Source organism: Coregonus lavaretus, assembly GCF_964263955.1.
Source record: "Coregonus lavaretus genome assembly, chromosome: 4".
NCBI lineage: Eukaryota > Metazoa > Chordata > Actinopteri > Salmoniformes > Salmonidae > Coregonus > Coregonus lavaretus.
The window spans coordinates 35,161,027-35,297,721 of record NC_139991.1 but is presented as its reverse complement, the minus strand read 5'-3'; the positions used below and the strand labels follow the sequence as shown (position 1 = coordinate 35,297,721).

Below are 136,695 nucleotides of genomic sequence, written 5' to 3'. Positions count from 1 at the left end.
TAGCACCTCATTCCCAGCATAAGGCGCTGGTAGATTCAGGCGCGGCTGGGAATTTTATTGATAAGAAGTTTTGTTTAGCTTTAGGGATTCCCCTTCTTCCTGTTGATGTCCCTTTCCCCGTTCATGCCCTAGATAGCCGTCCGTTGGGGGCGGGCTTGATCAGGGAGGTCACTGCGCCACTTAGGATGTGTGCGCAGGGGGGTCATCAGGAGATGATTCAGCTATTTCTGATTGCCTCTCCTGCGTATCCGGTGGTGCTGGGCCTGCCCTGGTTGAGTACCCATAACCCATCTAATTCGTGGCAGGAGAGGGCTCTGATGGAGTGGTCTGCCCAGTGTGTGGGTAGATGTTTAGGCGTTTCCGTAGGGGCTACCTCGGTGGAGAGTCCAAACCAGGTGCCCGCATTGCACGTTCCCCCTGAGTATGGGGATTTGGCTATTGCGTTTAGTAAGTCGAGGGCGACGCAGTTGCCGCCCCATAGGCAGGGAGATTGTGCGATAGACCTCCAGGCAGGAGCTGCGCTCCCGCGGAGTCATGTGTATCCTCTGTCTCAGGAGGAGAAGAAAGCTATGGAGACTTACATAGACGAATCTCTGAGACAAGGATACATACGGCCTTCCACTTCCCCTGCGTCCTCGAGTTTCTTTTTTGTGAAGAAGAAGGATGGTGGTTTGCGCCCGTGCATCGATTACCGTGGTCTCAATCAGATCACGGTGAAGTATAGTTATCCACTCCCGCTGATTGCGACCATGACTGAGTCCTTGCATGGGGCGCGTTTCTTCACGAAATTAGATCTCAGGAGCGCGTACAACTTGGTGCGCATCAGGGGGGGCGATGAATGGAAGACACCCTTTAGTACCACCTCGGGCCATTATGAGTATCTTGTCATGCCATACGGGTTGATGAACGCTCCGTCAGTTTTCCAATCATTCGTGGATGAGATCTTCAGGGACATGCAGGGGCAGGGGGTCGTTGTGTACATTGATGACATTCTCGTGTACTCGCCTACCCGTGTCGAGCATGTGGCCCTGGTGCGCAGAGTGTTGCGGAGGCTGGTGGAGCACGACCTGTATGTTAAGGCAGAGAAGTGTCTGTTTTTCCAGGAGTCGGTCTCCTTTTTGGGGTATCAGTTGTCTGCGTCAGGGGTGAAGATGGAGGTAGACCGTGTGTCGGCCGTGCGTAATTGGCAAACACCAACCACTGTGAAGGAGGTGCAGCAGTTTTTGGGGTTTGCGAATTACTACCGGAGGTTTATCCGGGGTTTTGGACAGGTGGCAGCTCCCATCACGTCTCTCTTGAAGGGGGGTCCGGTGCGTCTGCGGTGGTCGGCCGAGGCGGACAGGGCGTTTGGGAGGCTGAAGGACCTGTTTACCTCGGCTCCGGTGCTGGCGCATCCGGATCCCTCTTTACCATTTCAGGTAGAGGTTGACGCGTCTGAGGCCGGTATAGGAGCCGTGCTTTCACAACGGTCAGGCGCGCCACCTAAACTCCGCCCCTGTGCTTTTTATTCAAAAAAGCTCAGTCCGGCGGAGCGAAACTATGATGTAGGGGACAGGGAGCTGTTAGCCGTGGTACAGGCCCTAAAGGTGTGGAGGCACTGGCTTGAGGGGGCTCAACACCCTTTCCTCATTTTGACGGACCACCGTAACCTGGAGTACATCCGGGCAGCGAGGAGGCTAAACACTCGGCAGGCTAGATGAAGTATGTTTTTGACCCGGTTTACGTTTAAGATCACGTACATCCCTGGGTCCCAGAACGGTAAGGCAGATGCGCTGTCTCGGCGGTATGACACGGAGGAGAGGTCCGTGGAGCCCACTCCCATACTGCCGGAGTCGTGTCTGGTGGCACCGGTAGTGTGGGAGGTCGATGCTGAGCTCGAGCGGGCGTTACGCACCGACCCAGTGCCCGGAGGGTCGGAAGTACGTTCCGCTCGAGGTTCGGGATCGATTGATCTATTGGGCTCACACGTCACCCTCCTCTGGACATCCGGGTATCGGCCGGACAGTGCACTGTCTTAGTACCAAGTACTGGTGGCCCACGTTGGCAAGGGATGTGAGGGTTTATGTTTCCTCCTGCTCGGTGTGCGCCCAGTGTAAGGCGCCTAGACATCTGCCTAGGGGTAAGTTACTACCCCTGCCCGTGCCACAACGACCATGGTCCCACCTCTCGGTGGATTTCCTTACTGACCTTCCTCCGTCACAGGGGAATACCACTATACTGGTCGTTGTGGACCGGTTTTCTAAGGCCTGTCGTTTGCTCCCCATGCCGGGCCTTCCTACCGCCCTGTAAACTGCCGAAGCCTTATTCACCCATGTGTTCCGGCACTACGGGGTACCCGAGGATATTGTGTCTGATCGAGGTCCCCAATTTACCTCCAGAGTCTGGAGGGCCTTTATGGAGCGGTTGGGGGTCTCGGTGAGCCTCACCTCGGGTTACCACCCGGAGAGTAATGGGCAGGTGGAACGTGTAAACCAGGATGTGGGTAAGTTTCTAAGAACATACTGCCAGGACCGGCCGGAGGAGTGGGCAAGGTACGTTCCCTGGGCCGAAATGGCCCAGAATTCCCTACGCCATTCCTCCACTAACCTAACCCCTTTCCAATGTGTGTTAGGTTACCAGCCGGTTCTGGCACCCTGGCAGCAGAGCCAGATCGAGGCTCCTGCGGTGGAAGAGTGGGCGAGGCGCTCGGAGGAGACATGGAACGCTGCACACGTCCACCTGCAGCGGGCCCTCCGACGTCATAAGGCGAGAGCCGATCTCCACCGCAGTGAGGGACCGGTGTACGCACCTGGTGATCGAGTCTGGCTCTCTACCAGAAACCTGCCCCTCCGCCTGCCCTGTCGGAAACTGGGTCGGCGGTTTGTAGGGCCATTTAAAGTCCTGGGAAGGTTGAACGAGGTGTGTTATAAATTACAGCTACCTGTTGAATATAAAAGTATTAACCCCTCGTTCCATGTGTCCCTTCTCAGGCCGGTGGTAGCTGGCCCACTCCAGGAAAGTGAGATCAGGGAGACTCCTCCGCCCCCATTGGACATCGAGGGGGCACCGGCGTACTCCGTGAGGTCCATCTTGGATTCGAGACGTCGGATGGGGGGTCTCCAGTATCTAGTGGAGTGGGAGGGGTACGGTCCGGAGGAGCGGTGCTGGGTGCCGAGGAGAGACATTTTGGACCCGTCTCTCCTGACGGAATTCCATCGTGGGCACCCGACGCACCCTGCTCCGCGTCCTCCGGGTCGTCCCCGAGGCCGGAGTCGGCGCACGTCTGGAGCCGCGCGTCAAGGGGGGGGTACTGTCACGGTTTCGGCCGAGGCTGCCTCTCTTCCTTGTTCGGGCAGGCTTCGGCGTTCGTTGTCTCCGGAATACTAGCTGCCACCGTTGTATGTTTCATGTTCGTTTGCTTTTGTCTGATTGTTTTCACACCTGTTATCATTTAGTGTCATTAGTGTCCTATTTAGTTCTCGTTGTGTTTGTCAGGTGTTGTGTGTTATTGTTTCGTGTACTGTCGTATTTGCTGGTCGTTTGACTATTTCGCTCGGTTGAGCTTACTACTCCACTGCGCTGGAGCGTATTTACGCACCTGTTTTCGTGCGCCTTTCTTTTGGTCGCCTACGTGCGTCGTTCCGCCTTCGGGCGAGTTTTCCTGTTTGCCTTATTGGTATTTTGACTAAAGTCTTTTGGATTATTGACTTCGGTGTCCTTGCGCTTGATTCCACCCATACACCGACCTACAGCCAACCTTGACAATAGTGGCCATGAGTATCCTAACAATAGAATTACCTTTAGCCCCATGGTCATAAAACATTTATTACATATTATAAACATTGACGCCCCTCCAGTAGTTTTCTTCATCACTATTTTGTCATCAGACATGTTTGTAGGTTGTTGTTTACTTCATATAATAGATGCCATTTAGCAGACGCGTTTATCCAAAGCGACTTACAGTCATGCATGCATGCTGTCCCGAGAATCGAACCCACTACCCTGGTGTTACAAGCTCTATGCTCTACCAACTTGTCACGCCCTGACTTACGGAACTCTTGTATGTTGAGTCAGGATGTGGAGATCTATGTTATTATTTATATGTTTACATTCTAGGTATTGTGTTTCTATGTTTGGCCGTTTGTGATTCCCATTCAGAGGCAGCTGTCGCTCGTTGTCTCTGATTGGGGATCATACTTACGTAGCCTGTTTGCAATCATTAGTTGTGGGATCTTGTTCCGTGTATAGGCTTGTATTGTGTTTAGCCTGAGGACTTCACGTTACGTTGTTTTGTTCGTGTGTTTAGTTTATATAATAAACATGTATGCATTTCACGCTGCGCCTTGGTCTGACCCGTCCTTCAACGTCCGTGACAGAAGATCCCACCAAACACGGACCAAGCAGCGTGCCCAGGAGCAAACACCCTGGACACAGGTGGGGAAGATTTGGTCTTGGGAGGAGATATTTGTGGGGAAAGGACCCTGGGCGAAGGAGGAAGCCCAGGCAGGAGAGGAGCAACGGCAACACAGAAGGCGCCGGCCGAGGAGGAAGCCCGAGAGGCAGCCCCAAGAAAAACATTTGGGAGGGCTAAAGGGGTGGTCGGGGAGTGAGAGAGAAGAGCCCCGACCACTGCACCCGGTGGGTTTCCAGGTTGAGTCCCTACGACCATGGGAACAAGAGTGGGAACAGTTTTATATTGAGGAGTCGGAGGAAGACGACGACGACGATGAGTTTCTGTTCCCTAACTCGTGGGGGCTCCCAGAGGAGTCCTCACTGGAGGAGGATTGCCGAGAGAGAGAGAAGGATCGGATCTGCAGTGTAAGAGAGGAGGCCACCACATTACGGGGGCTCATAGCGAGAATAGAGCGGGAGAGCTCCATTCAAGAGGAGGCACTGCAGGAGGCTCGTAGGGAGAAGGAGGAAGTAGATGCACGGAGAGAGGAGCTGGTCAGGCAACATAAGAAGCGTGGGTTAATTGAGGAACCCATGTATGCAGAGATATGCACTGTATCGCCAGTGCGCATGCACAGCCCGCGCATGCACAGCCCAGTGCGTTCTGTGCCAGCACCCCGCACGTGTCGTGCGAAAGTAGGCATCCAGCCAGGACGGGTTGTGCCGGCTCAACGCTCCTGGTCTCCAGTGCGCCTCCACGGTCCAGTATATCCTGCTGCTCGCACCAGACCAGTGGTGTGTGTTCCCAGTCCGGCCCGTTCCTGTTCCTCGCACCAGGCCAGTGGTGCGTGTTCCCAGTCCGGTACGGCCAGTGCCTGCTCCCCGCACCAAGCCAGTGGTGCGTGTCGCCAGTCCGGCCCGGCCCGTTCCTGCTCCTCGCACCAGACCAGTGGTGCGTGTTCCCAGTCCGGCCCGGCCTGTTCCTGTTCCTCGCACCAAGCCAGTGGTGTGTGTCCCCAGTCCGGCCCGGCCTGTTCCTGCTCCTCGCACCAGACCAGTGGTGCGTGTTCCCAGTCCAGCCCGGCCCGTTCCTGCTCCTCGCACCAGACCTGTGGTGCGTGTCTCCAGTCCGGCCCGGCCCGTTTCTGCTCCTCGCACCAGACCAGTGGTGCAAGTCCAGCTCCGGTCAGCGGATCCACTCCGGAACCAGAGCAGTCCGCTCCACGGGGGTCTAGTCCAGCTCCGGTCAGCAGCTCCACTCCGGGGCCAGAGCAGTCCGCTCCACCGGTGCCCAGTCCAGCTCCGGTCAGCGGCTCCAGTCCAGATCCAGACGTCAGCCCCTCTCCAGGTTCGGGGTCTCCCACACCAGGGCCCAGACAGGGCTTGGTGCATCGCGGGAGGATTGCCGATCCAGGCCCAGACGTCAGCCCCTCTCCAGGTTCGGGGTCTCCCACACCAGGGTCCAGACAGGGCTTGGTGCATCGTGGGAGGAAGGAGAGGGGAAGCAGCGCGCCGAGGTCCAGACCATACCAGGGGTGCAACGGGGAGGCTGAGAGAATGAGGTCGTCACGCCCGGAGCCGAATCCGCCTCCGAGGCGGAATACCCACCCGGACCCTACCCTGTTATGTCAGGTTTGTGCGGTCGGAGTCCGCACCTTTGGGGGGGGGGGTACTGTCACGCCCTGACTTATGGAACTCTTGTATGTTGAGTCAGGGTGTGGAGATCTATGTTATTATTTCTATGTTTACATTCTAGGTATTGTGTTTCTATGTTTGGCCGGGTGTGATTCCCAATCAGAGGCAGCTGTCGCTCGTTGTCTCTGATTGGGGATCATACTTAAGTAGCCTGTTTGCAATCATTAGTTGTGGGATCTTGTTCCGTATATAGGCTTGTATTGTGTTTAGCCTGAGGACTTCACGTTACGTTGTTTTGTTGGTGTGTTTAGTTTATATAATAAACATGTATGCATTTCACGCTGCGCCTTGGTCTGACCCATCCTTCAACGTCCGTGACACAACTGAGCTACAAAGGACCACTAATCTGTAACGCTAGGCTACTGTCTTCACTTCTCCCTCAAATTTTTTTTGCATCTGTGATTGTGAATAAGGGCCTAATGTGCAGTTTTTATGTAGGGATTCCAGCAGCAGCTCAACTTGTTTCTGCCTTGACATTTGGCAGGTTTGTGTCAGAATGGCTAACTACTAGTCTGTTCAGGTTTTCTGTGGGGTTTTGTCCACCATACTCATGGCCGTGGGGGCACTGGATGGTGGGATGGAATGTACAGACAAGGATAGTCTACTGACAGAGATATCCAGAGATCTGGACCCACCGTCGGAGTGTGTGGTGGGCTGCACTGCACTAACTTACATAGCAATGCTGGAGACCCAGAATACACAGACAGTACGCTTCAAAGACTCCTCAGCAGGTGAGAACACCATATACAACATTATATTGTATGTAATCACTGTATAATATGATATCCATATGACAGTTGAGTGGAATAGCTGATAAAACATGTGATTTCTTGCAAACTACTTTTTTGCACTGATAAAAACAGATCTGGACAAGAGAAATAGACTAGACCTTGTGCGAACTATGCTATATGTACTTGCTCTGCTGATTTGAGTGGTCATCAGCTATTCAAAAACGTAGTCACTAGTCAGTGAGGGTGTATGTCATTAGAATCCAATTGAATGTATTTGAATAGAGAGTGGTCCTGTGTAGCTCAGTTGGTAGATGGCATATTATACTGTATCACCTACTAAGACAAGCCCCTCTCTTCCACAGGTGAGCATGGAGAATACTGCTGGTCTATGAATACTCAGTGTAGCCCTGAATAGCCTGCATCGTGCTGCCTGTGGATGTGTCACTGGTTAATGGGGAATTTGTTGACTGAAAGCTACTCTCCCCCACCATAAGGACATACTAACTCCTCACAGCGGTCCCACACTTCTCTCCAACCTCTGTGGCCTCCACTTCAACGTCACAGGTCACTTCACTTTGACAAAGAGATGGCCAACGTTCTGCGTGCAGGTGGTCCCACAGCAGAGCACCTTGGGAAACGGTGTTCATATTAGATGCCCACCTTTCCTGGTGATTATGTGGCAGATGCAGAATCACTCACCTACAAAGCAAGGAGGGGGGTGAAATGGACTTGTTAAAACCAAAATGTGGATGGCATCAAGGTTAGTTTGTCAGTATTTTAGGTAACCCTTCTCCTAAATGCATCTGGACCTGATGGTCTTGCTTATTTAAAAACTATCTATATAGGTAGCAACATATTGTATATAACACTCACAGTAAAGTTATATACATTTTTGATGCTGCAAATTGTGTAAGGAAAAATGTGACTAAGTAGCTAGGTTTCCATCCAATTTGCGACAGATTTTCATGCAAATATTTTCAAATCTGCCTAAAACAATATGCGCATTTTCCCACCAGTGATGTGTTTCCATCAAACTGACTTTTTGCAGATAAAAGTCTGTGCGTGATAAGGTAGTGCACATAAAAATAACTTTTGCAGTTAAATTCCGATGTACCAAATGAAAAATACAAGTTAAATGATATGAAGGTTATTATATAAATATTTGCGCATAAAAGGCATTTCCACCGCCGTTTCTTGCATAATTAATTTTACAGACACAAAAAGATCCCACCATGTCGAACTAACAAATTGTCTGTCTGCATTTATACAATTGTACCGTCATTTCATGTTTTAATCAGCCTGGTCGTGACTTTTTTCATGTGTCAGGTAATTAATCTGTCACGTTCGTTGAGTAAAGGATCGGACCAAGGTGCAGCGTGGTATGCGTACATAGTCGTTTATTATATATAACAAAATCCAACAGAACGTGAAGTTCAAGAGGCTAACCATCAAACACGCCAAACAGAAACAAGATCCCACAACTAAGGTAGGCAAAATGGCTACCTAAGTATGATCCCCAATCAGAGACAACGATCGACAGCTGCCTCTGATTGGGAACAACACCCGGCCAGCATAGATATACAACATCTAGAATTCACACCCTGACCAATCCAACTAGAGAAAACAGGGCTCTCAAGGTCAGGGCGTGACAGTACCCCCCCCCCATTCTCCTTTGACCTCTCTCATCAACGAGCTGTTTTCGCCCACAGGGCTGCCACTTACTGGATGTTTGTTGGTAAACCCTAGACGCTGCTGTGCGTGAAAAGCCCAGGAGGGCGGCCGTTTCTGAGATACTGGATCCACCGAGGCTGGCACTGACGATCATACCACGCTCAGTCGCTTAGGTCACTCGTTTTGCCCATTCTAACGTTCTATCGAACAGTAACTGAATGCCTCGATTCCTGTCTGCCTGCTTTATATAACAAGCCATGGCCACGTGACTCACTGTCTGTAGGAGCGATCAATTTTTGTGAACGGGGTGGTGTACCTAATAAACTGTCCGGTGAGAAAGTATTTACACCCCTTGACTTTTTCCACATTTTGTTGTGTTACCAGTAGCAGTACGTCGATAAAATCATTGGGGAAGCCAAGCCAGACGAAAAACCATATTACAACCTATGTGTTGTGATAATTGGGTTGTTTGCTTTATAACTTGTTAGTTCATATGCCTTGCAACCATGACATATAAGACTAAGGCTGAGACAATAAGAAGACAGAGTGGCAGAATAAATTCAACCACACCTTTGTTTCATCACAAAACCGGAGAGCAACATCTGTCCACAAAGCATATTGCATGTAACAAATAGTTACAGTGCCTTGCAAAAGTATTCATCCCCCTTGGCGTTTTTCCTATTTTGTTGCATTACAACCTGTAATTTAAATGGATTTTTATTTGAATTTTATGTAATGGACATACACAAAGTAGTCCAAATTGGTGAAGTGAAATTTAAAAAAATAACGTGTTTCAAAAAACTATAAAAAATTAATAATGGAAAAGTGGTGCGTGCATATGTATTCACCCCCTTTGCTATGAAGTCCCTAAATAAGATCTGGTGCAACCAATTGCCTTCAGAAGTCACATAATTAGTTAGATTGCACACAGGTGGACTTTATTTAAGTGTCACATGATCTGTCACATGATCTCAGTATATATACACCTGTTCTGAAAGGCCCCAGAGTCTGAAACTCCACTAAGCAAGGGGCACCACCAAGCAAGCGGCACCATGAAGACCAAGGAGCTCTCCAAACAGGTCAGGGACAAAGTTGTGGAGAAGTACAGATAAGGGTTGTGTTATACAAAAATATCAGAAACTTTGAACATCCCACGGATTAAATCCATTATTAAAAAATTGAAAGAATATGGCACCACAACAAACCTGCCAAGAGAGGACCGCACACCAAAACCCACGGACCAGGCAAGGAGGGCATTAATCAGAGGCAACAAAGAGACCAAAGATTTTTATTTTTTATTTTTTTATTTAACCTTTATTTAACCACGTAAGCCAGTTGAGAACAAGTTCTCATTTACAACTGCGACCTGGCCAAGATAAAGCAAAGCAGTGCGATAAAAACAACAACACAGAGTTACATATGGGGTAAAACTAAACATAAAGTCAAAAATACAACAGAAAATATATATACAGTGTGTTCAAATGTAGCAAGTTATTTACATTTACATTTACATCATTTAGCAGACGCTCTTATCCAGAGCGACTTACAGTTATGGAGGTAAGGCAATAAATAGGCCATAGTGCAAAATAAATACAATTAGTATTAACACTGGAATTATAAATGTGCAAGAGATGATGTGCAAATAGAGATACTGGGGTGTAAATGAGCAAAATAAATAACAATATGGGGATGAGGTAGTTGGGTGGGCTAATTTCAGATGGCCTATATATACCCTTTGTTGGCAATGACACAGGTCAAACGTTTTCTGTAAGTCTTCACAAGGTTTTCACACACTGTTGCTGGTATTTTGGCCCATTCCTCCATGCAGATCTCCTCTAGAGCAGTGATGTTTTGGGGCTGTCGCTGGGCAACACGGACTTTCAACTCCCTCCAAAGATTTTCTATGGGGTTGAGATCTGGAGACTGGCTAGGCCACTCCAGGACCTTGAAATGCTTCTTACGAAGCCACTCCTTCGTTGCCCGGGCGGTGTGTTTGGGATCATTGTCATGATGAAAGACCCAGCCACGTTTCATCTTCAATGCCCTTGCTGATGGAAGGAGGTTTTAACTCAAAATCTCACGATACATGGCCCCATTCATTCTTTCCTTTACTTCCTGGTCCCTTTGCAGAAAAACAGCCCCAAAGTATGATGTTTCCACCCCCATGCTTCACAGTAGGTATGGTGTTCTTTGGATGCAACTCAGCATTCTTTGTCCTTCAAACACGACGAGTTGAGTTTTTACCAAAAAGTTATATTTTGGTTTCATCTGACCATATGACATTCTCCCAATCGTCTTCTGGATCATCCAAATGCACTCTAGCAAACTTCAGACGGGCCTGGACATGTACTGGCTTAAGCAGGGGGACACGTCTGGCACTGCAGGATTTGAGTCCCTGGCGGCGTAGTGTGTTACTGATGGTAGGCTTTGTTACTTTGGTCCCAGCTCTCTGCAGGTCATTCACTAGGTCCCCCCGTGTGGTTCTGGGATTTTTGCTCACCGTTCTTGTGATCATTTTGACCCCACGGGGTGAGATCTTGCGTGGAGCCCCAGATCGAGGGAGATTATCAGTGGTCTTGTATGTCTTCCATTTCCTAATAATTGCTCCCACAGTTGATTTCTTCAAACCAAGCTGCTTACCTATTGCAGATTCAGTCTTCCCAGCCTGGTGCAGGTCTACAATTTTGTTTCTGGTGTCCTTTGACAGCTCTTTGGTCTTGGCCATAGTGGAGTTTGGAGTGTGACTGTTTGAGGTTGTGGACAGGTGTCTTTTATACTGATAACAAGTTCAAACAGGTGCCATTAATAAGGGTAACGAGTGGAGGAGCCTCTTAAAGAAGAAGTTACAGGTCTGTGAGAGCTAGAAATCTTGCTTGTTTGTAGGTGACCAAATACTTATTTTCCACCATAATTTGCAAATAAATTCATTAAAAATCCTACAATATGATTTTCTGGAATTTTTTCTCTCAATTTGTCTGTCATAGTTGACGTGTACCTATGATGAAAATTACAGGCCTCTCTCATATTTTTAAGTGGGAGAACTTGCACAATTGGTGGCTGACTAAATACTTTTTTCCCCCACTGTATACCTGCTGGAGCGCATACTACGGGTGGGTGTTGCTATGGTGACCAATGAGCTAAGATAAGGCGGGGATTTGCCTAGCAGTGATTTATAGATGGCCTGGAGCCAGTGGGTTTGGCGACGAATATGTAGTGAGGACCAGCCAACAAGAGCGTACAGGTAACAGTGGTGGGCAGTATATGGGGCTTTGGTGACAAAACGGATGGCACTGTGATAGACTACATCCAATTTGCTGAATAGAGTGTTGGAGGCTATTTTGTAAATGACATCGCCGAAGTCAAGGATCGGTAGGATAGTCAGTTTTACGAGGGCATGTTTGGCAGCATGAGTGAAGGAGGCGTTGTTGTGAAATAAAAAAGCTGATTCTAGATTTAACTTTGGATTGGAGATGCTTAATGAGTCTGGAAGGAGAGTTTACAGTATAACCAGACACCTAGGTATTTGTAGTTGTCTACATACTCTACGTCAGACCCGTCGAGAGTAGTGATTCTAGTCGGGTGGCGGGTGCCAGCAGCGTTCGATTGAAGAGCATGCATTTAGTTTTACTAGTGTTTAAGAGTAGTTGGAGGCTACTGAAGGAGTGTTGTTTGGCATTGAAGCTCGTTTGGAGGTTTGTTAACACAGTGTCCAATGAAGGGCCAGATGTATACAAAATGGTGCTGTCTGCATAGAGGTGGATCTGAGAGTCACCAGCAGCAAGAGTGACATCATTGATATACACGGAGAAAAGAGCAGGCCCACGAATTGAACCCTGTGGCACCCCCATAGAGACTGCCATAGGTCCAGACAACAGGCCCTCCAATTTGACACATTGAACTCTATCTGAGAAGTAGTTGGTGAACCAGGCGTGGCAGTCATTTGAGAAACCAAGGCTATTTAGTCTGCCAATAAGAATGCGGTGGTTGACAGAGTCGAAAGCCTTGGCCAGGTCGATGAAGACGGCTGCACAGTACTGTCTATTATCGATCGCGGTTATAATATCGTTTAGGACCTTGAGCGTGGCTGAGGTGCACCCATGACCAGCTCGGAAACCGGATTGCATAGTGGAGAAGGTACGGTGGGATTCGAAATGGTCGGTGATCTGTTTGTTAACTTGGCTTTCAAAAACTTTCGAAAGGCAGGGCAGGATGGATATAGGTCTGTAACAGTTTGGATCTAGAGTGTCACCCCCTTTGAAGAGGGGGATGACCGCGGCAGCTTTCCAATCTCTGGGGATCTCAGACGTTACGAAAAAGAGGTTGAACAGGCTAGTAATAGGGGTTGCGACAATTTCGGCGGCTAGTTTTAGAAAGAAAGGGTCCAGATTGTCTAGCCCAGATGATTTGTAGGGGTCCAGATTTTGCAGCTCTTTCAGAACATCAGCTGTCTGAATTTATGTGAAGCAGAAGCGGGGGGGGGGGGGGGGGGGGCATGGGCAAGTTGCAGCGGAGGGTGCAGAGCTGGTGGCCGGGGTAGTGGTAGCCAGGTGGAAAGCATGGCCAGCCGTAGCAAAATGCTTGTTGAAATTCTCGATTATTGTAGATTTATCGGTGGTGATAGTGTTTCCTAGCCTCAGTGCAGTGGGCAGCTGGGAGGAGGTGCTCTTATTCTCCATGGACTTTACAGTGTTCCAAAACTTTTTGGAGTTAGCGCTACAGGATGCAAATTTCTGTTTGAAAAAGCTAGCATTTGCTTTCCTAACTGCTTGTGTATATTGGTTCCTAACTTCCCTGAAAAGTTGCATATCACAGGGGCTATTCGATGCTAATGCAGTACGCCACAGGATGTTTTTGTGCTGGTCAAGGGCAGTCAAGTCTGAGGAGAACGAGGGGCTATATCTGTTCTTAGTTCTGTATTTTTTGAATGGTGCATGTTTATTTAAGATTGAGAAGAAATTACTTTTAAAGAACAACCAGGCATCCTCTACTGACGGAATGAGATCGATATCCATCCAGGATACCTGGGCCAGGTCAATTAGGAAGTCCTGCTTGCTAGGGAGCGTTTGACAGTGATGAGGGGTGGTCGTTTGACCGCGGACCCGTTACGGACGCAGGCAATAAGGCAGTGATCGCTGAGATCCTGGTTGAAGACTGCGGAGTATTTAGAGGGTAAGTTAGTCAGGATGATATCTATGAGGGTGCCCATGTTTACGGATTTAGGGTTGTACCTGGTAGGTTCCTTGATGATTTGTGTGAGATTGAGGGCATCTAGTTTAGATTGTAGGATGGCCAGGGTGTTAAGCATATCCCAATTTAGGTCACCAAGCAGTACGAACTCTGAGGATAAATGGGGGGCAATCAATTAACATATGGTGTCCAGGGCACAGCTGGGGGCTGAGGGGGGTCTGTAGCAAGCGGCAACAGTGAGAGACTTATTTCTGGAAAGGTGGACTTTTTGAAGTAGAAGCTCAAACTGTTTGGGCACAGACCTGGATAGTATGATAGAGCTCTGCAGGCTATCTCTACAGTAGATTGCAACTCCACCCCCTTTGGCAGTTATATCTAGACGGAAAATGTTGCAGTTGGGGATTGAAATTTCAGAATTTTTGGTGACCTTCCTAAGCCAGGATTCAGACACTGCTAGAACATCAGGGTTGGCGGAGTGTGCTAACGCAGTGAATAACTCAAACTTAGGAAGGAGGCTTCTGATGTTAACGTACAGAAAACCAAGGCTTTTACGGTTACAGAAGTCAACAAATGATAGCTCCTGGGGAGTAGGAGAGATACTGGGGGCTGCAGGGCCTGGGTTAGCCTCTACATCACCAGAGGAACAGAGGAGGACTAGAATAAGGATACGGCTAAAGGCTTTAAGAACTGGTCTTCTAGTGCGTTGGGTACAGAGAATAAAGTGGGCAGATTTCCGGGCATTGTAGAATAGATTCAGGGCACTATGTACAGACAAGGATATGGAAGGTTATGAGTACAGTGGAGGTAAACCTAAGCGTTGGGTAACAATGAAAGAGATAGCATCACTGGAGGCACTGATTGAGCCGGTCTCGGCGTGCATAAGGGGTGGAACAAAGGAACTATTTGAGGCAGTTTGAGAGGGACTTGGGGTTCTACAGTGAAATTGTATAATAAGAACTAACTGGAACAGCAATAGGCAAGGCATATTGACATGGGAGAGAGGCATTAAGCAATCACAGGTGTTATTAGAGAGAGCTAAGACAACAACTGGTAATGGCGATAAAGTTTGGGCTGAGGCTAAACAGATAAACAGGACAGGGTACTGTGTAAAGGAACAGTCCAGCAGGCATCAGCTGTGCAGCTGAGTGATCATAAGGTCCAATGAACAGCAATATGTGAGTCCGAGAGCAGTTCGAATTGGTACTACAGCACAGCGATCAGGAAGCACGGCTGTCGTTTGCGTGTGCTAGCGGGCCGGGGCTAGCAGATGGATCTTCATGGTCGTCGCAACGGGAAGCCTGTTGAAACCACAGACGATTACGTCGGCAGACCAGTCGTGATGGATCGGCGGGGCTCCGTGTCGACTCTAGGAGGTCCCGTCCAGTTGACAGAGAGGTAGATAGCCGGGAGATGTGCCTGACTCAAGTCTAGCTCAAGGCTGATTAGCCAACAACAATGTTCATTTAGTTGCAGCTAGCTAGTTGCGATTATCCAGTGTTAAAGGTCCAGTGATTCAGTGATTCCGGCAGAAAATCTGATAGGTTCTGGGTCGATAACGCGCTGTGCAGACAGTGCAGACTGGCCAATAATAGTCCAGGCTAGAGCTGGCTGGTAGTTAGTGCAGGCCACGGACAATGGTGAAAAACCGCTAACGGTGGCTAACAGCAAGTAGCTAGTTAGCTGGTTAGCTGCTACTCCCGTCCGGTAGACAGAGAGGTAGATAGCCGGGATATGGGTGTTAAGGTCCAGTGATTCAGTTATTCCGGCAGAAAATCCGATGTTCTGGGTGAAAACCGCTAATGGCGGCTAATAGCAAGTAGCTAGTTAGCTAGTTAGCTGGCTGGCTAGTTTCAACTGGAGATTCTAGATAAAGGTGAGTAAATATTAGAATTCGTTCTACATTGAGTGAGGCGGGTTGCAGGAAAGTATATTTAGTAGAAGGATGAAAAGTGTGATAGGGAAATATATACGTAAAATAAAAATTTATTTAAAAAACAGGCTATTTACATGGACACACAAGAGAACACGACCGCACTGCTACGCCATCTTGGAAGATAACCCTGAAGGAGCTGCAAAGCTCCACAGCGGAGATTGGAGTATCTGGGTCATTCTACAGATTTGGTGCCTTTTGTGATTGAGGAGGATGAAACAATGAACATTAAAATCTTAAGCTTTTTTTTATTTGATGTGACAAAGTAATGTGTGTACTTGATAGAAAATACCTTTTCCCATCTCAATGTAGAGTATTAAGTTATTATTCTGTATTATTTTCTCAAACAAGTCCCAATTTAATTCAACCCCTTCACAGTCATTTTGTTATTCAACTATTCATTTTTCCAATAAGCTTGAGATCAGCTTCTGGCATAATCTCACAGTTTAGATGTCCCTTGTAAATAATGGCATATTGTAATTAAAGAGAAAATCAAGAAAAACTGACCAGCACCATCCTTTCCAGTTTACGATGAAGAAATTTCTAATCTAACTCCACATTTTCGCAAGAAATGTGCAAGAATGCTGCGTAATTCCTGACAAAATTGAAATAGCCTTATTTACCCTGATTTAATACACACAATAAAAACACTATTGATGTTATATTTTGTGTATTTAATACAAAAATGTAAAAAAATAATCTCGTAACAGGGATGAATGCACCGCAACAGGGTTGAAAATCATGTAACAGGGTTGAGTGAAAAGCATCACGTGTCATATGTTTTATCTTTTGAGATCACTAACATGTTGCCATTTTTTAAACATTTTAAACATTTTTAAACCTACTGTCAACATAGCTTTTAAAATCTAAAGAATCTAGATGAAAGCTAGACAGAGTAAAACACATTAATGAACTAATAACAGTAACAACATTTAATTGATTTCATAAAAATATCCATCTGATAATGGCAGGAGTCTGTTTGAACATTGAGCAAACATCTTAACATTGATAACCTATATAGGTCACATGTTGCCATTTTTTAACATTTTAAACTACTGTCAACATAGCTTTTAAAGTTTAAACAATCAAGATGAAATCTAGACAGATTAAAACACATTAATAAACTAACAACAGTTACAACATTCATTGATTTCATAGAAATATCCAGAGTAATGGCAGGAATGTCTGTGTTGTTTGAATGTTTGAACATTAAGCAAACATCTTAACATTAATAACCTATAGGTAAGCCTACAGTTTGTTCACCATTTTTACTGAGAGAGCCTAGCCCACACTTCCTTCTGTATTTCCATGTGCCTAGAAGTCACCGGTTTAGGGGGATCAATGTGTTCCAAGATGTCCTCAAATGGATACCACAGGATATCATGAAGAAGTGGCCAGAAGTACCTATTTGGTCCAGCACAGCACATGCATTTGACCTGCACATGGGATTCATCTGTGGCTAGAATTATTCCGGGATAGAAATCGTCATCATATTTGGCCACGCACCATTTCCCGCATATGTCTGGATTTGCCCAATCAACCTCCCTCTGTGACACGACTGATGTAACTTTAGGGGTAAATGTGAAATGTTGTGTATTGAAACACTGGCATTCCAGTTTCTTGTTGTGGACTGTGCACATACAGCTTACATCACGGTAGGCAATTTGCCTTGCAGCCACACAAACAACTTGGTGGATCCGCATTGTGGATGGAACTACTGGCAAATCTTTGCCTTTCTGCTACTGTTTTTGCCATTGTTGAATCTGAAATTGTAGGTCAAGGTCAAGTCAATGACCAGTTTACTCTCCAAAACTAATTACTGTATCCTTTTAATCACTATGTAGTAAAATGAACGTGAACTTGCAGATAATACTCCTAAATATGTCAGTACAAACCAGTCGGCTAGTGAACATGAACCCCTCACGCACCAGTTGCCAAGGCAGTATACTGTATGTCTTTTTAGACTAGTCTTCATTTACATTCTCTAGTCTTTTTATGCATTACCAAATTATGCTTTAAAGCAACAAAACTTTATTTTCTGTTGATTGTGTGTCCATGACCACCACCACCTCGTGTCTTAAAGATCTTACATTTCCAGGAGAATTACCTGACCACCGGCGTGCGGATGTCCCTCACCTTCCTCTCTATGTGTGTTTCCTTTCTGCTGCTGTTTTTTCCATTGTTGAATCTGAAATTGTAGGTCAAGTCAATGACCTGCTTACTCTTCAAGACTAAATATTGTATCCTTTTAATCACTATGTAGTAAAATGAACATGAACTTGCAGATAATACTCCTAAATATGTCAATGTATATAGGAGAGAGAACAAATTAATTGTCACTTTTTTTAAGTTATTATTTTCAGAAATTCCTCGTACTTTTAGTTGATACTGTAAAACCGTAAACAACAAACATTCAACAAGAAAATATGATTGGTATTAAGCAATATACATTAAATATTGCTAAGATTTAACAGCTATTCAACCCTGTAACAGCCATTCAACCCCGTAACATTGAAAAATGTGATGGGGTTGAATGTGACAGGGTTGAAGATTTTGTGCTAATCTGTTGCTAATTCGGGATGCTAGCAGCTAGCAGTGTGCCACATGGCCTTATTCAACAAAAGACATTGTTATACTTCATAGCTATAAAAACAATTATTGGTAAAATCTTAACTATGAATTACCCCCCCCAACAGAGTTGAATACCTGAGATTGACAAAGCCCATATGTGCTTAAAAAACATGAAATATTTATAAAAAGTGAGAGAGCAGCTTACCACTTGTCACACCAGGCTTCTCTGAAGACTTGTATGATGTCACTTCCTCATAAATGATGTCCACAGGATCAAACCATTATTTAATTGTGAGTGAGGGTATTGTTGCATTACGGGGTTGAAAGAAATACAAGGACAGGGGTAAAAGCCTGAATTTCTCAGAAAATAAAATGTCTTATGCTGAGAAAATGGATTATGCATAATAAGGGGGCATATACAATTAATTTAACAAAAAAAAAGCATTATTATTTAACACTGTGTACTCAAAATGAGTCACGCCATTTGCATGATGGTCAATAGGGACAGGCGAAATTCTTAATACTCCTAAGAAAAGCAAACATATAAGTATTGAAATTCATCTCTGTTTAAAATCATATTCTCTACTCCATATTAAAAACATGTAAAACTTTGAAATGTTGTAATTTAAGTGTAGTTTGATAAATGTTCTGACAAGTTATAACACTAGTACATCTTGGGACACTGACAATACTGAAATGTCACCGAATCTGTAGAATGACCCATCTGTCCATTGGACCACTTTAAGCCGTACACTCCACAGAGCTGGGCTTTACGGGAGAGTGGCCAGAAAAAAGCCATTGCTTAAAGGAAAAAATAAACAAAAGGCATGTGGGAGACTCCCCAAACATATGGAAGAAGGTACTCTGGTCAGATGAGACTAAAATTGGCCATCAACGAAAACACTATGTCTGGGCATGTTGTGTAAATAAAATGATACAAACCCCCCAAAAATATTTTGCATCTTCAAAGTGGTGGGCATGTTGTGTAAATAAAATGATACAACCCCCCCCAAAATCTATTTTAATTCCAGGTTGTAAGGCAACAAAATAGGAAAAATGCCAAGGGGGGTGAATACTTCCGCAAGCCACTCTATATGACCTACAGCATGGTCAATCAAGTTAATTTTTCCGCCATTTTCGGACTACTACATTTACATTTTAGTCATTTAGCAGACACTCTTATCCAGAGCGACTTAAAGGAGCAATTAGGGTTAAGTGCCTTGCTCAAGGGCACATCGACAGATTTTTCACCTAGTCGGCTCGGGGATTAGAACCAGCAACCTTTCAGTTACTGGCACAATGCTCTTAACCACTAAGCTACCTGATTTAAACAACTATTGATTTAGAACCACAGAGAGTTACCACAAGTTGCAAAGAAAACAGGAGCTGCCTCCACTATTCCAGCACCATTTCAACATTTCAACAGCATCAAATCAGCTATGCGTAGTCTAATACAGTGACAATGAAATGATACCAAAAACAATTCAGTCCAATCATCGAAAGCTAAATATGATGTGGCTAATCATGGTACTGATTTCTATGTGTGTGTGTGTGTATGTGTGTGCTCGCAAGAAGAAAATACATGTTGACTCACCCTACTTGTAGAGAGATCCCAACGCCATCCTCCTCTCTCTCATGTTGCCAAAACGGTCTATGACTCTGTCATACAGTAGGCTACACGCTTTTAGTTTTTGTTGTCCTGGCCAAAATGCTTGCTCGCTAGCCTTACTTTCTTTCATGGGCAATGATGAGCCAGCTAGTTAACATTAGCCTACTACATCTAGTTACATGTGGAGCTTTCATCCTCTCAGGCCAGGGGCACAATGTATGAATCTATGGTTGATCAGATTCGCCGTTATAATCATTGGCCAGTACGGATAATTAAGTAAAACCACAAGTCCAAATCCCTATCTCCATCCATGGCTAATTTAGGAAAGGGCCAATTTTAGCTTGCCATCGGAGGACAACAACACAACGAGATGCAACAATTCAAGTTTTTTCTGTCAATGATGTTTGGCTTTTCTTGTGATGTGATTGGTGTGAAGCCAAATCCAAACTGGCTTCCCATTTCTTTTAGTGCATCAGGACCATTTACAGTTGAGCTCACTCAGTTTAGCGCAACGCTGATTGGCTATTATATATTAAGACAATTATCAAGGGAGGCCAAATTCTCGCTGGCTTCCATTGCAGACGAGACTGAAGGAGGGCCAGGAGAGGGATTCAAAATACAATGTTGTATACTGAACCTATCGCCCGTAATAAACCACAATGCGCTATGATAAACTGTGTCCAATGGCTTCAATACAGTGGCAGCTGCATTCATATAAACCAGGGCTATTCAACTCTTACCCTACGAGGTCCGGAGCCAGCTGATTTTCCCTTCAACCTGATAATTAGACCTGGTGTCCTAGGTCTAAGTCAGTCCTTTATTAGAGGGGAACAATGAAAAAATGCAGTGGAACTGGCTTCGAGGTCCAGAGTTGAGTTTGAAGGATATAGTCGATATCACTATAGTCAATGAATGTTGACTGAATTATTTGTTTTTTTGCTATTTAACAAAAGACAGGACTTATTCCTATCAAATTAGCCTATTTTAATTGTTATTTTTTAAACTAAATCATCAACAAGTTTTTCGTCAATCCAGATGCCCAGATATTTATAGGCGGGGACACGATCAATGAGGGCACCATCCAAAGTGCGTATGCATAAATCATTAGATACATTTATGCATGATTTGGAAAATAACATATACCGGTACTTGGTTTTACCTACATGAAGTTCCAATTTCAGTTCAACAAAGGCTTTCTGCAGGGCAGATTGAAGCTCTGACAGAGCCTGGTCAGCTGTGGGGGCAATAGCATACCACAGTGTCATCTGCATACAGGTGAAAATAAAATAAAATGTATTTACAGATAAACCAATATCGTTCATGTAAATAGTGAAAAGAACCGGACCAAGAATCGAGCCCTGTGGGACACCCTTTGTAATGTCCAGGATTGCCTTTCTCGCTCTTCCTTGATATTGGGAGGCTACAGTACTCGATGGGATGAAATTCCTTTCTGTGGAAACTGTGACAATGTGGATTGTTTTACGCCCGCATATTTTACACAGCCATATCCATAACACTGAGTGCCAATTGATTGTGGGAGGCAACAAAGTAGTAATCTTATGATGCAGGTTGGAACCGTGCCCTGAGCTGTCTATTTAAACAACTAGCACACAGCTCAGACACCCATGCATACCCCACAAGACATGCCACCGGAGGTCTCTTCACAGTCCAGAACAGACTATGGGAGGCGCACAGTACTACATAGAGCCATTACTACATGGAACTCTATTCCACATCAGGTAACTGATGCAATCAGTAGAATCAGATTTAAAAAACAGATAAAAATAAACCTTATGGAACAGCGGGGACTGTGAAGCAACACAAACATAAGCACAGACACATGCATACACACACACGATAACATACGCACTATACACACACGTACACATGGATTTTGTGTTGTAGATATGTGGTAGTGGAGTATGGGCCTGAGGGCACACACTTAGTGTGTTGTGAATTCTGTAATGAATGTATTGTATAACTGCCTTAATTTTGCCGGACCCCAGGAAGAGTAGCTGCTGTCTTGGCAGCAGCTAATGGGGATCCATAATAAATACAAATACAAATAGTACTGTAAACTGAATCTCTTGGGCTTCTCACACGAACAAACACAGATACTACTAGGTGTTTGGTAATGTCTCATTAGACACAGGTTGTGTTTAATGATGACAGTTTATAAAGGAGATACTGTACTCTGTATAGTAAAAAACTAACTGTTAATGCGAAGCCCTTCTGCATAATATATACAGTACAGTATATTTCAACAGATTAATGGGGGCAGAGATTAGGGGAATATGGTGCAATGTAACCTCTGAATTCTTTCTTCAACCCCTCCTACACTTGTCTGAGAAAATCTTTGGACCAAGGAACAGAGGTTTTTCCTCACATGCTCACTAACCGTTAGAAATCACCTGTCACATCCAGATGGATTGGTACTTATAGGAATGAGGCGGGCATTGTGAATGTGAGTAAAGCACATAGGGTTGTTTATACTCATACTGTACAGTTAAACGTTACCTTTGACCTTGTGCATGCACTGTTTTACTGTGAGACTGACTTACGACTTACGTTTGTTACAAATACAAGGAATCCTCTACACTATATTCACATGACCCCTCTCCCCAGCCACACACACACACACACCAATCCCCACCTGCAAAACAAGGAAGGAGGTCTCCGTGGAATCTGTAGCCAGATGGAGAGGATTTTGAAAACATCAGTTACACTATGCATACTTTAGTCTAGTCTGTGTCCCAAATGGCACCCTATTCCCTATATAGTGCACTACTTTTGACCAGGGTCCATAGGACTTTATAGGGAATAGGGTGCCATTTGGGACGCAACTCTAGTCTCCTACTCTTCTTCCATGAAGCCAGCATCAATCACAATATGCATCCTCTCCTTTCCCTCCATTGAAAATGTGGCAGCAGCATATTTTTCAATCAACAGCTGCTTAACCCAAGGGGTGCATTATCTACTGTTATTCCTCCTTCTGCCTCCCTCTGCCTACTAAGTCCTTTGCTTGGGCGGTGGCCTAACTTTGGGCTGGGCTAGGATGGGCTTCAACTCCAGAGGGTTGCCTGCATGGCCTGATGCATCGTTAGTTATTCTTAGCTGTGGAATCCCTCTTCTGCAACCAACTGCAAGGAATCAACTCAATTCATAATGACATATGGTGACAGTTGTATGTACAGCTTTAAACAAATCACTTTAGAATCATAAATATTTGGAACACGGAACTCTCTACTCTCATTCTCTACATTCCGTACTAAAAACTCACCTATTTTTTATTTTATGAAAGGCATTACTCTAAGCTTATTCTAAGTTATCCAAAATGGTGTAATTATATAGTTATTCAGCATATACAACAAGAGGCTGAATACATGATCAATTCTTAAAACGAACATGCAGTAGCCTACAGGTATGATTATATCTGATTGACACACAACACGTGGACACATAATGCCATGCTGTTTGCCACATGTGAGACGGCTCAGTCCCAAAAGGCACCCTATTCTCTAGTGTACTACTTTTGACCAGGGCACATTAAAGCCACGGCAGTTCATGGCCGACGCGGTACTGCATGCATTGTTAGCATAAAACAGGAATATACACTACCATTAAAAAGTTTGTGGTCAGTTAGAAATGTCCTTGTTTTCGAAAGAAAAGCTTTTTTTTGTCCAATAAAATAACAGCAAATTGATCAGAAATACAGTGTAGACATTGTTAATGTTGTAAATGGCTATTGTAGCTGGAAACGGCTGATAAAAAAAAAAAAATGCATAATTGAAAAAGGGTTTTCTAATGATCAATTAGCCTTTTAAAATGATAAACGTGGATTAGCAAACACAACGTGCCATTGGAACACAGGACTGATGGTTGCTGATAATGGGCCTCTGTACGCCTATGTAGATATTCCATTAAATATCTGCCGTTTCCAGCTACAATAGCCATTTACAACATTAACAATGTCTACACTGTATTTCTGATCAATTTGATGTTATTTTAACGGACAAAAAAATTGCTTTTCTTTTGAAAACAAGGACATTTCTAAGAGACCCCAAACTTTTGAACGGTAGTGTATATAGTGAATGGAAAAATGTCAATCTTCGTGATCAATTTTCGTGTGTATAAAAACATTTTTGAAGACATTCTTGGTACCAATAATTGCTTCTAATACACAAGATGTATGACGTTGAACCAATTATTTTTAAATCGCACACAGAAGAAGTTATATGTTGAGTTTATGTCAAGTTTATGTTGAGTTACTCAATGAGAGGGAGCAGCTCTAAGTAGCCTGCAACGTCACTTCCTGGAGTAGATCAAACTGCACATGTTATGTCTCCATGAAACACCATCTTAACTGACTTAATTTGGCTTTAATGCCATTTGTCTTCACATAGAAATGAATGGTGTCACGTGATCAATGGCTTTGTCCATTCATACAGTACCTGTCTTAAGTGTGGACACACCTACTCATTCCAGGGTTTTTCTTTATTGTTGAAAAACAAATGATAGTCCCACTAAGCCCAAACCAGATGGGATGGCGTATTGCTGCAGAATGCTGTGGTAGCCATACTGGTTAAGTGTGCCTTGAATTCTAAATAAATCACAGACAGTGTCACCAGAAAAGCAGCCCACACCATAACACCACCTCCTCCATGCTTTACGGTGGGAAATATACATCCGGAGATCATCCGTTCACCCACACTGCATCTCACAAAGATATGGCGGTTGGAACTAAAACATTTCAAATTTGGACTTCAGACCAAAGGACACATTTCCATCGGTCATGTTTCTTGGCCCAAGCAAGTGTTCTTCTTATTGGTGTCCTTTAGAAGTGGTTTCTTTGCAGCAATTCGACCATGAAGGCCTGATTCACACAGTCTACTCTAAACAGTTGATGTTGAGATGTGTCTGTTACTTGAACTCTGTGAAGCATTTATTTGGGCTGCAATTTCTGAGGCTAGTAACTCTAATGAACTTATCCTCTGCAGCAGAGATAACTCTGGGTCTTCCATTCCTGTGACGGTCCTCATGAGAGCCAGTTTCATCATAGCGATTGATTGTTTTGCGACTGCACTAGAAGAAACTGTTCCATATTGACTGACCTTCATGTCTTAAAGTAATTATGGACTGTCATTTCTCTGCTTATTTGAGCTGTTCTTGCTATAATATGGACTTGGTATTTTACCAAATAGGGCTATCTTCTGTATACCCCCCCCCCCCCCCCCTTGTCACAACACAACTGATTGGCTCAACACATTAAGAAGGAAGGACACAAATTAACTTTTAAGAGGGCACACCTGTTAATTGAAATACATTCCAGGTGACTACCTCATGAAGCTGGTTGAGAGAATGCCAAGAGTGTGCAAAGCTGTCATCAAGGCAAAGGGTGACTATTTGAAGAATCTCAAATATAGCATATATTTTGATTTGTTTAACACTTTTTTGGTTACAACATGATTCCATATGTGTTATTTCATAGTTTTGATGTCTTCACTATTATTCTACAATGTAGAAAATAGTACAAATAAATAAAAACCCTTGAATGAGTAGGTGTGTCCAAACATTTGACTAGTACTGTATATACAGTCATTGGTGTTACCATACCACAGCTAGCTGTAGAGACCATTATATTGACTATGTCTCCCTCTGCTGGTAGTAACACAGTATAAGGGACATGCCTACATTATTCCCTTTTTAACTCAGGGAGGCGCACTCAGCACATTCTGGTCCCCAGGCCCAGCTATAGGAAACCCTGCAGGCTAAAAGTGTGGTCTGTGGAGTACTTTAGTAGGTCTACAGCAAATTATATTAGAGATAGGAAGACAGAGAGAGCCAGAGCCTGCCCCTAAATGTCATGACTGACTGAGTTTACAGGCTATTTGTGACACACTCTGAGCCTTCCACCCATCCCTGAGCAACCTGCGTTTCCAACACTCCTCCGGATAAATAGTTCCTGGCAGCTGTATTTTATGACTGATATCTTTCTGGGCTCACCTGTAAAAGAGACCTTGGTCTCAGCGTGACTTCTCTGTCAAAATATATGTAATCCATCAACCAGAGCAGAGCAGCAAAACAGAGCAGGAGGTAAGGCCTCAGCACCGCTCAGTCTGTGAGGTGAGGGGAAGGTGGGGAGTCCGTCCCAAACAGCACCCTATTTCCAATATAGTGCACTATTTTTGACCAGGGCCCATAGCACGCTGGGCAAAATTTGTTAACTATATAGAGAATAGAGTGCCATATGGGACAGAGACAGAGAATCTATCTGCTCTGTCTCTTGGCAGCCTGCCAGACAGCTCCACAGAGCGACAGAGAGAGAGGGAGTGTCCAGTGACTGACCTTTCTCCTCGGCTGAGTCACAGTGGCTGGCGGCACATATTCGTGCCCAATGCCCAGGCTCCATCTAGCACAGCTCACAGACTAATTTGTCTGCCTGACGAGCCCTGGCCCAATGCCATCCAGTAGCCATGCACAGAGGGAGAGTCACACATTTGATTGAATTAATCCAGCCCAGTGTTTTGTACTGATGCCTTAACACACTCAGGCAGCTATACATCCAACCATATGATCCCTATGTGACATATAGCCACATGTATAGCAAATAATAAGCACTTCATATGGATCTAGAGGCTGAACGAGATATAAATCCAAATCTAGCCCTCCCCCCAAAAAACAGAACATTCCACATTTTAATACTTCAAAAACACACGGGAATCAATTGCATTTAGCTACCATCTAACATTCTCAATATCTCTGTGAAAAAATGAAAAGTGCTTTGTGTTGCATTCCAGGTTTGTCATGCTGACTGTGTTGAAGCTCCTCCATGAGACTCTAAAGCAATGCTTCCGCTGTGGCATAGGGCCAGCTTCCTTTGGAAAACAGCCTGCCTGCCCTAGTGGTGGTCAGCTCCAAAAAGGCACTAGGCTCACTGAACGCCCCCACCTCCCCACCAAGCCTCCAACACAGAGCAGAGAGCGATAGAGATTGCTGGAAATGCAGTGCGAAAATGTTTGTGCAAAACCAAACCTAGCACAACCATCAGCAGGGAGGGACAAAGTCTGGGTCAAGAAGCCCGGCCTGCACAACGCTTTGGTGTTTGGTGGAGGTGTGTGTGTGTTTTCTCTCTCTCTGCACCTGCGCTGTGTGGGATAAACACTACAGGAGCCTGAAGTTCACACGTGAAGTTCACACGTGCAGCAGGACACATGACTTACTCCCCTGTAGCTCTGCTCTCCCCACAACACAGACTCAAATTACGCGCTGTGTGAGGTTAGTAAAGGGCACCAAAAGGTGCTTTTCAGGGATTTCAAATAGTTTTTTTTTCTGTAGCTTTTGAGTCCTCATCTCACACAACATTATGTTGCATCTAATAAACTACTGTCTCTGTGGCTCATGGCCCAGTGATCCATTTAATTGCCAATTTTAGCAATAAGGTATCTGGTGTCAAAGCTTCTCCCAACAGTCTGGGTGTTTGTTAAAGTGATAGCCTACAACAGTATGCACTGATCTGTCTCTGTCTCTCTGTGTGGGTCAGCCCCGGTGCTACAGAGCCCTGCCCTGGCCTTGTGTTCTGCCTACCTGGCTCCAGCTCTCAACAGTCTGAATGTTTGTTAGGGTGATAGATAGGATAGGCTACTCCAGTGTGGACTGGTCTGTCTCTGTTTCTGTCTGTCTCTGTGTGGGTCAGGCCCAGTGGTACTGCCTGCCTGCCTGCCTGGCTCTAGCTAGTTGCCAGTCAGAGAGACATCCAGTGAAATCTAAACACTGTCCTTCATTCACATCACGTCAGGTGAGAGCTAGGCTAATACAGTATACAGCCTTTCAAATGATTTCTTCCTGTACCTGAGCAATGAGGATTTACTGTCCACAATCACAGATCTCTCGTTGTTCATGGCAGTTGCAGATACAATACAGTGAGTCTGTACTAGATGTTTGAACATACATTTGGTGCTGCTGCCCCCCTTTCTCAGCTTTGAATTGGTAATTGGTTACAAATCTATAAGTGTGTACATGTGTAAGACTTACTTTCAAGGTTTAGTGCCAAGAGCCAATGGACTTTGTCCCATAAAGTACAACACTCTTATCAGTTATTTTATTTTCCAACTTAGCATGAGTGTGTTGTAGAGAGCAAATGAAAAGCCCCTGCATTCAGTTATCCAATGACATGAGCCACATCACTTTTTATATACAGTACCAGTCAAAAGTTTGGACACACCTACTCATTCAAAGGTTTTTCTTTATTTTTTACTCTTTTCTACATTGTAGAATAATAGTGAAGACATCAAAACTATGAAATAACAAATATGGAATCATGTAGTAACCAAAAAAGTGTTAAACAAATCAAAATATATTTTATATTTTAGATTCTTCGAAGTAGCCACCCTTATGTAGCCAAGCCTTGATAACAGCTTTAGACACTCTTGGCATTCTCTCAACCAGCTTCACTTGGAATGCTTTTCCAACAGTCTTGAAGAAGTTCCCACATATGCTGAGCACTTGTTGGCTGCTTTTCCTTCACTCTGCGTTCCAACACATCCCAAACCATCTCAATTGGGTTGAGGTCGGGTGATCGTGGAGGCCAGGTCATCTGATGCAGCACTCCATCACTTTCCTTCTTGGTAAAATAGCCCTTACACAGCCTGGAGGTGTGTTGGGTCATTTTCCTGTTGAAAAACAAATGATGGTCCCACTAAGTCCAAACCAGATGGGATGGCGTATCGCTGCAGAATGCTGTGGTAGCCATGCTGGTTAAGTGTGCCTTGAATTCTAAATAAATCACTGACAGTGTCACCAGCAAAGCACCCCCACACCATCACACCTCCTCACACATTTCCACCGGTCGTGTTTCTTGGCCCGAGCAAGTGTTCTTCTTATTGGTGTCCTTTAGTAGTGGTTTCTTTGCAGCAATTCGACCATGAAGGCCTGATTCACACAGTCTCCTCTGAACAGTTGATGTTGAGATGTGTCTGTTACTTGAACTCTGTGAAGCATTTATTTGGGCTGCAATTTCTGAGTCTAGTAACTCTAATGAACTTATCCTCTGCAGCAGAATTAACTCTGGGTCTTCCTTTCCTGTGGCAGTGAGAGACATTTTCATCATAGCACTTGATGGTTTTTGCAACTGCACTTGAAGAAACTTTCAAAGTAATGATGGACTGTCGTTTCTCTTTGCTTATTTGAGCTGTTCTTGCCATAATATGGACTTGGTCTTTTACCAAATAGGGCTCTCTTCTTTATACCAACCCTACCAAACGCATTAAGAAGGAAATATATTCCTTTTAACAAGGCACACCTGTTAATTGAAATGCATTCCAGGTGACTACCCCATGAAGCTGGTTGAGCGAATGCCAAGAGTGTGCAAAGCTGTCATCAAGGCAAAGGGTGGCTACTTTGAAGAATCTCAAATATAAAATATATTTTGATTTGTTTAACACTTTTTTGGTTACAACATGATTCCATATGTGTTATTTCATAGTTTTGATGTCTTCACTATTATTCTACAATGTAGAAAATAGTAAAAATAAATAAAAAACCCTGAATGAGTAGGTGTGTCCAAACTTTTGACTGGTACTGTGTGTGTTCTCTATTATTATCAATGCTAACCTAGTATAGTATTCTACTTCAAAGAGAAGCCATGGCGGATGGGTGATAAAGGAATTATTATTCCTTTATCAATGTGAGAAATAACATATGTGGTCTTATTCTGAGGTTCAAGGTTCCAGAGTTGGGAAGTGGAATGGGTACAGTGATCTTTGGAATCCCGGAGCAAAGTCTATTGGCGACTGACATCCAATATTATTGACTACTGCTGTGTTGCTGTGTGGTCTGTTCCAGGCTTCTCTTCCCACCTCCTCACAGAATTAACCCCAAGGGGCCAAGGCTGAGGATTGGCCTTCTGCACAGTCAGGAAACATAAGAGACAGCAACTGTACAGAGTATGAACTATTGGCCTACCCATTGAGGTTCCACTGCACTATTCAATTCAATGCAATGAGTGTCCCTAAACAATTTCTAGAGACCTACTATTGAAATGATGTTCAGGATCTATGAGATGCCATTGTCAGAATAATTATTCACATTACCAATAACATAGTTTCACTTATAGCCAGGCATATTTTAAATACCCACATTAATCATAAAATATATCAGCCATTATAACTTTATTGGGGAAATTAAGAGGAACTCTTTCAATATAATTTTGTCTAATTACATTTCTAGTTCTGTTCAGATATATAATAAAACTGTTGATGCGATCTCTGGCAATAGTTTAAACTTTAGGTGGTAATAAAAGAGAATAGGACTGATGTGGCTGTACCATTTCCTATGTGCAGGGGGAACTGTGCAAACTTTGTTTTTAAAGTTGACAATTGAAAAACGTGAGGATTTTTAATTTTTATAGCATACATCTAAACAAACAATTTGGATATAAGTAGTACATATGAACAATAGTTGTTATTTGTTTTTTGCTCATTGCTTTTCTATGTTTCGATACAAAAGCTATCGGATCAGACTCCACTAGTGACAACCCAACCTCTTAGAAGCCAGCAAGAATAAGGGAAACCGAGCAAGAATAAGGCGGTTGTCACTAGTTACCACAGTCACAAAGTCAAGATTGTCTATATCGTAAAAATTAATGAAAACAAAAATGTGCTTTTTGGTCTTAATTGAAGGTTATGGTTAGGCATAACGTTAGCATTGTGCTAAGGTTAGGGTTAAAGTTAGAATTCAAATCAGATTTTAAGAAGAGATTGTTTTAGAAATAGGAGTGGTTTATGACTTTGTGGCTGTGGTGATGACCGACTAAGACAGTGACCTCTGCGATTTCACTTCAAATAAATGTCCCGCAATGAAGATGGTAAAAAATAATACAAATGGTTTGATGTTTGCAGAGAACTACAGGGTGTTGTCCAGGGTCACACCAAGGTTCTTTGCACTTTGGGAGGGGGACACCGTAGAGATGTCAACCGTGATGGAGAGGTATTGGAGCGGGCAGGCCTTCCCCGGGAGGAAGAGCAGTTCTGTTTTGTTGAAGTTGAGCCGAGTGACTTGGTATAAAGAGAAAAGAGGAGAGGTCCTAGAACTGAGCCCTGGGGGACACCAGTAGTGAGAACAAGTGGTGCATACACAGATCCTCTCCACGCCACCTGGTAGGAGCGACCTGCCAGGTAGGATGCAATCCAGGAGTGTGCAGAACCTGAGACGCCCAACCCTGAAAGGGTGGAGAGAAGGATCTGATGGTGCACGGTGTCGAATGCGTCGGATAGATCTAGGAGAATGACAACAGAGGAGAGAGAGTCAGCTTTGGCAGAGCGGAGAGCCTCTGTGACACAAAGGAGAGCGATCTGAGTTGAGTGAGCTGCCTTGAATTAAATGTGATGGCAGGTGCAGTTATGACTGCTGAGAAGAAGTTGAGTGTAGAGGGAAGTAGTGAGGTGAAGAAGGTGAGCGTCAAGTGCAAAAACAGGAATATGTGCTCCAGTAGTTCAGAGATGGAACTTGTTGAGAGTGAGGGTGAAGTACCTGCGGCGAGGATTGCCGAGTTCCGGCCTCGCCCCAAGGATGATAAGGATGATTTTGGCCCAGTGGGAGTGAGATTTGTAGAGAGAATAGATCCTTGCTGTTTGGTTGATCTATATGTGGTGTCAGCTTGGGTGGAGGAGAGGTTGGGGACTGTTGAGTTGGTGAAGGTAACTTGGAGTGTGTTTCCTCCGCTCAGAGGGAGAGGGCGCTCCGGATTACGAGATTAGGGACAAGAATTGTGCTTTGCTCTCCGGAACTGAAAGGAGTGATAACGGGTGTGGCATTAAGTGTTGAGGAGGAGCAGATTCCCGGTGTCCGCCGCTTAATGAGATGTAGATCCAGTGGGGAAATGAATAAGACATTATCTGTCATGCTGAGTTTTGATGCGGAGTCTGTACCAGATAAGGTCAAGGTAGGAAGTGTCAGTTATCCCGTGAGAGTTTATATTCCAAAATATTAAATGTTTTAGGTGTCAAGGTTATGGGCATATTGCAGCAGTGTGTAGGAGGGAGATGCCTAGATGTGAGAAGTATGCAGGAGGGCATGAGATTAAGGAATGTGTGGTATCGGTGGAGAAAGTTGTGTGTGTTAGTTGTGGGGGTAATCATGGGGCTGGAGATCGGAGGTGTCCGGTGAGAGAAAGGCAGATTGAGGTTGCCAGGGTTAGAGTAGTACAGAAAGTGTTGTATGCCGAAGCAGTGAAGAGAGTGGTAGAAGAAGATGGGTACAGGGTGAAGGGTCCTGAGAGCATTCCTGTGAGTAGGCAGAGATCAAGAGAGAGTGATGGGAAGAATATGTGCTTCAGTAAGGTGGGCTTTTTAGCATTTATAGCCATGGTTGTTAATTCTACTGCAGAAATGAATCGGAAGTCACAGAAAATAGAGGTTGTAGTGGCAGCGGCAGAGAAGTACTTGGGATTGCGAAGATTTACTGCAGAACAGCTGCAGGGGGTGCAGTGGTAGTGATATGTCCTCTCAGACCATTGGTCTGGAGTAGGACTAGGTAGGGTTAAATAGTGGAATGGGTGGTGTTATTTTTTTTGAGAGGGCTTTTTCCAAATTTTATATGATTGTATCGAAGAATATAATGTAGGTAGGCTGTGAATGGTCTCACACACCATTACAGTAGATGGCGGTGTATGCACGTAAAAGTTGGATGCGATCCGCCAACCAAAACCCAAAGAAAAAGAAGAAGAAATCCGTGACCCGGAAGTACATTGTTATTTTTGCTTGCTTCACAGCGATTACTGTTAGTAGCAGAGAACTATGAAATAACACATTATTGACAGTTATTTAAAGAATTCGATTGCATTTGACTGGTACACAATGTAATCAAGAGGGGAGGTTATCCAATCACGGATAGTCAGAAACACATGGCAAGCAACTTGAAATTTAGTTTTTGAGGCGCACCATGGCAGCTCGCTCAAGGTAAGCAGAGAACGATAACGTTAGCTAGCCTACGAGCTAGCTAGGTCAATCAATTTACACAGCATAGCTAGCAAACTAAGAAAATACGCTAGTCCGAAAGTTGAGTTTTGGCATGTTATTTTGGTAACTACGTTTGGATGTAGCTAGAGAGCCTTGTAAAATTAAACGGAGTTTGTCAAAGTTATTTACCAGTTAAACGTAATAAAACTATGGTAACGCAGTTACCATACAGTTAGGTGGAATCAGCTGGAATTACTGCTCACCACAGCTGTGTTGTGTGATTTAGTTAGCAAGCTTGTGCCATTTCTAACCAGCTGATCGACGATATTCCGTGTATGCTTAGATAACTAGGTAGCTAGTTAGCTCACAATCTTATCGGCTAACGTTAACTTCAAAACATACCATCGTATTTCAAATAACAGTACGTTAGTTTACTAACTAACAACAATAGTTTGGATAGCTACTGTTAACTACAATAACTGCCCATTCACGTTAGCTAGCTACGTTATGTAATTAACGTGTGGTCCTGCGAGTTTGAATTAGCTATCTGTTTGACATTAATTTAGCTGCTAGTTAGGCAATTCATTAGCAACTCAACTGGCTGGCTAGCTAGATAGATAGTCAGTGTCAGATGGAAATAATATGTTAGAGATGGATGGATGCCTATCTAACTCTTACTGTATCTAGCAGTTCGTATGTTGTTATAGCTAACTACGTTAGCTAGCTGTTGTGGATTAACCTGATACTAGCTAATAGCTAGGTAACGTTAACCGTAGTTCAACGTTTTACAGAATAACCAGTGTAGTTACATTAAATCAATCCTTGTTGACTATATATATTTAAAAAAAAACTTGCTAACCAGGAAGATTGAATATGGCGACTAGCTAGCTACGCCTCTTGCGCATGAACAGCTGATTGGCTTTTTACAGAGGTCTCAAATGTAAACATTTCCCCAACCTGTTTGTTTCGCAATAAAGCCCATTGCCCCAAACTCAGGGAAAGGAAGGAATGCAAGTTAATTGCCCATTCATTGTACGTTTCTAGCAATCTTTGAAGATAATCAGTAACTTTGAATATTAGGATTGAGATTAATAACAAGCGATGCTCTGAGTCACTCGGTGTCACAACACTGACCTCAAAACAGGAGTTCACATAATATTCACAAAGCACACCCGTGTTTGGGTTCATGAAAGTTAAATTGGTCTACTTGCTTTGTTATGGCATTGGATCTGTCTACTGGAATAAATATTGTAGCCAGCTGATGTCTGCTCATGAAGCTAAACCTAAAGGTGTGTAGGCCAGGAGAACTAGCCTACTAGCTTGGGCTATGACATATCAGTATCACAATGTTTTTCCATGGCAAAAACGAAAACAGGAAGCAGACAGCTCTTTGGTCCTTTAAAAAAATCCTGCTGTATGTACAATATTGTGTGATATAGTTTGGGAAATAAATAAAAGTGACTCTGGATGACATGTTTGTTTCCAACATTAGGGATGGTTTCCTAAAGAAGTTAAATCTGCTTCATGTTTTGTTACCTTGCCACGATACTAACAAGTATGGCGATACTGGTATCGTCTAGGGATGTGCATCTCTCTTTACAATCACGATTCAATACGCATCTAGATACATGGGCTCTGACACGATGCAGGAACGATACTTTTATTTTGAAAGGATGATTCGGTGCGATTTGATTAGTCAGGAGCTGAGCTGAATCTGTCTGAGCTGAGTGGCCCTGTCTGTGTGTGAGCTGAGCCGCTACCACTATCAGATTAGGGGGGGGGGGGGGGCGTGGGCTGTTTGTTTTTGGCCCCCCATTTAATAAAAATCTGAAATCCTCATCACCCACTGATTAACTTGTCATGTAGCAGATTAAAATATTTTGTGCTAGTAATACGCCAATTTTAGCTATGACATACATAGCCAATTAATATATAAGACCGTTTAGGACCCCCCCCCCCCCCCCCCCGTCTCAAAAGCAAACTGGAACTTTCTTTACAGAGGAGAGCTGCTTTTTCTGAAATTTCAACTTTACCTTGTTCATGTAAAAATGACCAAATGCACCGACTGTTTAACACAGAACTACAATTTCCCCCCCCTAAATTTAACCTGGCAATCGGAAAGCCCCAATCAGGAGTAAGATGTGCAATCAGCAAGATGTGAGTTGTGTCCACTCCAGTAGCCTACACAGCTCCGCTGGTAAAACACAACATTGGTTGTTCCTCAATTAATAAAGCCTATGATTTAATATTGCGAAAGCCATTTTACAAACATCTGAATGCTAAAGGTGCAGCACAGATGTAGCCTACAAATATTAGAACGGGGATAGGGCAGGTCTACCTCATTGGCGCGAGCAGCTGCCTCTCCCGCACTGTTCGCAATTTTTTTTATCTGACTTGCATGCATAAAAGTTTGATAGGTTGAAGGAGAGGACGCATCAATTCAGTCAACAGATTAGTGGTATTTTCTGAATAATGCAGAAAAAAATGAGTAAACTTTAGTGAACCGGCTAACGTTTTAAATTGGTTTTCTTACCGATGCATGCTTCATTTGGATCGGTTTGGGCTCCCGCGAACCGACACACTCGCACCTTATTAACATTTGAACCAGAGACCGATGCACATCAGTGAATCTCGTCCCAACCCTACAAGTAGCCCATTATTTGCTTCTGAAAGAATGTAGCTAGTTGGGCTTAGATATCAAGCCAGTGGTTTCTCCAATCTAGTAGCCTACTTCCTTAAAATCTAGACTAGATAAAAATAAATGCTGTTGCCACCTTGCAACTCAAAAATAAATCTTTATTGAAACAAACTTCCATTGTGTTTACCATTGGTGCCTGAATATCTTTTCACCTCCTCCAATCTATACTATAGTCGGTGGGTTCTGAGTAGCCTAATGATACAGGGGAATGAGTCTGTGTCCCTGCTCCACTCATCTCAAAGCCCTTCTCTTGAATGGAGGCTAGTGTGCTGCTGTTACAGAAAGTCCTGCGCCTCCTATAAAACTAAAAGCCTGCCATATCCCACTTGTGTGGTTTGAAGGAATTTCTGTGCAGACGCCTGCCAAAGTTCTGCCTGTAGGCCTAAGCTAGTATGCAGTTTGCATTTTACTGTCATGCAGACATTGGTCTCGTGCATTGTTGTGCTATAGGCCTACATTTTTTTGTAACTTTAGGCTCATTCTTGCATCCCTTCTGAAAAGCCAGGCACTACACATAGGCTGCATCTATTTTTTTGTTTTGTTTTTTTATATTATTTTTGGGAGGTCTGGTGACCATTTTACATTTACGTCATTTAGCAGACGCTCTTATCCAGAGCGACTTACAGTTAGTGAGTGCATACATTTTCATATCTATGGGTTGGATGGATATAGAAGTAGGCCTAGCTCTCAGGAATTACCCAGCTAGTCCTTGGTCTGGTGTTTTCATGTGCCTTCCTCATGTATGACAGGGAGCAGAGATATGAGGAGGGTAATAATTAGTACCACTACATATTTTCAAGCATAGTGGTGGCTGCATCATGTTATGGGTATTCTTGTAATCGTTAAGGACGGGAGTTTTTCAGGATAAAAAATGAACGGAATGGAGCTAAGCACTACTTTCCACCAGACACTGGGAGATGAATTCACCTTTCAGCAGACAATAACCTAAAACACAAGGCCAAATCTGCAATGGAGTTGCTTACCAAGAAGACAGTGAATTTTCCTGAGTGTCTGAGTTACAGTTTTGACTTAAATCTGCTTAAAAATCTATGGCAAGACCTGAAAAATGGTTGTCTAACAATGATCAACAACCTATTTGACAGAGCTTGAAGAATTTTGAAAATAAGAATGAGCAAATGTTGCACAATCCAGGTGTGGAAAGCTCTAAGAGACTTACCTTGAAAGACTCACATATTTAATTGCTTCCGAAGTATTGACTCAGGGATGTGAATACTTATGTATACTGTGAATACTTATGTAAATGAGATATTTCTATATTTTATTTTCAATAAATCAAAAATAATCTGCATGTTTTCACTGTCATTATGGGTGAGAGGGGGAAAAAAAAGGTATTTGATCCATTTTGAATTCAGGCTGTAACTCAACAAAATGTAGAATACATCAAAGGGTATGAATACTTTCTGAAGGCACTGTACCATATACCGGGGTATTTGGAAAAAGCCACCGGATGGTTTTTCAATACTGTCAACTATTTATTTGACGTTTTTCAATACATTTGAATAATTGCAGCTACTTTTTAACTTAATACCTGCAGTCAACTTGTGCAATATGTTAGATAAAGCAGATTTGTGTTCTTAATTTCACCTGTCACATTATTTTACATTATGAAGCTTACAAAAGTTACCTACAACAGTTGAGCCAGTCAAATGTGTATTTAATGGAATATACACCTGGAATGCATTTCAATTAACAGGTGTACCTTGTTAAAAGTTAATTTGTGGAATTTCTTTCCTTAATGCATTTGGGCCAATCAGTTGTGTTGTGACAGAAGATAGCCCTATTTGGTAAAAGACCAAGTCCATATTATGGCAAAAACAGCTCAAATAAGCAAAGAGAAACGACAGTCCTCCATTACTTTAAGGCATAAAGGTCAGTCAATGCAGAACATTTCAAGAACTTTGAAAGTTTCTTCAAGTGCAGTCGCAAAAACCATCAAGATCTATGATGGAACTGGCTCTCATGAGGACCGCTACAGGAATGGAAGACTCAGATTTACCTCCACTGAAGAGGATAAGTTCATTAGAATTAACAGCCCCAGAAATTGCAGCCTAAATAAATGCTTCACAGAGTTCAAGTAACAGACACATCTCAACATCAACTGTTCAGAGGAGACTGTGTGAATCAGGCCTTCATGGTCGAATTGCTGCAAATAAAACACTACTAAAGGACACCAATAAGAAGTAGAGACCTGCTTGGGCCAAGAAACACCAGCAATGGACATTAGACCGGTGGAAATTTGTCCTTTGGTCTGGAGGCCAAATTTGAGATTTTTGGTTCGAACTGCCGTGTCTTTGTGACGCGGTGTGGGTGAACGGATGATCTCTGCATGTGTATTTCCCACGTAAAGCATGGAGGAGGAGGTGTTATGGTGTGGGGGTGCTTTTCTGGTGACACTGTCTGTGATTTATTTAGAATTTAAGGCACACTTAACCAGCATGGCTACCACAGCATTCTGCAGTGACACGCCATCCCATCTGGTTTGGGCTTAGTGGGACTATCATTTGTTTTTCAACAGGACAATCACCCAACACACCTCCAGACTGTGTAAGGGCTATTTGACCAAGAAGGAGAGTGATGGAATGCTGCATCAGATGACCTGGCCTCCACAATCACCCGACCTCAACCAAATTGAGATGGTTTGGGATGAGTCGGACCACAGAGTGAGGGAAAAGCAGCCAACAAGTGCTCAGCATATGTGGGAACATCTTCAAGACTGTTGGAAAGGATTCCAGGTGAAGCTGGTTGAGAGAATGCCAAGAGTGTGCAAAACTGTCAAGGCAAAGGATGGCTATTTGAAGAATCTCAAATATAAAATATATTTTGATTTGTTTAACACTTTTTTGGTTACTACAATGTTCCATGTGTTATTTCATAGTTTTAATGTCTTCACTATTATTCTACAATATAGAAAATAATAAAAATAAAGAAAAACCCTTGAATGAGTAGGTGTTCTAAAACATTTGACCAGTAGTGAATGCTAATTGGCCCACAACTCCACCTATACAACAACATAGGCCTAGGACTATACACATCCTACACAGGGTTCATATGGACAGTGGCAAGTAAAATTCAAGGACATTCATGGACTTTTTCAAGCACTCAATTGTCATTTTTTTAAGGACCTCAATGTTATACAATTGTATAGCATGCAAATAGTGTACAAAAATTACCACTTTAAGAATAATGGATCACTTTAAGAATAATGAATTTGACAAATCTGACCATAATTCTATCCTCCTGATTCCTGCTTACAAGAAAAAACTAAAGCAGGAAGTACCAGTGACTCGCTCAATACGGATGTGGTCAGATGACGTGGTTGCTACGCTACAAGACTGTTTTGCTAGCACAGACTGGAATATGTTCCGGGATTCATCCAATGGCATTGAGGAGAATACCACCTCAGTCACCGGCTTCATCAATAAGTGCATCGAAGACGTCGTCCCCACAGTGACCGTACGTACATATCCCAACCAGAAGCCATGGATTACAGGAAACATCCACACCGAGCTAAAGTCTAGAGCCGCTAATCCGGACGCTTATAAGAAATCCATCTATGCCCTCAGACGAACCATCAAACAGGCAAAGCGTCAATACAGGACTAAGATTGAATCCTACTACACCGGCTCTGACGCTCGTAGAATGTGGCAGGGCTTGCAAACTATTACGGACTACAAAGGGAACCAGCCGTGAGCTGCCCAGTGACGCGAGTGTACCAGACGAACTAAATGCCTTTTAGGCAAACAACACTGAAGCATGCATGAGAGCACCAGCTGTTCCGGACGACTGTGTTATCATGCTCTCCGTAGCCAATGTGAGCAAGACCTTTAAACAGGTCAACATTCACAAGGCCGCGGGGCCAGACGGATTACCAGGACGTGTACTCAGAGCATGCACGGACCAACTGGCAAGTATCTTCACTGACATTTTCAACCTTTCCCTGACCGAGTCTGTAATACCTACATGTTTCAACAAACTATCATGGTCCAAACACACCAAGACAGTCGTTAAGAGGGCACAACAACACCTTTTCCCCCTCAGCAGACTGAAAAGATTTGGCATGGGTCCCCATATCCTCAAAAAGTTCTAACAACTGCACCATCGAGAGCATCCTGACTGGTATGGCAGCTGTTCGGTATCCGACCGTAAGGCGCTACAGAGGGTTGCACGTACAGCCCAGTACATCACTGGGGCCAAGCTTCCTGCCATCCAGGACCTACAGTTGAAGTCGGAAGTTTACATACACTTAGGTTGGAGTCATTATAACTTGTTTTTCAACCTCTCCACAAATTTCTTGTTAACAAACTATAGTTTTGGCAAGTCGGTTAGGACATCTACTTTGAGCATGACACAAGCAATTTTTCCAACAATTGTTTACAGACAGATTATTTCACTTATAATTCACTGAAATACAATTCCAATGGGTCTGAAGTTTACATACACTAAGTTGACTGTGCCTTTAAACCGCTTGGGGGGCCAGTATGTAAAAATAATGTATGCACTCACAAACTGTAAGTCGCTCTGGATAAGAGCGTCTGCTAAATGATGTAAATGGAAATGGAAAATTTCAGAAAATTATGTCATTATGTCATGACTTTAGAAGCTTCTGATAGGCTAATTGACATAATTTGAGTCAATTGGAGGTGTACCTGTGGATGTATTTCAAGGCCTACCTTCAAACTCAGTGCCTCTTTGCTTGACATCATGGGAAAAGCAAAAGAAATCAGCTAAGACCTCAGATAAAAAAATTGTAGACCTCCACAAGTCTGGTTCATCCTTGGGAGCAATTTCCAAACGCCTGAAGGTACCACGTTCATCTGTACAAACAATAGTATGCAAGTATAAACACCATGGGACCACGCAGCCGTCATACCGCTCAGGAAGGAGACGCGTTCTGTCTCCTGGAGATGAACGTACTTTGGTGCGAAAAGTGCAAATCAATCCCATATCAACATCAAAGGACCTTGTGAAGATGCTGGAGGAAACGGGTACAAAAGTATCTATATCCACAGTAAAACGAGTCCTATAGCTCAGCAAGGAAGAAGCCACTGCTCCAAAACCGCCATAAAAAATGCCAAACTACGGTTTGCAACTGCAAATGGGGACAAAGATCGTACTTTTTGGAGAAATGTCCTCTGGTCTGATGACCATTGCATCGCAGTGCTAGCTGTGCCACTAGAGATCCTGGTTCGAATCCAGGCCCTGTCTTAACCGGCCGCGACAGCGAGACCTATGGGGCGGCGCACAATTGGCCCAGCGTCGTCCAGGGTAGGGGAGGGAATGGCCGGCAGGGATGTAGCTCAGTTGGTAGAGCATGGCGTTTGCAATGCCAGGGTTGTGGGTTCGATTCCCACGGGGGGGGGGCAGTATGAAAAATACAAAAATAATGTATGCACTCACTAACTGTAAGTCGCTCTGGATAAGAGCGTCTGCTAAATGACTAAAATGTAAATGTAAAATGTTATGTTTGGAGGAAAAAGGGGGATGCTTGCAAGCCAAAGAACACCATCCCAACCGTGAAGCACAGGGGTGGCAGCATAATGCTGTGGGGGTGCTTTGCTGCAGGAGGGACTGGTGCACTTCACAAAATAGATGGCATCATGAGGAAGGAACATTATGTGGATATATTGAAGCAACATCTCAAGACATCAGTCAGGAAGTTAAAGCTTGGTCGCAAATGGGTCTTCCAAATGTACAATGACCCCAAGCATACTTCCAAAGTTGTGGCAAAATGGTTAAGGACAACAAAGTCAAGGTATTGGAGTGGCCATCACAAAGCCCTGACCTCAATCCTATAGAAAATATGGGCAGAACTGAAAAAGCGTGTGCGAGCAAGGAGGCCTACAAACCTGACTCAGTTACACCAGCTCTGTCAGGAGGAATGGGCCAAAATTCACCCAACTTATTGTTGGAAGCTTGTGGAAGGCTACCCAAAATGTTCAATTGAAGCGGTGGGAAACAAACTAAAGTGGCCACATCTCTCACAAAAACAGATCAAAAATAAAATCACTGCTAATTATAAGGTAGCGGGAGAATGACATTCGGTAGTTACTAGCTATGCTTGTATAACTCTGAGCTGGATTTGCCGGTCTTTGCAATTTAGTTTTAGTTTTTGCTCGTTAGCATTTGGCTAATAGCGTCTGTGTGAATTCGCTATTACTTGTGCTAATTTTGTTAGCATTTTGGTAATAGAAGCCAAATGGGCTGTTTTGTTGTTGTGATATTTTTGGGCTTGTATGAAAATCTGGATACCGCCCAAGCCTATATAATTTACACTTAAAATCATGTTTCAGCCGTTTATTAGCACGCCGGTCATCACTGTAAACACTTTTCAATGCAGCCTTATTGTATGTCTGCTTTGACCTCCCCTGAGCTGCTGTAGACGCAATCAGCTCTACTGTGGTGGCTTAACTCCTACTACCATACCTAGGCTAATTAGTTTGAATCACTTTCTTTGATTGGATAGGATTAGGAAGGTCTGCTAGGGTTATGAAACTTGTTCCAGAAATTCAGTGGCAAGTTGTAAACAAAGACTACACAAAATCTGAGTGCTGTTCAGAAAGAACCTGGGTAGTTTCTCTTAACTTTCTGTGCTGGCTGGCTTGGTACTTCGACCAGTCTCAATGATATTTGATCAACTGTCTTGAACATTTTCTTAACTAGGCCACCTCACTTGTCTTGTTGCCATGGAAGATTCAAGGGGGATTTTGAGAAAGTGCTCTAATCTGGGAAGCTCTAAAGTCACATGATGCAGAGCAAGACGGTTGTTGGCAGTAAAAAATATGTTTTATTGTCGCATACACCAGATAGGTGCAGTGAAATGTGTTGTTTTACATGCTCAGCCATAGTAGTACGGCGCTCCTGGAGCAAATTAGGGTTAAGTGCCTTGCAAATCGCCCAAATCACCCTTCCGCCCTAAATTGAAGCTACAGCCAAGTTCTCAGGCTAGGTCTGTACTCGGACCAACTCGGACTTCTGTGTAAATCATATTGATGTCTACAGAAATTCAGACTTGCGCACAAATGTCAAGTTATGATTTGGCCCATGACTGAACACTGGTGCCGATTTTACATCCTGTGTGTGTGTGTCTGTCTGATTCACTGCAGCTACAATGAAGAGAGGAATCTCCTTCGCATCCGAGAGTGGGAGCGGCGGAACCAGGAAGCCCTCCAGGAGAAGGAGTTCTACCAGGAAAACGTTCCCCTCTTTGGGGAACCCTACAAGGTGAGTTTGGTTCCTGTTTACCTCTAGGCTTGTGTCCTCCTGCAGTTCTAATAACCATGTGGAACTGGGTGCTATTTTCATTGCTGTTTGCTCTTAAGAGAGGTGTTGTGAACCTGACTCCAACCTTTTATTAGAAACTCTTCAAAACTTCTTGTTGATGTTGCTCAGGAAATGGTGACCTGCATGTATACCCCAATGTGGCCGATGTCTAGTTACTACTGAAGTATAGGCTAGCTCCAGGTTCACGGCAGTTCTCGCCTTTCTCCTCTACTGTAACTTCCTAGCAGGGTTGTGTGATATTTGGGGAGACCTCTTCTATGATATGATACTCCAAATATCGCGATATCCGATATAACCGGTTTGCGCAGTTAATGAATAAATCATTCCAGACTGCAATTTTTATGCTTATTTACAATATTATAGTTGTATTCTCATCAAATTATCTATGTGTCGTGAAAAAATAAGGCTTAGTTAATTTATTTAATCTTCATTTTTAAGATATTGAAACAGCCTAACTGATAAAACTGCACAGTTTTGATTTGTACAATTGGCCCAGCATCGTCCAGGGTAGGGGAGGGAATGGCCGGCAGGGATGTAGCTCAGTTGATAGAGCATGGCGTTTGCAACGCCAGGGTTGCGGGTTCGATTCCCACGGGGGGGAAGTATAAAAAAAATATGTATTCACTAACTGTAAGTCGCTCTGGATAAGAGCGTCTGCTAAATGACTAAAATGTAAATGTAAAATGTGAACAGCCATCCAGTCAGTCTTGTCCCTGTACCACCAGAGCATGTCAGCTCCAGCTTGTTATTTAAAGGAACACAGTTAACTAGCTAATTAGGCTCCCTGCAAAATAGGAGGGTGCAGCTTAAAATAATGCAGTGTGGTATGACTTATTTATTTCTGTGTCTGCTCCCGTGCCATGTGCTGGCCTGGCCTCGGCGCCCAGTGGGTCAGCGAGAGAGACTGTGTTTACGTCTCCTGGCTGTCCTGACCTCACAGGGGAGGTGTTGCGTTGTCTGTGTGGTCAGGGAAGTAGGCCCAGGCTTCAGGCATTTCTAAGCAGTCCTTTAAAAACCATTAGGAAATCTAAATTATCGTGAAAATATTAGCCTAGGCTATATCATGTTGCTACTTTAACCTGATAAGCCAAATCAGCATACAGTGGGGAAAAAAAAGTATTTAGTCAGCCACCAATTGTGCAAGTTCTCTCACTTAAAAAGATGAGAGACCTGTAATTTTCATCATATGTACACGTCAACTATGACAGACAAATTGAGAATTTTTTTCTCCAGAAAATCACATTGTGGGATTTTTAATGAATTTATTTGCAAATTATGGTGGAAAATAAGTATTTGGTCACCTACAAACAAGCAAGATTTCTGGCTCTGACAGACCTGTAACTTCTTCTTTAAGAGGCTCCTCTGTCCTCCACTCGTTACCTGTATTAATGGCACCTGTTTGAACTTGTTATCAGTATAAAAGACACCTGTCCACAACCTCAAACAGTCCCACTCCAAACTCCACTATGGCCAAGACCAAAGAGCTGTCAAAGGACACCAGAAATAAAATTGTAGACCTGCACCAGGCTGGGAAGACTGAATCTGCAATAGGTAAGCAGCTTGGTTTGAATAAATCAACTGTGGGAGCAATTATTAGGAAATGGAAGACATACAAGACCACTGATAATCTCCCTCGATCTGGGGCTCCACGCAAGATCTCACCCCGTGGGGTCAAAATGATTACAAGAACGGTGAGCAAAAATCCCAGAACCACACGGGGGGACCTAGTGAATGACCTGCAGAGAGCTGGGACCAAAGTAACAAAGCCTACCATCAGTAACACACTACGCCGCCAGGGACTCAAATCCTGCAGTGCCAGACGTGTCCTCCTGCTTAAGCCAGTACATGTCCAGGCCCGTCTGAAGTTTGCTAGAGTGCATTTGGATGATCCAAAAGAGGATTGGGAGAATGTCATATGGTCAGATGAAACCAAAATAGAACTTTTTGGTAAACTCAACTCGTCGCGTTTGGAGGACAAAGAATGCTGTGTTGCATCCAAAGAACACCATACCTACTGTGAATCATGGGGGTGGAAACATCATGCTTTGGGGCTGTTTTTCTGCAAAGGGACCAGGACGACTGATCCGTGTAAAGGAAAGAATGAATGGGGCCATGTATCGTGAGATTTTGAGTGAAAACCTCCTTCCATCAGCAAGGGCATTGAAGATGAAACGTGGCTGGCTCTTTCAGCATGACAATGATCCCAAACACACCGCCCGGGCAATGAAGGAGTGGCTTCGTAAGAAGTATTTCAAGGTCCTGGAGTGGCCTAGCCAGTCTCCAGATCTCAACCCCATAGAACATCTTTGGAGGGAGTTGAAAGTCCGTGTTGCCCAGCGACAGCCCCAAAACATCACTGCTCTAGAGGAGATCTGCATGGAGGAATGGGCCAAAATACCAGCAACAGTGTGTGAAAACCTTGTGAAGACTTACAGAAAACGTTTGACCTGTGTCATTGCCAACAAAGATTATATAACAAAGTATTGAGAAACTTTTGTTATTGACCAAATACTTATTTTCCACCATAATTTGCAAATAAATTCATTAAAAATCCTACAATGTGATTTTTTGGAAATTTTTTTCTCATTTTGTCTGTCATAGTTGACGTGTACCTATGATGAAAATTACAAGCCTCTCTCATCTTTTTAAGTGGGAGAACTTGCACAATTGGTGGCTGACTAAATACTTTTTTCCCCCACTGTATCAGTCTGGTTTTGTCACTAATTTCATGTATCTGCCTGGCAATTGGGATGTGACAAATGGACACTTGCTTACTGTTAAAACTGCAATTTTATCGGTTTTCTGTTAAAACAATAAGAAAAAATCATACAATCCCACGTCAAATCACAATGCTGAATAATGGTCCTATTACGTATGTATGACCGCTACGGCTTAGCAATAAAATTATATCTACCGCGACCCTTTATAGACACAGAACGCAGCTACAGTAACATGTCGATAGCGACAATTGATAACTTTTCAGATAATTATAAAAAGTACAGCATCAGAAGCGTCTGTACCTTTTCAGACAGTACAATTCTGCTTCGGCATAGAATGTTCTGTATTTTTTCCCGAACGACAAAAAACCTTGATTAATATGCTGCATTTTTTTATTTTTATGGTAGGGTAGCTAGATGTTTTCTTTCTACTAAATGTCTTGGTAAGTCACAGAAAACATTTCTTAACGTTTAAATGGTCATTTGTTTTTCGGTTTTCTGTTAAAACGATTTAAAAAATGTGTAAAATTCGCTGCTGTCAGCAATGGTTTGGGTCTCATGTTGCATCCCTTTCAGATGGTTAAGCATTGCACCTGTACTACCATTACTGTACCTAGGGCTGTGACGGTCACGAAATTCCATCAGCCGGTGATTTTCAAGCAAAAAACTGTTGATCTCACTGTAGTTGACCATAATTGACGTAAACACATTTAGCATCTCCTGGCCTACAAGCCACTGATGCAGACCTTTGGAACATCTACAGTGCCTTCGGAAAGTATTCAGACCCCTTGATTTTTCCCCACATTTTGTTAGGTTACAGCCTTATTCTAAAATGGATTAAATCGTTTTTTTTTCCCCCCTCATCAATCTACACACAATACCCGATAATGACAAAGCAAAAACAGGATTTTGAGAAATTGTTGCTAATTGATTAAATAAAAAATGGATATGTAAATGTCATAAGTATTCAGACCCTTTACTCAGTTCTTTGTTGAAGGACCTTTGGCAGCAATTACACCCTTGAGTCTTCTTGGGTATGACGCTACAAGCTTGGCACACCTGTATTTGGGGAGTTTCTCCCATTCTTCTCTGCAGATCCTCTCAAGCTCTGTCAGGTTGGATGGGGAGCGTTGCTGCACAGCTATTTTCAGGTCTCTCCAGAGATGTTCGATCGGGTTCAGGTCCGGGCTCTGGCTGGGCCACTCAAGGAAATTCAGAGACTTGTCACAAAGCCACTCCTGCGTTGTCTTGGCTGTGTGCTTAGGGTCGTTGTCCTGTTGGAAGGTGAACCTTCGCCCCAGTCTGAGGTCCTGAGCACTCTGGAGCAGGTTTTCATCAAGGATCTCTCTGTACTTTGCGCCGTTCATCTTTTCCTCAATCCTGACTAGTCTCCCAGTCCATGCTACTGAAAAACACCCCCACAGCATGATGCTGCCACCACCATGCTTCATCGTAGGGATGGTGCCAGGTTTCCTCCAGACGTAACGCTTAGCCAAATAGTTGAATCTTGGTTTCATCAGACCAGAGAATCTTGTTTCTCATGGTCTGAGAGTCTTTAGGTGCCTTTTGACAAACTCCAAGCGTGCTCTCATGTGTTTTTTACTGAGGAGTGGCTTCCGTCTGTCCACTCTACCATAAAGGCCTGACTGGTGGAGTGCTGCAGAGATGGTTGTCCTTCTGGAAGGTTTTCCCATCTCCACAGAGGAACTCTAGAGCTCTGTCAGAGTGACCATCGGTTCTTGGTCACTTGATTGCTCAGTTGGGCCAGGTGGCCAGCTCTAGGAAGAGTCTTGGTGGTTCCAAACTTCTTCCACATAAGAATGATGGAGGCCACTGTGTTCCTGGGGACCTTCAATGCTGCAGACATTTTTTGGTACCCTTCCCCAGATCTGTGCCTCGACACAATCCTGTCTCGGAGCTCTACAGACAATTCCTTCGACCTCATGGCTTGGTTTTTGCTCAGACATGCACTGTCAACTGTGGGACCTTATATAGACAGGTGTGTGCCTTTCCAAATCATGACAAATCAATTGAATTTACCACAGGTGGACTCCAATCAAGTTTTAGAAACATCTCAAGGATGATCAATGGCAACAGAATGCACCTGAGCTCAATTTCTAGTCTCATAGCAAAGGGTCTGAATACTAATGTAAATACATATTTTAATTTTTTATATATACATTTGCAAAAATGTCTAAAAACCTGTTTTTGCTTTGTCATTATGCGGTATTGTGTGTCGATTGCTGAGGATTTTATTTATTTAATCAATTTTAGAATAAGGCTGTAACGTAAGACAATGTGAAACATTTCAAGTGGTATGAATACTTTCCGAAGGCACTGTACATTTTAAAAAGGCTAATATTTCCTTGTAATATAGTCTACTCCTTCACAATAAATCCGTTAAATATTTTAGACAGGTCTAAAGAAACATGATATGACGAAAATGTAGTCTTATTTCAGAAGAACAGAATAGCATTTGTCCTGATCTGGCTATGCCATATGGCTGTGGGCTACACTAGTTAATTTAGCAGACACTATTTAGTTAGAATTTTGTGACATTATTTTATAGAATGAAGAATACAATTGAACAAAGCTGAATAAAATAGAAAGTATTTTTTCTCCAAACGATTTGAGGGAGTGCGCACATGCGGCTATATTGTGTTGAGCGGTTAACAAAGAAATAGGTACTCCTATACAGTGAGGGGAAAAAAGTAGTTGATCCCCTGCTGATTTTGTATGTTTGCCCACTGACAAAGACATGATCAGTCTATAATTTTAATGGTAGGTTTATTTGAACAGTGAGAGACAGAATAACAACAAAAAAATCCAGAAAAATGCATGTCAAAAATGTTATCAATTGATTTGCATTTTAATGAGGGAAATAAGTATTTGACCCCTCTGCAAAACATGACTTAGTACTTGGTGGCAAAACCCTTATTGGCAATCAGAGGTTAGACGTTTCTTGTAGTTGGCCACCAGGTTTGCACACATCTCAGGAGGGATTTTGTCCCACTCCTCTTTGCAGATCTTCTCCAAGTCATTAAGGTTTCGAGGCTGATGTTTGGCAACTCGAACCTTCAGCTCCCTCCACAGATTTTCTATGGGATTAAGGTCTGGAGACTGGCTAGGCCACTCCAGGACCTTAATGTGCTTCTTCTTGAGCCACTCCTCACTCACATTACATTTACATTTACGTCATTTAGCAGACGCTCTTATCCAGAGCGACTTACATTATTATTTTCATACCCCCCACATGGCTCTCCATCACGTGATTAGGTTTTCTCACAGGCTACAAGTGAAGACAGACACTTCGGGGACGCAACTGCGTGCTTCCTTATCCAATTCCAAGGTACATGTTGAAGATATTGGAAGAACTGTCCACATTTACTTTTCGTCAGCCAACAAGATGAGTATGCCTAACGAACAGCAATAGCACTAGCCTATGTCAATCTACTATCCCCCGTAGTACAAAAGTTGACCTATTCTGTCTTAGAAATAAATATTCCAAACATAGTCTGGGACAGTTGCGGGATGCAATAGATCCCAAATTAATACAACCACTAGCATCCCAAAAACTTTTTTACGCAATGAGGCTGACGCAACAGATCAGAACGTTTAGCTTAAAATGTGATAAACTATTAGGCTATTTCTTCACATTATAAGCGCAGCTATGCGCACACGGCAGTAAGCTATAAGAAATAATATTTCATTAGCGGGAAAACACCATTATCAAAAGTGACCGCAAATGCGATTATGCATGTCATGTTTTTATTATAAAGGTGCATTTTTTGTGAAAAATTATCTTCCCCAAACTTCAAACTCACGCGCTGCTTATGTATGCCAGTTAGGCTCTACACCCCTTGTAAATCAGATTAATGTGCTTAATTTTAAGAAGTTTTTTGGCCACTTTAGTTGTGATACAAACCTTATCAAAACGTATAGGCCTATGGGCTAGGTTACATGAGTTGTGCGACTATGATTAGAAAAAAACATTGCTTCTTGCCTTACGCTGGGCATCATTCACAAGTGGTAATATATAATTCATAAGTGATAGGCTAATATTGTCACCCATCAGACTATTCTTGATTTAATCTTCTTTACATATACTAAATAATATATGTGAAACATGTCATCGATGCACTTAAATAGCGAATGGAGGACGCTTTTACGTGGTTCATTTTCATGCCAGCCAGGTAGACTGTGCTCCTGTTGTAAAGATAAGTAATGTGCTTAATATTAGAAATGTTGATAAATAAATATAGTAGGCCTAGCCTATAGAAAGCTGATGGGATCCTCTTTTTAATAGAGGTTATCTCTCTGTTTTCTCGCGCAATTGCATAGCCTATAGAAATGTTGCGCAACATGAGCTCATGGGCTCTCATGAAGTGTTTCGATTAGATTTTCGATTACATTTGCATTGATGTCAGAGTGATTAGAGGGACAATAGAGTGCTGAGTACCAGGCAGTTAGCAAGTTTGGTAGGCTTCTAATGACCATCTAGGAGAATACTAATTAACAAAGAGCTGCAGTTAGTTTCAGAATGGGTGGCAAGGAATAGATTAGTCCTAAATATTTCAAAAACTAAAAGCATATTATTTGGGACAAATCATTCACTAAAACCTAAACCTCAACTAAATATTGTAATGAATAATGTGGAAATTGAGCAAGTCGAGGAGACTAAATTGCTTGGAGTAACCCTAGATTGTAAACTGTCATGGTCAAAACATATTGATACAACAGTAGCTAGGATGGGGAGAAGTCTGTCTATAATAAAGCGCTGCTCTGCATTCTTAACAGCACTATCAACAAGGCAGGTCCTACGTGCCCTAGTTTTGTCACACCTGGACTACTGTTCAGTCATTTGGTCAGGTGTCACAAAGAGGGACTTAGGAAAATTGCAATTGGCTCAGAACAGGGCAGCACGGCTGGCCCTTGGATGTACACAGAGAGCTAACATTAATAATATGCATGTAAATCTCTCCTGGCTCAAAGTGGAGGAGAGATTGACTTAATCACTACTTGTATTTGTGAGAGGTATTGACATGTTGAATGCACCGAGCTTTCTGTCTGACTACTGGCACACAGCTCGGACACCCATGCATACCCCACAAGACATGCCACCAGAGGTCTCTTCACAGTCCCTAAGTCAAGAACAGACTATGGGAGGCGCACCGTACTACATAGCGCCATGACTATGCAGCAATAAAAATGTATTAAAAAAAACAGAATAAAATACACCTTATGGAACAGCGGGGACTGTGAAGCAACACATAGACACATGCAAACAAACACACAATAACATATGCACTATACACACGTACACATGGATTTTGTGCTATAGATATGTGGTAGTAGAGGCCTGAGGGCACACACTTAATATGTTGTGAAATCTGTTATGAATGTATTGTAATGTATTTTTAAAAATGTATAACTGCCTTAATTTTGCTGGACCCCAGGAAGGGTAGCTGCCTTGGCCGGTGTGGCGGTAATACGGTCACCAAGTGGCACAGCAGTCTAAGGCACTGCATCTCAGTGCTTGAGGCGTCACTACAGACCCCCTGGTTCGTTTCCAGGCTGTATCAAAACCGGCCGTGATTGGGAGTCGCATAGGGCGGCGCACAATTGGCCCAGCGTCGTCCGGGTTTGGCCGGTGTAGGCCATCATTGTAAATAAGAATTTGTTCTTAACTGACTTGCCTAGTTAAATAAAGGTTAAATAAAAAATAAAAAAACTGTACCTCAATTCTACCTCGCAAAGTTTGCATTTCCTTCTCATTTAAATTCTCAAAGTATTGCCATACAGGACTTCACTGCTGTTGCTTTCCTTTCTCTGCCATGTTTCCAATGTTAACTACGATGACTTAGTGGGAAAGAGTCGACTCCAAAATAATTGATTTCTCGACACGTCGACTCCCATTTCTGAGTGTCAAGACTCGATTCTGCTAGGAATCGACTCCTAAGAATCCTTTTTTTAGGAATGGAGGAAACTGATTAGTTGTCGTAAGCCTACCTCTGAGAACACAAACGCTTGCATCTTTCATAGCCAGCTAGCGAGGAATGGTGAGAGGGGGGAGGGGCATAGTATAGGCAGTCAGAACCATACACTAGGCTTATCTATTGGCAATCAAAAGCTATTTCTCACAATGAATGCTGTATCTTGCAGTTTATTGGCTTGCAATGTCTCGCAACATTAGTAAAGCAGGGCCTATCATCAATGAATAGGCTAGGATATTCTACATGCAACAGACCAAAGACTGAACACACACTTTCATCATTAGCGAAGAGTAAGAGCAGGTGAGCCTGCGCGAGGGAGAGGGCAGGGGGCAGGGGGCAGGGGGCAGGGGGCAGAAAGAATGTCTTGGTAATCTGTATCTCGCGTTGTCTTGTCTTGCATGACTCGCAAATTCACCAAAGTAGCCTAAAGTTTGCCTCTTCCTCTCTGGTTTTATTTAAATTACATTACTTTCCCCAGGCCTTTTTAGCGTATCATCTAGTTGGGCTATAACATGGAAAATAATATGTTTTGTGATTACTGCACTGTGATTTACATTTATTGGGGGTGTAAAATAATCGGTTAGGGATTTTTCTTAACGTTAAGTATCCCAACTTCGTTTAAACATTCACACCCCTAATTGGCCTACAGGCACCCACCAACAGAGGGTCCACAATACATGACACAGATCAATGCAAAACACTCACCAGAAAACTTGTTTTGAAACCGAATCCGTTCTGATGGCGGACATCAGACTTCACTTTCACTGTTACTGTTAGCCTAGGTTACTGTTAGCCATACTACCGGAATAGCACCCTGAAAACAACGGTTCACTGTCTGCTGTTGTGGCATTTTGCGTCATTCTGATTGGTCAATAGAGTAAAGCAAATTATTTTAAAAAGAATGTCCATCCCCCCCCAAAAAATTATATTATTCGAATAGTGAAATTATTTCAAATTCCCTTCCCTACAATGTCTGTGATCTGTCTAAGTGTTTAATGTCTGTCTGGGAGCTAAAAGAAAGTTCAGGAATTATCACAATGCAATTCTTCCTTATGATATTCTATGTAGAAAAACCCTTGCATTCTAACGAGTCCTGTGCGGCTTGTGAGCTTCGTAGAGCAAAACCGTCAACATGTGCGTGTTCATGAGAGTCTAAGCTTTCTATGACGGGTACTAATAGAACTGTAGCTCAGACGTTAGATGTTTTTGTGAGAACAACCGATTTCAGGATGTTGTCTTGTCTCTCAAACAGCACTCTAGAGCTCCCGTCTACTGCACATGCCTGCTGTTATGGGTGGCTCCAGGACAAAAAGATCCATCAAATAACATGTCCAGGAGGTTTGTAGCTGAAACGGGCGACTCATGAGGTGTTCAGAATCACTGAAATCACGGTGCCGTCTTATTGGGTCTGATGGAGTTGTCTTAGAGCATGGTCATGGTATACACTCAGTGGCCAGTTTATTATGGTTCGCTCCTACGTGAGTCACGTGGCCGTGACTTGTTATATAAAGCAGGCAGACTGGCATCGAGGCATTCAATTACTGTTCCATTGAATGATAGAGTGGGCAAAACGAGTGACCTAAACGACTTTGAGCGTGGCAGTTCCAGTATCTCAGAAATGGCCGGCCTTCTGTGCACGACAGTGTATAGGGTTTACAGAGAATGGTGCGACAAACAAAAAACAAAGTCGGCAGCAGTCCTATGGGCGAAAACCGCTTGTTGATGAGAGGTCGAAGGAGAATGGCAAGAATCGTGCAAGCTAACAGGCGGGCCACAAACTGACAAATAACGGCGCAGAATGGCATCTCGGAACGCACAACTCGTCGGTTCTTGTCACTGCTGGGCTAATGCAGCAGACGCCCACACCGTGTTCCACTCCTATCAGCTAAAAATAGGGTTGGGCGGTATCCAGAGTTTCATAACGTTTCTATACCATACTGGGGTATACGGTATTACCAAATGTGTACACAAAGGGCGCTGGATATAATTTATTTGACACATCTTAGATTTCTAATAGTTATACTTAACTTATAAGCAGTGGCATAGCACGCACCCCCCGCGAGGCAAGTGTACACTTTGGGAGAAGGGTGGCGAATCAGGACACATCCTTCCGTCTCAACCTCAGCCCAACATTTCCCTTTTCTGAGGATTTTGTTTGGAGTGACTAGTGAGCCCATACATGGAATCCAACCCCAGGGGGTAAGCTAGCTACTGTCACAGAGAGAACTTTGTCTAGTCTACCACTTTGTAATGTCACATTGGTTGGTTGCCATAAATCGTCAGCCAATATTTGATATTTTGGGCGATACATACACAGAGACGTAAAGGGCAACAGTACATTTAGATACATAACTGTTTAATCGGAAAAACATCAGCTAAACTGACATGCTTGTTTTATTTGTGAACTACAACATCACCCTCACTACATGTTACTGTCGGTTTAGTTAAAAGGTAGGCCTAGATTAGTGATACAAAGTATGCATTAGCAGTTTAGGGTCGACTTATGCAACAAGAAAGAGTGTGTAACAAGATGCTGTTGTTATTCTCTTCCTCAGTCTTATTCTGTATCATTCTTATTCATTTTCAAGGCTAACAACCATTGCAGATCTCATAAGAACCCTGTTATAATCAATTGTTTCAACACTGTCTGCAGAACCTAAATAACTTTTATTTTCTGTTTCAGACAAACAAAGGAGATGAGCTTTCCAGCCGTATACAGAGGATGCTGGGTAGTTATGAAGATGTGAACAACCCAAACCCTCATCCGTGTTTTGACAGTAGCTTCTCTAATGACCCTCCATCTCACGTCACCACAACATATAGGCGGCCATCTCACAGCCGAGACAGAGTGAAGCCTCCATTCCAGAACACTCCTCTGTACGGGGAAGGCCAGAGTGGTAGTGGTGGTCCCCCCATTAGCAGCCACTCTTCTCAGCCTCTGAAGAAGCTCCCTGGTCCCTCCTCCTCTTACACCCAGTCTTCACTGGGTTTCAGTCAGGGCCAGGCCAGCCCCGATCCCCTCAAGAGGAAATGTGAGCCCAGCCCCTGGCCAGACCTGAGGGAGTGTGCCAGTCTTCCTCCGGTCCTCTCTGCCCTGTCCCCCCCAGCTGAGCCCCTATCCCCCCTACATTCCAGTGACCCCAGCGACTCTGAGCCCCAGGACACCCCCGACAGGCACCAAGGATCCCCCCTGCACCCAAAGAGGCACCCGGCCTCCCTCCTTCACCCCAACTCCCCCATCCCCATGGAGGGGTCCCCTTTGGATGACCCTCAGAGAGACATCCCGCCTCTGACCATCGAGGGGGCAACAACCCTGCCCTCTCAGACATTCCCTCTACCACTGGCCTCTAAACCAAACCTGGTCATGCCCCAGAAGCCCACAGCCTATGTCCGGCCCATGGACGGCCAGGACCAGGTGACCATTGAGTCTCCGGACCTCAAGCCCTCTCCTGAAGACTTCCATGGGCAGTCTTATCATGAACCCTTACCAGACTTGAAAAGCACCAAGCCCAGCCTTTCTAAACTGAAGATTCCATCACAGTCTATAGAGGTAAGCAGCACACTGTTTTGTTTATAACCATGGTTGTGTGTGTGGTTCCTTATTTTGAATAGCCTATACCCCTCAAACTCAATTCTGGACCTAGAAGCCAGTTCCACTGAATTTTGTCATTGTTTCCCCTCTAATCAGGGACTGATTTAGACCTGGGACACCAGGTGTGCGCAATTAGTTATCAGGTAGAACAGAAAACCAGCAGGGTCCAGACCTCATAGGGTAAGAGTTGAGTACCAATGGCCTAAACTGTGTGAGAAATATCAGTTAATAGCAGACTCACTGAACACACAAGCAAGGGAGATTACATCTGAACACCAGAGAACTGCATTTTATGTTAAAAGAAGTTGGCGGACTTTAGATAGTGGCAAAAGTTGGTCAGCAAAAAAAACTAAACATTACGTAGCATCAATGTAACAAACCTTGAACATACCCTAAAATGTAACATGAATCAGATAAGCCTAGTTGTTGGTTAATATTGAACTTTTGGCTGCCTTGTCTTGCTCTGGAAAGTAGCACTGTGACGTTAGAGACGTAAAAATGTCATCTTAAAACTACAGACGGATTTTGGACAAAGTTGGCAGTCGTCTGTGGTTTTAATGGCTGTGTCCGAAATCTGTTGCCTACTATCCAAAACCTGTCTTGCCTACTACTTACCCCCGTCCTCTTATCTGATTATCAGCTGTTGTCAAACACACATGGGTCTGTAAAGATGCTTCTCTTCCTCAATAGTGTGCAGCAAATTCTACTAAATGAAAAGCGTAAATGACATCCTGGCATTTAAAGCGTACTAAACAAACAAACAAAAATGCACATACCTAATCAGCCTATTATTTTGAACGCAAGTATGGGTATTCGCATATGGCCAATGCGTTCAGGAACAGATTGTAGGTTAACAACACAAACCCTGTGGAGCCAGTGGAAGTCAAGCAGAACAACCCATTGTTGTCAAACCATTTGCATGCTCTAGTATAGTCCTATTCTCTCTGGGTGAATATTTCCATAATTGGCTTTGATGGGACTTGGAGAGGAGACCGCATCCTGCCTGTCTACCTGTGGGAGGACACCAACAGGAAAATAATCTGTCCTGTAACGTCAGTTAATGCACACCTGTCTCCTGTAATTATAGTTATTAGAATAGTCTCCAATGATAATTACTGTTGACTGAGACAGACAGGTGACAATTTCTCTATGGATGAATGTTTATATAAATAGCCTTACTGTTAGTGATTATCTTATGCTATCAGTGACTTGAGTCAACTTGGCTAATAGGGTACTGTGTTTTTGTAGGCCAACCAAAGTAATCCAATGCATTTATTTAGGCATTCATTTATTTGCCAGGTTTGTTACACTTTCAAATTCCCCCACTCAAGCACCTGAAGTCCCTCATCATACTTGCAGATCAGAATACATTATATTGCCCTTAAAGAGGGTGAGAGTTGAGGTGCAACCAAACATTTGTATCATCATTGAAAAGGCAAAACAATCGCTTTCCATTTAAAAACATTTATTTTATTTAAACAACTATTAAAAGCTTGACGTTTCGGCCTTCATCAGAACCCTCAGGTTGTTTTCACACTAAGAAGAGCTGAAACTTTCCCCCCTACCCCATCCAGAGAGCAGAGGACAGAAAGCTTCTGAGAGCAGAGAACTTCATAGTTGTATTAACTCTGCCTCTTATGAGGAATGTGGCCTATCCCCTGCCCTCACCCTCCCTCCCCATAGCCCAGGCTGCACCTGCAGCGGCCTTGCTCTGCTCATTGTTGGAGCTCCTGCTGTCCCTGGCACACGTAGACACAAACCCAGCAGTGCTGAATAGGCAGGGTGGCGTTTTCACCCACCGCGGGGGCTAATCCAGCACAGGATAGCTGTGCAGTGACTCATATCACTCCTCGCTCAACAAACTGAAGGGTGCACATAGACATGCCACGAATAGAGCTGACATGTCAGAGGACTCGCCTAGTCAATGTCAGAGATGCACATCTGAACTTCTAGATAATATATTGATATCTGAACGTTCCACAACATTCTGGCCTGCTGAACCCATGCAACCCTAATGTACCTTTGATTTGAATCCATAGTGAATGTCCTGGAGAGTGGGTGTCGGGTGATGTAGAGGTGTTTGGTGTTCACTCTGGGGTTTCATTGGCGTTTCTATCTTTATCAAGCTTGAAACTGCCTGCTCTCTCACTCCCTGGCTACATGAAGCATTCTGCTCTACTCTGCTGTCTAAGCCTTGCCTCGGCCATACAGAACTGTAATGTTTAAATCCCTCTGTGATAAGAATGGAATGTAGCACAGTAATCGCTCACGTTTGTTTGCATGGGCAGCTCAGATATACCCAGGACCTTAGAGTGAAGGTACTGGGAGGAAACCTTTTGGTTTAATAAGTTTCCGCATAGACCTACTAAACTAAATAAATGCCTGCTAGTGAACTGTCACAATCTTCAATATGCTCAGGAAATGTTTGCTGTTTAAATAAAGTACTTATATCAAAAGTAAAGCCAGGACTAAACATAGTCATGTTTTGGATCTGTAGCAGACATGGTGGCCATACCTTCAGCTAATGGCTACTCTTTGACTAGTGGGGAAAGTCTTCTGTGATCAGTGACGAGCCTAAAGTAAGGATGCACCGAGAAATGGGTGTGTTTGTGTGGCTTTGCACTTCAGCGAAACGCCCACACTGTCATCAGGGCCAGCAGTCTGGTGCCTGTTAACGCACACTAAAAGAGAGAAGACAATCACGGTCAGTAGTAATACAACATGGTTGATGTGGAAGCTGTTCTGTAGGCACTGGCCAAATATAAGGTAAATGGATTATATTTCATCACACCGTTGGATTCCTCTATCCCTCTAGCTAGACAGTTGTACAGGCATGCCTTAGGCCAATAATTCAATATTGAACTGCAATGCTCAAAGTAGCTAGCTACACATAAGGAATGCAGTGAAGTGGTGTTATGTTGATGTTTGTTGTTATCCAGTCCAGAGGGGTATCCTACAACGCAAGCTAGATATTGATCGTCCGCCTGCCGCTAACTAGCAGGGTTGTAACTGCGCGTGCATGTTCCACGTGGCTAGTTGAACGCCGAACTCTTCATTGAGACGATGCTGAAACATCAATCCATGGGCAAGTCAGTGCTACATTTTAATTTGTGCCAACATCAGTTAGCCCAGACTTAGCCTGCCCAGGAGCAGGTTAGTTCTGAAGGATTCGTTGCCATTAACATTGTCCTGACTAAAAAGTGAGCCACATTCGTATGACTGGTTATCTATCCCAGGTTGAACTCTTGAGTTGACCAAAGTTACCTCGCTAACTCCTCAAACCTGATTCGAACGATACCCCTCTGGTTCCTGTTTGGAAACGGTCAATGCCATTTTAGGCTACCCAAACTGTCTCCAGAATTGGTTACTGTGTGTGTTCAGCAGTAGTCTGGTGGCAGATTCTACTGTAGTATGGGGTTTGGAAAGAAGGGTGTGTCGTGTTAGTAGTCAAGATGAATCATAGTTAGACTACTGCTGAGAGAGAGTTATAGTGATCTAGAGGCATGCTCTGTCACAACATGCTCATAACAAGCTCTGATCCTCCCTTTTCTGGGGTTTTATAGTTTAACTGCTCTGTCTGTGCTGTGGTGGAGCTTTATTTTATGCATAGTTAAAGCTACTCTCCAGACCCTTCAGATCTGCAAACATTGAAGGGTTAGCCCAAAGGAGTGAATTGGATCTGGCTGCTACTCTACCAAAGGCTGCTTCATGCCCACTTGTTGGGCCACCACTCTCTCTCTCTTCACCCAGCCCCAGGTAGTCTTGTCCTGTCTCAGAGCAGCAGCAGCCTGTGCGCCCACACAGTCCTCCTTTGAGCCTTCTGTGTGTCACCCTGTTTATAAAGACTGAGGGTCTAAATTAGACTAATGACCTAGTCAGCACTGGTTGGTAAGTAATAAGTGGCTCTCCTGTCCTGGCTGTGTTTGCTGCGTTGTAGTAGAATTGTATTGTTCCTAGCTCTAACAGAGAGAAAAGCCATACCCGCCCCATGCCACCCCACATCTCCACACTTAGTGCTGTGTGTGTGTGCGTACACGTGCATATGTGTGGCAGCCAGGTAGGCAGCTATTGTGACCTCTGCTGCCTCTCTGAGAGCAGCAGCAGCAACACTCCACTCAGCCCTCCCTACAGCAACACAATACATTATCTTTGTCATCATCACCACCTTACATAACTACTGCTGTGAGCTGAGGACCACTTTAAAGTCCCCTTATCTGAAACCTGAGGAAAAAAGCAGCGAATTCTTGGATGTATATCACACTATTTTGCATGCTGAGGCTGTTGGAAAGAAGTAGTGTATCCAGGCAGTTTATAAACAAAAATGTCACTTCAAGCTATATTTTGATGGAGTACTGTAGTTGTTAGGCATTAACCACTACTTAGGCTATTATGGTGCTGTAGTCTGAGGTTAGAGCGAAGGGGAAAGGAGAAGTCTTAAAGTCTTGTCTGTGGTTTGTCAGCTCTGCTGTTCTAGGTTGGGACTAGGGTTGTATCCCAAATTGCTCGCCGCCCCCTACATAGAGCATTACTTTTGACCAGCGGGCCATACGGCCCTGGTCAAAAGTAGTGCCCTGTATAGGGAATATGGTGCGATTTGGGACACTGGGAGCTGTCATGTCTGGTTGATGAGTCGGTCTGTCTGACAGAGACACCACAAATTTGGGTAATTGGTATTTTATTAGGATCCCCATTAGCTGTTGCAAAAGCAGCAGCTACTCTTCCTGGGGTCCACACAAAACATGAAACATTACATAATGCAGAACATTAATAGACAAGAACAGCTCAAGGACAGAACTACATAATTTTTTTTTATAAAGGCACACGTAGCCTACATGTCAATACATACACACAAACTATCTAGGTCAAATAGGGGAGAGGCGTTGTGCCGTGAGGTGTTGCTTTATCTGGTTTTTTTTTTTAACCAGGTTTGCTGTTTCTGTGAGCAATATGAGATGGAAAGGAGTTCCAGTGGTGGAAAAAAAGTATTTAGTCAGCCACCAATTGTGCAAGGCCTGTAATTTTCATCATAGGTACACGTCAACTATGACAGACAAAATGAGATTTTTTTTCTCCAGAAAATCACATTGTAGGATTTTTAATGAATTTATTTGCAAATTATGGTGGAAATAAGTATTTGGTCACCTACAAACAAGCAAGATTTCTGGCTCTCACAGACCTGTAACTTCTTCTTTATGAGGCTCCTCTGTCCTCCACTCGTTACCTGTATTAATGGCACCTGTTTGAACTTGTTATCAGTATAAAAGACACCTGTCCACAACCTCAAACAGTCACACTCCAAACTCCACTATGGCCAAGACCAAAGAGCTGTCAAAGGACACCAGAAACAAAATTGTAGACCTGCACCAGGCTGGGAAGACTGAATCTGCAATAGGTAAGCACCTTGGTTTGAAGAAATCAACTGTGGGAGCAAAAATCCCAGAACCACACGGGGGGACCTAGTGAATGACCTGCAGAGAGCTGGGAACAAAGTAACAAAGCCTACCATCAGTAACACACTACGCCACCAGGGACTCAACTCCTGCAGTGCCAGACGTGTCCCCCTGCTTAAGCCAGTACATGTCCAGGCCCGTCTGAAGTTTGCTAGAGTGCATTTGGATGATCCAGAAGAGGATTGGGAGAATGTCATATGGTCAGATGAAACCAAAATAGAACTTTTTGGTAAAAACTCAACTCGTCGTGTTTGGAGGACAAAGAATGCTGAGTTGCATCCAAAGAACACCGTACCTACTGTGAAGCATGGGGGTGGAAACATCATGCTTTGGGGCTGTTTTTCTGCAAAGGGACCAGGACGACTGATCCGTGTAAAGGAAAGAATGAATGGGGCCATGTATCGTGAGATTTTGAGTGAAAACCTCCTTCCATCAGCAAGGGCATTGAAGATGAAACGTGGCTGGCTCTTTCAGCATGACAATGATCCCAAACACACTGCCCGGGCAACGAAGGAGTGGCTTCGTAAGAAGCATTTCAAGGTCCTGGAGTGGCCTAGCCAGTCTCCAGATCTCAACCCCATAAAAAATCTTTGGAGGGAGTTGAAAGTCCGTGTTGCCCAGCGACAGCCCCAAAACATCACTGCTCTAAGAGGAGATCTGCATGGAGGAATGGGCCAAAATACCAGCAACAGTGTGTGAAAACCTTGTGAAGACTTACAGAAAACGTTTGACCTGTGTCATTGCCAACAAAGGGTATATAACAAAGTATTGAGAAACTTTAGTTATTGACCAAATACTTATTTTCCACCATAATTTGCAAATAAATTCATTAAAAATCCTACAATGTGATTTTCTGGATTTTTTTTCCTCATTTTGTCTGTCATAGTTGACGTGTACCTATGATGAAAATTACAGGCCTCTCATCTTTTTAAGTGGGAGAACTTGCACAATTGGTGGCTGACTAAATACTTTTTTTCCCCACTGTATAATACTGTACGTGGAGACAGTTTTTAATTAAAAGTACTGCAGCAATGAACTCACTGTTATGTGTAAAGGGGGGGGGGGGGGGGTGCACAACCAATGCATGGGGGGTTTATATACACTGAACAAAAATATAAACGCAGCATATAAAGTGCTGGTCCCATGCTTCCTGAGCTGAAATAAAAGATCCCAGAAATGTTCCATATGCACAAAAAGGTTATTTCTCTTTGTGCAGAAATTGGTTTACATCCCTGTTATTGAGCATTTTTGCCTTTGTCAAGATAATCCATCCACCTGACAGGTGTGGCATATCAAGAAGCTGATTAAACAGCATGATCATTACACAGGTGCACCCTGTGCTGAGGACAATAAAAGGCCACTCTAAAAAGTGTAGTTTTGTCACACAACACAATGCCACAGATGTCTCAAGTTTTGGGGGAGTGTGCAATTGGCATGCTGACTGTAGGAATGTCCACCAGCTCCAACGTCGTTTTAGAGAATTTGGCAGTACGTCCAACCGGCCTCACAACCGCAGACCACATGTACAGTGGGGAAAAAAAGTAATTAGTCAGCCACCAATTGTGCATGTTCTCCCACTTAAAAAGATGAGAGAGGCCTGTAATTTTCATCATAGGTACACGTCAACTATGACAGACAAAATGAGAATTTCTTTCTCCAGAAAAACACATTGTAGGATTTTTTATGAATTTATTTGCAAATTATGCTGGAAAATAAGTATTTGGTCAATAACAAAAGTTTCTCAATACTTTGTTATATACCCTTTGTTGGCAATGACACAGGTCAAACGTTTTCTGTAAGTCTTCACAAGGTTTTCACACACTGTTGCTGGTATTTTGGCCCATTCCTCCATGCAGATCTCCTCTAGAGCAGTGATGTTTTGGGGCTGTCGCTGGGCAACACAGACTTTCAACTCCCTCCAAAGATTTTCTATGGGGTTCAGATCTGGAGACTGGCTAGGCCACTCCAGGACCTTGAAATGCTTCTTACGAAGCCACTCCTTCGTTGCCCGGGCGGTGTGTTTGGGATCATTGTCATGCTGAAAGACCCAGCCACGTTTCATCTTCAATGCCCTTGCTGATGGAAGGAGGTTTTCACTCAAAATCTCACAATACATGGCCCCATTCATTCTTTCCTTTACATGGATCAGTCGTCCTGGTCCCTTTGCAGAAAAACAGCCCCAAAGCATGATGTTTCCACCCCCATGCTTCACAGTAGGTATGGTGTTCTTTGGATGCAACTCAGCATTCTTTGTCCTCCAAACATGACGAGTTGAGTTTTTACCAAAAAATTCTATTTTGGTTTCATCTGTCCATATGACATTCTCCCAATCCTCTTCTGGATCATCCAAATGCACTCTAGCAAACTTCAGACGGGCCTGGACATGTACTGGCTTAAGCAGGGGGACACGTCTGGCACTGCAGGATTTGAGTCACTGGCGGCGTAGTGTGTTACTGATGGTAGGCTTTGTTACTTTGGTCCCAGCTCTCTGCAGGTCATTCACTAGGTCCCCCCGTGTGGTTCTTGTGATCATTTTGACCCCACGGGGTGAGATCTTGCGTGGAGCCCCAGATCGAGGGAGATTATCAGTGGTCTTGTATGTCTTCCATTTCCTAATAATTGCTCCCACAGTTGATTTCTTCAAACCAAGCTGCTTACCTATTGCAGATTCAGTCTTCCCAGCCTGGTGCAGGTCTACAATTTTGTTTCTGGTGTCCTTTGACAGCTCTTTGGTCTTGGCCATAGTGGAGTTTGGAGTGTGACTGTTTGAGGTTGTGGACAGGTGTCTTTTATACTGATAACAAGTTCAAACAGGTGCCATTAATACAGGTAACGAGTGGAGGACAGAGGAGCCTCTTAAAGAAGAAGTTACAGGTCTGTAAGAGCCAGAAATCTTGCTTGTTTGTAGGTGACCAAATACTTATTTTCCACCATAATTTGCAAATATATTCATAAAAAATCCTACAATGTGATTTTCTGGATTTTTTTTCCTCAATTTGTCTGTCATAGTTGACGTGTACCTATGATGAAAATTACAGGCCTCTCTCATCTTTTTAAGTGGGAGAACTTGCACAATTGGTGGCTGACTAAATACTTTTTTTCCCCACTGTATGTGGGCGAGCGGTTTGCTGATGTCAACTTTGTGAACAGCCAATGGTGGCGGTGGGGTTATAGTATGGGCAGCGAACACAATTGCATTTATCGATGGCAATTTGAATGCACAGAGATACCGTGATGAGATCCTGAGGCCCATTGTCGTGCCATTCATCCGCCGCAATCACCTCATGTTTCAGCATTATAATGCACGGCCCCATATCGCAAGGATCTGTACACAATGCCTGGAAGCTGAAAATGTCCCAGTTGGCCTGCATACTCACCAGACATGTCACCAATTGAGCATGTTTGGGAGGCTCTAGATCAACGTATACGACAGCGTGTTCCAGTTCCCGCCATTGAAGAGGAATGGGACAACATTCCACAGGCCACAATCAACAGCCTGATCAACTCTATGTGAAGAAGATGTGCCATGTTCCATGAGGCAAATGGTGGTCTCATCAGATACTGACTGGTTTTCTGATCCACCTCCCTAACTTTTGTGACCAACAGATGCATATCTGTATTCCCAGTCATGTGAAATCCATAGATTAGGGCCTAATTTATTTATTTCAATTGACTGATTTCCTTATGAACTGTAAACCAATAAAATCTTTGAAATTGTAGCATGTTGCATTTTATATTTTTGTTCAGTGTAAAAGTCTCATTAAAGTGTGGCTACATTTTCTGGCGCCTCCCTCATGTCAGCATCGGTTTGGACATTAGGATATAGCCTCCTGTCAGTTGGGGCCTCCTGTAGCTCAGTTGGTAGAGCATGGCGCTTGCAACGCCAGGGTTGTGGGTTCGATTCTCACAGGGGGCCAGTATGAAAAATGTATGCACTCACTAACTGTAAGTCGCTCTGGATAAGAGCATCTGCTAAATGACTAAAATGAAAATGTAAAATGTAGCCAATATGCATGTCACCTACACGTTGACATGTAGGCATTTCTATTTATGTAGGCTACATGAAAAATAGGTTTGAATATTATTCCAATAATAATCTGATCCAGTTCTGATTGGCGTAATTGTTTGATATTGTGATTATTATTATTTTCTACTCCAAATTAAATCTATATTCTTCTTGTCTGACAATTTTTTTTTTTTACTTGACCCAGATGAGAACAAGCGTTAATGTCGAGCCCTGCCAAATCTTCTTTAAAGTTTCTTAGGCCTTGTCTAGACTTGACAGTTCATGCAGCTTTTGTATTCTGATAATGGAATTCCGAACACGTCATGCATCTACATTTTACATGTGTCCACATTGTCTGTTCCCGCGCTATATTCATATGCCAGTATGCATTCAAGAAACGGTCGAATTGGCAAAATATGATAACACAACAACAGCTGATGGCAGAAGCTAACTACTGTAGCTAAGTAGCCAGCTAACCTCTGTAGCTAGCAAGCAATGCTAAAGGAATTGCAAACAAGTTAGCACAACTCTAGCCAAACAAAGAAAATGTTTTTCTAAATATTAGCTAGCTGGCTAGCAAACACGTTCCCAACACACTAGGAACGTATTTCCTCCAACGTTATGATAAGGTGCTTCTCGGTCCCAAAACACAAGTTTCCTGAGACTTTTGGGAGGAGTGCTGATGACGTCACCCACTGTATGCGCTTTCGGTAGCCTAATTTGCATCCAGACTAAAGAGAAATCCCAAACAGGTCTGAACACAATCAGACCACAGAGACTTTTGTGCGTCTAGACCCCTCTTTTTAATGCGAGCTTCGTATTCTGATAGCAGAAGTTGCATGTAAGTGTCAAGTGCAGACACGACCTTAGTTTGTACTGTATAGGCTACTAAAATATGTCAGTTGAAATTTTAATGTTTAACTTAACTGCCTAGCTCGGCTGACTATCGGCTGAAGTGACATCAGAACGGAGATGTTTGTGTTGTCAGAATGTGTCCCAGAATGTTAATCTGATAAAATAATTTGATGCACGCTGCATCATTCCTGGATGGCTGCCTTGTTTACGTTCCTGTAAATCTATTGGCCAAAAACATTTTTGTTTTAATGAGCAGCAACTTAAAACGTTCCTGTAATTGTTTTAATTATCTCATGTCTTTTCACATTATCTTTTTCTTTGACAAATTAACTGAATAAAATGGACATTTAGGCTGTTAAAATATGAAAAGTAACCCTACACTCAAAAAGGCAGATTCTGGGATTGGTGGAACTTGAACTGAAATTCTGTGACCACACACTCACCCTCTCCAAGCCTCAGTCTAACCTCTGAGAAGGCCCTTCTCCTCAAGCTTACTGGACTGTATCAGGTGTGAGGTCACACAAGGGTTCACTCTGTGCCTGCCTTTCTGCTTCTGCGGCTCTGTGTGTGTGTGTGTGTGTGTGTGTGTGTGTGTGTGTGTGTGTGTGTGTGTGTGTGTGTGTGTGTGTGTAGGCACGTGTAAGTGAAAGTCACATGGTCATAGTGGTTTCATAGTATAGACCACCATGCCTGTGTTGTGTTCAAGCTTCCCCTCTTGGCTGATTTCTGTGTCACTCAAACAGTGTTGTGCTCCTCTCTCTGCCTTCCAGACTCTGTCAAATGAAGCTCACTGTGTGGAGGACATTCTGAGGGTAAGTTGTCCCTAAATCTTTACTTACAGCTGTAATCAATCCTACAGACTTGAGAGGTGGTGGTTGCTCAGTTTGTTTGTCAGTGCTATTATCATCATGATCAATGTTGGGTTGCTAAAGAGGGATCAGTTGCTGAGCACACGGCCGCTTTTCACATTCCTGTGTTAAATCCAACTCATGTTTACAGAGCAAGCTACTGTAGCATGCATTCTGGACAGAAGACCGCTTAATGTGCTGTATGAATCAGTCATAATGGTTCTGCTGTGTGGTGTAGTTAGTCCTCCTCTCTGGGTCTTAGAAGTTGACTTGGTAGGAGGGCACAGTGAACTCTAGTACACAATCTTTATTTTTATTTTACCAGGTTGGTCTCATTGAGATTTAAAAATCTATTTTGCAAGAGAGACCTGGCCATCTGTATTTACTATGGGGCTCTAATGGCCTAGCTAATACTTATTTTCACAACTCTCTCTCGCTCGCGCTCTCTCCTTCAGGAAATGACCCACTCCTGGCCTCCTCTCCTGACTGCCATCCACACACCCAGCACATCTGAGCCCTCCAAGTTCTCCTTCCCAGTCAAGGTGAGGTCCCTCTCAGCTCATTGAGCTGCTAAAACTTTTACAACTCCACTCCTTTTGTTTCTCTATACTCCATTGTATAAGCTTTAGGTATTTGCATAACCTAAAAAACTTCAGGCAATGTGCTTTACTGTACTAGCAACGTAGACTCCCCAAATCAATTTCCCCTCATCTTACGCATGTTCGACTTAGTCACAGACAGTGTTGCACAACACCTACACCACATACACTACCGTTCAAAAGTTTGGGGTCACTTAGAAATGTCCTTGTAATCTAAAGAAAAGCATTTTTTTTGTCCATTTAAAATAACATCAAATTGATCAGAAATACAGTGTAGACATTGTTAATGTTGTAAATGGCTATTGTAGCTGGAAACGGCTGATTTTTAATGGAATATCTACATAGGTGTACAGAGGCCCATTATCAGCAACCATCAGTCCTGTGTTCCAATGGCACGTTGTGTTTGCTAATCCAAGTTTATCATTTTAAAAGGCTAATTGATCATTAGAAAACCCTTTTGCAGTTATGTTAGCACAGCTGAAAACTGTTGTGCTGATTTAAAGAAGCAATAAAACCTTCTTGAGACTAGTTGAGTATCTGGAGCATCAGCAATTGTGGGTTCGATTACAGGCTCAAAATGGCCAGAAACAAAAAACTTTCTTCTGAAACTCGTCAGTCTATTCTTGTTCTGAGAAATGAAGGCTATTCCATGTGAGAAATTGCCAAGAAACTGAAGATCTCGTGTGTACTACTCCCTTCACAGAACAGCGCAAACTGGCTCTAACCAGAATAGAAAGAGGAGTGGGAGGCCCCGGTGCACAACTGAGCAAGAGGACAAATACATTAGAGTGTCTAGTTTGAGAAACAGACACCTCACAGGTTCTCAACTGACAGCTTCATTAAATAGTACCCGCAAAACACCAGTCTCAACGTCAACAGTGAAGAGGCGACTCCAGGATGCTGACCTTCTAAGCAGAGTTGCAAAGAAAAAGCCATATCTCAGACTGGCCAATAAAAAGAAAAGATTAAGATGGGCAAAAGAACACAGACACTGGACAGAGGAAGATTGGAAAAAAGTGTTATGGACAGACAAATCGAAGTTTGACGTGTTCGGATCACAAACAAGAACATTTGTGAGACACAGACCAAATGAAAAGATGCTGGAGGAGTGCTTGATGCAATCTGTCAAGGATGGTGGAGGCAATGTGATGGTCTGGGGGTGCTTTGGTGGTGGTAAATTAGGAGATTTGTACAGGGTGAAAGGGATCTTGAAGAAGGAAGGCTATCACTCTATTTTGCAATGCCATACCCTGTGGACGGCGCTTGATTGGAGCCAATTTCCTCCTACAACAGGACAATGACCCAAAGCACAGCTCCAAACTATGCAAGAACTATTTAGGGAAGAAGCAGTCAGCTGGTATTCTGTCTATAATGGAGTGGCCAGCAGTCACCGGATCTCAACCCTATTGAGCTGTTGTGGGAGCAGCTTGCCCATCAAGCCAATCCAACTTGTGGGAGGTGCTTCAGGAAGCATGGGGTGAAATCTCTTCAGATTACCTCAACAAATTGACAACTAGAATGCCAAAGGTCTACAAGGCTGTAATTGCTGCAAATGGAGGATTCTTTGACAAAAGCAGTTTGAAGGACACAATTATTTCAATTAGAAATCATTATTTCTAACCTTGTCAATGACTACATTTTCTATTCATTTTGCTATATTTCCTATTCGAACTCATTTCATGTATGTTTTCATGGAAAACAAGGACATTTCTAAGTGGCCCCAAACCTTTGAACAGTAGTGTACATTATGTCCGTTAATCATCAGTGTTGTTATAGATTACAAGGGAATGCATAAAACACCTCTGTGTGTGTGTGCATTCACTGTGTTTGTGTTCACTGTTATCCCGTTCATACCAAGATGAAAAACTGCCAACTTTAGCATTCCGCCAACTTTTCTTTATATCTGAAAGGTATTGCCGGTAACAAAGTACTTTTATTTCCGCCAATCGGTATTATGTTTAAAAGTCCCGCCAACGCCTCAGTATAAAACGTCACCTTTCATCTTACTGGCTTTGGCATGCATTAAATCATGAACATTCTATTGTTTTCTGACGTCAAACTTCTCCTTGTCAATCACAAAGCTTCACAAAAATCCATTTGTTTTACATTTATGTAGTTCTGTCCTTGAGCTGTTCTTGTCTATTGTCACAGAAATGCTTTGGCATTTAGCCTGGGCAATTTAGCTTTGGCAATTTGCACATTGCCATTTCATCTTGACTTTGACAGGTAAATATTTAAAGGCCCTAATATTTAGCTAATAAATTATGGGTTAATATGCATAAGTTCCTAACTTGGCCTATAGGCACTGGACGGCTATCCGTTCCAAACTTTTTAAATTGTATTTCCAAGCACTAGCATTTCGACCAATTTTATAAGTTGGTTTAGATAGAACTCTTCCACTCACTGGCTGAGAATAAAGATAAATATGGTGGCTCCCTTTGCCCTGGAAGAAGTAGTGTTCATTTATCTATCTCTTAAACAATGTAAACTACGCTTTGGTCCCATTGTTGCTCACACAATTTATATTTGGTGCAAAATTGAAAAACTATGCAACTGCCATGCCCAGACTCCAATATTGAACAATAATGCCTTGCGATCTGGAGGACGGCCTTTTACATCACCCCAATGGTCCAAATGTGGTAAATGTACCCTTGGCGATATCATGGATAGTAATGGTTTGAAGACATTCCAAGATCTGAAAGAAGCAGCTATGCTGGCCTATTGAGTTCCATGGGAAACCCAGCTGTCGAACCATCCAATGATGGCATTTGTAAGCAGATTATCTGGTCTCCCGAAGGACTAATCTCTGTAATATATAAACAACTATTGGAAAACTCATACTCTGAGCTTGCCATTAAAAAAGTATGGGCCGCAGATCTATGCATCCAATAACAATCAAAACAACAGGTTGTAATGTCAATAATTTGAAGAGGAGATTAATAGAGTTAAAGGTGTATTTCAGGATATTTAAATTATCCTAGCTGGGGTTTCTAAAGTGATGATTGACAGATACAAAATAACGAACTATTGATTTCATTTGCATGGCACAGCCATGTAGCCTATAGGTTACACAGACCAGTAACATAATTAAACTCAAAATATGCCATTCTATTCTTTTGAAAATACATTTGCTTAGTCTTATGTTTCTTAGGACCTGCCTAAAATAATTAATAATGGATTTCTTTGTGATTGTGTATATTCAATGGATTTTTATTAAAATAAACACCCATCCACAACGGACCACGCCTACTTCCACTCGTCAACGGTGTCGGCATGCGCACAGGATGTAAAAGGCTTATGCCGGCAAGAATATGGTAAAAATGGGACTGTTTGAAAGGGGGTCATATAAACATTGTCCCGTTTTTTTTTTTACAGGCAACATACTGTAAATCCTGTGTGGAAAAGCGTATCTGTGTGTGTTTACTGTGTGTGTCACTAAGGCTTTTTCTACTTTGTCCCCTCACAGGAAGCACAGCATGTCCCACCTGCATTTCCAGGACAAAGTAAGTCAATGTGGGGGAATGGGAGTCTACACTCACTTGGTTTATCATATTACATGCATCACGTTTAAAACACTAGCTTAGCAGTGTTTCTCTGAGAACAAACTGCCCCCTGGCCTCTGAAATGAGGCTATGTTAGCTCATTTGACAGTTGATGGGGGTCGCTCTCTCTCTACAGCCCCATTTCCATGATTGTGCTATAAATGCCAGCTGGGCTTGCTCTCACTCTTTTAGTCTCTCTCTTTCTCTCTCTCTCTCTCTCTCTCTCTCTCTCTCTCACACGCTACCTCTCTCTCCTCCCCCCCCCCTCTCTCAACCCACCACAACACTAGGGGTAAAAAAAAAAATCCCTCTGGCATCAGCTTGTGTTATCCTCATCAGAGAGTTAAAACCTCCTGTTGCCGTTTAACATCAAAGCCACTGGAGAATGGTATCTTCCTCTGCTGCAGTGGCACTCTTTCTCTTCTCTATATCCATCTCTCTCTCTCTCTCTCTTCATCTCTGCTAGACTTCATCACAAACAGTTGAGCCTCTCGTCCCCCAGAGTTAGAAAGTCATTGATCACAGCCATGTTGTTCATCTCCCATCCATTGAACTGGCCGGCCAATAAATAATAAACCTCCCAAATGAGCTCAGCTCTTGCCCCTGGGTCTTTAAGGTTTTATTGACCTATTCCTTCCCTCTCCTAACCTCACTAATTGGGGATCAGCCGTGATGTTGCTGCTGAAGGGGTGTGTCCTATCTACTGGGTTTTAGTAAGGGGGTGTGTCCTATATCCTATGATCTGTGTTTTAGTAAGGGGCAATGTTCTCTCAAAAAATTTTCAGCACTGAACAGAATTTCAGGTCTGCTGTGCGCCAAATTCTGTGCAACTTCCAGCGCACGTTTACTGTGAACACTGAAAAAAGTATGTGGACACCCCTTCAAATTAGTGGATTTGTCTATTTCAGCCACACCCGTTGCTGACAGGTGTATAAAATCGAGCACACAGCCATGCAATCTCCATAGACAAACATTGGCAGTAGGATTGCCCGTACTGAAGAGCTCAATGACTTTCAACGTGGCACCGTCATAGGATGCCACCTTGCCAACAAGTTAGTTCTTCAAATTTCTGCCCTGCTAGAGCTGCCCCAGTCAACTGTAAGTGCTGTTATTGTGAAGTGGAAACGTCTAGGAGCAACAACGGCTCAGCCGCGAAGTGGTAGGCCACACCACACAAGCTCACAGAATGGGACAGCAGAGTGCTGTTGTGCGTAAAAATCATCTGTCCTCGGTTGCAACACTCACAACCGAGTTCCAAACTGCCTCTGGAAGCAACGTCAGCATAAGAACTGTTTGTCGAGAGCGTCATAAAATTGGTTTCCATGGCCGAGCAGTCGCACACAAGCCTAAGATCACCATGTGCAATGCCAATCATCGGCTGGAGTGGTGTAAAGCTCGCCGCCGTTGGACTCAGGAGCACGCTTCATCTGGCAGTCTGACGGACTAATCTGGGTTTGGTGGATGCCAGGAGAACGCTACCTGCCCCAATGCATAGTTAGGTGGAGGAGGAATAATGGTTTTTCATGGTTCGGGCAATGCCCCTTAGTTCCAGTGAAGGGAAATCTTAACGCTACAGCATACAATGACATTCTAACGATTCTGCGCTTCCAACTTTGTGGCAACAGTTTGGGGAAGGCCTTTTCCTGTTTCAGCATGACAATGCCTCCATGCACAAAGTGAGGTCCATACAGAAATGTTTTTTTCGAGATCGGTGTGGATGAACTTGACTGGCCTGCACAGAGCCCTGACATCAACCCCGTTGAACACCTTTGGGATGAATTGGAACGCCGACTGCGAGCCAGGCCTAATCGCCCAACATCAGTGCCCGACCTCACTAATGCTCTTGAGGCTGAATGGAAGCAAGTCCCCACAGCAATGTTGCAACATCTAGTGGAAAGACTTCCCAGAAGAGTGGAGGCTGTTATAGCAGTAAAGGGGGGACCAACTCCATATTAATGCCCATGACTTTGGAATTAGATGTTCGACGAGCAGGTGTCCACGTACTTTTGGCCATGTAGTGTATCTATAACTGGGCAAACTAGCAAAGGATATGAACAAATGTGCAAACGTGGCTACATGCAGCTCTCACTTTGATATCAAAACAAGTGCATCTACACACGACCGCTCATGCAGTTCAAAGTGAATGGCACAGATCCATGTATGGCAATGGTCTATTTGCATATAGGCCTACTGCAACTGAATGGTTATGCCACACTGGTTTGTGTAGAATACCAGCTGAGTCGTGCATGTCAATGCAATAGAATCCTACTCCGATGCGTTCTGCCTACAACAAAATCTCTTGCATAGTTAGTTTGTTTCGGTATGTTGCTTTGGAAGTGGCTAATAATACGTTGATTCGATCTCAATTCCCACAGTAAAGGGAATCATTGACAGAGTTAATTAAGGGGGAAAACTCTCAAGTCAACTTTCCAATCTCGTGCGCAGGCTGATATTTCTTCTGCAGGTCAGTCCCGAGTGTGAGCAGCTTAGAGTGAATATTGGTAAGGGGGTGTATCCAATCATCTGTCTTTTAGTAATGATGTTTGGTGTTATTTTATCTCTTCCCAGAACACTATGGATCACCTCCACCAGCCCCTTCCTCCACAATCATCTGTCAACAGAGCTCATCGTGAGTATACTTTCACCCTCTGTCATGTCCCCAATGTGTACTAATTTCCCCAAAGTGGGGCCACAGTGTGCCCTCGTCTCTCATTGGGGTTGAAAAGGTTGCAGTGTGATCCTCTGTGGCCTGAGAGAACATCCAGGGGGAGGAGGTATTGTGTGTGTGTGTGTGTGTGTGTGTGTGTGTGTGTGTGTGTTTGTTCGTTATGCAGTGAGTCCAGAACAGTGCAGGCCGTGTATTAGATTATGTCATAGACTCTTCAGATATATCACCCTGCTATCAGATTACAGAGAGAGGTTGCAGCAGCAGGGACACATAGCAGGAGTCTACTCACGTGTGTGGGTGTGTTCTTCACATGCGTGCCACAGACAAGTCTCGTGTCGCTTTCTCTCATATTACACAGTCACCGGCAGACTGTGTCATAACACAGCACAGTTTCACAGTTTTCTATCTAAAAACCTACCTATTTATCGTAGCTGAAATAAAAGATCCCAGCCATTTTCCATATGCACAAAAGGCTTATTTCTCACAAATGTTGTGCACAAATTGGTTTACATTCTTGTTAGTGAGCATTTCTCCTTTGCCAAGATAATCCATCCACCTGACAGGTGTTGCATATCAAGAAGCATGAGCATTACAGAATTGCACTTTGTGCTTGGGACAATAAAAGGCCACTCTAAAATGTGCAGTTTTGTCACAACACAATGCCACCAATGTCTCAAGTTTTGAGGGAGCGTTCAATTGGCATGCTGACTGCAGGAATGTCCACCAGAGCTGTTGCCAGAGAATTGAATGGTCATTTCTCTACCATAAGCCGTAAGCTGTACGTCGAACTGGCCTCACAACCGCAGACCACGTGTAACCACGTCAGCCCAGGACCTCCACATCCGGCTTCTTCACCTGCGGAATCATCTGAGACCAGCCACCTGGACAGCTGCTGAAATTGTGGGTTTTCCAACAGAATAATTTCTGCACAAACTGTCAGAAACCGTCTCATGGAAGCTCATCTGCATGCTTGTCGTCCACACCATGGTCTTGACCTGCCTGCAGTTTAGCGTCGTAACCGACTTCAGTGGGCAAATGCTCACCTCGATTGCCACTGGCACGCTGGAGAAGTGTGCTCGTCACGGATGAATCCCAGTTTCAACTGTGCCGGGCAGATGGCAGAAAGCGTGTATGGCGTTGTGTAGGTGAGCGGTTTGCTGATGTCAGCGTTGTGAACAGAGTGCCCCATGGTGGGGTTATGGTATGGGTAGGCATAAGCTACGGACAACCAACACAATTGCATTTTATCTATGGCAATTTAAATGCACAGATACCGTGACGAGAATGGCCCATTGTCGTGCCATTCATCCACCGCCATCACCTCATGTTTCAAAAAGATAATGCACAGCCCCATGTCGCAAGGATCTGTACACTTTTCCTGTAAGCTGAAAATGTCCCAGTTCTTCCATGGCCTGTATACTCACCAGACATGTCACCCATTGAGCATGTTTGGGATGCTCTGGATCGACGTGTACGACGGCGTGTTCCAGTTCCCGCCAATATCCATCAACTTCGCACAGCCATTGAATAGGAGTGGGACAACATTCCACAGGCCACATTCAACAGCCTGATCAACTCTATGCGAAGGAGATGTGTCGCGCTGCATGAGGCAAATGGTGGTCACACCAGATACTGACTGGTTATCTGATCCACGCCCCTGTTGCGTTTATATTTTTGTTCAGTGGAAAAGGGAATGAAACCAGTCCGCAAGGCAGGCAGTCAAATTATTTTCCTTTTACATGAGCGCCAATGCTTGATAAATGGTGCATAACACATATGTAAAGAATTAATTGCGTAAAGAAATATTTGTGTAAATATATAATTGAAAAGTTATGAAAACAAGTAATTTATTGATTGTATTGGATCCTGTATTGTCTGATTGGAATCTCACCAAGGGGATATTACATACCATTTCCAGCCTTTCGTAATAAAATAATTAGACCGCACCACAACAAAAACAATTCTTCGTCGTTACACTATTGTTCTAAATTAAATCACTCTCTTTGCCCTCCTTATCATTCAGTTAATTCAAAATAAATTGTGAATTAACGTGCACAATTTCAGTTTCTATCGCCCATTCATCCATTTATGTCATTCATTCAATGAGGAGAGAGACACATTAGCGCCTAGCTTGGTACCAATGTCCTACAGTGCATTTTGTCTTGGCCCGTTAAGGTAGTAATCATATTTTACGTCAGTGGCCGTTTTGCTGATGGCAGTTCTAGTGTTAACAAGGCCCTTTCAGTGTACAGTAGAACATCAATATAAAACTTATTTTGGACAAATGGAAAGCTAAGAAATAAAGAGTCAGACACACACCCAAACTCATATCCTTGTTTGAAAGACACGTAGCAAGGCCTAGCCCTAGTTCATGTAATGTGCGACCCTCTCTCTTTTGTAATGTATTCACACCACCGATATTATCAGGATTACAGAACAGCTAGGCCTATTTGCTAGCGTAGTAGATTTGTACAAGCCATGATAGTAACAGTTCCTCCTGCCCTGCAGTGAGTGTGGGGCTCTGAGAGCACATCTGGTGGAGTGTTACAGCAGGAGAAAGGAGCTCGGCGATCCAGGAGGCTGCTGTGTTTAGCTTGGAAGGGATTCCGCTGAGGCCTCACCATTTTGTGTGTGTGTGTGCTTTTGTGTAAAGAGGCCTTACCTCTGAGGGATTATAGTGATGTGACAGGGAGGGGGATGTTTTATTGTGATAGAGAACTACTCTCCATCTAAACCATTTACACACCAGTATTATTATGCAGTTCATTAATTGTTACTACTTTTACACCTTTCTCTGTGTTGCTTTCTCACACATTCCTGTAAAAGGCCAGATAAATGAACTGAACTGCTCTCTAACACCTTTCTGTCTCTGCATTCTCTGGTTGTAACCCTGCTCTGTGTCTCTCTGGTCCGTCAGTACGGTTGTAGCAACACATTCCAGTGGGGTGGAGTCAGCCAGCTCCAGTGACTCAGAGAGCAGCTCAGGGTCAGAGTCAGACAGTGAGAGCAGTGAGAGCGGGACAGAGGAGGCCCCACAACCCCTTAGGAGCAGCAGCCCATCTGTACCCAAGGTATAAACACACAGCACACTGCTTAGTCATACACTTGGAACACTCAAATAACTTGCTTTGTCTTTGATTTGATCATACGTTCATGGGCCAGTTTCCCCGTACACAGAATCTTCATTCAAATTGCTTTAGAGTCCAAGACTAGGCTTAATGTTTATACCGGGCCCTATACATTTCTTTACATTATTCATATATTGTCTGTCCAGGCTGAGGGCCCCGTGGTGACTAACTGGCAGCTGAATAACTGGATCAGAGTGAGCCAGCAGAACCCCAGCACAGAGAGCCAGAGTGACGCTGTCCAAAGCCCTCTACCTAAACAGCAGCAGAGCCATGACGCAGAGGAGGAGGAGGCCATTCCTCCCAGGGACAACAAATCCCACACACCACCACAATGCCCAGAGTTCAGCGATAGTGAAGCCAAACCTCCAGGCAGTGATTGCGTTACCTGCAACCAGCATGTCCGCCACAAGTCCCCGGCCGCCTCACATGTTGGGGACAGCAGCAGCAGCCAGAGAAAGACTGTGGGGAACAAACACCCCTCCAGACCAGTCAAGGCTCCCCGCCCTGAGGACTCCCAGGCTGGGTTGCGGGTGGAGAGTATGGAGGTGGCCCCCCGCGACCAAGACCCCTCGTTCACAGTCAGGCCAAAGGTCAAAACGAAAACTGGGCACAGCAGCAAGAGTGGCAGCGCCAAAACGGACAGCAAGAAGCCTGCCAAGCGCAACTCTTCTGAGAAGGGGAAGACTAAACAACCAGAGTCTGGAGGCAGTGGTCCCAAGGTGAATCTGGTGCTGGACTGTAAGAGGGAGAGGTCTCCCAGTCCCAGCCCTGCCCGGGTGGTTGAGACCAACGTCAGTGTCAGGAAAGAGATCCTCCCGGCCCCTCAGAAGGGCCAGAAAAAGCCCAGGAGCCGCTCTCCAGCTGCAGCACACCAGGCCAAGCGGGAGTCCTCAGCCAAAGCTTCCAGGGACCCCCAGGGCCCTCCACGGGCCCTGCTGGTGAAGATAGAGCTCAATCTGCTGTCCAGGGTCCCTCCCCAGGGCTCCAGGATTTCTCAAGGGGGCCAGGACCCATCCAGCAGGAAGAGACCCAACACAGCCCCAGAGAAGGGAGTCACTGACCCTGCTTCCCCCATCCCTACCAAAGTCTGCAAAAAGAGAACGGTGAGAGTTTTTGTGTGTTTTGTGAAATAGGATGCATACTGTTGCTGATATTAGCAGGTTGTTGTTTTGTTTTTATAAGCTGGTTTGGGTTCAGCAGCTCTTCTATGCAGGAATATTATGTCCCACTCCTCACCTTGTCCAACTCCTAGCCATGTATAGGTGTATCAACAGTGCTATTGTACTTTAAAACACGTTGGTGCTGCATTTGCTATCTTACCAGCAGACACAATGTCCCGTACACAATGTCACCTTCCTGTTACATCACGTAACGATTACATTGAGATACAGGTCTATGGCTTAGTTCCAAATTGGATTGGCTCAGGCCTACTCTCCGGTAACTAGGGACTGTTGCTATGTCAACATTAGCAGCCAAAACATGGTGATTCACTAATGGTGAAGGTTACCTGCCTGTCTTGGTCATAGTTACACACACACACACACTACCAACCACACAGTACTTCAAGCACAACAGGTGCAACATGCTTACTTTATGTTGCATAGTTTATTCAGTGTATTTAAAGCATTTTAGTTCCCACATTGAATCAAACATACTGTTTTGCATAATCTGCTAAACAGTGACACAGCTGTAATGTTAAAATGGCCTGCAAATAATTTATACAGTATACAGTGAGGGAAAAAAGTATTTGATCCCCTGCTGATTTTGTACGTTTGCCCACTGACAAAGACATGATCAGTCTATAATTTTAATGGTAGGTTTATTTGAACAGTGAGAGACAGAATAACAACAAAATAATCCAGGAAAACGCATGTCAAAAATGTTATAAATTGATTTGCATTTTAATGAGGGAAATAAGTATTTGACCCCTCTGCAAAACATGACTTAGTACTTGGTGGCAAAACCATTGTTGGCAATCACAGAGGTCAGACGTTTCTTGTAGTTGGCCACCAGGTTTGCACACATCTCAGGAGGGATTTTGTCCCACTCCTCTTTGCAGATCTTCTCCAAGTCATTAAGGTTTCGAGCCTGATGTTTGGCAACTCGAACCTTCAGTTCCCTCTACAGATTCTCTATGGGATTAAGGTCTGGAGACTGGCTAGGCCATTCCAGGACCTTAATGTGCTTCTTCTTGAGCCACTCCTTTGTTGCCTTGGCCGTGTGTTTTGGGTCATTGTCATGCTGGAATACCCATCCACGACCCATTTTCAATGCCCTGGCTGAGGGAAAGAGGTTCTCACCCAAGATTTGACGGTACATGGCCCCGTCCATCGGCCCTTTGATGCGGTGAAGTTGTCCTGTCCCCTTAGCAGAAAAACACCCCCAAAGCATAATCTTTCCACCTCCATGTTTGACGGTGTGGATTATGTTCTTGGGGTCATAGGCAGCATTCCTCCTCCTCCAAACACGGCGAGTTGAGTTGATGCCAAAGAGCTCGATTTTGGTCTCATCTGACCACAACACTTTCACCCAGTTCTCCTCTGAATCATTCAGATGTTCATTGGCAAACTTCAGACGGGCCTGTATATATGCTTTCTTGAGCTGGGGGACCTTGCGGGCGCTGCAGGATTTCAGTCCTTCACGGCGTAGTGTGTTACCAATTGTTTTCTTGGTGACTATGCTCCCAGCTGCCTTGAGATCATTGACAAGATCCTCCCGTGTAGTTCTGGGCTGATTCCTCACCATTCTCATGATCATTGCAACTCCACGAGGTGAGATCTTGCATGGAGCCCCAGGCCGAGGGAGATTGACAGTTCTTTTGGGTTTCTTCCATTTGCGAATAATCGCACCAACTGTTGTCACCTTCTCACCAAGCTGCTTGCCGATGGTCTTGTAGCCCATTCCAGCCTTGTGTAGGTCTACAATCTCGTCCCTGACATCCTTGGAGAGCTCTTTTGTCTTGGCCATGGTGGAGAGTTTGGAATATGATTGATTGATTGCTTCTGTGGACAGGTGTCTTTTATACAGGTAACAAACTGAGATTAGGAGCACTCCCTTTAAGAGTGTGCTCCTAATCTCAGCTCGTTACCTGTATAAAAGACACCAGGGAGCCAGAAATCTTTCTGATTTGAGAGGGGGTCAAATACTTATTTCCCTCATTAAAATGCAAATCAATTTGCGTTTTTCTGGATTTTTTTGTTGTTCTTCTGTCTCTCACTGTTCAAATAAACCTACCATTAAAATTATAGACTGATCATTTCTTTGTCAGTGGGCAAACGTACAAAATCAGCAGGGGATCAAATCCTTTTTTCCCTCACTGTATGTCTGGTCCATGTTTTCTTTGGCTGTCTGCTGTTGAGGTGTACAGGGCAGCCTGGCCTCCTTCACAATGCTCTTATCTAGGCTGTGCGTCACTGCCCCTGAGAGGGCTGCCAACCTGTATGGTTGACTAATGTTAGATAGTGAAAGTAGTAGTGCTATAGACCCTGCTTGAGAGGGTGAACATAGAGAAGTAACAAGTGCTTTGGCTATAGATCCTTGATTTCTTTTTTTAAAGTGTAAGAAGAGCAAGCCTGTCGCCAGTATCGTTTTTATTACTATAATTTTTGGGGGGTTTCAGGCTGAGAAGGATGTGAAAGCCCTGCCAAGGAAGAAGCCAAAACTGGAAAAAGATGGCAAACCCTCGTCTTCATGTCCTGGTTCCTGCAAATCTGCGTGAGTTACACTACACCCCTCAGTTCTCTTCTCCTCCTAACTAGTGTCTTCAAAGCTCTGCAGCATATCCATCCATAGCTTCTCTGCCCCAAAGTGCTACAGTATTGAACTACTGCAAACTACATACACAAAAATGTATGCACGTATGACTGTAAGTCGCTTTGGATAAAAGCGTCTGCTAAATGGCATATTATTATTATACTTCTGGTATATCATTCTTCTGGTATACCTAATAACATTACAAATATATTAGATGCATCAAACAAAATGTTTGGTGATTTTCCTAACACCTTAACCTCTCCATTGGCCAAATGTCACCCTAGAGACCAGGCAGGGTATCAGACTGGGTGTCTGACTCAGGGTATTTGCAGGTTCCATGAGGTTGAAGTTAAGACTTTTTAACCCTCTAGGTTCTACTAAGCTAACATATGGAATTGTTTTAAGATGGCAATACCAAGGATCATTTAGCTATTTGATTTGGAATTTTAGGACCGCTTTAGGTCAAAAAAAATGCAATAATACATTTGGCCTCACTGCTATTAGCCCATAGTAAAAAAAATGTATCTAAAGGAACTTTGTTTTGAAGTGTCTGTCCTATATCTGAGCGATAAAAGATAGATAAGGAAACAATTTTTTTGGGACACATTTAACCCCTTTTTTTAGGCACTAAAATACTGTAGTTCCAGAACTTTTTTTAACTGGTACCAGGCTGCCTTCAGGCAAGTCTTGTGAGGCTTGTGGGCATCCTAGAGCAAAACATGTATGCGTTTGTGAGAGACTCACCTTTCCATAGAGGGGTCATATTAGTGTGTAGCCCAAACTGTTCAGCCGTTTCCGTGAGAAGACCAATTTTCAGGATGTTTCATGGTCTGGCAAAGGTGTAGCTCAGGCCACCTTCCACCGCAGATGTGGAAGGCCACCGTTGGCGAATGCGGTAGATTGAGACGGAGCCCATGCAAAAAGCTGATAGCTCTAACTTAAACAGACTGATTTTGATGGAATGCAATGTAATATCAATTTTGAGGTCTGCGTGCACCACACACCTGCTAATCTTAATTCCCCTCCAGAAATGAGCCCATGTTGGCAAAAGGTTGCATTTTTAGGGCTGGCTCTTTCACCAAAGGCTATAGCCTACATGGCTCATATTATCAGGCAGGTGTGCTATTTTAGCAATGAGCATTCTCCTGTAGCCTAACTGATGTAGTAGCATAGTGGCTAGGCTATAGATGGCTGAAGCGTGGGGTTGCCCATCTGCATTTGTTTAGGCTACCCAATGAGGAAATCATTAACTACATCACAAACATAATTTTGGATTATATACCAATACCAGCTAAAATGATACTCAATACCATAACGATACCACTGTGAAAGAAATGCCTCAAAGTCAAATATACAACACTGTTGCTTTATAAAACACGTTGTCAACTCCATCTGGAGAGCTAGGCCACTGGGTGTGCAGGCTTTTGATTCAGCACTGCTCAAGCACAGCTGAGTAGGGCTGGGCGGTATACCGTATTTAACAATATACCTGTATTGATGCACAGACCGGTTTGGGTTTTTACTTTACCTCCTATAACGGTATTTGAATGTTTGGTTTGTTAAATGTGATGCGTTGTGTGCAATGTCAATTTTTATAGTTTACTCCGCTACTTTAGTCATCTCTCTCTGCTCACTCGCTCTCCATGCCGCTTTCCACACAGACCTAGCCCCGCCCTCTGTCACTGAAGGAGCGCATTTGTTGTTGCTTGATCACGAGACACTTTCGTTCAGTCTACATGGTCAATGCAGCACATGCAACAATGTTGATGACAACGATGCTGTTTTCACTTTGGTTCTTAATATCAATCCACTAGTGTTCTATAATTGCACTATTAGTTTATGTTTCTTACAACCGCAAACAGCTAGTTTGTCTTTTCTTAGCAAGTTGGGCCTAAATCGTGTTGCTAATCGCTAGTTAGCTGGCTAGCTAGATAGCTAATAAATGTACTGAGAGCAAACATAACTAGCTATACAGTCTGATAATACCAGTGTTGGTGTAGACCTAAATCAGCATGTTGTTTGTGCAACAGTATATTCTAAATCAAATAGGAATACGCAAAGCAGCTAAGAGAACATTCAATGTAGTCAAAGATTATAGGGTCCCTAGGAAACACTTATCAACACTTTGGTTCCTACCCTGCCACAATAACTCCTCCCTGGCATTTTCATTCGTTGTCATATCAAACAGTATTCAAAGTGCCCACTTATATTCTAACTATAGAATTAGAATAATCATTCTATTTCCATGTTTCCAACAATTCACCCAAGTGTTTTGCTCTAAATCGCAAGTCAAATTGCAATTGCAAGATTTGGTTAAAAATAAGGCCTGGTTGTTTGCCCATGTTGTTCAGTGTGGAAATGATCTCAAATGAGTGCAGGAAATGCAGAAATGTATGAAAATTGTTTTTGGTTGAATTGAACAGTATAAAACAATCAGAATGGAGAAAGACCCATTTAAATCACTTAGTATGTGTTGCCACCCTAGGGTCACACTCTATTCATTTTGTACATTTATAACTTTTATTATTCAAGAACATAAAATATTGTCTCATACTGTGAAAAATAAGATATTTTGGCCTTATCAGTCAGCTTAACAAGTTCCTGTTGAGCAGTTGATTTGTAGAATCTGGTGAGTGGGGCTGGAATAAGTCTACACACCCATTAGCTCTCCTGGAGGTATTTTGCTCAAACATTAACCTACAACCAAAAAGTCGAATAAAATAATGCCTTATGGGCCTCCCGAGTGGCGCAGCGGTCTATGGCACTGCATCGCAGTGCTAGAGGCGTCTACAGAACCGGGTTCGATCCCAGGCTGTATCACAACCGTCCGTGATCGGGAGTCCCATAGGGTGGCGCACAATTGGCCCAGAGTCATCCAGGTTAGGGTAGGGTTTGGCCGGGTGGGGGGGGGTGGGGGGGGGGGGGGAGGGGGGTTACTTGGCTCGTTGCGCTCTAGCGATTCCTTGTGGCGGGCCGGGCGCCTGCAGGCTGACCTCGGTCGTCAGTTGAACAGTGTTTCCTCCGACACATTGGTGCGGCTGGCTTCCGGGTTAAGTGGGCGGGTGTTAAGAAGCGTGGTATCAAATCAAATTTTATTGGCCACATGCGCCGAATACAACAGGTGCAGACATTACAGTGAAACGCTTACTTACAGCCCTTAACCCACAGTGCATTTATTTTTTATAAAAAAAGTAAAATAAAACAACAAAAAAGGGTTGAGAAGTAAAGCGTTTCACTGTAAGTAAAATAAAATAACAGTAGGGAGGCTATATATACAGGGGGGTACCGGTTCAGAGTCAATGTGCGGGGGCACCGGCTAGTTGAGGTAGTTGAAGTAATATGTACATGTGGGTAGAGTTAAAGTGACTATGCATAAATAATTAACAGAGTAGCAGCAGCGTAAAAAGATGGAGTGGGGGGGCAGTGCAAATAGTCCGGGTAGCCATGATTAGCTGTTCAGGAGTCTTATGGCTTGGGGGTAGAAGCTGTTGAGATGTCTTTTGGACCTAGACTTGGCACTCCGGTACCGCTTGCCGTGCGGTAGCAGAGAGAACAGTCTATGACTAGGGTGGCTGGAGTCTTTGACAATTTTGAGGGCCTTCCTCTGACACCGCCTGGTATAGAGGTCCTGGATGGCAGGAAGCTTGGCCCCAGTGATGTACTGGGTTGTACGCACTACCCTCTGTAGTGCCTTGCGGTCGGAGGCCAAGCAGTTGCCATACCAGGCGGTGATGCAACCAGTCAGGATGCTCTCGATGGTGCAGATGTAGAATTTTTTGAGGATCTGAGGACCCATGCCAAATCTTTTCAGTCTCCTGAGGGGGAATAGGCTTTGTAGTGCCCTCTTCACGACTGTCTTGGTGTGTTTGGACCATGATAGTTCGTTGGTGATGTGGACACCAAGGAACTTGAAGCTCTCAACCTGTTCCACTACAGCCCCGTCGATGAGAATGGGGGCGTGCTCAGTCCTCTTTTTTTTTTCTGTAGTCCACAATCATCTCCTTTGTCTTGGTCACGTTGAGGGAGAGGTTTTTATCCTGGCACCACACGGCCAGGTCTCTGACCTCCTCCCTATAGGCTGTCTCATCGTTGTCGGTGATCAGGCCTACCACTGTTGTGTCGTCGGCAAACTTAATGATGGTGTTGGAGTCGTGCCTGGCCATGCAGTCATGGGTGAACAGGGAGTACAGGAGGGAACTGAGCACGCACCCCTGAGGGGCCCCCATGTTGAGGATCAGTGTGGCAGATGTGTTGTTACCTACCCTTACCACCTGGGGGCGGACCGTCAGGAAGTCCAGGATCCAGTTGCAGAGGGAGGTGTTTAGTCCAAGGATCCTTAGCTTAGTGATGAGCTTTGAGGGCACTATGGTGTTGAATGATGAGCTGTAGTCAATGAATAGCATTCTCACGTAGGTGTTCCTCTTGTCCAGGTGGGAAAGGGCAGTGTGGAGTGCAATAGAGATTGCATCATCTGTGGATCTGTTGGGGCGGTATGCAAATTGGAGTGGGTCTAGGGTTTCTGGGATAATGGTGTTGATGTGAGCCATGACCAGCCTTTAAAAGCACTTCATGGCTACAGATGTCAGTGCTACGGGTCGGTAGTCATTTAGGCAGGTTATCTTAGTGTCCTTGGGCACGGGGACTATGGTGGTCTGCTTGAAACATGTTGGTATTACAGACTCAGTCAGGGACATGTTGAAAATGTCAGTGAAGACACTTGCCAGTTGGTCAGCACATGCTCGGAGTACACGTCCCGGTAATCCGTCTGGCCCTGCGGCCTTGTGAATGTTGACCTGCTTAAATGTCTTACTCACATCGGCTACGGAGAGCGTGATCACATAGTCATCCGGAACAGCTGGTGCTCTCATGCATGGTTCAGTGTTGCTTGCCTCGAAGCGAGCATAGAAGTGGTTTAGCTCGTCTGGTACGCTTGTGTCACTGGGAAGCTCGCGGCTGTGCTTCCCTTTGTAGTCTGTAATAGTTTGGCGGGTCATGTTTTGGAGGACTAATGATTCGACCTTCGCCTGCCGAGCCCGTTGGGGTGTTGCACCATGAGACGAGATCGAAATTGGGGAGAAAAAATAAAATAATAATTCCCTCATTCAGTGAATCAGGTATCAAATGGCTATACATCGAAGCAAGCCGTCTAAGCGGGAGGGCTCTAGACCAGACTTTTCCAGTGCCAAGTAAGCTATTTCATCTAACATGTTCAGGGAATGCATGATGGATATTTTGATGTGCAAAATGTCGGAATAGGATCCAGAATAATCAGATATCCTGCATGTTTTTTTTGCATATTGGCCTAGGCTATATGCAATTTAATTTACCACCTGAGGAAGTGGGAACTCAAAACACATAGTGAACTCAAAACACATAGCTATAGTGCCTTCAAAAAGTATTCACTCCCCCTTGACTTTTTCCACATTTTGTTGTGTTACAGCCTGAATTTATAATAGATTAAATGTGATAATTGTTTTGGTCACTGGCCTACACACAATACCCCATAATGTCCCCAGAATTATTTATATTTTTTACAAATGAATGAATAAAAAAATGTTTGTCTCGAGTCAATAAGTATTCAACCCCTTTGTTATGGCAAACCTAAATAAGTTCAGGAGTAAAAATGTGCTTAACAAGTCACATAATAAGTTGCATGGACTCAATAGTTTTGGACTCAATAATAGTGTTTAACATGATTTTTGAATGACTACCTCATCTCTGTACCCCACACATACAATTATCTGTAAGGTCCCTCAGTCGAGCAGTGAATTTCAAACACATTCAACCACATTAATTTGCAAATACTGGTAAAAATAGATGCGTAAAAATAAAATAAGCAAACGTTGAATATCCCTTTGAGCATGGTTAAGTTATTAATTACACTTTGGATGGTGTATCAATACACCCAGTCACTACAAAGATACAGGCGTCCTTCCTAAATCAGCTGCCAGAGAGGAAGGAAACCACTCAGGGATTTCACCATGAGGCCAATGGTGACTTTAAAATAGTTAGTTTAATGGCTGTGGTAGGAGAAAACTGAGGATTAATCAACATTGGAGTTACTCCACAATACTAACCTAATTGACAGAGGGAAAGAAGGAAGTCTGTACAGAATAAAAATACTGCAAAAAAAAAGTTGAAAAGCAATTAGCTTTTTGTCCTGAATACAAAGTGTTATGTTTGGGGCAAATCCAATACAACACATTACTGAGTACCACTCTCTATGTTTCCAAGCATAGTGGTGGCTGCATCCTGCTATGGGTATTCTTGTAATCATTAAGGACTGGGGAATTCTTCAGGATAAAAAAGAAATGGAATTGAGTTAAGCACAGGCAAAATCCTAGACAAACCTGGTTGTCTGCTTTCCACCAGACACTGGGAGATGAATTCACCTTTCAGCAGGACAATAACCTACAACCTTGCTTACCAAGAAGACAGTGAATGTTCCTGAGTGGCCAAGTTAGATTTTCAAGTAGATTTAAGTAAAAACTATGTCAAGACCTGAAAATAGTTGTCTAGCAATGGATCAGCAACCAATTTGACAGAGCTTGAAGAATTTAGAAAATAATAATGGGCAAGTGTTGCACAGTCCAGGTGTGGGAAGCTCTTAGAGACTTACCCAGAAAGACTGCTGTAATCGCTGCCAAAGATGCTTCTACAAAGTATTGACTCAGGGGTGTGAATACTTATGTAAATGAGATTTCTGTATTTCATTTTCAATACATTTGCTAAAATGTCTAAACATGCTTTCACTTTGTCATTATGGGGTATTCTGTGTAGGTGGGTGAGGAAAAATATATATTTAATCCATTTTGAATTCAGGCTGTAAAAACAAAATGTGGAATAAGTCAAGGGGTATGAATACTTTCTGAAGGCACTGCAAATATGCTAAGGGTATGCTAACTCTGTATATGATATTGTTGCTAGATAGCCATGCAATTGATCCAACATTAAATGTAATGTCCTACAAAAACTTTCCACTGCCTATATACGCTACGTATTCACCGCAAATGGCATGCTCCTCTCCATTCTGTTCCACTGGCGCATCATCTCAATTACAGTGCATTGGGAAAGTATTCAGACCCCTTGACTTTTCACATTTTGTTACGTTACAGCCTTATTCCAAAATGGATTAAATAGTTTTTTCCCCCTCATCAATCTACACAAAATACCCCATAATTACAAGGCAAAAACAGGTTTTTAGAAATTTACTAAAATAAACTATCACATTTAAGTATTCAGACCCTTTACTCAGTACTTTGTTGAAGCACCTTTGGCAGCGATTAAAGCCTTGAGTCTTTTTGGATATAATGCTACAAGCTTGGCACACCTGTATTTGGGGAGTTTCTCCCATTCTTCTCTGCAGATCCTCTCAAGCTCTGTCAGGTTGGATGGGGAGCGTCTCTGCACAGCTATTTTCAGGTCTCTCCAGAGATATTAGATCGGGTTAAAGTCTGAGCTCTGGTTGGGCCACTCAATGACATTCAGAGACTTGTCCCAAAGCCACTCCTGCGTTGTCTTGGCTGTGTGCTTAGGGTCGTTGTCCTGTTGGAAAGTGAACGTTCGCCCCAGTCTGAGGTCCTGAGCGCTCTGGAGCAGGTTTTCATCAAAGATCTCTCTGTACTTTGCTCCGTTCATCTTTCCCTCGATCCTGACTAGTCTCCCAGTCCCTGCCGCTGTAAAACATCCCCACAGCATGATGCTACCACCACCACCATGCTTCACCGTAGGGATGGTGCCAGGTTTCCTCCAGACGTGACACTTGGCATTCAGGCCAAAGAGTTCAATCTTAGTTTCATCAGATCAGAGAATCTTGTTTCTCATGGTCTGAGAGTCCTTTAGGTGCCTTTTGGCGAACTCCAAGTGGGCTGTCATAGGCCTTTTACTGAGGAGTGGCTTCCGTCTGGCCACCCTACCATAAAGGGCTGATTGGTGCAGTGCTGCAGAGATGGTTGTCCTTCTGGAAGGAACTCTGGAGCTCTGTCAGAGTCACCATCGGATTCTTGGTCACCTCCCTGTCCAAGGCCCTTATCCCCCGATTGCTCAGTTTGGTCGGGCGGCCAGCTCTAGGAAGAGTCTTGGTGGTTCCAAACTTCCTCCATTTTAGAATGATGGCGGCCTCTGTGTTCTTGGGGACCTTCAATGCTGCAGAAATGTTTTGGTACCCTTCCCCAGATCTGTTCCTCGACACAATCCTGTCTCGGAGCTCTATGGACAATTCGTTCGACCTCATGGCTTGGTTTTTGCTCTGACATGCACTGTCAACTGTGGGACCTATATATAGACAGGTGTGTGCCTTTCCAAATCATGTCCAATCAATTTAATTTGCCACAGTTGGACTCCAATCAAGTTGTAGAAACATCTCAAGGATGATCAATGGAAACAGGATGCACCTGAGCTAAATTTAGAGTCTCATAGCAAAGGGTCTGAATACTTATGTAAATGAATAAAAACCTGTTTTCGCTTTCTCATTATGTGGTGTGTGTAGATGGAGGAAAAACATTCATTTAAACGATTTAAGAATAATGCTTTAACGTAACAAAATGTGGAAAAAGTCAAGGGGTCTGAATACCTTCAGAATGCACTGTACATACTCCTTTTGTAGTGGTATTATTTCCTCTGTATTGAAAGTTGATAAATAATTGTTATACTCACATAAAGCTGAGACTGTTCTCTTTATTTAACAACAATAACAGTAGTTGTTTTCAACACTGTCTATCCCTTCATTGCATTTTGAAATGTTGCTCAATTGTCAGTATGCTTGCACTTACCAGAATGCATCTCTCTCTTTACTCTGTGTGCAAAGTGGGAAGTGGGAGTGGGAGCCAAAAGCGGAACAGGGACAGGGCAGATACTTTTATTGCAGGAAGCAGGTTAATTTTAATGAACATTACTGTTCACCAAAGAATGGTTTTAGAACCAAACAATCTGCAGGACTGTTGTGTAGCCTGATAAAAATACTGACATAAGCAAAATTGCGTTGGTAAGAGGACAATGTAGGTGTTGGTAATTTTTGGTTTATCATCCCAGCTCTAGTTAGTGTTGTCTATCAAATTGTATAGGCTACCTTGTTCTACTCTTTTTTTTTTTGCCATGGTGTCAACAATTAAGCAGCGGCATAATATAACGGAAACAGTGTAGTCATTCCGTCAAATGTTTTTACACCTTTGAAAACTGAAGACTTTAAATCAGAATTGATTACTTTTTAAGGACTCGCCGACACCCTGCTGCCTGGGCGTTCTCCCATCAGGGTGGAAAGTCCCCCTTCACAGTATCTTCCTCTCTGTCACATTCTGATCTAATATGCCATCTGGCCTTTTCTCTCACAGGACACCCAAGAACCCTGGAGAGGAGAAGGAGAGGAAGCGGTCTAAGAAGGGGGCTCCTGTCCCTCTGCAGGACCCTGGGAAAGAGCCGGGGGGCCGCAAGCGGCATGCAGTGGAGGCCCCAGAGCCCAGCGCTGCCTCAGCAGCCAAAAGCAGGGACAGGGAGGCCTCCACCCCTGTCAAACACAAGAAGAACACTGGGAAACGACACACAGAGCACTCCAAGACTGGCAAGGTTAAGACATTTGAGTCAATATGTATGTTATGTGAAATTAAATCACACATCTGAGGGTTGCTACAGCAGGTGTGTCAGAAATGTTTAAATGATTATCAAAGGAAAGAAGCGCAGTATTTATTTATCATTAATTGCTTGTATGAAGGTTGTCTGAAATAAATAATGAGAAATGGGTGTTAATATGAAGGCTGTACTAATACTGTCTCTTCTGTGGTTTTGTCTGAAGGCCCCCAAGAGCAGCTTTGCCTTCTCTGTGCCTGCCCAGCCCACTGGGGCTGCCCTGTCCTCCAGACCCCTGCTCAAGTTCAAGGACAGGTAAGATTCCCTCCCTGTGTGTCATTATACAGTGGGGAGAACAAGTATTTGATACACTGCCGATTTTGCAGGTTTTCCTACTTACAAAGCATGTAGAGGTCTGTAATTTTTATCATAGGTACACTTCAACTGTGAGAGACAGAATCTAAAACAAAAATCCAGAAAATCACATTGTATGATTTTTAAGTAATTCATTTGCATTTTATTGCATGACATAAGTATTTGATCACCTACCAACCAGTAAGAATTCAAACAGACTCAAACCTCTCCACAATGGCCAAGACCAGAGAGCTGTGTAAGGACATCAGGGATAAAAGTGTAGACCTGCACAAGGCTGGGATGGGCTACAGGACAATAGGCAAGCAGCTTGGTGAGAAGGCAACAACTGTTGGCGCAAATATTAGAAAATGGAAGAAGTTCAAGATGATGGTCAATCACCCTCGGTCTGGGGCTCCATGCAAGATCTCACCTCGTGGGGCATCAATGATCATGAGGAAGGTGAGGGATCAGCCCAGAACTACACGGCAGGACCTGGTCATTGACCTGAAGAAAGCTGGGACCACAGCCTCAAAGAAAACCATTAGTAACACACTACGCCGTCATGGATTAAAATCCTGCAGCGCACGCAAGGTCCCCCTGCTCAAGCCAGCGCATGTCCAGGCCCGTCTGAAGTTTGCCAATGACCATCTGGATGATCCAGAGGAGGAATGGGAGAAGGTCATGAGGTCTGATGTGACAAAAATTTGAGCTTTTTGGTCTAAACTCCACTCGCCGTGTTTGGAGGAAGAAGAAGGATGAGTACAACCCCAAGAACACCATCCCAACCGTGAAGCATGGAGTTGGAAATATCATTCTTTGGGGATGCTTTTCTGCAAAGGGGACAGGACGAATGCACCGTATTGAGGGGAGGATGGATGGGTCCATGTATCGCGAGATCTTGGCCAACAACCTCCTTCCCTCAGTAAGAGCATTGAAGATGGGTCGTGGCTGGGTCTTCCAGCATGACAACGACCCGAAACACACAGCCAGGGCAACCAAGGAGTGGCTCCGTAAGAAGCATCTCAAGGTCCTGGAGTGGCCTAGCCAGTCTCCAGACCTGAACCCAATAGAAAATCTTTGGAGGGAGCTGAAAGTCCGTATTGCCCAGTGACAGCCCCGAAATCTGAAGGATATGGAGAAGGTCTGTATGGAGGAGTGGGCCAAAATCCCTGCTGCAGTGTGTGCAAACCTGGTCAAGACCTACAGGAAACGTATGATCTCTGTAATTGCAAACAAAGGTTTCTGTACCAAATATTACGTTCTGCTTTTCTGATGTATCAAATACTTATGTCATGCAATAAAATGCAAATTAATTATTAAAAAATCATACAATGTGATTTTCTGGATTTTTGTTTTAGATTCCGTCTCTCACAGTTGAAGTGTACCTATGATAAAAAATTACAGACCTCTACATGCTTTGTAAGTAGGAAAACCTGCAAAATCGGCAGTGTATCAAATACTTGTTCTCCCCACTGTATATATACAGTGCTGTGAAAAAGTATTTGCCCCCTTTCTAATTTTCTCTACTTTTGTTATCAATGTTATCAGATATTCAACCAAAACCTAATATTAGATAAAGGGAACCTGATTGAACAAATAACACAACAATTACATACTTATTTCATAAACAAAGTTATACAACACCCAATGCCCCTGTGTGAAAAAGTAATTGCCCTCTTACACTCAATATCTGGTTGTGCCACCTTTAGCTGCAATGACTCCAACCAAACGCTTCCTGTAGTTGTTGATCAGTCTCTCACTTCGCTGTGGAGGAATTTTGGCCCACTCTTGCATGCAGAACTGCTATAACTCAGCGACATTTGTTGGTTTTCAAGGATGTACTGCTTGTTTCAAGTCCTGCCACTTCTCAATTGGGATTAGGTCTGGACTTTGACTAGGCCATTCCAAAACTTATTTTTAGCCATTTTATGTAGACTTGATTGTGTGTTTTGGATCATTGTCTTGCTGCATGACCCAGCTGCGCTTCAGCTTCAGCTCACAGACAGATGGCCTGACATTCTCCTGTAGAATGTTCTGATACAGAGCAGAATTCATGGTTCATTCTATTAAGGCAAGTCGTCCAGGTCCTGAGGCAGCAAAGCATCCCCAAACCATCACACTACCACCACCAGTAATGGCGCCGGAGGGGATGGATGCCGTTTTACTGGCTTCTAACCAACTGTGCTATTTTGTGTTTTTTCGCATTGTTTGTAACTTATTTTGAACAGAATTTTGCTGCTACCGTCTCTTATGACCGAAAATAGCTTCTGGATATCAGAACAGCGATTACTCACCTCGAACTGGATGAAGATTTTATCTTTAATGAGTCCGACGCAAAGGATATACTGTTTCTCCGAGAACAGGCCCAAATCCCCGTCATTCGCGTGAAGAAAAGACGGAAAATACAGGGGGCGGAGATCGGGGTGCCTTGTGAGAATTAGTCGGCGAGTGGTTAACCCACCTCTACCATCTGTTCTATTGGCCAACGTGCAATCACTGGAGAATAAACTGGATGATCTCCTTTCGAGACTATCCTACCAACGGGACATTAAAAACTGTAGTATCTTATGTTTCACCGAGTCGTGGCTGAATGACGACACTGATAATATACAGTTGGCTGGGTTTTCCGTGCATCGGCAGGACAGAACAGCTACGTCTGGTTAGAAAAGGGGTGGGGGTGTGTGTCTATTTGTAATAACAGCTGGTGCGCGATGTCTAATATTAAGGAAGTCTCGAGGTATTGCTCGCCTGAGGTAGAGTACCTCATGATAAGCTGTAGACCACACTATCTACCAAGACAGTTTTCATCTATATATTTCGTAGCCATCTATTTAGCACCACAAACCGATGCTGGCACTAAGACCGCACTCAACGGGCTATATAAGTCCGTTAGCAAACAAGAAAATGCTCATCCAGAAGCGGCACTCCTAGTGGCCGGGGACTTTAATGCAGGGAAACTTAAATCCGTTTTACCTAATTTCTACCAGCATGTCACACCAGAGGGAAAAAAACTCTAGACCACCTTTACTCCATACACAAAGCTCTCCCTCGACCTCCATTTGGCAAATCTGACCAGAATTCTATCTTCCTGATTCCTGCTTACAAGCAAAAACTAAAGCAGGAAGTACCAGTGACTCGCTCAATACGGAAGTGGTCAGATGACGTGGATGCTACGCTACAGGACTGTTTTGCTAGCACAGACTGGAATATGTTCCGGTATTCATCCAATGGCATTGAGGAGAATACCACCTCAGTCACCGGCTTCATCAATAAGTGCATCGACGACGTCGTCCCCACAGTGACCGTACGTACATATCCCAACCAGAAGCCATGGATTACAGGCAACAACCGCACCGAGCTAAAGGCTAGAGCTGCCGCTTTCAAGGAGCGGGACACTAATCCGGATGATTATAAGAAATCCTGCTATGCCCTCAGATGAACCATCAAACAGGCAAAGCGTCAATAAAGGACTAAGATTGAATCCTACTACACCAGCTCTGATGCTCGTCAGATGTGGCAGGGCTTGCAAACTATTACGGACTACAATGGTCCGCGAGCTGCCCAGTGACGCGAGCCTACCAGACGAGCTAAATCCCATTTATGCTCGCTTCGTGGCAAGCAACACTGAAGCATGCATGAGAGCACCAGCTATTCCAGACGACTGTGTTATCACGCTCTCCGTAGCCAATGTGAGCAAGACCAACTGGCACGTGTCTTCACTGACATTTTCAACCTCTCCCTGACCGAGTCTGTAATACCTACATGTTTCAAGCAGACCACCATAGTCCCTGTGCCCAAGAAAGCGAAGGTAACCTGCCTAAATGACTACCGTGAAGTGCTTTGAAAGGCTGGTCATGGCTCACATCAACACCATCATCCCGGAAACCCAAGACCCACTCCAATTCGCATACTGCCCCAACAGATCCACAGATGACGTAATGTCAATCGCACTCCACACTGCCCTTTCCCACCTGGACAAAAGTAACACCTATTTGAGAATGCTGTTCATTGACTACAGCTCAGCGTTCAACACCATAGTGCCCACAAAGCTCATCACTAAGCTACGTACCCTGGGACTAAACACTTCCCTCTGCAAATGGATCCTGGACTTCCTGATGGGCCGCCCCCAGGTGGTAAGGGTAGGCATCAACACATCTGCCATGCTGATCCTCAACACGGGGGCCCCTCAGGGGTGCATACGTAGTCCCCTCCTGTACTCCCTGTTAACCCACGACTGCGTGGGGCTGTAGTGGAGCTGGCTGAGAGCTTCAAGGTCCTCGGTGTCCACATCACCAACAAACAATCATGGTCCAAACACGCCAAGACAGTCTTGAAGAGGGCACAAAAACACCTTTTCCCCCTCAGGAGACTGAAAATATTTGACATGGGTCCCCAGATCCTCAAAACGTTCTACAGCTGCACCATCGAGAGCATCCTGACCGGTTGCATCACCGCCTGGTGTGGCAAATGCCCGGCATCCGACCGTAAGGCGTTACAGAGGGTAGTGCGTACAGCCCAGTACATCACTGGGGCCAAGCTTCCTGCCATCCAGGACCTACAGTGGTGAAAAAAAGTATTTAGTCAGCCACCAATTATGCAAGTTCTCCCACTTAAAAAGATGAGAGGCCTGTAATTTTCCTCATAGGTATACGTCAACTATGACAGACAAATTGAGAAAAAAAATCCAGAAAATCACATTGTAGGATTTTTTATGGAATTTTTTGCAAATTATGGTGGAAAATAAGTATTTGGTCACCTACAAACAAGCAAGATTTCTGGCTCTCACAGACCTGTAACTTCTTCTTTGAGGCTCCTCTGTCCTCCACTCGTTACCTGTATTAATGGCACCTGTTTTGAACTTGTTATCAGTATAAAAGACACCTGTCCACAACCTCAAACAGTCACACTCCAAACTCCACTATGGCCAAGACCAAAGAGCTGTCAAAGGACACCAGAAACAAAATTGTAGACCAGCACCAGGCTGGGAAGACTGAATCTGCAATAGGTAAGCAGCTTGGTTTGAAGAAATCAACTGTGGGAGCAATTATTAGGAAATGGAAGACATACAAGACCACTGATAATCTCCCTCGATCTGGGGCTCCACGCAAGATCTCACCCCGTGGGGTCAAAATGATCACAAGAACGGTGAGCAAAAATCCCAGAACCACACGGGGGGACCTAGTGAATGACCTGCAGAGAGCTGGAACCAAAGTAACAAAGCCTACCATCAGTAACACACTACGCCGCCAGGGACTCAAATCCTGCAGTGCCAGACGTGTCCCCCTGCTTAAGCCAGTACATGTCCAGGCCCGTCTGAAGTTTGCTAGAGTGCATTTGGATGATCCAGAAGAGGGTTGGGAGAATGTCATATGTTCAGATGAAACCAAAATAGAACTTTTTGGTAAAAACTCAACTCGTCGTGTTTGGAGGACAAAGATTGCTGAGTTGCATCCAAAGAACACCATACCTACTGTGAAGCATGGGGGTGGAAACATCATGCTTTGGGGCTGTTTTTCTGCAAAGGGACCAGGACGACTGATCCGTGTAAAGGAAAGAATGAATGGGGCCATGTATCGTGAGATTTTGAGTGAAAACCTCCTTCCATCAGCAAGGACATTGAAGATGAAACGTGGCTGGGTCTTTCAGCATGACAATGATCCCAAACACACCGCCCGGGCAACGAAGGAGTGGCTTCGTAAGAAGCATTTCAAGGTCCTGGGGTGGCCTAGCCAGTCTCCAGATCTTAACCCTATAGAAAATCTTTGGAGGGAGTTGAAAGTCCGTGTTGCCCAGTGACAGCCCCAAAACATCACTGCTCTAGAGGAGATCTGCATGGAGGAATGGGCCAAAATACCAGCAACAGTGTGTGAAAACCTTGTGAAGACTTACAGAAAACGTTTGACCTGTGTCATTGCCAACAAAGGGTATATAACAAAGTATTGAGAAACTTTTGTTATTGACCAAATACTTATTTTCCACCATAATTTGCAAATAAATTCATTAAAAAATCCTACAATGTGATTTTCTGGAAAAATAATTCTCAATTTGTCTGTCATAGTTGACGTGTACCTATGATGAAAATTACAGGCCTCTCTCATCTTTTTAAGTGGGAGAACTTGCACAATTGGTGGCTGACTAAATACTTTTTCCCCCCACTGTATATACTAGGCGGTGTCAGAGGAAGGCCCAAAAAATTGTCAAAGACTCCAGTCACCCAAGACGTAGACTGTTCTTTCTGCTACCGCACGGCAAGCGGTACCGGAGCGCCAAGTCTAGGTCCAAAAGGCTCCTTAACAGCTTCTACCCCCAAGCCATAAGACTGCTGAACAATTAATCAAATGCCCCCCCCCCCTTTCTCACGGCACTGTATATGAGTGACCATTTCTCCCTTATCTCTATGGGGTGTTGTTGCGGGTAATATATAACTTTGTTCCTTACACCCACAGGCAACACCCAGTGGAGTATCATATGAAGGAAGCAAAAAAACTCAAGCACAAAGCAGATGCCACGGTAATAGTCCTATTTTTACTCCCCTTTTTTCTCTCAATTCAGTATTTTTCTCTTTCACTTACTCTCTTTCTCATAAGGGACGAGCTCAGTGGATTCTAAACCAAGGTTTATGTGTTTTTGTTTCCTCCAGTCGGATAAGGTGTGCAAAGCTTTCAACTACTTAGATGCTGCCATGTCCTTTGTGGAGAGCGGCATCGCTATGGAAACCGATCCCCAGACCCCGAAGTCGGCGTATACGATGTTCGCTGAAACTCTGGATCTGATAAGGTAAGCAGCCCAAAACAATATATACTAGATAGAGCTCATTTACATTACATTTAGGTCATTTAGCAGACGCTCTTATCCAGAGCGACTTACAAATTGGTGCATTCACCCTATAGCCAGTGGGTTAACCACTTTTCAATATTTTTTATTTTTTATTTATTTTTTTTTTTTTTTTGGGGGGGGGTAGAAGGATAGCTCCTTAGCTATAGTGAGTAGGGGTGGGCATTTGAAATATTTTCAGTATTTTAATAATAACAATACATTTTTTGGGATATCCGGATAGTCGTAAAACATGTTTTTTTTGTAACTTTGTTTATACTTGTTTGCTGTGCAGCCTGCGCGACTTGTCAGGGCCCAGTGGTGTGTGTGTGATACAGGAGGGAGAGTGAAAAAAAGTTGCCACTTACTCGTGCTAGTTAGATAGACAAAGTTGTAAATGCCATAGGTTATCATCCCATCTGGCAGTGCGTGTCTTTACTGCATCAAATTGATATAAAGCAAAGATAGATACTTTTCTACAACAACGCCATTCAGATTAAACAACAGCCTACTCAGTAATTATAATTCCATTTTGCCTTCATTAGAGGTCTCCCACTTCAAATTGCTACACATAGGAGCCTCTGACTGTAATGCCAACAAGCGTGAAACCTGTGTAGGCTGTAACGTACGTCTTGTAATGGGGCGCACAACATCAACTACATTCAAAAGTTTGTTTTATTAAATTAAGAATTAAAAATGTCATGGTATATCCTTGTGTGTAGCAATGTCACAGATCATTTTATTTGAGACAAAGCCTTTTCATTGTTAAATTAGGCTTACAAATTCTTTCCTCCAAAAGAAATGCACTCACAAGTATTCGAATACTAACGTCTTTTCAAATATTTGAATAACCGTGCCCATCCCTAGTAGTTAGTAGTCTTTGCACTGAGGCTATGAACAGAGTACAGAATAATATCAACAAAAATGGGTAAGACTTTATTTGGGTAGTCCATCTGTAGATGCTCTACAGCAGGGATGGGCAACTGGCATGCGGCCCTCGGATCAATCCCCCCCCCCCCCCCCCCCCCAAGCCTGAATTCAAAATGGATGAAATTGTTTGTTTTTTCTCACCCACCTACACACCCATAATGACAGTGGAAACATGTTTTGTTTTTGTTTTTTAATCTCAATTTAATCCATTTTAAATTCAGGCTGTAGCTCAACAAAATGTGAAAAAGTCAAAAGGGGTGAATGCCTTCTGAAGGCACTGTGTGTGTTTGGAAATGTGGATGTGGATGTGTGTGTGTGTGTGTATATGTATGTATACGTGTATATGTATAATCTGAAGAGATTTCACCCCATGCTTCCTGAAGTACCTCCCACAAGTTGGATTGGCTTGATGGGCACTTCTTACGTACCATACGGTCAAGCTGCTCCCACAGCAGCTCAATAGGGTTGAGATCCGGTGACTGCTGGCCACTCCATTATAGACAGAATACCAGCTGACTGCTTCTTCCCTAAATAGTTCTTGCATAGTTTGGAGCTGTGCTTTGGGTCATTGTCCTGTTGTAAGAGGAAATTGGCTCCAATCAAGTGCCGTCCACAGGGTATGGCATGGAGTTGCAAAATGGAGTGATAGCCTTCCTTCTTCAAGATCCCTTTTACCCTGTACAAATCTCCCACTTTACCACCACCAAATCACCCCCAGACAATCACATTGCCTCCACCATGCTTGACAGATTGCATCAAGCACTCCTCCAGCATCTTTTTATTTGGTCTGCGTCTTCTTTGTGATCCGAAAACGTCAAACTTCGATTTGTCTGTCCATAACACTTTTTTCCAATCATCCTCTGTCCAATGTCTGTGTTCTTTTGCCCATCTTTTATTTTTATTGGCCAGTCTGAGATATGGCTTTTTCTTTGCAACTCTGCCTAGGTCAGCATCCCGGAGTCGCCTCTTCACTGTTGACGTTGAGACTGGTGTTTTGTGGGTACTATTTAATGAAGCTGCCAGTTGAGATCCTGTGAGGCGTCTGTTTCTCAAACTAGACACTCAAATGTATTTGTCCTCTTGCTCAGTTGCGCACCAGGGCTTCCCACTCCTCTTTCTATTCTGGTTAGAGCCAGTTTGCGCTGTCCTGTGAAGGGAGTAGTACACAGCGTTGTACGAGATCTTCAGTTTCTTGCCAATTTCTCGCATGGAATAGCCTTCATTTCTCAGAACAAGAATAGACTGACGAGTTTCAGAAGAAAGTTCTTTGTTTCTGGCCATTTTGAGCCTGTAATCGAACCCACAATTGCTGATGCTCCAGATACTCAACTAGTCTCAAGAAGGCCAGTTTTAATCAGCACAACAGTTTTCAGCTGTGCTAACATAATTGCAAAAGGGTTTTCTAATGATCAATTAGCCTTTTAAAATGATAAACTTGGATTAGCAAACACAACGTGCCATTGGAACACAGGACTGATGGTTGCTGATAATGGGCCTCTGTACACCTATGTAGATATTCAATTAAAAATCAGCCGTTTCCAGCTACAATAGCCATTTACAACATTAACAATGTATTTCTGATCAATTTGATGTTATTTTAATGGACAAAAAATTTGCTTTTCGTTCGAAAACAAGGACATTTCTAAGTGACCCCAAAACTTTGAACGGTAGTGTATATGTGACTGAGGGGAAAAAAGTATTTGATCCCCTGCTGATTTTGTACGTTTGCCCACTGACAAAGAAATGATCAGTCTATAATTTTAATGGTAGGTTTATTTTAAGTGAAATAATCTGTCTGTAAACAATTGTTGGAAAAATTACTTGTGTCATGCACGAAGTAGATGTCCTGACCGACTTGCCAAAACTATAGTTTGTTAACAAGAAATTTGTGGAGTGGTTGAAAAACAAGTTTTAATGGGAAAAAAGTATTTGATCCACTGCTGATTTTGTACGTTTTCCCACTGACAAAGAAATGATCAGTCTATAATTTTAATGGTAGGTTTATTTGAACAGTGAGAGACAGAATAACAACAACAAAATCCAGAAAAACGCATGTCAATAATGTTATAAATTGATTTGCATTTTAATGAGGGAAATAAGTATTTGACCCCCTCTCAATCAGAAAGAGTTCTGGCTCCCAGGTGTCTTTTATACATGTAACGAGCTGAGATTAGGAGCACACTCTTAAAGGGAGTACTCCTAATCTCAGTTTGTTACCTGTATAAAATACACCTGTCCACAGAAGCAATCAATCAATCATATTCCAAACTCTCCACCATGGCCAAGACAAAAGAGCTCTCCAAGGATGTCAGGGACAAGATTGTAGACCTACACAAGGCTGGAATGGGCTACAAGACCATCGGCAAGCAGCTTGGTGAGAAGGTGACAACAGTTGGTGCGATTATTCGCAAATGGAAGAAACCCAAAAGAACTGTCAATCTCCCTCGGCCTGGGGCTCCATGCAAGATCTCACCTCGTGGAGTTGCAATGATCATGAGAACGGTGAGGATTCATCCCAGAACTACACGGGAGGATCTTGTCAATGATCTCAAGGCAGCTGGGTCATAGTCACCAAGAAAACAATTGGTAACACACTACGCCGTGAAGGACTGAAATCCTGCAGCGCCCGCAAGGTCCCCCTGCTCAAGAAAGCACATATACATGCCCGTCTGAAGTTTGCCAATTAACATCTGAATGATTCAGAGGAGAACTGGGTGAAAGTGTTGTGGTCAGATGAGACCAAAATGGAGCTCTTTGGCATCAACTCAACTCGCCGTGTTTGGAGGAGGAGGAATGCTGCCTATGACTCCAAGAACACCATCCCCACCGTCAAACATGGAGGTGGAAACATTATGCTTTGGGGGTGTTTTTCTGCTAAGGGGACAGGACAACTTCACCGCATCAAAGGGTCGATGGACGGGGCCATGTACCGTCAAATCTTGGGTGAGAACCTCCTTCCCTCAGCCAGGGCATTGAAAATGTGTCGTGGATGGGTATTCCAGCATGACAATGACCCAAAACACACGGCCAAGGCAACAAAGGAGTGGCTCAAGAAGAAGCACATTAAGGTCCTGGAGTGGCCTAGCCAGTCTCCAGACCTTAATCCCATAGAAAATCTGTGGAGGGAGCTGAAGGTTCGAGTTGCCAAACATCAGCCTCGAAACCTTAATGACTTGGAGAAGCTCTGCAAAGAGGAGTGGGACAAAATCCCTCCTGAGATGTGTGCAAACCTGGTGGCCAACTACAAGAAACGTCTGACCTCTGTGATTGCCAACAAGGGTTTTGCCACCAAGTACTAAGTCATGTTTTGTAGAGGGGTCAAATACTTATTTCCCTCATTAAAATGCAAATCAATTGATAACATTTTTGACATGCGTTTTTCTGGATTTTGTTGTTGTTATTCTGTCTCTCACTGTTCAAATAAACCTACCATTAAAATTATAGACTGATCATGTCTTTGTCAGTGGGCAAACGTACAAAATCAGCAGGGGATCAAATACTTTTTTCCCTCACTGTATGTGGATGTGTATATATGTATTTACTCGTTCGGTATCTCAACTTACTGTTGAGTTAATATAATAGAATACACAAGGTACTTTTTCGAAAATTGGTTGTGCATCAGCAGTTTTTCTATTGTTATGTCAGTCACTAACAGTCACTCAATTAGCCAATGTCAGCTAAACATTTTTAGATTGGTAAGTTTGTCTGGCGGCCAGCTATCTAAACTTGTAGTAAACATTTGTCTCTACCCTATGGTTAATGTGTAGAATTGCAGCAAGCTATCAGTAACATTTCAACTATCTACTAACCCTAGCTCTAACCCTAACCTTAACCCTTATCCTATCTCTTATTCTATACCTAACCATAACCTTAGCAAGCAGTGGCTTATCAACAGATAGTTTGTTGATAGTATGACCATCTGTAGAGCATCAATAGATGGAAAATCCGGACTATCCAAATAAAGTGTGACCCAAAAATGTATGAAATAATTATTAAGGACTCACTCTATGAAGTACTTACTCTACCCTCCCCTTTTGATTGTCATAACACAATTTGGATGTGTGGTCTAGGACAGGATGTGAAACTCACATTTGCTTTGTGTTTCATGTGCTTTTTCTAGTTGTGTTTCTTAAATGCCACCTCTACTCTTTCAGGTTCATACTGAAACTGAAGGGTTCTGTGGACCCCTCGGCCCCTGTTACAGACAAGGATTTTACAATTTTATGGTAACTAGATAACCAGGACCCTACTATATGTAATGTATACCCTGCTACACCACACAATAGTTTACTATAGTTCTGTTAAATGTAACATCAATGTAAAGTAGTGGCACATTGAATCCATTTTACCTCAGAAGTCAGTGAAATGAAGTATTCCTGCAGAGGATTATGAGAATGTAACCTTGTTGTTATTGTCTGTCGGACAGTATGAGGTGCCAGTCTCTTCTACAGATGGCCATGTTTCGCTACAAAAGAGAAGCAGCGCTTAAGTATTCAAGGACCCTCACAGATCATTTCAAGGTAGGCTTCTAGTTTCACGTGTTGGTCCTTTGTTTCTGCATGTCTTTGTGTGTGTAGTGTACACGCATTCACTGGAAAATAAATGGCATCGAGGTTCTGAGCACACAACTAGTTGAGTACTTGGATTATTATTGAGTAATCAAAAGGTATGTTTGTGTGTAAATTCAAATGAATATGAAATTGTCAATGTGTGTAGAGACATGGTTAAATAGCAAATTAGTTTGACTGAAATGGATCTTACATTCTCTTTTTCAGAGCTCCTCCAAGTCTGCAGCCCTGGCTCCCTCCCCATGTGTCTCAAAGTAAGTAATTACCTAGTGTTTGTCCTCTGCTCAGCCTTTTCCCTTTATTGTGTGTCCTGTCTCCTGCTTTAGCATTTAGTCAGAATGATTAGAGTTATAGCTTGATTTCCTGTACAAACTATTTCTCTCATAGTGTCCAATCAAAAACGCATCTTTTGACCAATGGGTAAAATAATATTGTAATTGTGTCGATACTCCTCTAAGAAAACCATAGTCCAAACCTCATGTCTATATCATAATCTGTTCAAAAGTTATTGGCGTTTTTACCCTTTGTAGGATGGCTAAAATTAGGGTGACTAAAACAATGGAGGCCAGAGAAAGAAAAGTGGTAAAAAATCAGCAACTTTCTTCTCTAACCCAGAGGACATAAAACAATATAGAGATGCTAGATTTTGAGACATGACATGTAGTATTTTCACATTTTAGTATACCCTTTTCATATTAATGCGGAATTCCTGTTATTTTTTTGAATATATTATTAGTTGCGTACACATATTTTGCAGAAATGCTTATGTTTCTAGCTCCAACAGTGCAGTAATACCTAACAATACACACAAATCCCAAACATTTAAAGAAAAAAAGAACTAGCAATGTCAGTCTGGAATATAAATATATACAATGGCTTCTGAAAGTATTCACACCCCATTACTTTTTCCACATTTTGTTGTTACAAAGTGGTATTAAAATGGATTTAATTGTCATTTTTGTCAACGATCTACACACAATATTCTCATGTTAAAGTGGAAGAAAGATTGTGATTAATTTTCAAGTCTTGCCAAAGAGTTTCAAGCAGATTTAAGTCAAAACTGTAACTAGGCCATTTAGGATAATTCAGTGTTCTCTTGGTAATCAACTCTAGTGTAAATTTGGCCTTGTGTTTTAGGTTATTGTCCTGCTGAAAGGTGAATGTGTCTCCCAGTGTCTGTTTGAAAGCAGACTGAACCAGGCTTTCCTCTAAGATTTTGCCTATGCTTAGCTCCATTCTGTTTCTTTCTATCTTGAAAAACTCCCCAGTCCTTGCCGATGACAAGCATACACATAACATGATGCAGCCCCCACCATGCTTGAAAATCTGAAGAGTAGTACTAAGTGATGTGTTGTGTTGGATTTCCCCCAAACATAACGCTTTGTATTCAGGACATAAAGTTGGATTTGCCCCAAACATTAAAAGTTAGTTTCTTTGCCACATTTTTTTAGCAGTATTACTTTAGCGTCTTGTTGCAAACAGGATGCATGTTTTGGAATATTTGTATTCTGTGAAGGCTTCCTTCTTCTCACTCTGTCATTTAAGTGAGTATTGTGGAGTAACTACAATGTTGTTGATCCATCCTCAGCTTTCTCCTATCACAGCCATTAAACTCTGTAACTATTTTAAAATCACCATTGGCCTCATGGTGAAATCCCTGAGCGATTCCCTTCCACACTGGCAACAGAGTTAGGAAGGACACCTGTATCTTTGCAGTGACTGGGTGTAATGATACACCATCCAAAGCCTAATTAATAACTTTACCATGCTTAAAGGTATGTTCAGTGTCAGCTTTTTGTTTATTGTTACCCATCTACCAATCGGGGCCCTTTGCGAGGCATTGGAAAACCTCCCTGGTCTTTTTGCTTGAAATTCAGTACTCGACTGAGGGACTGTTCACATAATTGTATGTGTGGGGTACAATCTTAGTAGTAATTCAAAGATCACGTTAACCACTATTATTGCACACAGAGTGAATCCATGCGTCTTATGTGATCTGAAAGCACATTTCTACTCCTGAACTTATTTAGGCTTGCCATAACGAAGGGGTTGAATACTTATTCACTCAAGATATTTAATCTTTTCATTTTGAATTAATTTGTAAAAAATTCTAAAACCAAAATTCCACTTTGGCATTATGGGGTATTTTCTATAGATCAGTGAAACAAAATCTACATTTAATCCATTTTTAATTCAGTATGTAACACAACAAAGTGGAAAAAGTCAAGGGGTTTATATAATTTTGTGTATGAATAGAAAAGGTGTGTACAGCAGTAGTTATATAGGATGAGCCTAGACTAGAATACAAAAATATAAACGCAACAGTTGGTCCCATGTTTCATGAGCTTAAATAAAAGATCCCAGAAATGTTCCATATGCACAAAAAGCTTATTTCTCTAAAATTGTGCACACATGTTTTTACATCCTTGTTAGTGAGCATTTCTCCTTTGCCAAGATAATCCATCCAGCTGACAGGTGTGGCAAGAAGCTGATTAAACAGCATGGTCACAGCTTCACCTTGTGCTGTGGACAATAAAAGGCCACTCTAAAATGTGCAGTTTTGTCACACAACACAATGCCACAGGTGTCTCAGGTTTTGGGGGAGTGTACAATTGGCATGTTGACTGCAGGAATGTCCACCAGAGCTATTGTCAGAGAATTGAATCTTCTGATACAAAGCTGAAAATGTCCCAGTTCTTCCATGGCCTGCATACTCAGACATGTCACCCATTGAACATGTTTGGGATGCTCTGGATCGAAGTGTACAACTGCTTGTTCCAGTTCTCACCAATATCCAGCAACTTCGCACAGCCATTGAATAGGAGTGGGACAACATTCCACAGGCCACAATCAACAGCTTGATCAACTCTATGTGAAAGGGATGATTCGCGCTGCATGATGCAAATGTTGGTCACACCAGATACTTACTGACTGGTTTTCTGATCCACACACCTAACTTTTCTTAAGGTATCTGTGACCAACAGATGCATATCTGTATTCCCAGTCATGTGAAATCCATAGATTAGGACCTAATGCATTTTTTTCAATTGACTGATTTCCTTTATATGAACTGTAATTCAGTAAAATCTTTGAAATTGTTGCATGTTGGGTTTTATATTTTTGTTCAGTATACATATGAAGTGGGTAAAACAGTATGTAAACATTATTCAAGTGACAAAACAAGCATATCTCTGTGAAATGTCAACGGAGCAAGCTTTTTATTTTCAAAGCCTTTTACATTTATTTCAGCTCCGTGGAAACAACTTTGCAGACGACCACCACAACATGTCAAATGCTCAAAGAATGCTGCGAGAAAGCGGCACCGCTCTGTCAACAGAGCTCGGTGCTTATTAGGTTACAAAATCTGACTTTTTGGATATAATGTTAATGATATGTTAGAGAAAGACCCCACTGAATGATTCAGAACATAAAGAATCATATTTGTCTCAATTTCAATTTCATCACCAAAGCGCGTTTTCACCCACTGGGGAATCAATCAAGAGCACTTTGACAACTGCATATATAAAAAAGGCTTTATAAGTAACATTTGATTGATTAACACTAATATATATCTCATTTAACCCACTTATTAAAAAGTGTAAATATACTGTTGGAAGTCATCGTGCTCAGTCTCATCTGATATGATAAATGCCCCCCCCCCACAAACTCATGCCCCTCTCTTTCCCAGAAGCACGGGCACCCCATCCCCCATGTCTCCCATGCCTTCTCCTGCCAGCACAGCCAGCTCTGGGCCAGGCTCCAACCACAGCAGTGTGGTAGGGATGGGCAATGTGACCACCGTGGCCATTCCCCAGGTCATCCAGCAGGTGGCATCGTCCTACGTCAACATCACAGCACTCTTCCTGAGCGCTCACGACATCTGGGAGCAGGCTGACGAGCTGGCACACAGAGGCAGTGGTAAGGAGGAGCAGAGGGGAGGGTTAAATAAAGTCTTACACAGGGATATTATTACACCTGAACAGATTCTTTATAGTTCTATAGATCACCACTAGAGGTCATGATGACTGGGGAAAAATACTGGCGATGTGGACAGTTGTAGTAATATTCATGTGAGCATTTCTTTCCTGCTACTCTGTCTAATGTTGGCATTGACTGATCCTGCCTCTTTTCTTCTCCTTTTTGTGTGTGTCTCTAGGTTTGTTGTCTGAGCTGGACTCAGCTCTGGGCCAGTTGAGCCTGACCTCCACCATGAGCTCTCTGGTGCGTCACACACGGCAGGGACTGCAGTGGCTCCGACTGGACACCCACGAGACACAGTGACCATTTCTCAACCCCACCCCACCCAACACTACACAGCCCTGCTTAGTCCTGCCTACAGTACCCAGCCCTGTCCCTGCCCAGCCCTGGATAACCCTGTCCAGGACATCCTATTTGGCTTTATTTATTGACGGGCCATCAGATGAAAGCAGGATCCCAAGTCCCTCTACAAGTTGTTCACATGGATACCAAGTCACCTTTTATTTCATTTTCCCCAACTACTTATGAAACTGAAAGTTCACAGAGACACTGTGTCACACACACACTTCCGGGTCCTCGTCCTCTGTTGGTTACATGGATGGGTCCATTAACAAAATAACTATCACATCCACCTCTGGATCTCTGGAGGCAGCAGGGCCTGCTAGAGCAGTAGTGAGCTGAATGAGACTCTCCCTTTCTGAACAACTGGTCACACAGCCAGCTGACTGTGGCCTGGCCACCCCTCTGGGTTCTGGCTGTCCTGGGGGTTAGACAGTGGGATGGTTGGCTGAAGAACCGACTTTTGGGAGGGGTCAAATATACCTCCCACCCTTCTCCCGTGGTAATACAAAGCAGTGATGACAAAAAGCTTATTTATTAGCCTTATTATCTTTATTATTATCAATATTACTATTAATATATTGTTTCAGTAAAAAAAATGGTTTGATCAAAAGTGGTGTCATGGAAAATATTTACTTCACCCAACTGAAAAGGCCTATCGAACTAAAGGTATCCATCCATCCCAGACCCATCTATTATAATAGTAATAATAATATTGGTTAACTCCTGCAGAATATAACGAGTATTTCTGCTCTCCCATAAAGTATTTTAAAGTGGTTTTGCCCAGAAAAATGGACATCCGTATTCTAGGATGGCACAAGATGGCCCTTGACACTTTTTGTGAAGATTTATGTTTATTATTATTCTAGAAGGAGGTGGAATCTACCGGAATCTATCGGTCCACTATGTTAATTAAGTCATAACAGAAATTCAGTGCATTCGGAAAGTATTCAGACCCCTTAACATTTTCCACATTTTGTTACGTTACAGCCTTATTCTAAAATGGATTAAATTGTTTTTTTTCCCCGTCATCAAACTACACACAATACCCTGTAATGACAAAGCAAAAGCATTAAATTAAAAACGGAAATGACATTTACATAAAATTATTCAGACCCTTTACTCAGTACTTTGTTGAAGCACCTTTAGCAGCAATTACAGCCTTGAGTCTTCTTGGGTATGACGCTACAAGCTTGGCATACCTGTATTTGGGGAGTTTCTCCCATTCTTCTATGCAGATCCTCTCAAGCTCTGTCAGGGGGAGTGTTGTTTACCAGCTATTTTCAGGTCTCTCCAGAGATGTTTGATTCGGTTCAAGTCCGGGCTCTGGCTAGGCCACTAAAGGACATTCAGAGACTTGTCCCGAAGCCACTCCTGCGTTGTCTTGGCTGTGTGCTTAGGGTTGTTGTCCTGTTGGAAGGTGAACCTTCGCCCAAGTCTGAGGTCCTGAGCGCTCTGGAGCAGGTTTTCATCAAGGATCTCTCTGTACTTTGCTCCGTTCATCTTTCCTTCGATCCTGACTAGTCTCCCAGTCCATGCCGCTGAAAAACATCCCTACAGCATGATGCTGCCACCACCATGCTTCACCGAAGGGATGGTGCCAGGTTTCCTCCAGACGTGACGCTTGGCATTCAGGCCAAAGAGTTCAATCTTGGTTTCATCAGACCAGAGAATCTTGTTTCTCATGGTCTGAGAGTCTTTAGTTGCCTTTTGGCAAACTCCAAGCGGGCCTTCATGTGCCTTTTACTGGAGAGTGGCTTCCATCTGGCCACTCTACCATAAAAGCCTGATTGGTGGAGTGCTGCAGAGATGGTTGTCCTTCTGGAAGGTTTTCCCATCTCCACAGAGGAACTCTGGAGCACTGTCAGAGTGACCATCGGGTTCTTGGTCACCTCCCTGACCAAGGCCCTTCTCCCCCGATTGCTCAGTTTGGCCGGGCGGCCAGCTCTAGGAAGAGTCTTGGTGGTTACAAACTTCTTCCATTTAAGAATGATGGAGGCCACTGTGTTCTAAAACATTTAGATAAGAAGAAAAATAGTCTGGAATGCAGTTTGACCAAGAGCCCTGGTTCCTAGTCTTCAGACAGGAAGTGGTAAGTAACTACCTAATCTTTACTGCACATGGGAAACAGAGGAGCAGTCTGAAGGGAGGTAGGGAAGTGGGGGACTGTGGCTTAGTCTGATGGTTAAGAGCGTTTACTCTAGTTCGGCAATCTAATCATAAAGAGACTGCGCGTCTTCCCAGTTTTTATACAGACAAGGCATCATTCAGTAGCAGCAAAAGTGTGCCTTAGATGTTTAAAGAAGACTTAAGTCTGTCTTCCCAAATGGAATACTTTTTGAATGTAGCATCATCTTGTATGGATCATTGACAAAGCGAGTCCCAAAAACAGAAGTCAAGTGACTGAGTATGTATGTGGGAGGAGTTTTCAGAGCACGATAGTCTGTGAAAGTCAAGTCAAGTCCTACTCTTCCCTTTACTATACTAACAGTCATGACAGTTGGAAAGGATGCACTGTATGACTGGCTACATGTGAGCAAGCACTGACAGGCTGTTGTGGTTACGTCATTTGCATAGCATGATGTCAGATCATCGTTGTACGTTGACAAGTTTTGTTTTCAAAATCCTTTGAAAACTAAACTTGTCAACACATCTCAATTATTGCTGCTTTTTAGTACAGTACATGAAACTACTACTGACCTTTGACTCATTATCTCTAGATAACAATGTGTCCCAAATTGCAGCAAATTCTCTATATTTGACCAAGTAGTGCACAATATAGTGAATAGGGTCCCATTTGGGGCACAGACAATGTCTAGAGGAGTATTAATTGTATAATGTATGTTCAGGCCTATTCATGGAGTTTAAAGACTGAGATGTAGACCCCACTGTCTTTCTGTAGAATTAATGACAGCATTTCCCTTTAAAGCACTGTGTTCAATTTTGGCCTACACAGTATCTGTTCTTCTGATTTCAATAAGGTGGGGTTTGATGGTATTACATTTACAAACTTGTATTTTACTAAATCAGTGGTTATTTATTGTTGAACAGATGTTATCAAAGCAAAATACCAGGGTTCGTTATTTATTTTTGCATCAATCATCAATATTCTGATATTTTCTCCCCATCCTGCCCTCTCATTTCAGCATTAACACTTCAATGCTTACAGCAAGATAAATGGCCAACATGCATATAATTTGCACATATTTTCCTTTGTATTTTCAGTTTCCTTTAGTGTTCTCCTATGCGTTGGTCTGAAAACACCACTTTGAGTTCTTAAGAATGAATGACCTGTCAGTCTTTCCTCTTGCTTGTTGTAAGGTTTTGGTTATGCAATAAAGCTGAGCGATAAAAGCAAAACAATATATTTAGAATGTTAACGAAGCACTATAATGAAAGATTGGAGAGTGGTTTAGACCACCATGCTTTTGCTTATAATTTAATCAATCTGGGCTATTTAGTTATTTGAATTGTTTTATTGTTACTACACTGCAAAATAATTAAATTGGGGCTCACTGGAAAACAACATTTCTATTGGAGTGCAAATATATAAGGGCTGCACATGGAACCACAAAAGAACAATGCGTTATGTTTATTTTATCACAAATATGAAAAGTATGAATAGAGTACACTCTGGTACCATGGCTTTTAGTTTATATTTGTTCCTCCAAAGTAGGCTGCTTTGTAAGTGATAATATTTTGAGTTTCCCAACTTGGATGTCAGAACTACACATGAAATGTTGTCCTGTTTTGAGATTACATTCTACATTGTACTTACTTAAAACACATTTCTTGGTTTCTATATAATGTTACATGTCCTTTCATATTTTTGAGGCTTTATTGTCATGCTTCATTTAAACCTTTATTCTTTGTGCTTCATTTGTAGGTATTCTGTTAGCAAAATTATAATTATTGTCCATAACTATATGATATCACACTAAAAGGACCGTCATCACCTTGGTCTTTTACTGGGAAAATGTGCAGAAATGTTTTGTAATTCAACTTTTTTGCCTTGTGAAATATGTAAATAGTTTGAGATGCAATGTACAGAGATGTATAAAGACTGATTGGCAATCAATTTAGGTTTTCTTTTCCTCTAAGTTCCTTTTTTCCAAAGAGGCTGTTTTGTAGCTTGGCCACTGTAGATGAAGATGAATTGTTGAAAATGTTAAACTGGTTCAACGGTACGTTTCTGCCATCTAGACTAGAGCTCTGCAGTGTAAAATGTTTGACGCAATAAACTTTGGGGAAAATGTGCTGTCTGTGTGAATTGTTCTGCTAAACCTACATTAGTACAATGCCACATCAAACTATGGCATTCTGATTTATTTCATAATTAGGACATTGATATCTGCTATAAAACATTGCCATTCAAGGGAGTTGGGTACTTTGAACAGGGAATTTGTATGTGGGACACATTTTGAGATGGGCCGTTGCAGGTCAACAGTACGAGGGACAGCTGAGGAGAAAGACACCCGCGATCTCTGAGACCTAGCAACATTTGCAAATGTGTTTTTAAGTATTTTAAAAGTTGATAACCTGGTCTTCATTACATAAATACAGGGGAGAATGACTGCCCCCTCTCATTGAAGCCACAAAGTTCAAGGCTGACTGCGGTACTGCAGGCATTGTTTGCAGAAAACAGGATCCCCCATTATAGTCAATGGGAGTATTTGTATTTATTATGGCTCACCCCATGGTGATCTTCGTGGTCAATATTATTGGAAACAAATAAAAATAATCAACACAATCATGGTACCTATAATTGTTTCTATTACACCATATGTATGTCCTTGAACTGATTTATTATTAAATCGCACACAGAAGTTAAGGATAATTTAGTTGCCAATGGCAGCCTGCAGTATCCTGGTCGGCCTTCAATTTGAGATACTAAATGAGATGGGGCTGCACTGTTCTAGCCTGCACCTGGAGTAGCTCAAACTGCGCATGTCTCCATGAGACACCATCTTAACCCGACTTCCTTGGCTTCAAATGCGCTATTGAGTCTTCACGTAGGAATGGATGGTGTCACGTGATCGATGGCTTTGTCCATTCACATATACAAAACATTTATTTACAAATGTATAACAAATAAAAAAAACTGAAATATGACATTACTCAGTACTTTGTTGAAGCACTTTTGGCAGCGATTACAGCCTTGAGTCTTCTTGGGCATGACGCTACAAGCTTGGCACACCTGTTTTTGTGGAGTTTCTCCCATTCTTCTCTGCAGATCCTCTCAAGCTCTGTCAGGTTGGATGGGGAATGTCGCTGCACAGCTATTTTCAGGTCTCTCCAGACATGTTTGATCGGGTTCAAGTCCGGGCTCTGGCTGGGCCACCCAAGGACATTCAGAGACTGGTCTGACGAACACCGCTATAGCTCTGCCACCTTCCACTACAGATGCGAAAGGCCGACATTGGCGGATGCCATAATTTGAGATGCAGCCCATGCTAAAAAACATATCTCTATCTTAAACAGACAGATTTTGATGGGGATTTTTTTATTATACCAATTAGATATCTGCGTGGACATCGACTCTAGGGTGAGAAAATTTCAGCTAGTGCACCAGAGCTCCCAGTTGACAACCCACAATTCAAAATCGAAAGAGTCAAGATGGCTTCCACAATATTCTTGCCATCTTTGAGGGAATTGAAGTGTCTGCTCTTCTTGACACAGGATCAACCATTTTGATCATCAGGGAGGATTTCAGAACTTCCCATCCAGCTCTGAAAAAGCGCCTCACAAATAAATATTTTGTGCTCGCTCGCTCTGTCAATGGACAATGTTTGGACATTCTTGGGACTTTGTCAGTAGGCATTCGGCGAAGGAAATAACTACTCCAGCACAAGTTTCAAGTTGTCAGAAGGGCCCATCATCCAGATACTGGGATGGGATTTCCTGCAGCAACATCATGCACTACTGGATATCAGCAATGGACGGCGGTCCTTGTAGAACATGAAACTCCCTCTACTCCCAAAAGGACATTAATTTACACTTATGCATCATGTCTCATCAATGACATCATGTTGGAAGTTCATCCAGAGCTTTGCACACCATTCTGTACTGCTACATATGCTGACTGAAAAGAATGTTCCATTCCAGTGGACCTCAGCACGCCTAGACACATTCTCCTACCTGAAACACACCTTGTCAGAGCCTCCTGTAGTTGCCTTTCTGGACTTCATGCAGCCGTTCTACCTCTACACAGATGCCTCCCTGCTCTGTGGATGGTGCTGTGGTTGCCCAAAAACAGGAAATTCGTAAGACTGTTGTTGCTTAATCCAGCCATGTCCTCACCAAAGCAGAGAGAAAGTGGTCAACCTATAACAGAGAACTCTGTGCAATCGTTTGGTCTGTTAGGCATTTACGCCACTACCTCTACAAACAGCAATTTGTCATTGTCACAGACCACAAACCCCTCTTGGGCAAGAGAAGGATCCCCATTCATGGTGACAGGACTGGTCGATGCGCACATTGGGCTGTTGAGCTTGATCCTTTTGAGTAGACTGTCATTCACAGAGAAAGACCAAATATCAAAACACAGATGCTTTGACACGGCACCCAGAGGTAGCCACACCAGCAGCAGTCAAAATCTACTGGTTCCCCTTTTGACAAGTCAAGCGCTCCAGTGGTTAACAAAGTCAGCCTCACCAGTCAACCACACTACTACAGTTACGGGTGTACCACTGGCCTTCAGCAGACTTCCAGAACTCTACCTGAGCCACAAACACCTCAGCCTGAAGCTTCCTCTACCTTGGTCCACCTACTCTCCAATAAGGGACCTACACGAACAACAGCAGTAGGACCCCATGCTGGCTGAAGTTATCAGTTGGAGAACAAAAGGTCAGATGAAACTAGCGATGGGCATTTGAAATATTTTCATAATATCATGACATTTATGAAATACGTGTTTTTTCTATGCGATTTGGGAGAGATGTGTCAGCCTCTGCTTGCCGCTGCTGCTGCAGAAGGGCGGGGGAAGGGCTGTGTGTGAGACGGGAGGGAGGGAGAGCGAGAGTAAGTAGCCATAATCACACTAGTTAGACACAGTTGATGCTGCCAGCTAAGTTAGCAGCTAGCTAGTAAGGCTAATTAAGGCTATTTTGCTGCGCTCCAAGTCCTTGTCTACAACATCTCCATTAACTCCATGCTCGTTGTAGTCTACTCTTCATTAAGGTAACTTAATTCTGCAGTTTTTATTGCATTTTGCATTGATTTGAAATATCCCCCTTCACCTTCATAAGGAGACTCTGGCTGTAGTGCCGCTTTGATTGCCTGACAATAACAACAAGCTACACACATGAAACGTGGCTTCCCGTATGGCTTTTTTATGGGGTGCAGATTATAGAAACTACATTCAGAAGTTTTTTATTCAATTAATGTCACATTTCATGGTATACTGGATACAGTGCTTGTATGTAGCAATGTCACATTGATACTTTTATTTAATTCAGACAAAGCCTTTTCATTGTTAAAATAGGCCTATAATAAAAAATAAAATAAAGAATACTCTGCCAAGTTTGAATATTCAATTAATCAATTAACCATGCCCATCCCTAGATGAAAACATTGCAGGCCAGCAGAGAAGGCACTCTGTCACGAATTCCACAGACATTCAACGATGGTCTACTCTGCCGACAGATCTAGCACCCTGCCTCAAAGTCAGTCATCTATACACAAGTTTTTGAGCCGTTTCCGCTCTACTTCCTGAACTCCTCCCGTCGATGCAATCCACTTCCGTTCTGCCGGGCTGGGTTTGTTTTGCTAGCTAGCTCCGTTGTGCCGACAAAGCACTGATATCGCAGTGACAAAGAGGATATAAAAATTACAATTACAACATGAAGAAAAGTGGTTCGGGAACGACGTGTGCGGTAGTTGGTTGCAAAAACTCGAGAAAGCACCTGAACGAGTGGTTAGATAGAGAGTGCTACGACCACAAACCAGCTACGAAGAGGCAATGTCCATGCGCTCCATTGTTTAAATTTTTTCGCAAGCCTGATACCGACTCGGAATCAAGGACCTGCCTGTAAGGCATTGAATCTAAAGAAACCACCCCTCAACGTTTTTGTTTGTTCCTATCACTTTGTTGACCAAAAACCTACCAAGGATAATCCTTTCCCAGAGTTGTGGTTGGGATACAATCGCCCTCCCCAGCCAAAGAGGCGTCAACTCACCCAGCGGACCACTGCCTCCCCCCAGATAAAGAAACGCAGACTTGAATCTGAGGGTAAGTTCAGCAACTTTAGCTATGAAGCTGACAATACTGTTAATTATGAAGAAGTTGTCATACATTAACATTGCTACCGGTATTTTGCTAAGGCAGTTGATTGTTTTGGAGATGGGACAAACAATGCCCACGATAGCTACATCATTAATTGTGTGTGTGTGTGTGTGTGTGTGTGTGTGTGTGTGCCTGCCTGCGTGTGCCTTAGTCTACATCATAAATACAATGCAAGGTGGCAGGCTGTTGTGATGATGATTGTGTGTGTGCGTGTGAGTGCAATGTTGTAGTACACATTTTTCCATTGTGATGTTTGTAGTGAGAGGACTCTATGCCTGCATTAATTTTGCTCCATCCATGTTTTCTCTTCCTCTTTTTAGATGCTCCAGAAACCTGTCAGCCTGTCTGTGAGGCCGAGCCTGCTACACCAACATTTCGAGATGCCCAGACCCAATGGGAGGATCCGTCACATATTGATCACATTTACTGTTCAACAACACAGTCTGTTAAAGTAGACAAGGCCACACAGTGCGAGGCAGAAATGGGTCCTACTGTGACCAGCACCACGGTCATTGATGATGCTAGGTCCCGGCTGTATACAGGAGTGCTTATGGTTCAATTATTCACCCTGGTGACGGTGTTGTTGCCTTTCAGTAAGCCATCAATTACCCTTCCTGTTGTTGACCAAATACTTATGACGTTGATGAAACTAAAACTAAACCTAATATTAGGAGATATTGCTCACCGCTTCAATTTGTCTACATCCATGGCAAGCATTGTGATTAGTCACTGGATTGACGTGATGGGTGAACAGTTCAAAGTCCTGATCCCCTGGCTTCCAAGAGAGACCATTCGTGCCACCATGCCCTTGTCGTTTCAGAGGAACTACACTCGAACCACCTGCATCATTGACTGTGCCGAAAGTGCCATGCAGAGAGCCACAAACCACGACTCAAGGAGTGACACTTTCAGCCAGTATAAATCACGCAACACTGTGAAATATCTCGTCGCTGTGGCCCCTAATGGGCTAATCATGTTTATATCTGATGCCTATGCTGGCAGAAGCAGCGATAAGTTTATCACCATGGACAGTGGGTTCCTAGACTATCTGAGGGCTGGTGATGAGGTCATGGCGGACCGTGGGTTCACCATTCGAGACTTGCTTGATGAGAGAAGGGTCAGTTTGAACATCCCTGCTTTCACCTACAGGCGCAATCAGTTGACCAATGAGGAGACGACACGCACCAGGCGAGTAGCCAATGTCCGCATACATGTGGAAAGAGCAATCCAGAGACTGAAGGTGTTTAAGATTTTATCCCAGACTGTTCCCATCAGCATGGCACCGAAACTGGACAACATCTTAACCATCTGTGCTGGCCTAGTTAACCTGAAGAGTCCACTGATCAGTGAGGTTTAGAATCTTGCCCTGTGTCCCTGTCTACCAACACCCAGCCATGTTGTTCATTAAATACAGATAAACACAACAAATACTGCGTGCATTGTATTTTTAAATATTATATATGAATATTTTCATAGTGATGTAATTGTGTGGGCTGCTTTTGTATTTTACTTTTTAATACCTGTTAAGATTAAACACGCAATCTTTCTTGTTGAAGCCATTTGTTTAGTTTCCTCAAAACAATTAATTATTCCAGTGTTATTTATGTACAGTATGAGCTTACTATGAATTATGAACTGTGTTAAAATAAATTGTAGCACTCTAAGGATTGAAATTACATCAAACTTTATTTTCACTCAAACAGTAGGCACACTGATATATTGCACAGCATAAAGAGATCATGTAAACAATGGACATCTGTTGGCTCCTGTGGGCATGACCTAAATAAGGCAGTTTATTTTGGTTTTAAAATGCTGAGATATTTACTGCAGAACTGTAACCTTCCCTCAACAAAATCATCAACAATTTTCGGGAGCATGTGGGCAAAGTAGAATGTGCGCAGCCTTATGATATGCCCCTGGACAAAGCCTTGGTCGTAGGGTACTTCGATTTCTAGGTGCTCAGTTTTGTTCCAGATCACCAACTTGGAGTGCTGAAGCCCTGTGCAGTGCATCCCAATTTGTACCTGCATGTAGTAGCCTTTTGGACCATTGCAGGCAATATGGTAATCTACCCTATCTCCGTTTGCCACAGTTGTGATTTCGCAGTTCTTTGTTGCCAAAAATTCTGCAAGTGACTTGTTTCCCATCACAGGTGATTTGATCTCCAACAGAATGTCGTTGTTTATCACTCCATCGGGAGATGCTGCAAGCCACGGTTCCTTTTCGCACACCACTAAGCCTTTGGTTTCAATGCTGTTGCCCAGAGTTTCCAAATAGTCCCTTGCAAGTTCCTCCCCCTCCGCTCCTTGACGGGTTGCGGCATTGCCACGGAAGGATGGGTGTAAGTGTTGTGACAAAAACTTGTCAGGCGCCGTGGTTGAACCGTGTTCCCAAGCTAGAGTCGACATCGCTGTGTTTACACCGGCAGACGTTGTGCAAACAACTTCCGGCGGAAATGAAATGAAATGAATTTGTGTAGAGTTATGGCGCCACCCGGGATACAGCACGTAAACTTGTGCATAAGGTCATTGTGCCTCAGTCCTTGCTTGAAGATGTACTCCAACTCCTTCATGTTAACCCTTCGGCAGGCCATCTGTCAGCTGACAAGGTCTTGCAACGTCCTCACCAACTCTGCTAATGGCCTTTAATGTCGCATGACATACGGGATGGTGTTAGCAGTGCATCCTATGTGACGACATTCCGGAACTGCCGATCACCAGGCAAGGCAACAGACGTGCTTGTTGTGCAGGATTACTTTTTCTAAGTATGTCAACCTCTACACCATGAAAAACCAATGCTCTACAGCTGTAGCCAAGTGTCTCTTCAGATTCAGAGATTCAGAGTGTTTAATAGTCACATGTACAGGGGTTGCAGGTGTGATTGCAGGGTACAGAGAAAATCTTAGGCTCCGAGCACCAACATACAGGACTAAGTGAAATAAAACAATGAAAATGATAATAAAAAACAACAATAGAAATAGCACTATATACAGTGCATTAGGAAAGTATTCAGATCCCTTGACTCTTTCCACATTTTGTTACGAACGGCCTTATTCTAAAATGTATTAAATATTTTACAAAATCATCAATCTACACACAATACCCCATAATGACAAAGCAAAAACTGGTTTTTAGAATTTTTAGCAAAATTATTAAAAATATAAAACAGATAGCTTATTTACATAAGTATTCAGACCCTTTGCTATGAGACTCGAAATTAAGCTCAGGTGCATCCTGTTTCCATTGATCATCCTTGATGTTTCTACAACTTGATTGGAATCCACCTGTGGTAAATTCAATTGATTGGACATGATTTGGAAAGGTACACACCTGTATATATAAGATCCCACAGTTGACAGTGCATGTCAGAGCTAAAACCAAGCCATGAGGTTGAAGGAATTGTCCATAGAGCTCCGAGACAGGATTGTGTCGGGGCACAGATCTGGGGAAGGGGTACCAAAAAATGTCTGCAGCATTGAAGGTCCCCAAGAACACAGTGGCCTCCATCATTCTTAAATGGAAGAAGTTTGGAACCACCAAGGCCCTTCCTAGAGCTGGACACACGGCCAAACTGAGCAATCGGGGGAGAAGGGCCTTGGTCAGGGAAGTGGCCAAGAACCCGATTGTCACTCTGACAGAGCTCCAGAGTTCCTCTGTGGAGATGGGAGAACCTTCCAGAAGGACAACCATCTCTGCAGCACTCCACCAATCTGGCCTTTATGGTAGAGTGTCCAGACTGAAGCCACTCCTCAGTAAAAGGCACATGGCAGCCTGCTTGGAGTTTGCCAAAATGCACCTAAAGACTCTCCGAACATGAGAAACAAGATTCTCTGGTCTGATGAAACCGAACTCTTTAGCCTGAATGCCAAGCGTCACGTCTGGAGGAAACCTGGTGAAGCATGGTGGTGGCAGCATTATGCTGTGGGGATGTTTTTCAGCGGAAGGGACTGTGAGACTAGTCAGGATCGAGGCAAAGATGAACGGAGCAATGTACAGAGAGATCCTTGATGAAAACCTGCTCCAGAGCGTTCAGGACCTCAGAATGGGGTGAAGGTTCTCCTTCCAACAGGACAACGACCCTAAGCATACAGCCAAGACAACGCAGGAGTGGCTTCGGGACAAGTCTCTGAATGTCCTTGAGTGGCCCAACCAGAGCCCGGACTTGAACCGATCTAACATCTCTGGAGAGACCTGAAAATAGCTGTGCAGCAACACTCCCCATCCAACCTGACAGAGCTTGAGAGGATCTGCAGAGAAGAATGGGAGAAACTCCCCAAATACAGGTGTGCCGAGCTTGTAGTGTCATACCCAAGAAGACTCGAGGCTGTAATCGCTACCAAAGGTGCTTCAACAAAGTATTGAGTAAAGGGTCTGAATACTTATGTAAATGTAATATTTCCGTTTTAAATTTGTAATAAATTAGCAATAAATTATATTTCTAAAAACCAGTTTTTGCTTTGTCAATATGGGGTATTGTGTGTAGATCGATGAGGTCAAAAAACGATTTAATACATTTTAGAATAAGGCTGTAACCTAACAAAATGTGGAAAAAGTCAAGGGGTCTGAATACTTTCCGAAGGCACTGTAACTGCCTTAATTTTGCTGGACCCCAGGAAGAGTAGCTGCTGCAGTAGCTAATGGGGATCCATAATAAATACAAATACAAATACCAGCAGAGTCAGAGAGAGAGCTTAAAAAGTATCTTGATTTTGTTTTATTAATCAAGATAGTACATCTGTTTCTCAATTGTCTGAAAGATTCCCAGTCCACTACAGAGTCCGTTTTTCATGATTTGGCCCAGGCCTGATTTCTCATCTGAATGAGTTCAGATAATTCTGAAGAAAACCAATGGTTCGATCTATCTTTGACACTGAATTATTTAGAAGGGGCGTGTTTATCTGCCAGAGGAATAAATATGGAGGATACATTTTCGAGAGCCAACTCAGGGTCAGGAATATAGGAGACAGTGGCTAAATCAGACTAGAACATGCCATGTAAAAATGGGTTAACAGGGTTTTTCACATTTTAGCCGTATGCGTTTTGAGATCAATTGAGTCAGATTAAAATCAATGCATATACTCTTAAATTGATCTGAGGCGGTGGATAACCAGTCCAGATTCAACTCCCCTTAAAATTTGATGACCAACTCTGAGGACAGAAAAGGTGTTAAACACTCAGATATAGCACCAATAGCATCCGCCATCAGGGGAGACATTAAATCCCAGAATCAAATAAATGTGTATTCTAGTTTATGGACACTACAACCAGGAGCTAAAATTTATTGGGAGCAGAAATATTTCAAGATTGGGAAGCCATGAAATTAGATTTTACATATATGGCCACTCCTCCCCCTTTCTGTAACCTGTCACATCTAAATACATTATAATTATTTACTTTAATGTCTTTATCAGAGACAGAACCATTTAACCATGTTTCCGAGAGAACAAGAATCTCAGGACATGAGTCCTGTACCCAAATGTCAATTGTGTCAATTTTTTAAAATCATACTTCGCATATTTAGGTGCATTAGCCTCTGTACAATATTTAAAGTCAGAGGGGGTATTAAAGCTCATTCCCATAAGAGCTATCAGGCATAGGGTCATCTGCAGCTATTTGTTGAGTGAGCTGAGACTTTCCCAAGGTCCCTGGCCAACAGCGTGAGAGCAGAGCAAACTGAGCATTTGACAGACCTCCCTCAAGTCGATGGATGCAGGGGTTTGGCAGAGCTCAGTCCATCCGGATGAAGCTCCCGCCAAGGAATGGAGCTGCTGCAGGGGACCAGAGTGGCTGCCAATGCTCCATTCTGGGTGTGCACAGGAGGTATTGGTGTGGCTCCTGTTGCAGGGTTGGGGCTGCCATGGGGCCTGTCCTGGGGATGGGAGTAGGGAGGGTAACCAAAACTAGCCTGGGAGGGAGGTTGTGGGGGGAATTGAGGAGGGTGGTTTGGAGGGCAGCGTGGCTGGCGAAGCTCCAAACTCTCAACATACAGTTGAAGTCGGAAGTTTACATACACCTTAGCCAAATACATTTCAACTCAGTTTTTCACAATTCCTGACATTTAATCCTAGTAAAAATTCCCTGTTTTAGGTCAGTTAGGATCACCACATTATTTTAAGAATGTGAAATGTCAGAATAATAGTAGAGTGATTTATTTAAGCTTTTAATTCTTTCATCACATTCCCAGTGGGTCAGAAGTTTACATACACTCAATTAGTATTTGGTAGCATTGCCTTTAAATTGTTTAACTTGGGTTAAACGTTTCAGGTAGCCTCCCACAATAAGTTGGGTGAATTTTGGCCCATTCCTCCTGACAGAGCTGGTGTAACTGAGTCAGGTTTGTAGGCCTCCTTGCTCGGACACGATTTTTCAGTTCTCCCCACATTTTCTTTAGGATTGAGGTCAGGGCTTTGTGATGGCCACTCCAATACCTTGACTTTGTTGTCCTTAAGCCATTTTTGCCACAACTTTGGAAGTATGCTTGGGGTCATTGTCCATTTGGAAGACCCATTTGCGACCAAGCTTTAACTTCCTGACTGATGTCTTGAGATGTTGCTTCAATATATCCACATCATTTTCCTTCCTCATGATGCCATCTATTTTGTGAAGTGCACCAGTCCCTCCTGCAGCAAAGCACCCCCACAGCATGATGCTGCCACCCCCATGCTTCACGGTTGGGATGGTGTTCTTCGGCTTGCAAGCGTCCCCCTTTTTCCTCCGAACATAACGGTGGTCATTATGGCCAAACAGCTCTATTTTTGTTTCATCAGACCAGAGGACATTTCTCAAAAAGTACGATCTTTGTCCCCATGTGCAGTTGCAAACCGTAGTCTGCATTTTTTATGGCGGTTTTGGAGCAGTGGCTTCTTCTTTGCTGAGCGGCCTTTCAGTTTATGCTGATATAGGACTCGTTTTACTGTGGATATAGATACTTTTGTACCTGTTTCCTCCAGCATCTTCACAAGGTCCTTTGCTGTTGTTCTGGGATTGATTTTCACTTTTCGCATCAAAGTACGTTCATCTCTAGGAGACAGAACGCGTGTCCTTCCTGAGTGGTATGACGGTTGCGTGATCCCATGGTGTTTATACATGCGTACTATTGTTTGTACAGATGAACGTGGTATCTTCAGGCGTTTGGAAATTGATCCCAAGGATGAACCAGACTTGTGGAGGTCTACCATTTTTTTCCTGAGGTCTTGGCTGATTTCTTTTGATTTTCCCATGATGTCAAGCAAAGAGGCACTGAGTTTGAAGGTAGGCCTTGAAATACATCCACAGGTACACCTCCAATTGACTTAAATGATGTCAATTAGCCGAAGCTTCTAAGCCATGACATCATTTTCTGGAATTTTCCAAGCTGTTTAAAGGCACAGTCAACTTAGTGTATGTAAACTTCTGACCCACTGGAATTGTGATACATTGAATTATAAGTGAAATAATCTGTCTGTAAACAATTTTTGCAAAAATTATTTGTGTCATGCACAAAGTAGATGTCCTAACCGACTTGCCAAAACTATAGTTTGTTAACAAGAAATTTGTGGAGTGGTTGAAAAACGAGTTTTAATGACTCCAACCTAAGTGTATGTAAACTTCCGACTTCAACTGTATGTAGGCTGATGATGTGTGGACTGCATCATGTGGTGCACTACCCTCGACAGTGTTTTTCCAGACCTTAGGGTAGTGGTCGGTGCTGTGTAGAGCTGGGCTGAGTTGAGGTGGACCTGGTCTGGTAGAGCTGTGCTGTAATGTGCCGGGTCTGGTAGAGCAGTGCTGAGGCGGGCCGGGTCTGGTTGAGCTGTGCTGTGATGGACCGGGTCTGGTTGAGCTGTGCTGTGATGGGCCGGGTCTGGTAGAGATGTGCTGTGATGGGCCGGGTCTGGTAGAGCTGTGCTGAGACGGGCCGGGTCTGGTTGTGCTGTGCTGTGAGGGCAGGGTCTGGTAGAGCTGTGCTGAGGCGAGCCTGGTCTGGTAGAGCTGTGCTGAGGCGGGCCGGGTCTGGTTGAGCTGTGCTGTGATGGACCGTGTCTGTTTGAGCTGTGCTGTGATGGGCCGGGTCTGGTAGAGCTGTGCTGTAATGGGCCGGGTCTGGTAGAGCTGTGCTGAGGCGGGCCGGGTCTGGTTGTGCTGTGCTGTGATGGGTCTGGTAGAGCTGTGCTGAGGCGAGCCTGGTCTGGTAGAGCTGTGCTGAGGCGGGCCGGGTCTGGTTGTGCTGTGCTGTGATGGGCAGGGTCTGGTAGAGCTGTGTTGAGGCGGGCCAGGTCTGGTTGAGCTGTGCTGAGGCGAGCCTGGTCTGGTAGAGCTGTGCTGAGGCGGGCCTGGTCTGGTAGCATGGGAGGGAGGTTTTAGGGGGAATTGAAGAGGGTGGTTTGGAAGGGCAGTGTGGCCGGTGACGCTCCAAACTCTGCATGGGGCCTCTTTTACCGCGTACTGCTTGGGTATAGCTCAGTTTATCCGCATGCAGTTCCTGGGAGAGAAGCGGTGGAGGGTGGTGTGGGGAGCAGTGTTGCTGGCTGTTCTCCACTCTCTCGAGAGAGGCTGGTATTTACCCTCTGGATGGTGGCAGGGTGGAAATCTCTCCTCTGGAGCAGGGTAGATATTACAATCTTCGCAAGGGGGAAGATGGTAGAGGCCCTCTATCTCTCCCCTTAGTGGTGTGGCCACCCTCTCCTGTTGGACACGTAGGTCATTGGTCCCCGTGTGAATGATGATGGTTGGGGGAGCCAAGCTGGGCCACAGTCAAGAGCTCTCTCTGTTGTGGGGCACCATAACTTAGCAACCTTTTTATTTGGGAAAAGTTTATTCTCTAATATAAACTTTCCATTGGAGTCCATCATTAATATAATGTCTGATTTCTCGTCAGGTCTGTGGAGGATGGCAGGAGTAATGGGAGGCATGACTGGTTGGTGCGTTGGTTGGTTGGTTGGTTGGTTGGTGGGTTCTGATTCAGCTGTTGGCTTGGTCATGGGTTTTTGTGGGACACTTTGTGGAGTGGATAGTGGTGGCTGAGAAATTCCTGCCTTGGTTTATGTAGCTCCTTCTACAGGTCCTGCATGTGGCTGGTGTTGACTGTGCTGGACAGTTCCGCTCTAAGTCTGTGCACCTCCATCCTGAGAGTCTGGTTGTCCTCCTCAACATTTTTCATTGCACACTGCAGCTCCTGGATCTCATCCCTATGCTGACACACCAGGCTGATCTCCTCCTCTATAAGATGCTGTGTTACTGCAGGTGTCACGTGTGAGAGAGGCATGCTCAGGGCTGTGTCTGCTGCACATACTGGGGCACGGCGGGAGTGGAGGCTGTTGTAGGTAGTGACAGTGGAGAGGTTTTAAGTTCAGCAACAAGAGGTTTTATTTGATCAAAGTAGTGGACAAATTGATTGAGACTGGCCTCCTAACCTTGAACCATCACAGTGTTGTTATTATAAATATTAATGTTTAATTTGGGGGTGGAATCAATCCTATTGTTTTGTTTTCTCACATTGTAAGTTAATTGTTGGTCTTGTGGAGAGCTGTGTGCCAAGCATTAGGATCATCCGTGTAGAACAGAAGGTCTCCATTTATTTCCTTGTTCGCTTTTAGGATGTCTGCCCTCAGAGTCTCTGGGGATTCTCTTAGCAACTTATTTTAGTTTTTTGTAACATTTTCAGCATACAGTGGGGGGAAAAGTATTTAGTCAGCCACCAATTGTGCAAGTTCTCCCACTTAAAAAGATGAGAGAGGTCTGTAATTTTCATCATAGGTACATGTCAACTATGACAGACAAAATGAGAAAAAAAAATCCAGAAAATCACATTGTAGGATTTTTTATGAATTTATTTGCAAATTATGGTGGAAAATAAGTATTTGGTCAATAACAAAAGTTTCTCAATACTTTGTTATATACCCTTTGTTGGCAATGACACAGGTCAAACGTTTTCTGTAAGTCTTCACAAGGTTTTCACACACTGTTGCTGATATTTTGGCCCATTCCTCCATGCAGATCTCCTCTAGAGCAGTGATGTTTTGGGGCTGTCGCTGGGCAACACAGACTTCCAACTCCCTCCAAAGATTTTCTATGGGGTTTGAGATCTGGAGACTGGCTTGGCCACTCCAGGACCTTGAAATGCTTCTTACGAAGCCACTCCTTCGTTGCCCGGGCGGTGTGTTTGGGATCATTGTCATGCTGAAAGACCCAGCCACGTTTCATCTTCAATGCCCTTGCTGATGGAAGGAGGTTTTCACTCAAAATCTCACGATACATGGCCCCATTCATTCTTTCCTTTACACGGATCAGTCGTCCTGGTCCCTTTGCAGAAAAACAGCCCCAAAGCATGAGGTGTTCTTTGGATGCAACTCAGCATTCTTTGTCCTCCAAACACGACGAGTTGAGTTTTTACCAAAAAGTTATATTTTGATTTCATCTGACCATATGACATTCTCCCAATCCTCTTCTGGATCATCCAAATGCACTCTAGCAAACTTCAGACGGGCCTGGACATGTACTGGCTTAAGCAGGGGGACAAGTGTGGCACTGCAGGATTTGAGTCCCTGGCGGCGTAGTGTGTTACTGATGGTAGGCTTTGTTACTTTGGTCCCAGCTCTCTGCAGGTCATTCACTAGGTCTCCCCTTGTGGTTCTGGGATTTTTGCTCACCGTTCTTGTGATCATTTTGACTCTACGGGGTGAGATCTTGCGTGGAGCCCCAGATCGAGGGAGATTATCAGTGGTCTTGTATGTCTTCCATTTCCTAATAATTGCTCCCACAGTTGATTTCTTCAAACCAAGCTGCTTACCTATTGCAGATTCAGTCTTCCCAGCCTGGTGCAGGTCTACAATTTTGTTTCTGGTGTCCTTTGACAGCTCTTTGGTCTTGGCCATAGTGGAGTTTGGAGTGTGACTGTTTGAGGTTGTGGACAGGTGTCTTTTATACTGATAACAAGTTCAAACAGGTGCCATTAATAAAGGTAACAAGTGGAGGACAGAGGAGCCTCTTAAAGAAGAAGTTACAGGTCTGTGAGAGCCAGAAATCTTGCTTGTTTGTAGGTGACCAAATACTTATTTTCCACCATAATTTGCAAATATATTCATAAAAAATCCTACAATGTGATTTTCTGGATTTTTTTTCCTCAATTTGTCTGTCATAGTTGACGTGTACCTATGATGAAAATTACAGGCCTCTCTCATCTTTTTAAGTGGGAGAACTTGCACAATTGGTGGCTGACTAAATACTTTTTTCCCCACTGTATGTGATTTGGTATTTGGTATTTATTAGGATCCCCATTAGCCGCTGCAAAAGCATCAGATACTCTTCCTGGGGTCCACAAGAAACATGACATAATACATAGTACAGAACATTATTAGTCAAGGACTGAAATACATACACTTAAAACGTCACGCATAGCCTACATATCAGTACATTCACACATTATCTAGGTCTAATACATAGTACAGTGCAAATTACAATACAATATAGAGTGGGGAGAACAAGTATTTGATACACTGCCGATTTTGCAGGTTTTCCTACTTACAAAGCATGTAGAGGTCTGTAATTTTTATCATAGGTTCACTTCAACTGTGAGAGACGGAATCTAAAACAAAAATCCAGAAAATCACATTGTATGATTTTTAAGTAATTAATTTGCATTTTATTGCATGACATAAGTATTTGATCACCTACCAACCAGTAAGAATTCCGGCTCTCACAGACCTGTTAGTTTTTCTTTAAGAAGCCCTCCTGTTCTCCACTCATTACCTGTATTAACTGCACCTGTTTGAACTCGTTACCTGTATAAAAGACACCTGTCCACACACTCAATCAAACAGACTCCAACCTCTCCACAATGGCCAAGACCAGAGAGCTGTGTAAGGACATCGGGGATAAAATTTAGACCTGCACAAAGCTGGGATGGGCTACAGGACAATAGGCAAGCAGCTTGGTGAGAAGGCAACAACTGTTGGCGCAATTATTAGAAAATGGAAGAAGTTCAAGATGACGGTCAATCACCCTCGGTCTGGGGCTCCATGCAAGATCTCACCTCGTGGGGCATCAATGATCATGAGGAAGGTGAGGGATCAGCCCAGAACTACACGGCAGGACCTGGTCAATGACCTGAAGAGAGCTGGGACCACAGTCTCAAAGAAAACCATTAGTAACAGACTACGCCGTCATGGAATAAAATCCTGCAGCGCACGCAAGATCCCCCTGCTCAAGCCAGCGCATGTCCAGGCCCGTCTGAAGTTTGCCAATGACCATCTGGATGATCTAGAGGAGGAATGGGAGAAGGTCATGTGGTCTGATGAGACAAAAATAGAGCTTTTTGGTCTAAACTCCACTCGCCGTGTTTGGAGGATGAAAAAGGATGAGTACAACCCCAAGAACACCATCCCAACCGTGAAGCATGGAGGTGGAAACATCATTCTTAAGGGATGCTTTTCTGCAAAGGGGACAGGACGACTGCACCGTATTGAGGGGAGGTTGGATGGGGCCATGTATCGCGAGATCTTGGCCAACAACCTCCTTCCCTCAGTAAGAGCATTGAAGATGGGTCGTGGCTTGGTCTTCCAGCATGACAACGACCCGAAACACACAGCCAGGGCAACTAAGGAGTGGCTCCGTAAGAAGCATCTCAAGGTCCTGGAGTGGCCTAGCCATTCTCCAGACCTGAACCCAATAGAACATCTTTGGAGGGAGCTGAAAGTCTGTATTGCCCAGCGACAGCCCCGAAACCTGAAGGATCTGGAGAAGGTCTGTATGGAGGAGTGGGCCAAAATCCCTTCTGCAGTGTGTGCAAACCTGGTCAAGACCTACAGGAAACGTATGTTCTCTGTAATTGCAAACAAAGGTTTCTATACCAAATATTAAGTTCTGCTTTTCTGATGTATCAAATACTTCTGTCATGCAATAAAATGCAAATTAATTACTTAAAAATCATACAATGTGATTTTCTGGATTTTTGTTTTAGATTCCGTCTCTCACAGTTGAAGTGTACCTATGATAAAAAATTACAGACCTCTACATGCTTTGTAAGTAGGAAAACCTGCAAAATCGGCAGTGTATCAAATACTTGTTCTCCCCACTGTATATAAAATGGCTGTCTCTTCACAGTCCCCTTTGTGCAGTAAGGTGTTATTTTATCTTTACTGGTTTTATTGCTAGCTTAAGTTACCTGGGGTGGCAGAGAGTTCCATGTAGTAATGGCTCTATTTAATACTGTGCGTTTCCCAGCTTCTGTTCTGGACCTGGGGACTGTGAAGAGACCACTGGTTGCATGTCTTGTGTTGTACCGATGAGTGTCCGAACTGTGTGCCAACTGCTTGAACAGACAGTTCTGTACTTTCCACACATCAATACCTTGCACAAAGACCAATACAGTGGCTAGCGGAAGTATTCACCCCACTTGGCATTTTTCCTATTTTGTAGCTGTCACGATCGTTGAAGGACGGGTCAGACGAAGGCGCAGTGTGAAATGCATACATGTTTATTATAAAGATAAACACATGAACAAAAACAACGTAACGTGAAGTCCTCAGGCTAAACACAATACAAGCCTCTACACGGAACAAGATCCCACAACTAATGAATGCCAACAGGCTGCCTAAGTATGATCCCCAATCAGAGACAACGAGCGACAGCTGTCTCTGATTGGGAATCACACCCGGCCAAACATAGAAATACAACACCTAGAAAGAGAACATAGAAAATACAACATAGAACTCCACACCCTGACTCAACATACTAGGGTCCCATAAGTCAGGGCGTGACAGTTGCCTTATAACTTGGAATTAAAATGGATTTTGGGGGGGGGTTTGTATCATTTGATTTACACAACATGCCTACCACTTTGAAGATGCAAAATATTTGTTATTGTGAAACAAAACAAGAAATAAGACCAAAAAAATGAAAACTTGAGCGTGCATAACTATTCACCCCTCCAAAGTCAAGTACTTTGTAGAGCCACCTTTTGCAGCAATTACAGCTGCAAGTCTCTTTAAGCTTGGCACATCTAGCCACTGGGATTTTTGCCCATTCTTCAAGGCAAAACTGCTCCAGCTCCTTCAAGTTGGATGGGTTCTGCTGGTGTACAGAAATCTTTAAGTCATACCACAGATTCTCAATTGGATTGAGGTCTGGGCTTTGACTAGGCAATTCCAAGACATTTAAACCAGGGTGATGAGAGGTGTTGGGTTTGCTCCAGACATACCGTTTTCCTTGATGGCCAAAAAGCTCAATTTTTGTCTTATCTGACCAGAGTACCTTCTTCCATATGTTTGGGGAGTCTCCCACATGGCTTTTGGCAAACACCAAACGTGTTTGCTTATTTTTTTCTTTAAGCAATGGCTTTTTTCTGGCCACTCTTCCGTAAAGCCCAGATCTGTGGAGTGTACGGCTTAAAGTGGTCCTATGGACAGATACTCCAATCTCCGCTGTGGAGCTTTGCAGCTCCTTCAGGGTTATCTTTGGTCTCTTTGTTGCCTTTCTGATTAGTGCCGTCCTTGCCTGGTCCGTGAGTTTTGGTGGGCGGCCCTTGGCATGTTAGTTGTGGTGCCATATTCTTTCCATTTTTTTATAATGGATTTAATGGTGCTCCGTGGGATGTTCAAAGTTTCAGATGTTTTTTATAACCCAACCCTGATCTGTCCTTCTCCACAACTTTGTCCCTGACCTGTTTGGAGAGCTCCTTGGTCTTCATGGTGCCGCTTGCTTGGTGGTGCCCCTTGCTTAGTGGTGTTGCAGACTCTGGGGCCTTTCAGAACAGGTGTATATATACTGAGATCATGTGACAGATCATGTGACACTTAGATTGCACACAGGTGGACTTTATTTAACTAATTATGTGACTTCTGAAGGTAATTGGTTGCACCAGATCTTATTTAGGGTCTTCATAGCAAAGGGGGTGAATACATATGCACGCACCACTTTTCTGTTATTTATTTTTTATAATTTTTTGAAACAAGTTATTTTTTTCATTTCACTTCACCAATTTTGACAATTTTGTGTATGTCCATTACATGAAATCCAAATGAAAATCCATTTAAATTACAGGCTGTAATGCAACAAAATAGGAAAAACACCAAGGGAGATGAATACTTTTGCAAGGCACTGTAACTGATCCAAATGGTTGTATAATCAGGGCTTTATTTCGGCATGAAACACAAAAGGACGTTTGAGCAGTTATTCAAATTAGCCTACAACACTGCAGTTTACAGGCTAGACAATAATTGTGTACTAACAATAATAAATTCCTCATTGCACTGTGTTGTTGTAGCCTAGGATGTAGAACAATAATCGCTGCGGAGCTATTTTCAGGTCTCTCCAGAGATGTTTGATCGGGTTCAAGTCCGGGCTCTGGCTGGGCCACTCAAGGACATTGAGGCTTGTCCCGAAGCCACTCCTACGTTGACTTAGCTGTGTGCTTAGGGTCGTTGTCCTATTGGAAATTACATTTACATTTACATTTAAGTCATTTAGCAGACGCTCTTATCCAGAGCGACTTACAGTTAGTGAAACCCTTTTTTTAATCATTTGTTTTTATACTGGCCCCCCCTGGGAATCGAACCCACAACCCTGGCGTTGCAAACGCCATGCTCTATCAACTGAGCTACATCCCTGCCGGCCATTGCCTCCCCTACCCTGGACGACGCTGGGCCAATTGTGCGCCGCCCATGAGTCTCCCGGTCGCGGCCGGCTGCGACAGAGCCTGGATTCGAACCAGGATCTCTAGTGGCACAGTTAGTACTGCGAAATGAAATGAAATCAAATTTTATTTGACACATGCGCCGAATACAACAGGTGTAGACCTTACAGTGAAATGCTTACTTACAAGCCCTTAACCAACAATGCAGTTGTTGGTTAAGAAAAAAAAAGTGTTATGTAAAAAGATAAGTAAAATTAAAGAGCAGCAGTAAAATAAAATAACAGTAGGGAGGCTATGTACAGGGGGTACCGGTACAAAGTCAATGTGCTGGGGCAACGGTTAGTCGAGGTAATTGAGGTAAAAAGTTTGGTGTCACTTAGAAATGTCCTTGTTTTCCATGAATGTCCTTGTTTTCTGCCCTGTTCTGTGTCAATTGCAATTTTCCTAAATCCTTTTTTGTGGCACCTGACCACACGACTGAACAGTAGTCCAGGTGTAACAAAACTAGGGCCTGTAGGACCTGCCTTGTTGATAGTACTGTTAATCAGTTAGAGCAGCGCTTTATTATGGACATGCTTCTCCCCATCTTAGCTACTGTTGTATCAATATGTTTTGACCATGACAGTTTACAATCCAGGGTTACTCCAAGCAGTTTAGTCACCTCAACTTGCTCAATTTCCACATGATTTATTATGTAATTTAGTTGAGGTTTAGGGTTTAGTCAATGATTTGTCCCAAATACAATGCTTTTAGTTTATTTAGGACTAATTTATTCCTTGCCACCCACTCTGAAACTAACTGCAACTCTTTGTTAACTGTTGCAGTCATTTCAGTCGCTGTGGTAGCTGATATGTATAGTGTTGACTAATCCACATACATAGACACTCTGGCTTTACTTAAAGCCAGTGGCATGTCATTAGTAAAGATTGAAAAAAGTAATGGGCCTAGACAGCTGACCTGGGGAATTCCTGATTCTACCTGGATTACGTTGGAGAGGCTTCCATTAAAGAACACCCTCTGTGTTCTGTTAGACAGGTAACTCTGTATCCACAATATAGGAGGTGGAGTAAAGCCATAACACATACGTTCTTCCAGCAGCAGACTATGATCGATAATGTCAAAAGCCGTACTGAAGTCTAACAAAACAGCCCCAACAATCTTTTTATCATCAATTTCTCTCAGCCAATCATCAGTCATTTGTGTAAGTGCTGTGCTTGTTTAATGTCCCTCTCTATAAGCATGCTGAACGTTTGTTGTCAATTTGTTTACTGTAAAATAGCATTGTATCTGTTCAAACACAATTTTTTACTGAGGGTATTTGAGCCAGTAAAGGGGACTTTACTATTCTTAGGTAGCGGAATTACTTTTGCTTCCCTCCAAGCCTAGTAGGCTTAAATTGAAAATATGGCAAATAGGAGTGGCAATAAATCAAATCAACTCAAATGTTATTGGCCACATGCACCGAATACAACAGGTGCAGACATGCTTACTTACAGCCCTTAACCAACAGTGCATTTATTTTCTAATAAAAAAAGTAAAATAAAACAACAACAAAAAAGTGTTGAGAAAAAAAAGAGCAGAAGTTAAATAAAATAACAGTAGGGAGGCTATATATACAGGGGGGTACCGGTGCAGAGTCAATGTGCGGGGGCACCGGCTAGTTGAGGTAGTTGAAGTAATATGTACATGTGGGTAGAGTTAAAGTGACTATGCATAAATAATTAACAGAGTAGCAGCAGCGTAAAAAGATGGGGTGGGGGGCAGTGCAAATAGTCCGGGTAGCCATGATTAGCTGTTCAGGAGTCTTATGGCTTGTGGGGTAGAAGCTGTTGAGAAGTCTTTTGGACCTAGACTTGGCACTCCGGTACCGCTTACTGTGCGGTAGCAGAGAGAACAGTCTATGACTAGGGTGGCTGGAGTCTTTGACAATTTTGAGGGCCTTCCTCTGACACTGCCTGGTATAGAGGTCCTGGATGGCAGGAAGCTTGGCTCCAGTGATGTACTGGGCAATACGCACTACCCTCTGTAGTGCCTTGCGGTCAGAGGCCAAGCAGTTGCCATACCAGGCGGTGATGCAACCAGTCAGGATGCTCTCGATGGTGCAGCTGTAGAATTTTTTGAGGATCTGAGGACCCATGCCAAATCTTTTCAGTCTCCTGAGGGGGAATAGGCTTTGTCGTGCCCTCTTCACGACTGTCTTGGTGTGTTTGGACCATGATAGTTCGTTGGTGATGTGGACACCAAGGAACTTGAAGCTCTCAACCTGTTCCACTACAGCCCTGTCGATGAGAATGGGGGTGTGCTCAGTCCTCTTTTTTTCCCTGTAGTCCACAATCATCTCCTTTGTCTTGGTCACGTTGAGGGAGAGGTTGTTATCCTGGCACCACACGGCCAGGTCTCTGACCTCCTCCCTATAGGCTGTCTCATCAGGCCTACCACTGTTGTGTCGTCGGCAAACTTAATGATGGTGTTGGAGTCGTGCCTGGCCATGCAGTCATGGGTGAACAGGGAGTACAGGAGGGGACTGAGCACGCACCCCTGAGGGGCCCCTGTGTTGAGGATCAGTGTGGCAGATGTGTTGTTACCTACCCTTACCACCTGGGGGCGGCCCGTCAGGAAGTCCAGGATCCAGTTGCAGAGGGAGGTGTTTAGTCCCAGGATCCTGAGCTTTGAGGACACTATGGTGTTAAAATGCTGAGCTGTAGTCAATGAATAGCATTCTCACGTAGTTGTTCCTCTTGTCCAGGTGGGAAAGGGCAGTGTGGAGTGCAATAGAGATTGCATCATCTGTGGATCTGTTGGGGCGGTATGCAAATTGGAGTGGGTCTAGGGTTTCTGGGATAATGGTGTTGATGTGAGCCATGACCAGCCTTTCAAAGCACTTCATGGCTACAGACGTCAGTGCTACGGGTCGGTAGTCATTTAGGCAGGTTATCTTAGTGTCCTTGGGCACGGGGACTATGGTAGTCTGCTTGAAACATGTTGGCATTACAGACTCAGTCAGGGACATGTTGAAAATGTCAGTGAAGACACTTGCCAGTTGGTCAGCACATGCTCGGAGTACACGTCCTGGTAATCTGTCTGGCCCTGCGGCCTTGTGAATGTTGACCTGCTTAAAAGTCTTACTCACATCGGCTACAGAGAGCATGATCACATAGTCATCCAGAACAGCTGGTGCTCTCATGCATGCTTCAGTGTTGCTTGCCTCGAAGCGAGCATAGAAGTGGTTTAGCTCGTCTGGAAGTCTTGTTTACATTTTAGTCATTTAGCAGACGCTCTTACCCAGAGCGACTTATCCAGAGTTAGTTAGTGCAAACATTATTTTATTTTTGTTCATACCCCCTGTGGGAATCGAACCCACAACGAACGCCATGCTCTATCAACTGAGCTACATCCCTGCCGGCCATTCCCTCCCTTACCCTGGACAACTCTGGGCCAATTGCGCGCCGCCCCATGGGTCGCCCGGTCGCGGCTGGCTACGACAGAGCCTGGATTCGAACCAGGATCTCTAGTGGCACAGCTAGCACTGCGATGCAGTGCCTTAGACCACTGCGCTACTCGGGAGACCTTGTGTCACTGGGCAGCTCGCGGCTGTGCTTCCCTTTGTAGTCTGTAATAGTTTTCAAGCCCTGCCACATCCGACGAGCGTCAGAGCCGGTGTAGTACGATTCAATCTTAGTCCTGTATTGACTCTTTGCCTGTTTGACGTTTCGTCGGAGGGCATAGCGGGATTTCTTATAAGCATCCGGGTTAGAGTCCCGCTCCTTGAAAGCGGCAGCTCTACCCTTTAGCTCATTGCGGATGTTTCCTGTAATCCATGGCTTCTGGTTGGGGTATGTATTTACGGTCACTGTGGGGACGACATCATCGATGCACTTATTGATGAAGCCAGTGACTGATGTGGTGCACTCCTCAATGCTATCTGAAGAATCCCGGAACATGTTACAGTCTGTGCTATCAAAACAGTCCTGTAGCTTAGCATCTTCGTCATTTGACCACTTTTTTATTAACTGGTGCTTCCTGCTTTAGTTTTTGCTTATAAGCAGGAATCAGGAGGATAGAGTTATGGTCAGATTTGCCAAATGGAGGGCGAGGGAGAGCTTTGTATGCGTCTCTGTGTGTGGAGTAAAGGTGGTCTAGAGTTTTTTTTCCTCTGGTTGCACATTTAACATGCTGGTAGAAATGAGGTAAAACAGATTTAAATTTCCCTGCATTAAAGTCCCCGGCCACTAGGAGCGCTGCCTCTGGATGAGCGTTTTCCTGTTGACTTATGGCCTTATACAGCTCATTCAGTGCAATCTTAATGCCAGCATTGGTTTGTGGTGGTAAATAGACAGCTATGAAAAATATAGATGAAAACTCTCTTGGTAAATAGTGTGGTCTACAGCTTATCATAAGATACTCTACCTCAGGCAAGCAAAACCTTGAGACTTCCTTAGTATTTGATTTTGTGCACCAGCTGTTGTTTACAAATATACACAGACCGCCACCCCTTGTCTTACCGGAGTGAGCCGTTCTATCCTGCCGATGTAGCGTATAGCCCGCTAGCTGTATGTTGTCCATGTCGTCGTTCAGCCACGACTCGGTGAAACATAAGATATTACAGTTTTTAATGTCCCGTTGGTAGGATAACCGTAATCTTAGGTCATCCCATTTATTCTCAAATGATTGAAGATTGGCTAATAGGATTGATGGGAGAGGCAGTTTACTCGCTCGCCGTCGGATCCTTACAAGGCACCCCGACCTACGTCCACGATATCTCCGTCTCTTCCTCATGCGAATGACGGGGATTTGGGCCTTGTCGGGTGTCTGTTGGATATCCTTTGCGGCCGCCTCGTTGAAGAAAAAAAAAAATGTCCGCTATTATCCTCAGTCATTTTCCATCCAAGTTGTCAGACCCCGGTGGCTTGTCATTGTTGATAGACAACAATAATTTTTGGTCAATTTGGTCAGATATACCTGGATGTGTAGTGTCAGCAATTGTTGCTGGCATGTCATGCCTAAATTTGCTAATCTTGCCAATGAAAAAATCATTAAAGTAGTTGGCAATATCAGTTTTTTTTGTGATGAATGAGCCATCTGATTCAATGAATGATGGAGCTGAGTTTGCCTTTTTTCCCAAAATGTCATTTAACCTCTTAAGGATCGGACACATTTCAATTTTCGCCTAAAATGACATACCCAAATCTAATTGCCTGTAGCTCAGAACCTGAAGCAAGGATATGCATATTATTGATACCATTTGAAAGGAAACACTTTGAAGTTTGTGGAAATGTGAAATTAATGTTGGAAAATATAATACATTAGATCTGTTAAAACATAATACAAACAAAAAAACATGCGTTTTCTATTTATTTTTTTGTTCCATCATCTTTGAAATGCAAGAGAAATGCCACAATATAATATTGCAGTTTAGGAGCAATTTTGAGTGTGTGTGCAAAGTTTCAGATTGCTCCAGTGAAGCATTGCAATACTGGACTATTTTGTATCAAGTCTAGATGGCCGGGCGGGGTGTGTGTGGAGCCAGAGACAGCAGGGGTTCAAACTGTAGAATCCAGTTCCTACATTTGAATATAAAAATGTATTTAATCAAACAAAACTATGCTACATTTGATCTCTGGGACCCTTAGGATGACAAATCAGAGCAAGATTACTGAATGTAAGTACATTATTTACCTTCAGAGGTGAATGTATCAAACCAGTTGCCGTGCTACGTTTTTTGTTGTTGTTCACTCTCCTCAAACAATAGCATGGTATTTTTTCACTGTAATAGCTACTGTAAATTGGACAGTGCAGATATTTCAGCTTTCTGCCCATATAAGACATGTCTATGTCCTAGAATGTTTGCTGTTACTTATAACAGTCATGCTAATCACATTAACGCACGTTAGCTCAACCATCCCGTAGAGATTAAGGTGCTCCAAAGCTTTTTTAAATCATTCTTTATGTCATTTATCTTTGTTTCATAGTGTAGTTTCTTCTTCTTTTTATTCAGTTTAGTCACATGATTTCTCAATTTGCAATACGTTTGCCAATCGGTGGTGCAGTCTGACCTATTTGCCATTCCTTTTGCCTCATCCCTCTCAACCATACAATTTTTCAATTCCTCATCAATCCACAGGGATGGAACAGTTTTTAGAGTCATTTTCTTAATGGGTGCATGCTTATTAGTACCTGGAATAAGCAATTTCATAAATGTGTCAAGTGCAGTGTCTGTTTGCTCTTCATTACACACCACGGTCCAATATATATTATTTACATCAACAACATAGGAATCACTTCAAATTGTATTGTATGACCTCTTATACACAATATTAGGCCCAGCCATTGGAATTTTGGTTTTCCTAGATATGGCTACTATATTGTGATCACTACATCCAATGGATTTGG

The 136,695-nt window shown here is 43.5% G+C and overlaps 1 protein-coding gene across 2 annotated transcripts; it reads left to right on the top strand.

Moving 5' to 3' along the window:
• The first annotated feature begins 32,518 nt into the window (after nucleotides 1-32,518).
• LOC311128359 (AF4/FMR2 family member 1-like) lies at nucleotides 32,519-106,455 on the top strand. Of its 2 annotated transcripts, none has more exons than XM_084160472.1 (19): nucleotides 32,519-32,718; nucleotides 42,541-42,658; nucleotides 54,112-54,978; nucleotides 66,102-66,143; nucleotides 66,635-66,721; nucleotides 70,245-70,281; nucleotides 72,889-72,949; nucleotides 75,906-76,059; nucleotides 76,263-77,219; nucleotides 79,736-79,830; nucleotides 89,199-89,430; nucleotides 89,657-89,745; nucleotides 96,231-96,294; nucleotides 96,425-96,561; nucleotides 101,682-101,753; nucleotides 101,954-102,047; nucleotides 102,303-102,349; nucleotides 105,787-106,013; nucleotides 106,252-106,455. In XM_084160472.1, the coding sequence occupies exons 1-19, from the start codon at nucleotides 32,702-32,704 to the stop codon at nucleotides 106,374-106,376; spliced, it is 3,522 nt and encodes a 1,173-aa protein (XP_084016598.1). In that variant the 5' UTR covers nucleotides 32,519-32,701; the 3' UTR covers nucleotides 106,377-106,455. The 2 variants fall into 2 exon arrangements, with proteins under 2 accessions (XP_084016598.1, XP_084016597.1); XM_084160471.1 differs by having other exon boundaries at nucleotides 105,784-106,013.
• Nucleotides 106,456-136,695: the final 30,240 nt, after the last annotated feature.

Coding starts and splice junctions, on each gene's coding strand:
- LOC311128359 (XM_084160471.1), top strand. Junction 96,562..101,681: donor GAAACTCTGGATCTGATAAG/GTAAGCAGCCCA, acceptor CTACTCTTTCAG/GTTCATACTGAAACTGAAGG. Junction 101,754..101,953: donor AAGGATTTTACAATTTTATG/GTAACTAGATAA, acceptor TCTGTCGGACAG/TATGAGGTGCCAGTCTCTTC.